At 45.1% G+C, this 144,179-nt stretch overlaps 4 protein-coding genes and 2 long non-coding RNA genes across 17 annotated transcripts; 2 read left to right on the top strand and 4 right to left on the bottom strand.

Annotated features, from left to right (window-relative positions):
- Positions 1 to 9,735: 9,735 nt before the first annotated feature.
- LOC135394782 (zinc finger protein 629-like) lies at positions 9,736 to 27,553 on the bottom strand. Of its 4 annotated transcripts, XM_064625758.1 has the most exons (8): positions 27,331 to 27,553; positions 25,467 to 25,512; positions 24,711 to 24,821; positions 22,044 to 22,106; positions 21,780 to 21,959; positions 12,295 to 12,416; positions 12,151 to 12,217; positions 9,736 to 12,068 (listed from the first exon to the last, which is right to left on the bottom strand). In XM_064625758.1, exons 2-8 carry the CDS (start codon positions 25,486 to 25,488, stop codon positions 12,058 to 12,060), a joined length of 576 nt encoding a protein of 191 aa, XP_064481828.1. In that variant the 5' UTR covers positions 25,489 to 25,512; positions 27,331 to 27,553; the 3' UTR covers positions 9,736 to 12,057. The 4 variants fall into 4 exon arrangements, with proteins under 4 accessions (XP_064481828.1, XP_064481827.1, XP_064481830.1 ...); XM_064625757.1 differs by having other exon boundaries at positions 9,736 to 12,217; positions 27,331 to 27,543; XM_064625760.1 differs by lacking the exons at positions 9,736 to 12,068; positions 12,151 to 12,217; positions 12,295 to 12,416 and adding an exon at positions 19,246 to 19,540.
- Positions 27,554 to 35,155: 7,602 nt separating this feature from the next.
- Positions 35,156 to 47,379, bottom strand: LOC135394778 (uncharacterized). Of its 2 annotated transcripts, XM_064625753.1 has the most exons (6): positions 47,129 to 47,379; positions 42,796 to 42,853; positions 40,539 to 40,655; positions 38,209 to 38,265; positions 37,935 to 38,117; positions 35,156 to 35,374 (listed from the first exon to the last, which is right to left on the bottom strand). In XM_064625753.1, exons 1-6 carry the CDS (start codon positions 47,168 to 47,170, stop codon positions 35,193 to 35,195), a joined length of 639 nt encoding a protein of 212 aa, XP_064481823.1. In that variant the 5' UTR covers positions 47,171 to 47,379; the 3' UTR covers positions 35,156 to 35,192. The 2 variants fall into 2 exon arrangements, 1 of the variants encoding a protein (XP_064481823.1); XR_010422964.1 differs by lacking the exon at positions 42,796 to 42,853 and having other exon boundaries at positions 47,129 to 47,375.
- A 10,568-nt stretch (positions 47,380 to 57,947) lies between these two features.
- LOC135394774 (uncharacterized) lies at positions 57,948 to 108,165 on the bottom strand. 8 transcript variants are annotated; one of them, XM_064625745.1, is made up of 7 exons: positions 72,919 to 73,321; positions 72,511 to 72,677; positions 71,995 to 72,037; positions 66,197 to 66,304; positions 63,954 to 64,010; positions 63,680 to 63,862; positions 57,948 to 59,770 (listed from the first exon to the last, which is right to left on the bottom strand). In XM_064625745.1, the coding sequence occupies exons 2-7, from the start codon at positions 72,637 to 72,639 to the stop codon at positions 59,580 to 59,582; spliced, it is 711 nt and encodes a 236-aa protein (XP_064481815.1). In that variant the 5' UTR covers positions 72,640 to 72,677; positions 72,919 to 73,321; the 3' UTR covers positions 57,948 to 59,579. The 8 variants fall into 8 exon arrangements, with proteins under 8 accessions (XP_064481815.1, XP_064481814.1, XP_064481816.1 ...); XM_064625744.1 differs by having other exon boundaries at positions 72,511 to 72,681; positions 72,919 to 73,320; XM_064625746.1 differs by lacking the exon at positions 57,948 to 59,770 and adding an exon at positions 59,779 to 61,268 and having other exon boundaries at positions 72,511 to 72,681; positions 72,919 to 73,335.
- LOC135394777 (uncharacterized) lies at positions 80,248 to 90,805 on the bottom strand. Its single transcript, XM_064625752.1, has 6 exons — positions 87,941 to 90,805; positions 87,459 to 87,516; positions 86,138 to 86,242; positions 85,089 to 85,145; positions 84,816 to 84,998; positions 80,248 to 83,084 (listed from the first exon to the last, which is right to left on the bottom strand). Exons 1-6 carry the CDS (start codon positions 87,986 to 87,988, stop codon positions 82,888 to 82,890), a joined length of 648 nt encoding a protein of 215 aa, XP_064481822.1. The 5' UTR covers positions 87,989 to 90,805; the 3' UTR covers positions 80,248 to 82,887.
- A 6,446-nt stretch (positions 108,166 to 114,611) lies between the features above and the next one.
- LOC135394780 (uncharacterized) lies at positions 114,612 to 138,146 on the top strand. The gene is made up of 3 exons (XR_010422965.1): positions 114,612 to 114,634; positions 137,663 to 137,723; positions 138,131 to 138,146. It is a non-coding gene; the product is annotated as an uncharacterized LOC135394780 (long non-coding RNA).
- LOC135396193 (uncharacterized) lies at positions 133,523 to 134,819 on the top strand. The gene is made up of 3 exons (XR_010423351.1): positions 133,523 to 133,667; positions 134,235 to 134,295; positions 134,704 to 134,819. It is a non-coding gene; the product is annotated as an uncharacterized LOC135396193 (long non-coding RNA).
- Positions 138,147 to 144,179: the final 6,033 nt, after the last annotated feature.

Here is a 144,179-nt window from a genome sequence, read left to right as displayed (position 1 = left end):
ACACCTAACGGTTGAAATGGAAAGTACATAAAAAATCTTATCACGTGGTATATCCTACCATAGAACCTCTACACATTTATTTTATTCTACCAGTCAAGGATGTCGAATGAACAGAAGTTCAATATTGTCGTGCAAGGTCTGATGTATCATCACTTATTGAAACTCAACAAACATATCAATTGTGGTGGGCCACCGGACGATTTTCATCTAATACTCTCTTGTACGCCATTCAAGAATCTTCATACAAAGAAAGGAAGCATCAATAAGAGACTGTGCAAGTTCGTCGCAACAAAGTGCAAGTTGTTGAAGCAATACAAACACGGCGACAACATATCACCTGCGTTAATCAACGCTGGATTCAAGCGCCCAATAATCAGAATAAATTACTTGATGTCTTCGGAATTCATCAATCAAGACAACAAACGAAAACTTCGGAGTTTGGAATAGAACTGTAATTTATCGAAATAAACAAGTGTATAATTGAAATAATAATTGTATTCTTTGTCATCATTCTAATGTATTCTACACAGCGCAACGAAAACAGCTTATGGCTAGATTGCTAAGGAGACACTACATACAAGGATCTTCGCATGGAATCAGCGCCGGCAATCAAAGAGATTTTTTTACACGACCACACTCTATACAACATCGACACCCGAAGGAAAGAATTGTAGAAGAATCGATAATAGAAATTTAGAGGCATGTTACATCAATCTTTGTTTACAAAGAGGATCACTAATATTTTGCGAAAGCTTATTTTACGAATTAAATTGCACAGTGTATATATTTTCTCAGACTATTGGGCAGTTGACAATACTATATTGAAAGGAATCTATTATCAAATGACGCGATGCAAGTGATGGACATGCATGACGCGCTAGCGGAGTCTACAATTCTAATCATCATAACATGCGGCACACAATTCCAATAAGATTTTGGGAGAATCGAATCACGCAACTGTCATCAGAAATACTTAACCAATGAAGATGTGCACTATCCATAAGATATGTAATTATAATAAGTAAATATTCCTTTTGCAAACTTAACCAAAGCAGCACCCATAAACAGAGCTCCAATTCACAGAATGTACCCAAGGTTTTTAATTAGCCATACTGAAAAACTATGAGTCTGTTCATTATGTCACGACATATGAGGCACTACAAATGGGAATGGCATACTTTAATTTTAGGAGATTTTAGCTCATAATGAAACAAAACGCAAACTGCAACACCAAAGGTTCTTGTTTAAATTTTCAAAGTCAAAACTGTATACTCTTTCTTACAATTTTTTAATATATAGATTAAAAAGCTGTCTATATAGTCACACATTGTATACAATATATTTGTTTGTACATTAATTGCTAAAATTTATCAGATCACATTCCGGAGCAGTGGTGACTATCGGTAAGTGTTTAATTTGAACTGCTGCCGCAATTTACGAACTGAGTTGTAGAAAGTGTAATTTCACGGCTTTGGCTGGTTCACTTTGATACGCGAAGGTTTTAAGAACTCTTTCACGACGACAAAGAATTTAATCGAGCGTATTGATATTTTCTATACACTCTATAATGTAAGGTGAATTCTCCATGATGCGGATAGTAAAAGTTACGAATATTGTTTTCGAACAAAATTTACTTAAAACTCGGAGAAAGGGTCATCCGCGTCGTCGAACCCGTTTCTGGAAGAAAGCAACACGCTAGCGTGCGGTACCGCGTTAACGCGTCGGGCGCAGAATCGCGTTCGGTTTCGGGTACGGCATTCGGGAAAAGGCGGCCCGGCGTGTTGCCGAAACGCATTCGACGACGCGGATGACCCTTTCTCCGAGTTTTAAGTAAATTTTGTTCGAAAACAATATTCGTAACTTTTACTATCCGCATCATGGAGAATTCACCTTACATTATAGAGTGTATAGAAAATATCAATACGCTCGATTAAATTCTTTGTCGTCGTGAAAGAGTTCTTAAAACCTTCGCGTATCAAAGTGAACCAGCCAAAGCCGTGAAATTACACTTTCTACAACTCAGTTCGTAAATTGCGGCAGCAGTTCAAATTAAACACTTACCGATAGTCACCACTGCTCCGGAATGTGATCTGATAAATTTTAGCAATTAATGTACAAACAAATATATTGTATACAATGTGTGACTATATAGACAGCTTTTTAATCTATATATTAAAAAATTGTAAGAAAGAGTATACAGTTTTGACTTTGAAAATTTAAACAAGAACCTTTGGTGTTGCAGTTTGCGTTTTGTTTCATTATGAGCTAAAATCTCCTAAAATTAAAGTATGCCATTCCCATTTGTAGTGCCTCATATGTCGTGACATAATGAACAGACTCATAGTTTTTCAGTATGGCTAATTAAAAACCTTGGGTACATTCTGTGAATTGGAGCTCTGTTTATGGGTGCTGCTTTGGTTAAGTTTGCAAAAGGAATATTTACTTATTATAATTACATATCTTATGGATAGTGCACATCTTCATTGGTTAAGTATTTCTGATGACAGTTGCGTGATTCGATTCTCCCAAAATCTTATTGGAATTGTGTGCCGCATGTTATGATGATTAGAATTGTAGACTCCGCTAGCGCGTCATGCATGTCCATCACTTGCATCGCGTCATTTGATAATAGATTCCTTTCAATATAGTATTGTCAACTGCCCAATAGTCTGAGAAAATATATACACTGTGCAATTTAATTCGTAAAATAAGCTTTCGCAAAATATTAGTGATCCTCTTTGTAAACAAAGATTGATGTAACATGCCTCTAAATTTCTATTATCGATTCTTCTACAATTCTTTCCTTCGGGTGTCGATGTTGTATAGAGTGTGGTCGTGTAAAAAAATCTCTTTGATTGCCGGCGCTGATTCCATGCGAAGATCCTTGTATGTAGTGTCTCCTTAGCAATCTAGCCATAAGCTGTTTTCGTTGCGCTGTGTAGAATACATTAGAATGATGACAAAGAATACAATTATTATTTCAATTATACACTTGTTTATTTCGATAAATTACAGTTCTATTCCAAACTCCGAAGTTTTCGTTTGTTGTCTTGATTGATGAATTCCGAAGACATCAAGTAATTTATTCTGATTATTGGGCGCTTGAATCCAGCGTTGATTAACGCAGGTGATATGTTGTCGCCGTGTTTGTATTGCTTCAACAACTTGCACTTTGTTGCGACGAACTTGCACAGTATCTTATTGATGCTTCCTTTCTTTGTATGAAGATTCTTGAATGGCGTACAAGAGAGTATTAGATGAAAATCGTCCGGTGGCCCACCACAATTGATATGTTTGTTGAGTTTCAATAAGTGATGATACATCAGACCTTGCACGACAATATTGAACTTCTGTTCATTCGACATCCTTGACTGGTAGAATAAAATAAATGTGTAGAGGTTCTATGGTAGGATATACCACGTGATAAGATTTTTTATGTACTTTCCATTTCAACCGTTAGGTGTAATTTCAACAAATCCGTAATGAATCGTGCGATATAGACTGCTTGTATATGATAATTTGATCTGATTGCTTTCTTGATTAATGCAATACCCATTGCAATGATTACAATTACATTTGGTCTAGTGTATTTCAATTCTTCGTTAGCAAACCTCAAAAACTCCACCATCAACCCAAGTGGTCCTTCCGATGATGACGTGCAAATATTTTTATAACTATTGTAGATTCGGCATACAAGTTCTCGCATCTTGAATTCCATAATTTGTGCCATATCTCCGAATACGACCATGTCTAGGACGTATTGAAATGCAGCGATAAATGAATCGTTTCGCGGCTCCTCCTTTTCGAAGCAGCTTTTTATCAGGTCCTCCCATGACGTATGGTAACGAGTACAAAATCCGTCCATCTCTTCAATGTATAGCAATTGTCTGTTCTGTTTTGTAGTGCACCTCGACATTTAATTAAATCATATTGGTGCTAATTTTATTTATTAAAATTTTATTATCATGTTCATAATCTTCCACCTGACGTTAGAATTATGAAAGTCAATTTACAAAAAGATGTGATGTGTAAAGGAAAAACGTTTGCTTTCAGTGATTCTATGTACAAGACAGCGCAAGAGACCCTCCTTCCCTAACTTGACTTGTAGGAGCGATTTTATGGCTTTGTATACCGAGACCATTGTTTGGATTCCCCTACTCCCCGCGGGCGTAACCTTAACGAATGTGTACGGGAACTCTCTCACTTCGTTTCCACTAGTTGGTCCTGAATGAAAAAAGACATGTTTCTGTGATGTATATTTGCGCTGTGTGATTACGAAAAGTGTTTGCCTAAATTAATTACTGCTTTTGACTTTGTTTCAGATGATCACTCGATTGATATTAATAAAAATATTATATTATATTATTTGGGAATGTTGTGTGCGTTGATTTCCGCTATAGCAAACACAATAATTTGCATTTCAGATGACTTGTTTGCGGCTTCTGCATGTATTGCAAAGTTAACATAAAATGATGTAATTAAATTTGATTCTCGTTTTCGAATGAGTATTGTTTCTATCATTGAATAAATTTGACTTTCTCTCTTTGCTTCAGATATTCAATCGAATGATATTTGTGAGTTGAGAATAATGTATGCCTAATAGTTTTGTCTGATCTGAAATACAATAAAATTCATCGCTTCTCATTTGGTATTGTTTGCGCCGATAATATTTCTCATTTGCTTAGAAAGTCTATTCTTAGATTTTTTTTAATATAATTCTTATTGTGTTCTTTAGAATCGAATAATTCCAATGTCTATTTGCGATCAATGAAAAATTTCGCCTCTGTACACCGGTCCTAAGAATATTTCCTTTTTGGAGGAAAGAATTTGAAAAAGAGAGAGGATTTCCCCACCCGCAGATTGACAACAGGCTCCCCGCTTTTTGGACTGTATAGATGGAGAGAGTGACCCCACCGGTCTGCATAGAGGGAGAGAGTGACCCCACCGTGTCTCGAGTCTGGTTGTAATTATTGTAAAGCTGTTGTTTGGATACCTCTGTCAAGGTAAGTGCCTGAGTAGGATATTGTTAGCTCGCAAGGTTGATTTTATGATAGTTCAAAAGATATATTATTTCAAATTGTAATGTTTCGCTATTATTTTCCTGTGTGTTGTTTACATGTTGGCAGATGCATCGTTCAAAGCCTTTCTCTGCTATTCATCCGTGCATGTTTATCGTTTTGATTGATTCTTTTTCAATTATTTTCCTGCATGTGTCTGTTGTTTACCGTTGGTAGATGCATCGTTTAGAGTGTTTCTCTGCTATTCATCCATGCATGTTTCTTGTTTTGTTAGCTTGTTCTTCAAGTATTTATCCTTTGTGTACCTCTTGTTTGCGTTTTGGATTTTGGCTCTCTATTAGCTGTTTCAGTAATATTTTCCTGTCTGTTGTTTACACGTTGGCAGATGCGCCGTTTAGAGTGTTTCTTAGCGTTAGCTCTATGCTGTATTAAATTATTCATCATGTGCTGTTCAAAGTGTTTCTCTGCCATTCATCCGTGCATGTTGATCGTTTTGATAGATTCTTTTTTCATTTATTTTCCTGCATGTGTCTGTTGTTTATGTGATGTGTTCTGGTTCTCTATTAGCTGTTGATCGTTTTTTCTCATTATTTCCGTATGTCTATGCTGTTTACTTAATAAGAAATCGATTAATTGTGTAATGTTTGAATAATCTTCCCTATTGCGCTCGAAAATGTTTAACTGTCAGGTGTACGCCTCCCGTCTTCAACAAATCAGGGCAGATATTATTAGAGTTGATTGTTGGCTAGGAGCGTGCTATGTGGTGAAGTTTATTTTTTAATATATTTTCTGTGTTGAATTCATAAAACAAAGTGTCTCTTAGAATGAAAATTGTATGGGGAAGTCACGAGGATGATTTTATGATAGTTAAAATGATAGTCTCCTCCTCTGTTGTTTTGATTAACCAATGTAGTGTTATAGATTTTATTTCCTCTTGTGTTCGTGTCCCATGGTCTTCCAGGTTCTCTGCTGTTCATCCGTGCATGTTGATCGTTTTGATAGATTCTTTTCCATTTATTTTCCTGCATGTGTCTGTTGTTTATGTGATCTGTTTTGGTTCTCTATTAGCTGTTGATCGTTTTTCTCATTATTTCCGTATGTCTATGCTGTTTACTTAATAAGAAATCGATTAATTGTGTAATGTTGGAATAATCTTCCCTATTGCGCTCGAAAATGTTCATAACTGTCAGGTGTACGCCTCCCGTCTTCAACAAATCGGGGCAGATATTATTAGAGCTGATTGTTGACTAGGAGCGTGCTATGCAGTGAAGTTCATTTTTTAAAATATATTTTCTGTGTTGGATTCATAAAACAAAGTGTCTCTTAGAATGAAAATTGTATGGGGAAGTCACGAGGGTGATTTTATGATAGTTAAAATGATAGTCTCCTCCTCTGTTGTTTTGATTAACCAATGTATTGTTATAGATTTTATTTCCTCTTGTGTTCGTGTCCCGTGGTCTTCCATGTTCTCTGCTGTTCACGTACATATATCGGCACTTGTAATTAAAGCTCCAGTATGGTGGTCACGTATAATAATATTAGACTTTTTATAATAAAACTTTTAATTTTGGTTGTAATCATATTGATTAAAAATATATTCTTTGATTAAATATGTCATAATGGAATACTAGCTGTTGCGCATGAAGTTACATATCAGAACATTGTAATTAAAACTCCGCTATGGTTGTCATGTTAGACTTTTTATAATAAAACTTTTAATTTGATAGTAATCGTATTGATTAAAAATATCTTCTTTTATTAAAAATGTGCTACTCCTTCTGCTTAATTGAAAACTTGCGTGATTATCACTAATAAAATACCCCTTCAATGCTATTGCATCAGATTTTTGATTGAGTTTTTCTCCTTCACACTGAGTCATAATATAATTCCTGACACTAATGACTTTAATAAATATATTTTCACTCGTACTTTTGTGTATAGCTATCCTTTGCATGTAAATCGCCTACTGCACACCTGCTGTAGCGGGAAAAAAATTGCGATTGAAGTCGACACAGATTGAAAAATGATGAAAGAAGTCGGCCCAGGCTGAAAAATGTGAGCAAGTAAGCGCTCACGCAGCCCTCTGGCCACGCTCCGCCCACCGCAGCAGCCCTCTACCCGAGCGTCGCCTGTCGCGCACGGGAAAAAGTCGCGAAAAAATTCGGCGCAGATTGAAAAATGAGGAAAGAAGTTGGCCCACTTTGATAAGAGATACCTCTTTAATGCCATTGAGTCATATCCATATGGAATCTGTGAAATTGGTAATGAGTAAGTATGTTCTTTATTATGTGTGTTGTGTTTCTTCTATTACAGGTTGTGAAGGTTTTTCGGTCGGGTTTTTCTCCTTCACCTGATTGGCATCACAATTCCCAGCACTGGCTTTACAATTGGCAACTTGATTGGCATTAATAAATATATTTTCACTTGTACTTTTTGTGTATGACCCTCCTTTGCATGTCTCTGCATGTAAACCGCTCACCTGTTGTATCTGAAAATATGTGAAGTCGGCCCATGTATGGCCAAAGAAGTCTGCCCAGGCTGAAAAATACGCTACGATGAGCGCACGCGCAGCCCTCCTCCGCCGATAAGCGCGCGGACAACCCTCCGCACTGGCGCCGCACGGGGAAAAATACGCGCAGGGACGCGCCGCGCAGGGAAAATACGCTCAGGGCTCAGGGGCAGGAACCTTGTAAAGTGGACAGCTTGTAGCCTGGACAACCCTCTTTACTACTAACAGTTACGCGTACTACCCAAAAGGACGTTACTTGATAATGGTAAACTAAACTATTTATGAATGTATGGTCATGTGTCGATGTGAATGTGCGCGTGTATGCATATATATCTATGTACGTGTGTGTATTAACGTATATAAACAGTGCCTTCTGGTAGTTGCTGTTAAGTTTGTTTACGTGTGCTTTTTCTTTGTATTTTTTTTTAGTGTATCAATTTCAGTTTACTTATCTCTCTATGCGTGATTATGACATGTATATGCCGCTGATGCTGCCAACAGTTATGGTGAGCACGGGGCTTGCCAGGCTGTTCCGCACAGCTTTTTCCCCGCCCTCCTCATATCTTACGCAATGTAGATAGAGTACATGTACTTATAACTGCATGGAACTTGAAGTGGAATTGGAATCCCGTGCAGATATACCCGCGCGAACATGCGACGTAAGCGATAAGGACTGTTCACATACATGTGCTCACCGCAAGTGTTAGCCAGTGCGGGTCCTTCGTGAAGTCCTAGACCACGAAGCGCTCGAAGTTCACGAAGTTCCTGACAGATGATAAGATCTGACGCAGCCTGTAAGTGGGCTTGACACCTTTTACGGGATGTCGCGCGCACCGTCGGAGTTAAACGAAAAACACCCTCGAGATATTTTAAGTTTTTATTATTCGGACGTTGGGTCCGCAAGGTTCACACGTGTCACATTCAAGCGTGTCCACCAATTCCGTTTTTGCCGGGCAAACGAAGGCAATTCCGGCCGAAACCCTCTTTCGCTTTTTTTTTTTTTTCCGCCTACATGCCGTTTCTACCTGAAACGTTTTTAACGCAGTTCATGGGTCCTCCCAACCAGGATAGGTTTCTAGATTTCTGCATTTACATGCTACGAGAAAAAAATAATACAGGCCGAACTTCGCAGCTGAATCTCGATAAACAAACACACGGGGAACACGATTTCTTAGGTTCTACCGAATATTTCGTTGTATCGAGCCTGACAAAATACGGCAGCCACTTGCGGCAGGGAATACAAACTATTTCGATGTACCGCGAATTTCGTTGTATACGTATACCGTTGTATGCCGTTTTATCGGGGTTTGACTGCATCTGTTTTTCATCAGGAAATAAATGAAATTGATTTTCCTTGTGAACCGCCTTGTCCTAGTCATATTTGGGCATCCTGCGAGCTCTTGTTTCTCTCTCTATTTTTTCCACTTAGAACACCGCGCTCATTGTCCGTTGTGGGAAATACGAGCAACAAACGAAGATATGACAAGGAGATGATAACGAAGATAATAATTCGTTACCTTACATCGGAGACAACCCAAACAAGCAATGGCTAACAGTTTGCAAAAAGTCGGATGTCAGCTGGCCAACGACTCTCCGGCCACCCAACGTTGGCGCAATGTTGCATAGTGCTCTGCAGAACGAGGATTGGCAGTCCATTGGCCAGGGGGCAGATCTGAAGCCCGTTGGCCAAGCACGGCCAGGTCGGCCAGCCAAGCGCTTGCCAAGCTCGGCCCAATCTCGGTATGTCGCTTGGGGAACATGAGCCACATTGGAAACTTCGCGCTGCACTGAAAGACCGTTCAGACGACACACAGTCCGGACAGAGTACACCAGGCGCGTTGGCCAGAACCGCTAGGTAACACGTCCATTAATGACTACACGTCATAGCGTATACTATCAGGCCTTGTCTCTGTTGCTCGGTCTGTGCGCACAACACTATATTCGCAATATTCCCTCATCGTGCGAATTATCAACGTAACATGCAGCGGGACTTCCGGCTTCCGGCTTCCCCGAGCAGTTTCTACCTAGCTGTTTCTTCCACTAGGATATTCTGTGGTGACGTTGCTCGTGCGAATGCGTCAACTGGTTCGTTATTGCCCTGCGAGCTGCCTGCCAGTCACTCGGGGGCATTACTGCCTAGACTTCACAGGAATAAACTCTGTCAGCATTTGCCTGGGAAGACTAAGGAAAAACACCCAGACAGTATACTGCCGGTGCAAAGATTCCGGTATTTATTTTTAGAGGCCATAAACAGTAGAGCATTTATAATGGTGTCTCGAAAAAGCACAGATAATGACAAAACAAAAATGATGAAAAATGATAACAAAAATAAGAAAACAATTACAAACAATCAAGTGGAACGATTATACATAACAACGTTATGAAACCTACAAATATATGTCATAATTTAAAATATCAACAGCTGACAAGTGTCTCAGTGTGACCATAATTGCTGCTGCACCATTAAACTCTGAATCATCAAGCCAGTGATGGGCAGTAGTTTGACTACATATAGTTGAACTGCTAGTTGACCAGTAATTGCAACTACTTGACAAAAAGTAATTCAAAACTAACTTAACTTACTGTACTTAACTACGGTATGCCTCCATGCTGTACTCCTTCAGCAAAGGCACTATTGATGGGAAAGAATGTTCAGTAGAGTGAACTTTCACAGAAGTCTCTACTGTTTGGTGATTTGAGATTACCGTTGTCCTGTTTGAAAATGATCATTATCCTTACTCTGGAAAGACTTGATATCTGTGTGTTTGTATATACAACAGAATCTGTATTTTTATTGTAACTGTACAATGGTTTCACATCTGCATTTAGCTATAGAGTACTCCAAACAGTTATAATAAGGCAATGTTTTCTTAAGTGCATAAACACAGGACCCATATAGTACAATTAATGGGGGTACTTTATCGGTATTCATGATAATAGCTTCGAAGCGTGGCATCATACTGTTTTTCATTCATTTGTTATTCTTTTAAATACCTCGCATCACATTCTCGAGCTTGGTTTTGACAACTTCCTGCATCATGCATTTTTTTAGAGTACTTTTTCTACTAAACCCCATTAATAGCTAGTTTCTATTAATCACTTTAATATGTCTCAATAGGTACTCTTTAGAAACCATACGAAAAAAGACGTCAAGTCAAAGTTAATCCGCTTGATGCGAGAAGCACTATGTGGGTTTGTCACAGTTTTGGAACCTCTATCATGAATACCGTACAATCTAGTAAAATATTTGACGAAAGGTACATGAATAACCTCCATTATAAATGTTCGTAGATTGGGTCAAGTAATGAATTAACGTTAATGACTTCTGAAAAAATTGAGGAGAGGGCTGAGGCAAGCTCTACAGTGGGATGAAAGATATCATCAGCAAGACATTCAGCCAGACATAAATTCAGTGCAAGTCTATTAGGCTATGTTGTGCAAATACAGTTGGAAAAGTACTTTAAACTACTTTGTTGTAGTTTTTAACTACTTCATCTAAACATTGGTGGGTTAGTAGTTGCAATTACTTTTTAAACAAGAAGTTGGTAGTTGTAGTTTAACTATGAGAGTAGTTATTGCACATCACTGCAAACTTTGTGACCATAATTCGCCAGATAGGAGAGAGGTGTGAACGAACTTTCGACATGAAATAGGGAAGAATTATGAAATGATTTGAAAGGGACACAGGATACAATAGATACTGACAACTCTATACAGTTTAACATACCATGAAATAACACACGTGCCATGAAACCATGAACCACATATCGTACCATGAACATACCATGAATGGAACATCGTGAGACGCCCTTGCTCGAGTACAGCATACTCATATTTAAAATTCCATAGTCATAGAACACACTACTGTAAATGTACGACTCGTGTCAAAGTTAAGTTGAACATCGCTCCAGCCTGCTAAGCGGCAAGAGAGCTCCCCTGGCGGCACCGTCGTAATAAGGGTCACCCCCCCACCACCACCATTACTTCTACTAAGCACCACCAGAGTCTGCAGCCCGCGATGGCGTTCAAGCTAACCCTGAGGCGAGCTGTACCTATAATGTATTCGAACAAATCGTCTTTGCACTTTCTCATTCGTTTCTGCACTTCCTCACACATTGCTTCCACATTCCTTTTTTTCAGCACATGGGCCACGTCTGCGTCTGAATTTTACTCTCTTTCACAGCTTCCTCACCATACGTACAAAGCACCCGGGTGTTCCCAGGTCACAATGCACCCTCTTCACATGTGTGACTGCATTGGTCCTGCCAGGATATGCTTTCTGGCACACTGTACATTGGTACTCTCGTTCTCTGGTGTGCGTGTAGTAATGGTTGCGTATAAAGGCAGCCGAGATACTCTTGAAACAGACCTCACAACGTTCACGACTTCTTCCAGAATGTGCCAGCCTTTTGTGAGCTTTAGCCCTCTTTTCTGAAACAAACTGCTTACCGCAAACAGTGCAGCTATGTCCCCCACGGTTTTGTCGGTGCTGCTCCAAGTGTTCAAAGAAAGTAACTGAAGACTTTAGCATTACAGGGCACCTGGGGCATTGAAATTTTCTTGCTTTGGTGTGGGAGTTGAAATGGACAGCAAAATCGTGTTTCGTTTTGCTTATGTGCTTACAGATCTTGCACTGGTACCTCCCATCAGAAAGCTCGGCTTCCAATAACACACGAGGATCCTCGGGCTTCTGTGAGGGGAAGTAAGGGTTCAAATGTTAGTACACCATCTCTTCTCTTTGCGCGATCTCTTTGGAATCGGACATACCTCATCATGTCCACGCAAGTGCTTGATGATCTCTGTTGTGGAAACGAAGCTATCAGGACAGACAACACATTTGTAAGGGTTCACAATGCTGCTACCAGATGCGCCATCAGAGCTGTGTGGACCTGAAAATAATAGCAAAAAACAAAAAAGAAAGCTGCATTTGTGAGTGATGAGGAAGCTTGATGATGACAATGTACAAGGGTTGTTCAAGGTTGATTGAGACATCCGATTTGGTCAGTGGCATGTGCAGTAGTGGCAAGCCGTGTGCATGTAGCTGTGGAACAACGATGCAGAATCAAGTTCCTTGTGAAGAAGAACGTCAAATGAGCTGCAAAGATTACAGGCACAGTTTGGGGAAGGATGGAATGTGGTGACGAATGAACTGAACAGACACATTTGTCCGACTGCGGTCATGCCAGTAAACATTGCAGACATTGAGCAAGCCATCCTCGAGAACCGGCGAGTAACAGTTTGGGACACTGCAACCCACTGTAATATTAGTGTCGCCCGTGTGGAGACAATCATTCACGAGCATTTACTGTTCCGCAAAGTCTGTGCAAGATGGGATCCCAGACTCACTTGTGACCACAAGGGAGCGCGCATGGCAGTCTCGGAGCAGCTGCCGAACTGGTTTCACTCCGAGGGGGAAGAGCTTTTGCAATCACTCATCGCATAAGATGGAACCATAATGCATCATTTCACCCCCCCCCCCAAAAAAAAGAAGCGCAGCATGAAATGGCGGCATAAGGCTCAAGGCTGCGCGTGTGGACGCAATCTGAACCAGTGCACAGGGGCAGGTCCAGTCCCTGGGTTTGGGAGGCTGGGGGTGGTTTCTTTGTTGAAGAGCACAGAAGGGGAGGAGAGAGGGAAGTTCAACGTATAAACTGGGGGGGATCGCAACACCGCTGGATCTGCCACTGCGTCATCAACACTGATGAGCAGCCGAAGCACTTCAGCAATAGCGCCTGGCGCAAGTGACAACAGCGCTAAGTCATGCAGTAGAGTGAAAGTCAGCGAAAGACATGGGAGGAAGGCACCGGAACATGCTCTCTAGCCCGAAAAGACAAACTAACCAAAAGAGAAATACTCCGAGAAGGGGAGGGGTCAACTTTGTGGCCATGTCGTCACATGGTTTCAAGCTGCGACCAACCATTCGTCTGCTATGTGATAGAGGCGGAGCAAGGAGCACACTTGCACAAGCTGCTCAATACAACCAGCATGCAGCACCAACAAATGATCTAGCATGAACTTACCTCGTCGTCCGTTGACAACGCCATTTAAACGAAAATTTAAACAAGAACCTTTGGTGTTGCAGTTTGCGTTTTGTTTCATTATGAGCTAAAATCTCCTAAAATTAAAGTATGCCATTCCCATTTGTAGTGCCTCATATGTCGTGACATAATGAACAGACTCATAGTTTTTCAGTATGGCTAATTAAAAACCTTGGGTACATTCTGTGAATTGGAGCTCTGTTTATGGGTGCTGCTTTGGTTAAGTTTGCAAAAGGAATATTTACTTATTATAATTACATATCTTATGGATAGTGCACATCTTCATTGGTTAAGTATTTCTGATGACAGTTGCGTGATTCGATTCTCCCAAAATCTTATTGGAATTGTGTGCCGCATGTTATGATGATTAGAATTGTAGACTCCGCTAGCGCGTCATGCATGTCCATCACTTGCATCGCGTCATTTGATAATAGATTCCTTTCAATATAGTATTGTCAACTGCCCAATAGTCTGAGAAAATATATACACTGTGCAATTTAATTCGTAAAATAAGCTTTCGCAAAATATTAGTGATCCTCTTTGTAAACAAAGATTGATGTAACATGCCTCTAAATTTCTATTATCGATTCTTCTACAATTCTTTCCTTCGGGTGTCGATGTTGTATAGAGTGTGGTCGTGTAAAAAAATCTCTTTGATTGCCGGCGCTGATTCCATGCGAAGATCCTTGTATGTAGTGTCTCCTTAGCAATCTAGCCATAAGCTGTTTTCGTTGCGCTGTGTAGAATACATTAGAATGATGACAAAGAATACAATTATTATTTCAATTATACACTTGTTTATTTCGATAAATTACAGTTCTATTCCAAACTCCGAAGTTTTCGTTTGTTGTCTTGATTGATGAATTCCGAAGACATCAAGTAATTTATTCTGATTATTGGGCGCTTGAATCCAGCGTTGATTAACGCAGGTGATATGTTGTCGCCGTGTTTGTATTGCTTCAACAACTTGCACTTTGTTGCGACGAACTTGCACAGTCTCTTATTGATGCTTCCTTTCTTTGTATGAAGATTCTTGAATGGCGTACAAGAGAGTATTAGATGAAAATCGTCCGGTGGCCCACCACAATTGATATGTTTGTTGAGTTTCAATAAGTGATGATACATCAGACCTTGCACGACAATATTGAACTTCTGTTCATTCGACATCCTTGACTGGTAGAATAAAATAAATGTGTAGAGGTTCTATGGTAGGATATACCACGTGATAAGATTTTTTATGTACTTTCCATTTCAACCGTTAGGTGTAATTTCAACAAATCCGTAATGAATCGTGCGATATAGACTGCTTGTATATGATAATTTGATCTGATTGCTTTCTTGATTAATGCAATACCCATTGCAATGATTACAATTACATTTGGTCTAGTGTATTTCAATTCTTCGTTAGCAAACCTCAAAAACTCCACCATCAACCCAAGTGGTCCTTCCGATGATGACGTGCAAATATTTTTATAACTATTGTAGATTCGGCATACAAGTTCTCGCATCTTGAATTCCATAATTTGTGCCATATCTCCGAATACGACCATGTCTAGGACGTATTGAAATGCAGCGATAAATGAATCGTTTCGCGGCTCCTCCTTTTCGAAGCAGCTTTTTATCAGGTCCTCCCATGACGTATGGTAACGAGTACAAAATCCGTCCATCTCTTCAATGTATAGCAATTGTCTGTTCTGTTTTGTAGTGCACCTCGACATTTAATTAAATCATATTGGTGCTAATTTTATTTATTAAAATTTTATTATCATGTTCATAATCTTCCACCTGACGTTAGAATTATGAAAGTCAATTTACAAAAAGATGTGATGTGTAAAGGAAAAACGTTTGCTTTCAGTGATTCTATGTACAAGACAGCGCAAGAGACCCTCCTTCCCTAACTTGACTTGTAGGAGCGATTTTATGGCTTTGTATACCGAGACCATTGTTTGGATTCCCCTACTCCCCGCGGGCGTAACCTTAACGAATGTGTACGGGAACTCTCTCACTTCGTTTCCACTAGTTGGTCCTGAATGAAAAAAGACATGTTTCTGTGATGTATATTTGCGCTGTGTGATTACGAAAAGTGTTTGCCTAAATTAATTACTGCTTTTGACTTTGTTTCAGATGATCACTCGATTGATATTAATAAAAATATTATATTATATTATTTGGGAATGTTGTGTGCGTTGATTTCCGCTATAGCAAACACAATAATTTGCATTTCAGATGACTTGTTTGCGGCTTCTGCATGTATTGCAAAGTTAACATAAAATGATGTAATTAAATTTGATTCTCGTTTTCGAATGAGTATTGTTTCTATCATTGAATAAATTTGACTTTCTCTCTTTGCTTCAGATATTCAATCGAATGATATTTGTGAGTTGAGAATAATGTATGCCTAATAGTTTTGTCTGATCTGAAATACAATAAAATTCATCGCTTCTCATTTGGTATTGTTTGCGCCGATAATATTTCTCATTTGCTTAGAAAGTCTATTCTTAGATTTTTTTTAATATAATTCTTATTGTGTTCTTTAGAATCGAATAATTCCAATGTCTATTTGCGATCAATGAAAAATTTCGCCTCTGTACACCGGTCCTAAGAATATTTCCTTTTTGGAGGAAAGAATTTGAAAAAGAGAGAGGATTTCCCCACCCGCAGATTGACAACAGGCTCCCCGCTTTTTGGACTGTATAGATGGAGAGAGTGACCCCACCGGTCTGCATAGAGGGAGAGAGTGACCCCACCGTGTCTCGAGTCTGGTTGTAATTATTGTAAAGCTGTTGTTTGGATACCTCTGTCAAGGTAAGTGCCTGAGTAGGATATTGTTAGCTCGCAAGGTTGATTTTATGATAGTTCAAAAGATATATTATTTCAAATTGTAATGTTTCGCTATTATTTTCCTGTGTGTTGTTTACATGTTGGCCGATGCATCGTTCAAAGCCTTTCTCTGCTATTCATCCGTGCATGTTTATCGTTTTGATTGATTCTTTTTCAATTATTTTCCTGCATGTGTCTGTTGTTTACCGTTGGTAGATGCATCGTTTAGAGTGTTTCTCTGCTATTCATCCATGCATGTTTCTTGTTTTGTTAGCTTGTTCTTCAAGTATTTATCCTTTGTGTACCTCTTGTTTGCGTTTTGGATTTTGGCTCTCTATTAGCTGTTTCAGTAATATTTTCCTGTCTGTTGTTTACACGTTGGCAGATGCGCCGTTTAGAGTGTTTCTTAGCGTTAGCTCTATGCTGTATTAAATTATTCATCATGTGCTGTTCAAAGTGTTTCTCTGCCATTCATCCGTGCATGTTGATCGTTTTGATAGATTCTTTTTTCATTTATTTTCCTGCATGTGTCTGTTGTTTATGTGATGTGTTCTGGTTCTCTATTAGCTGTTGATCGTTTTTTCTCATTATTTCCGTATGTCTATGCTGTTTACTTAATAAGAAATCGATTAATTGTGTAATGTTTGAATAATCTTCCCTATTGCGCTCGAAAATGTTTATAACTGTCAGGTGTACGCCTCCCGTCTTCAACAAATCAGGGCAGATATTATTAGAGTTGATTGTTGGCTAGGAGCGTGCTATGTGGTGAAGTTTATTTTTTAATATATTTTCTGTGTTGAATTCATAAAACAAAGTGTCTCTTAGAATGAAAATTGTATGGGGAAGTCACGAGGATGATTTTATGATAGTTAAAATGATAGTCTCCTCCTCTGTTGTTTTGATTAACCAATGTAGTGTTATAGATTTTATTTCCTCTTGTGTTCGTGTCCCATGGTCTTCCAGGTTCTCTGCTGTTCATCCGTGCATGTTGATCGTTTTGATAGATTCTTTTCCATTTATTTTCCTGCATGTGTCTGTTGTTTATGTGATCTGTTTTGGTTCTCTATTAGCTGTTGATCGTTTTTCTCATTATTTCCGTATGTCTATGCTGTTTACTTAATAAGAAATCGATTAATTGTGTAATGTTGGAATAATCTTCCCTATTGCGCTCGAAAATGTTCATAACTGTCAGGTGTACGCCTCCCGTCTTCAACAAATCGGGGCAGATATTATTAGAGCTGATTGTTGACTAGGAGCGTGCTATGCAGTGAAGTTCATTTTTTAAAATATATTTTCTGTGTTGGATTCATAAAACAAAGTGTCTCTTAGAATGAAAATTGTATGGGGAAGTCACGAGGGTGATTTTATGATAGTTAAAATGATAGTCTCCTCCTCTGTTGTTTTGATTAACCAATGTATTGTTATAGATTTTATTTCCTCTTGTGTTCGTGTCCCGTGGTCTTCCATGTTCTCTGCTGTTCACGTACATATATCGGCACTTGTAATTAAAGCTCCAGTATGGTGGTCACGTATAATAATATTAGACTTTTTATAATAAAACTTTTAATTTTGGTTGTAATCATATTGATTAAAAATATATTCTTTGATTAAATATGTCATAATGGAATACTAGCTGTTGCGCATGAAGTTACATATCAGAACATTGTAATTAAAACTCCGCTATGGTTGTCATGTTAGACTTTTTATAATAAAACTTTTAATTTGATAGTAATCGTATTGATTAAAAATATCTTCTTTTATTAAAAATGTGCTACTCCTTCTGCTTAATTGAAAACTTGCGTGATTATCACTAATAAAATACCCCTTCAATGCTATTGCATCAGATTTTTTGACTGAGTTTTTCTCCTTCACACAGAGTCATAACATAATTCCTGACACTAATGACTTTAATAAATATATTTTCACTCGTACTTTTGTGTATGGCTATCCTTTGCATGTAAATCGCCTACTGCACACCTGCTGTAGCGGGAAAAAAATTGCGATTGAAGTCGACACAGATTGAAAAATGATGAAAGAAGTCGGCCCAGGCTGAACGGGTAAGCGCGCACGCAACCCTCCGGCCACGCTCCACCCACCGCAGCAGCCCTCCACCCGAGCGCCGCATGCCGCGCACGGGAAAAAGTCGCGAAAAAAGTCGGCGCAGATTGAAAAATGACGAAAGAAGTTGGCCCCGGCTGAAAAATGTGAGAGGGTAAACGCGCACGCAGCCCTCCCCTCGCCGATAAGCGCGCGGACAACCCTCCGCACTGGCGCCGCGCGGGGAAAAATACGCGCAGGGACGCGCCGCGCAGGGAAAATACGCTCAGGGCTCAGGGGCAGGAACCTTGTAAAGTGGACAGCTTGTAGCCTGGACAACCCTCTTTACTACTACTGTTCTGTGGTGAGTCTAAGTTTCTGGTGAATGAAACGCATAAGCGTGAATCATGCCCAATTCATTGCTTTACGTCGCGAGACAAGTATGATCATGAGCGACGTCAGAGTCAGGGGCGGATCTAGAGGGGGTTGGGTCAGAATGTCCCGATCCCGTCCTCAATTTCTGTCTTCACATTGTGAACACAGGAACATTTATTTGACTATTGGTTACAAAACGGACAAAGTCACATGCCTCATGGCGACCTCGCTCCCACCCGAGCGTCCGGACACTTCGCGCGCCCTCTCCCCAATGTTGTGTGACTGTTCGCGCGGAGGCCACTGAAAGTAGGTTTGATGCTCACAACATAGTGTTTAATTGACCCAGTTCGTGTATCTACCATACTGGATAAGACTGGACCCCACCCCACCCCTCTCTCTAACTCTCTCTCTGAAAAATCCTGGACCCGCCCCTGGTGACAGTGTTTGGTCTGCAGATGAATTTTGCCCATAGACGACGTAGATGATGACGTAGACGTTCGTAGATGACGTGTACATGCAGGGGACGGTGCATGTCTAAGCAACTTGTACCCTGTCACCAAGTTGCTGGAGTTCTCGGTCGTGATCCAACCCGCAACCATGGGGTCAGTAGGGGGAATCCACATCAACAGCTGGTAATGAATTTCAGTTCGTAGACGCTCTCGAAGAGTATGAACTATATGATTCGATGAAAATTGGTGTTCTGAGGCTGGGACACCGAAGACACAAAGCCTCAAGTCCAGTGCCTAAGAGCAGTGAATGAAGAAGAGTAGGAGGTCACTGAAAAGGTTATAGCCCGCTGCAGTACTCCAGAAGATGTGGGTTCGAGGCCTGCATGCAGGCTAACCTTTCAGTGACTTACAACTAAATATGATTGGACGTGAAGCGTTGACTGAAATCACGGCGTGGCGCGAAAGAAGTGACTCGAACAACAACTCGAAAGCCAGCAACCACGTGAAGTCGTCAACAAACGTAGAATAATCACAAAAACTCCACTGTGCACAATAATGTGTATTGGATATTTATTTACTAGTAGACTTTTTCTTTGCTTCCTACTTTTTCACAATCATTTTCATTGTAGCTATTTTTGTAGTCCTTTGAAGAGCACAAACAAAATCACGAGGGCTGTTACGGAACAACCCATGCCGGCGAAGCATTTCGAAGACTTGTACACTATCGGATTGCAGTAAAGTGGACTACAGGGATCCGTAGTGGTCACATTATGTCGTGCGAACATTGTCATGCCACCTGCAAGAGTTTTCGTCATATAGGTAGCCTGCACGTGACATCACACTCAGAGCCGTATATTAAAAGGGAGTCTGGCCATTGTGAGGAGTCACAAAAAGAGGCTCGACTTGTCAGTCACAGTTTCGCTCCTCTGATTGGTGTGCTGCTTTTTACCGAGTAGGTCGCCATGACACCTTACTGCCACCCAAAATGGCGACGAAAACAAACACAGTGAAGCGGGGATTTCGTGACGGAAATTTTTCACAGACCACTCTGATTTTACGCTGCAAATGCACATCTTCACATACGTTTCTCGGAAATCAGTTTCAACTTACGCTCATTCATTGATATATAACCGAAAATAATACGTCTTGTCGCCGGTGTTAGACCTAAGTGAACACTGCGATCGCGGCGATCACAACGAAGTCATAACAAAAACGGCACGGTGCTGTAGGATTTAATTGCTAGATTTCAGGGTTACAAACATTCTTGCATTCAAACTATTAATGTAGATTTGTTTAAAAATCATGCCGACGATAGAATGTGTCCCAGCAGGTGGTTCTGCCGGCAGCGGTACAACGACGGAAGCAGACGATAATTCTCGACGTGCCTTACGCTCCCTAGGTGGCGTTCATCAAATTAGCAGAAAAAATAAAATAAGATCCACTAGTTTTGCAGATTGAGAGAGGTATCCATTTCAATCTCATCCAATCCGCTTGCCACCAAAAACGGCGCTGCCCATGTTGGATACGGGGACAAATAGTGAGGATAGATTGATCGATAGCGCCCTATATTTCAAGACTCCATTGGTCGGAAAGCTGAAAAAGTGGGTGGAGCTTCAGGTATGGGCACGACCCATTAATGGCCAGATCCCATTTTAATATACGGCTCTGGTCACAATAGCTTTACCCACGCTTTTTTCCTCTTTCAGGTGAACCGGAAAAGTACCTCACGAGCGAAATTTATTTGCCCATCAGCTGAAAACTACAACGTACGGGTATCATAAACTAAAAAAGGAGACCTAATAGACCTCTCCCTGTTTGTAAACAAATAAGGTCATAGTGTTCGACAGCGCCACCAATTTGGTAAGGTTGAACTACGCTGGAAGCTAGGGACCAAGCCACGGTCTTGAAAGGATCACGATGGCCCCCGAAAGGCCTTCGGTCCTACTGGGCAACGAAAAAGTGCTCATTCGTGGAACCCAGCCCTCCCCTTCCGATTTGTTTCGGTTTCAGTCTGTCTAACTGTCGTGTTCTGTGTACATGTGATACACTCGGTAGCGGATTTGTCCGGTTGTCGCTGATGTTAACTTGGCTTGGGGCGAAACCCAAATCAAGTCCATCCGCACTGGTGGATCTGCTATGATTAATTTTGGTTAAATATCATGTTGATTTATTATGCAACATGCGCGCTGCACACATACGTCAGGAGCTTATGTGATAATGGAAGCCATGCTGTTTTGTACACACTATTCAGCACTCAGAGCCGTGCATAAAATTGCAAGGATGCAACTTTTGAGGTTACAATTTAATTTTAATTTTTAAGTAAAGTTAATTAAAAATTAATTTTTAATGTTACAGAAAACAAGGGAGAAATGCAGCTGATCAGTATGCGGCTTTTCTATGTCTATAGTAAAGATTTCTTTTCTGTCTATAGGTCACACGAAAGGAATTCTGATTGCATGAATTTCCGATGCAGTATGATTTTGAAAACATCTAATTTGATAGTAAAAAAATGCAAATATAGAAAATACATTACTTGCGATGTTGGTCCCCAAGAACAAGTACAAGATAAAACTGAACAGGGCCATGAAGCAAGGATGGGTCACTCCTGGGAAGCACCAGATGAATAGAAGCAGCAGTAGAGCAGATGATCCTGACGCAACAAGGAAAATAGGAATAATCCAATGTGCAGGACATTCATAGATGTAGAGGGATCCTGAAATGAACGAGCCGTGTAGAATCTAACATTACATTTTTCTTTACTCTGCTGTACTTGCTGTAAATATATACTTCGACTTACCAACAGTGATCATGGGGATGAGGATCACAAAAGCCACTAATGATACCACTAGAAAACGCCGCCCTGAAATATGTATTTGCGGATCATTTCCTGCTGCATATAGGACCGCCCATGTGTGACCGACACGAATTTTATCAGAGTTGTACGTATAGCCGGCACGAGGTGCAATACTCCCCATAACAACCTGTTGCCATCATGCAAAGCAGGTTGCTAAGTGCCACAGAGCTAGAACTAAGTATTGGCAATTTTCGGCAACTGTACCATCGACATATTGAAATTTCCGTTCGTTTTCGTAATCGTCATCTTAACACGTGAAGCAGCAGCTACGCACGAAGCTTATTATGGTTCTGGGCCCGCTTGCACGAAACAAACTTAGTGTAATACTTAACGAGTTCCCCACTTAGTGTAGTGCCGGAGCCGTAAGTGGCTTGCACGAAACTTTTACAACACTAAAGTGGTGGCGCTCGTTCCGCGCAATTTAGGACGCTGGCCAAGGGTCCTAGGAGCACCCTAAACTACCGCACTAAAGCTTAGGACTAACATGTCAGCCGCTATGAACCGTGTAGCGAAGATTCGTCGTCGGCACCAACTGTACCTCGCAATACAGTACGCATTTTCCTCGCAATACCAACAACGTCTCATTTTTTTATGCTGTGGGTGCCGTACATTTTAGCAACATCTCTCAAAATGATCGCCGCGCGAAGTGCCTCTCACCGGCACTGCCAGTGGCGATAATTTCCCAATCATCGAGCTATTCGAGACATACTTTGAGCCACAGGCTTTATTTTATTTAACGAAAGTACACAACAAGTGACCTAACGCGTTCTTGCAGCTACAATGATATTACAATACCTTATTTTGGTTCTACAAACTGTTTACGTGCGACGGCAGAAGCAGACGACTTCCCACAATCCTAACATGCCGTGACGCACGACTTCCTGGGATGAACTCCGGAAGTTCTCTTTCTACCAATGAGAGCCTCCGAAAACTGCTACTGCTCGTAGCCACGATCCACTTTAGAATACTTGACTTAGGGCGGTCATCGAAGTGTTCGTGCAAACCACTTAACCGCAACCCTAAACTTAGTGCACTAACGCGTTAGTGCAACACTTGCCAAGTGTTACACTTAGGATTGTTTCGTGCAAGCGGGCCGTCATGCATGGCCAGAGAACCATAGATTGAGACTTTCCCCTTCAAAAAGAACTCGTCATGAGTTAAGTTACCGTGTGAAAAATGTAACTAAGTTAATAACCAAGTTCTTCAGCCTGAAATGTAACTCGCAGTCACGGAGTTACTTAAACAAAAGAACGAGTTACTTCCAAGTTACTTCGGACGCAAAATAGCCCTACACAGGTGCAGCGCGCGTGAGCAGTTGAGTTGAGTTGCCTAAGGAGGAGTGCAACGTTCTCGTTTATGTCCAACAATTCGAACGCTTTGCATCTTACTCCCTGTGGGCGCACAATGGTTCAGCTTCATTTCAATGGCAGCGGTTCTTACTTAACCTGAATAGAATACTGTCATTGATTGAATATCATGTTATGTGGCATAAAATGCCATGAAAGAACCGGAGAGAAAGCAGAAAAATAAGTGGACGTGAGTGAAAAACGAATTAAAAATAACTTGGAACTTAGCTTAAGTTACCTTAGCAAAGTTACCTGAAAAAGAAAACGAGTTCCTCATAAAGTTATCACGGCGCAAAAGTACCGAGTTAAGTTACAAGTTACCAAAAAAAATAACTTAGTTACAGTAACGAGTTACTTGTAGCGAGTTCCCTCGAACTCTACAGGGAACAGCCCAGATCACAACCCCATTGAGAACTGCTGCTGGAGACAAATGTTCAAAGCCAAAGCTGTCGATGATGGAGAGCCACGAACACGCTCCGAGCTTTAGAAAGCATTTAGCAACGTATGGCACCAGAATTTGTCTCTCTACTGCATTAGGAGCCTGATAATGTCAATGCCTCGACGTTGTTCCAGCGAAATATATATACTAACGTGTCCTGGCACTCACCCACCTTGCCACCTCTGCCTAATTACCAACCAAGTCTACCTAATTATGTCCACTATGGACTCGCATGAGGTACCGGTTCTTAGTTTTCAATATTTTACTTAAAGGGACGGTCTCGTACCCCCTGCCCCTTTCATAAAGTGTATCATTCGATTGCCCTTTGTTGAAAATGGAATACTGCTAATTTACCCGACAAAACACGCCACAGTTATTAAATAACCGAATTAAATTGATAAAGATTGCAGAGCACGCCGCGATCTGTCGCCCTGCGGGTAAGTCTGTGATAGGATACAGAAATCGTCTGCTTTTCCTTCACTTCCTTTTTTTCACCTTCCTTTTCACTTTTTCCTTCCTTCACTTTTTTTTCATCAAAATCAGTTAGGGATAATAATAAGCCATTAATATTAATACTTAATTAATACGGTTAACTCCTCTCTCACTCACATCGTACACCATTATTGCAAATCGCGAAACTTCACTGTATAGGGCGTTACGTCATGGTACTAATAGGGCTTGACTATACGAGTTGCTATAAACACCAGCAAAAATGAAGCTGATGCGTATTTTTTAGCAACACTGTGTGATGAGCTGTACTTATACGTACATGTCGATACGATATAGGTAACGCTACGTACTGATAAAAATAAAAAAAATACCTACAATTCGACTTCCACACTTCACAGCAGTTTCCGGTGTCTTGTTGCACAACAAGGACCTGCCTTACTGTAGTCACCTGCACGGCCACGGTGTATACTCTGGAATCCGCCCACCCTGAAAAAGATTATAATGGGCGTAGGTACCGACGTATAGGCAAGGGGTGGTGGATCTGGCTCCAAGTCACTGTGCGGCCCTCCAGTTTCCCTCTCTCCCCTATTCAGCGTCGTGTATTAAAAGGGAGTCCTGCCATTAAGTGGAGACTAAAAAAAAAAACGCTCGACCAGTGATCAAACCTGGCCGCTTTTCTTTGGCCGCTGTTTTCTATGGGGGCACCCACGACACCAAATTTTCCCGAAAAAAAAAAAAAAGTGTTCCCTATAAGTATACCGGGTGTTTCAGTTAAATCCCCGGGCTAAATAATTCGCGAACCGGTGCACCAATCGACGAACTTTCTTTTTTACAAGTATCTGTCCGATACCATCTACAAGCTGCGCGCCGTAAGAATGAGTGGGAGGGGCTCATTATTTAAATGTAAAAATTCAAATGAGTTTCGTAAAAAGTTACGTTCAGGTTACCGTTTGGTAACCGAAATCATATTTTTTCGGTTCACGTGAATTGCGGTTACGTTCCGGTAACGGTTCTCGAAGAAAACTGGGTTCCCCCCAAGCGATTTTCGGTTCCGCTCCGTTTTCAGTCTCTGGATAAACGACGCTGAAGTGAGTGAGCAACAACGCGGATACAAACTGTCGTAGCATGTACCTCTTCGTAATGCTTCCGCCATCGTCAGTGCACGTCCTTGCTGTTCCTGTAATAGAGAAAGATAAGGATAGAAAAAAAAATGGAGAGATTGAATTCAGCACCCGACCAATTACAAAAAGAAAAAAAGAAGAAAGAAAAAGCCAAGGAAGATAGAAGATGCCTGTCAGATAGAAGACGCCTGTCAGGTCGTCATTCCATTCCCCCGCTCATCTTTTATTCAGTCATTTCATTCATCTCATCCTCTCATCGCTTCACGTAACCGTCATTAACTGGGCCCTCATGTCACGATCCGTGGCCAATTGCCCCGTGCTATGCGCCACTGCGGAGAAAGACGAAGAAGAAGAAGAAGAAGAAGGATATTTCCTAGCAAGAAAGATATCGTTCTCTGTAATGCATTGCGGGATCTGTAACCGACCACGGCCTGCAGAGGGAAAATAGAGACAGTGGCAGATCCAAGGGGGGCGGGGAGCTGTTGGGCGATGATCGCCCCCTTTCAAAACGTCAGTTTATGCGTGAGATTACCCTTTCTCCCCTCCCCCACTACACGCGCTCCGACAAAGAAACCGCCCCTGGATAGAGGAGTATTACCACTTTGTGCATCTGCAAGGAGACCTGCGTAGTTTCCACAGCGTGGGCGAATGTGGCGTTGCCTTTTATAAGACTATTAGTGTACTAGACCGTGCTAAAGCAACGTGATACTCCTCCATATTGTGCTTGTACGGTGCGGTGATATTATGTAACCATCACAAAAGGGCTGGGGAGTAAAGCATTGCAAATCCGGGGGGGGGGGGGATGAATTTTTTTTAAAAATTACATGTTAGCGCAGCGAGGTAACTGTGGATATGAGCGGCGTGCAGATGTTGACAGGTGGAGAGAGAACAACAGGAAGGAGTGGGGAACAGGGGGGCTCGTATGTGTCCTGGGCCGACTTCCGGGGGAACTGTGCCGACATTCGTCTGGGAAGTATTCGGAAACCCAGGGCAAACCTCAGACGGCACAGCCGCGGTGACAGGATTCGAACCCTTGTCACCTCCCAGTCTCGGTGTGGAAAGCGATCATACTAACCACTATGTCACGGAAGCTGTCCACACACACTGTATGTGTGTGTGTGTGTGTGTGTGTGTGTGTGTGTGTGTGTGTGTGTGTGTGTGTGTGTGTGTGTGCGTGTGCGTGTGTGTGTGCGTGTGTGTGTGCGTGTGTGTGTGTGACTGACTGACTGACTGACTGAGAGTCTTTGTCACTCATTGGTTTTATTGTTGATAGCCATTTGTGTTTTCTTATAAGTGATCTGGAGTAGACGGCTCTCGTAATGAGTGCCTATTTCTCCATTGCTTTCTTTTCTAATCAACTCAACTCAACTCACCGAAGCTGGTGTTGGGGGGTGGGGGGGAATGAAAGTTTACTAAATAAAAAAAAGAAAGAAAGAAAGGTTCACCAGGCAAGGGTCGGCTTGCTAATGAATAGATAATAATAACAGAATGAGTGAATAATGAACAGAAAATAATAATAATGCGCATGGTCAAGGGGCGTTCACAGGGCATTCAGGCAATCTTAGGGTGTCCAAAAGGGCCCGAAGTTTGGAGTATAAGCGGAAGGCAGCTGTGATGGCCCACTGGGGAGGCCGGTTCTAGGTTTCTGGCAGAAGTATTTGAACAGCAAACGCTTTTAAGGTGAACATTAGAGTGGAAATGATGCAAAGAAAGGACCACCGCGGACGAGGTATAGCAGGCTGGACGAGCAAAGTGGTTGTCCCGTCTGCCTGTCTCGTCCGTTCTGGAAAAGTTGGCATCCATCGTATGCTGCGCCGTTTCTTCCGTAACAGCTACATGAGGAACAATTTCACTGTTCTGTGGAACTGACTCACCTTTTGTCCGCGAGTGTTTATCCCAGAGACTGTGCTATCGCGCGCCGCTTACAGAGTCCGCACAGCTCTTGGCAGCGCCAAGCCGTCTGCCGAGAAGCAGAGCAACTGTCGAGTACCGGGGATGTGGAGTGAGATATCTCGATGAGCAAATTACAAAGTGAGCGTTGGAAAGGAAGCCATAGATGCTCCTGCGTCCGCAGGGAATGACCTTTACGAAATAAGAGATGTGCTTGACTAAGAGGGTTACCGTGAGATAACCCTACACCAGACATGTACAAAATACCGCGCAAAAGTATTTCAAATAAAATACTAAATACTCCTATAGCTAAGCTATACTAAAACTTACACAAGCACACAATATACTGAAAGTCGAGTACAATGGGGGTGTACGGGTAGGTGGAAGGCCTTGAACAGACTCATGAAATTAAAGAACATTGATAACACACACCGTCCACCCCTATTGCACTCGACTTTCGGTACATTGTGCTGCCTGGGAATTAGTAATAGCGAGTTTTAATGCTTCGGAAGGTGTTCTCGATAACAGTTCCGAAAACATGATTAGCCAATCGCCCTGTTCCTGTCAAACGGGTGACATATACTCTTAAAAATGAACTTCACCGCATAGCACGCTCTTAGCCAACCCTTATCTCGAATGATATCGCTATGTGCCCTGATTTGTTCAAAGTGGTAGGCGTACGCCTTTTCTGTGACACTTATGCGGTTCATAATTGTCACAAAAATGGCGTACGCCTCCTGTTTTCAACAAATCAGGGAAAATAACGATATCATTCGAGATGATAGTTGGCTAGGAGCGTGCTGTGCGGTGAAGTTCATTTTTAAGAGTGTATCACGTCGCATTGCTTGCATTTGATAACTTTCTTCAACGCATCGTTCCCGTAAAGTTCTTACTTCCTTTTCCCATGTACACTCTTAAAAATGAACTTCACCGCATTGCACGCTCCTAGCCAACCACCATCTCGAATGATATCGTTATCTGCCCTGATTAGTTGAAAACGGGGGGCGAACGCCTTTTTTGTGACAATTATGAACAGCATAAGTGTCACAAAAAAGGCGTACGCCCCCCGTTTTCAACAAATCAGGGCAGATAACGATATCATTCGAGATGGTGGTTGGCTAGCAGCGTGCAATGCGGTGAAGTTCATTTTTAAGAGTGTACTGTACACTGTTAAAACGGAACTTCACCACATAGCACGCTCATAGCCAACCATCATTCCGAATGATATCATTGTGTGTATTTATTTGTTGAAAATGGGAGGAGGCGCCTATCTGGGACAGATTATCTTGTCCCAGATATGCGCCTCCCCCCTGTTTTGAACAAATCATGACACAGAAGGATATCATTCGGAATGATGGTTGGCTAGGAGCGTGCAATGCGGTGAAGTTCATTTTTAAGAGTGTGTAGGGGGACACGGTTGTCTAAAATCAGCACTCCCGGTGCACCTCAAATGTCCAGATGTTTCAAGACTATTTCTTTCGAGTAATAAATACGGGCTAATAAATTGGTAAAGTATTAATTAATAAATTGGTAAAGTAATAAATTGGGTTAAGGCGTCCCGCTCGTTGGTGGTAGCCAAGGTCGCGTGCTGAAGACTGGGAGGTGCTGGGTTCGAATCCTACCACCGGCTGTGCTGTCTCAGGTTTCCCGAAGACTTTTCGAGACGAATGTCGGCACAGTTCCCCCTGAAGTCGGCCCAGGACGCATACCAACTTCCCTGTCCCCTCACTCTGTCCTGCCGTCCTCTCTCCATCTGTCCACGTCTGCACGCCGCTGATAGCCACAGTTGATTCGGTTTTCCGCTTCGCGACGCTAACACCGAAATAAAAAATAAACGAAATAAAAAATGAACAGATGCGGCACATGCTCCACCTTCAAGTACGATATTGGCACACCACTTTCAAGCGCAACTGACAGGCGATTTTAGCTAACCGTGTCCCCAACAGTACTTTCTAGTGCTCATCAAGGAGTTATCACAGTGTTTGGTGCGCGCCGTTTTCAGATTCTTGAGTATGCACTTCTTTACAGCGCTAAATCGTCCATTGGGAAAATATCTATCTGGGTATGACGCTTTCGCAAGAAGCACATAGCTATTGTACACGTGAAAAATCGGGTCAGATAGCACGATGAGCGGCAACACAAAGTGACCGTTGGAAGCGAGCGATACAGGCTTCTGTTTCCGTGGGGAATGCGACCTTTACGAAATACGACATGCACTCGAATGAAGGGGAATATCTTTAGATAACCGGCACACAGGTTGTGCGGGCATTATCCGAAGTCTATGTTATCTAAGAGCAGGGCCGTTTCCTTGCTTTTTTTTTTTTTTTTTTGGAGGCCTTGAGAATATCGCGGTAAAGTGCACGACAGTACGTGTGCGTGTGCTCTTACACGCCGCATTCAGCCCGGGAGAGGCGCGAATCAACGCGGACAAACGGGCGCGAGGTCACGGGCCATATGGGCTTCAGTGCTGTTCCATATTACGCCGAAATAAATCTCTTAAAATAAAACATTAACAATTACACGTTTAAAATTCCACCCTTCAAAATCAATTTTCTGAAATAAAGCGCTTAAAAATACACGCCCTCAAAATAAACGCTTTTAAAATAAATCATGGTTAAGCTTACGGGAAGGTAATGTTCCGTATGACAGTTTATGCGCGACACGATGTTCTTTTCGGCGGAACATGCTATTATGATGTTTCTTACTCATGTTTGTACTGCTATCAAGTAAATTTCTTCAAATAACAACTTTGGACAATTTTGGACGATGCGGTATGAATACAAGACACGTGCTCTTGACCCTTGAGCCAGCTGAGCGCTGAGCTGTGTACGTGGCTAGGGGCACTTAAGTGGACCTCTAGACTTTTCTGCTGGACCGCACTGGGTGTTTGTGGTGAAGTACTTGATGCCTCTGTTGAATCATTAAGCATTTTTGGTGGACCAGTAGGCACATCTGCTGGACTACTAGATACCTCTGATGGACCAGTAAGCAGGTTCTGCTGGACCACTAGAGACCTCTGATGGACCACTAAAAGCCTCTGCTAGACCAGTAGGCAGCTTCTGCTGGACCACTAGACGTTTCTACTGGACCAACAGAGTATTCTTGTGGAATTTTCAATAGGGAGGGTTCTGGGGAAGGGGAGAAGATGGTTATGGCGGTGTTGCGGACGTATGGCCAAGAAAGCGCGCGCGCACACATAAAAGGAAAAAGAGAAAGAGGGATAGAGAGAGAGAGATACAGCCGGCCAGGATACGCGCGCACACACACACAAACAAAACAAAAGAACTCCTGCCGCCAAATCAAAAAACATCTCCCAATAAGTCGGCAACACAGGCCACGGGTCACAGACAGACAGACAACCTACTTCCGGTGTAGCGAAATCCTCGTTCACAGTTCTAGCCGGCTAGCCGCAAGCGCGATAGTGCACTATTTCCAGCAGCGGACGTAGAACCGTCGGCTGTCCACCAATCAGAGACGGTGGGGTTTAAAATACTTATTTCGAAGCGTTTATTCTTCAAAAGTTTACCTTTCGGAGTTTATTTCGACAGCGTTACTTTTCTCATGATTTATATTGAAGTGTTTATTTTGGAAGTTTGATTCTTAATAGATTTATCTTTGAACGTTTCATTTTTACATGATTTATTTGGGCGTCATCCCTTCCACACATTGATCAAGCGGCAGTATACAAGGCAAATGTAAATTGGCACCGCTACCTAAGCTCAACAGAAAACAATGTATCCCAAACGTATTTCGACGCTGGAGGTTTCATCCAGGAATCCCGAAGAGAGGCCAAGCGACTGAAGGTACAGCCCATACAGGACTGCAAAGTGAAGTGCAAGGACTATGCATATGTGAGCTAATCAACAACAAGAGCTAGTGCGCAGGAGGACGTAAATCACCTAAAGGTAACATGTTCGCCTTTCCTTCGAAAGCTCATGGCACCTCTGTTCCACAGGTGCCCGAACGAGGACGAAACTACACGAGAGGATCTGTAAATACTCGTATACGAGCGAATATCTATAAGTTGAGTTTAATTATCGAAAAAAAAAAAAAAAACGGAGAATATCTCTAAGCTATCTGCGCTTGTGATCTCTTTCAGTTCCGCTAACTGTCAGGTTCTTGCTGAGGTGTGTGGGGAACATCCTGATGAGTTATCGGGCCCCCGTGGCCTGATGTGGTGGCGCCACACTATTAGAAATGCACTTCACCGCATAGCACGCTCTTAACCAACCATCATCTCGAATGATATCGTTATCTGTCCTCATTTGTTGAAAACAGAAGCCGTGCGCCTTTTTTTTTTGTGACACTTGTGGTGTTCATAATTGTCGCGAAAAAGGCGTACGCCTCCCATTTTCAGCAAATCAGGCCAGATAACGACATCATTCGTGATTACACTCTTAAAAATGAACTTCACCACATAGCACGTTCATAGCCAACCATCATCTGGAATGATAACTTTATCTGCCCCGATTTGTTGAAAACGGGAGGCGTACGCCTTTTCTGTGACAATTATGAACGGCATAAGTGTCACAGAAAATGCGTACGCCTCCCGTTTTCAACAAATCAGAGCAGATAACGATATCATTCGAGATTATGGTTGGCTAGGAGCGTGCTATGCGGCGAAGTTCATTTTTAAGAGTGCAGGATCGCCATCCAGGGCAGTTTGCGGCGTGCACTCTTAAAAACCGTAGAGGAATGGAGCAACCCCGAAGCATATTACCCGGCATCGCTTTTTGAGCATCTCCGGCCACACTCTTCAAAAAGATCTTCGCCGCGTAGCACGCTCCTAGCCAACCATCATCTCGAATGATATCGTTATCTGCCCTCATTTCTTGAAAACGGGAGGCGTCCGCCTTTTTTTGTGACGCTTATGCTGTTCATAATTGTAAAAAAAAAAGAAAGAAAGAAAAAGAAAGAATGCGTACACCCCGCTTTTCCAACAAATCGGGGAAGGTAACCATATCATTCGAGATGATGGTTGGCTAGGAGCGTGCTACGCGGCGAAGATCTTTTTGAAGAGTGTGGCCGGAGATGCTCAAAAAGCGAAGCCTTCGAATGCTTCGGGGTTGTTCCGTTCCTCTACGGTTGTTTTACCTGGAGGACGGAGAGGATCTTTGTTTTTTTTGTGTGTATGTGTGTGTGTGTGTGTGGGGGGGTATGTTTAATGCAAAGTAAAAAAGAGAAAGGAAAGGATTGAGGAAGGGATTGTGGGGGATCGATTTGGAAATGTTGGTGTTGCATGCCTTGTTCTTTGGTAGAATACGTTTCTTGAGGTGGCGCCGCGCGCTCTCAGACCACCACACTCTTAAAAATGAACTTCACCACATTGCACTCTCCAAGCCAACCATCATCCCGAATGACAACGTTCTCGCCCCTGATTTGCTGAAAACGGGAGGAGGAGCCTATTTTGTGCATTATGCACGGCACAAAATAGGCTCCTCCTCCCGTTTTCAGCAAATCAGGGGCGAGAACGTTGTCATTCGGGATGATGGTTGGCTAGGAGCGTGCTATGTGGTGAAGTTCATTTCTAAGAGTGCAGGCAGCGGTGGCGCGGCGTCCCCGGAGGCTTTTCGGGAACTGCTTCGTGCGCCATCTTCGCAGCACTGTTCCACAAGCGCTTTTTCATCCAGCCAATAGGAGTGCTCGGAGGTGTGGAAGTGGCTTCATTTCGGCGCCGACAGCTGAGCTATCAACGATGAGCGGGGAATAGACGAGTTCAGAAAGTCCCAGAATGCTTAGCGTCGCTTTGAACTGTGGGAGTTTACTAATATAGGGACCGTGCTAATACGAAAGAAATGGGTGGCCTCCAACCTGTTCGGATTTCTCCCCTACCGGTCCATTGTCCACGACGTGTCAAGGTCAGCGAAAGCGAAATGTGAAGGATTATGCTTCGTTCCCCCGCTCAGCAAGCGCCCACACTCTTAAAAATGAACTTCACCGCATAGAACGCTCCTAGCCAACCACCATCTCGAATGATATCGTTATCTGCCCTGATTGGTTGAAAACGGGAGGCGTACGCCTTTTCTGTGACAATTATGAATAGCATAAGTGTCACAACAAAGGTGTACGCCTCCCGTTTTCAACAAATCAAGGCAGATAACGATATCATTCGAGATTATGGTTGGCTAGGAGCGTGCTATGCGGTGAAGTTCATTTTTAAAAGTGCAGGATGCAATGCATGCGAAAAGAGCAGTGAGATTTTCTGAACTCGTCTATTTGCGCAAACCACGGAATCGACGAAAATTAATACGTCTTGCGTGTGACCGAGCGTTGGTCGTAGACAGGTAAACATGTGTCTCGTTTCTTCTGCCGTTCCTTTCCAGCATTTGTGCTATATCGTGTTACGTCTCTCTTTCCATCGATTGATGATTCCAGCAGAAATGCTTCACAATTCAGTAAAATAAATAACATGCTTCACAATGTAAACTTGGAGGAAGAGAGCTGGAAATGTCGGTATGATCTTGACGCAGCAACAGCAACAACGAAACGCATTTGCAGGCTGTCGGCTCGGCTATGTGTGATAGACCCCTCTCGGCTGCTCCGCGATGTGATGTGATGTGATGTGAGTAAAGAAAAAAATGGGGATGTAAGTTTCGACGAAGTCAAACTGGCTACCCCAGTACACTTAATACAGAAAGTTCAATCTGATGATGAGATGATGAAAACGCGCGAACGCTGAGGCGGCGCCGCTTTTTGAAGAGCATGTGTGAATGAGCTTTTATACTCTGCTGTGTTTTCTCTGGCGACGTAAAGGTCGGGCTTCGCCTCAGGAGTGCTAACCTCGGATTACATTATTGTCATATAATTGCTATGTTTAAGTGGTTCGGAGTAGCCGGCTTCTGTGTTTTGCGTATAGGAGGACACCATATCCATCTTTTTGTGTCCTAACTGTAATCTAATCTACTGGCATATACAATATTATATGATATGATCATATTATCGTATTATAGCGATATGATCATATCGATCGGTGCGTGATATGATCGGATCCCTTCACGAGCTGGACTCTCGCCCTCTCCCTACCAGCTCCCGTGCCATAGTGGTTAGGATGATCACTTTCCACGCCGAGATTGGGTGGTGTCACGGGTTCGAATCCTGTCACCGGCTGCGCTGTCTGAGGTTTTCCTTAGGTTTTCCGAAGACTTTCCAGACGAATGTCGCGGCACAGTTCCTCCTGAAGTCGGCCCAGGACGAATACCAACCCCCTGTCCCCTACACCGTCCTGCTGTCCTCTCTCCATCTGTCTACTTCTGTACGCTGATCATAGCCACAGTTGCTTCGCGGCGCTAACACGGAATAAAAAAATATAAAAAATTAACCCTCGCCCTCTCTGTCTGTCTCTCTCTCTCAAAATTGCTTGGTCCATGACCACATCCAGCCCACCAATGCTCTGCCCTCAAAGCTCTCTTCACCTTTCTGGATACCATAGGACTTCGACCCTTATTGTTCATTTCATTCATTATTTCATTCATTATTTCATTCATTATTCAGGCTCATTATTTCATTCCCCGCATCACCACCAGCAATGCGGGGTAGAGTATCGCCCCCTGGCGATGAAACTCCCCATTCATCATCTCGCAATAAAGTTGTTGTTGTTGTTGTTGATATGATGAGAAAGAACATGAGAGAGAAAAAACGTGAAAGTGATTGTGTGACTGTCCAAAGATTTTGTGATCCCCAGGCATTCTGAGATACGTAGGACAATTTTCAAAATTTGTCGATTACAAATGTATATAGCCTTGGTACTTTAAATGCTGAGTATATATTGATACATCTAGAGGTTCGTTTCTTTCTACCATTGCCTTTGGATTTGAATTTGGATTTCTTTTTTTTATTACAGTGCAGTTTACGTGTTCTCTTCCTGCTTGCCACAGCAGGCACAATAACAAAAGAAGATAGTCATGATGACCGAAATGACAGCGAAGACAGGCGCTGAATAGTACGGTACTGGGTTGCAGTAGTGCGGGCTTTGGCTGTCCTTTGTGTCCACTCGCATAGGATTGTTGTTTAGAAATACCATAAGGGCACCTGCAAAAGTTTTCATCACAACGTTAATCTGGGGTGGCGTAACTTGAGCGAACACAACCAAAAGACGTCGTAAGCATGTGACATTTGAATGCGTATAAAAGCAGGAAAATTAGGCAAATGTCAACCCAAGTATGACACTTTGGTAACACCAGACGGCGGAGTTGGCCATGAGCAGTCATTGGTCGGAGTTGGGTCGTGTGTCCGAAGCCTTTCCTTCACACCAGGCTCGCAGTACAGAGCCCTCCCCCCAGAAAGATTTAAGCTAAGTTAATCAGTACCAGGCAAAATAGTAACTGACTAAACTACTAAATACTCACAAAAGTAACAGGTTACTTTCACTGGTTAATGTCTGGTCAGAATACGCAAATTTTCCCCTCCAACAGGCGACTTGCGTTTGTCCACCTCCGGCCTGTACTTGACTTCCGTTTTGACACTTTCAATTCCTATGCGTAAGTCTATTCAATTAATCTTTAATTAGCCTCAATTACCTTCAATTACCCTTTAATTACCGAAGGTACCCGCGTATTACCTGAGGTAATCTTGAATTTCATTTAATTCCCTTTAATTACATTTACTTGCTTTATTACACTCAATTTCCTTTTAAGTGACGTTAATTTTCTTTAATTACATTGAATTACCTCCCGTAACCTGTGGTTACGTTCGGTGATCTTTAATTTCATTTAATCTTTCTCCATCTTACGTTCACTACCTTTAAGCTCAACTTTCTTGCTTTAAAAGCCTTTAATTACTTCCAATGACCTTCAATTACTCTAGTCTGACTCTTAATTACCTTCGACTACAATTTCAAATCATTTACCTCCATTTATATTTACTCTCTTATATCCTCTTTACATGTCCTGTTATAATTCGGCCTCGGTGAGGCTTCACCATCGCACTCACGCACAGACACACGCGCACTCTCACGCAACTTTTTCCACTTTGACGCTCCTAATGCTAACGCATTAAAACGACACATTCCTTCATGGTTCAACGTTCAACCACCTTAGCACGTGAACATAGATGGGGGTAAGGAAGTTAATTGAATCATTGCACATTCCTACAGAAGGTAACGCATGTAACAGCCACAAGGGGCCTTTCCCTCAGTGCTACAAAGGAATTTTGAACCTTTAATGTCGAGCCCCTTGCAGTTTGCTGATTGATTGTTTTGTCTGATGATGATGCCTGTATGGACGTCGAAACATCATAGTAAAGCTGTTAGTTTGTTACGTTAAGCCAGTGTCCCTTAATTATTCATCACGTCTCCGGGTTTCACGTCTCCGGGTTTGTGGTCTATCCCCACCAAAGCAGTTTTGACGTCCCCGAAGGACACATGTCTCATGAACAGCCTGTGAACCCAAGTCGTGGCATCTCATTCTTCAGTGCCCCACCCCCACATTTCACCCTCATACCCATTACCCTAATCTAGCTTTTAAATCACTTTGTCTTTAATCTATCTCGTCCTTCTTACACCTTTTGTTATTTTGTCATTCATTTCCTAATCGTTTTCGTTTTATTTATTATATTTTTATTTCTTTTTACTTGATCTATTTTTGCTTTTTTTCCAGAATAGCAAGCCGACATTCCGTTTGGCTGACATTTCCTCCCTTTTTTATTTGTTTAAATACACTCTAAAAGCAGAACTTCACCGCATAGCACGTTGTGAGCCAACCATTACTATGAATGATAGGGTTATCGCTTCTGATTCGAAGGGAGAGGTGGGCGTACGCCTTTTTGTGGCAATTTGAATATATGAAAATTGCCACAAAAAGGCGTACGCCCCCGTCTCTCTTCGAATCAGAAGCAATAACCCTATCATTCTTGACAATGATTAGCGCACAGCGTGCTATGCGGTGAAGTTTTGTTTATAGAGTGTATATACCCCTCCCCCCCTATGGTCCTCTGCATAGTGGCTTCTACACTGTTAATACAGAACTTCACCACATAGCACGCTCCTAATCAACCATCATTCCGAATAATATCATTCTGTGTCCTGATTTGTTCAAAACAGGGGGGAGGCGCCTATCTGGGACAAGATGTCCCAGACAGGCGCCTCCTCCCATTTTCAACAAATCAATACACAGAATGATATCATTCGGAATGATGGTTGGCTATGAGCGTGCTATGTGGTGAAGTTTTTGTTTTAACAGTGCACGTACAGACACCAAGTATTCGTTAGCATGCTCTTCAGATTGTCCCTTTCTTTCGCTTTTTCTTTCTTAATAAACATATTCCCCCTTAGTTCAGATTGTCCCGCTTATGCACTAAACCTGAGGCGCTGCCCGCTTGTGCAGACTGCCTTGCTGCCACGGAAGGATAGAAATATGGGTAGAACAAGTGCGGATGGCCAAAAAACTTCCCTTCTAGGAACCCGTCCCCGGCGAAAACCTAAGCCGACCCAGAGGCAATGTCTTCTCTCCCCGCACGCTTTTCCACCTTTTCCCACTTTCTGTGTAAATAAAGTTAGTCGCGTCTTTGTTCCTGAACTGACTGCCTTGTCGCCTTCTTTCTCGTCTTCGTGAAGCTCCTCCCATCTACTGAAACAAACTTGCCAAAAACTCACCTACAATATTTAGCAGCGCAAGTACGAAAGCGACGACGGCGGTGCAATACCTCTTGCAACGGGGCCACGATACTGGGCAGCAACAGCTTGGACTTAGAGATAGCAGCAGGTTGATGATGCCGAAGAGAATCAGATAAAAGGGAGCGGTTTGAAAGCCGTAACACGTGTTGACGTAAATTAATCCTGAAAGTGGAGAAGCCGTCGAGTACATGCGTTGAGTTTTCTTCCACCTTGTAGCAAGCCCGTAAGAAAGACAAGAGTAACTTCGTCTCACCAATAAGGATCATATATATTGGGACGCCCAGTAGCACCAGTGCGACCAGCAGGAGAACTGTAAAGTAGGTTCCGGATAATTTCTTGAGAGATATCTGTACACTCGTCCCAAAGGCAGCAATATAGGGTGCAGAACATATAGCCCATATCCACGCGGGATGAGAGGTGTCGTTACGTTGACATCCACACATAAGGTACACCGTTAAAAACGAACTTCACCACATAGCACGCTCCTAGCCAACCATCACCCCGAATGACAACGTTCTCGCCCCTGATTTGTTGAAAACGGGAGGAGGAGCCTATTTTGTGCCGTGCATAATGGCACAAAATAGGCTCCTCCTCCCGTTTTCAACAAATCAGGGGCGAGAACGTTGTCATTCGGGGTGATGGTTGGCTAGGAGCGTGCTATGTGGTGAAGTTCGTTTTTAACGGTGTACACCGTTAAAAACGAACTTCACCACACAGCACACTCTTAAAAATGAACTTCACCGCATAGCACGCCCCTAGCCAACCATCATCTCGAATGATATCGTTATCTGCCCTGATTTGTTGAAAACGGGAGGCGTACGCCTTTTCTGTGACAATTATGAACGGCATAAGTGTCACAAAAAAGGCGTACGCCTCCCGTTTTCAACAAATCAGGGCAGATACCGATATCATTCGAGATTATGGTTGGCTACTAGCGTGCTATGCGGTGAAGTTCATTTCTAAGAGTGCACGCTCCTAGCCAACATTAATCCCGAATGACAACGTTTCTCGCCCCTGATTTGTTGAATATGGGAAGCAGAGGCAATTTTGTGCCATTATGCCGCACATAATGGAATATATAGCGAGCGGAAATATAAAGATTCTAGGTTTCTTGTCCCACACTCTTAAAAATGAACTTCACCGCATAGCACGCAACTAGCCAACCATCACCTCGAATGATATCGTTATCTGCCCTGATTTGTTGGAAACGGGAGGCGTACGCCTTTTCTGTGACACTTATGCATAATTGTCACAGAAAAGGCGTACACCTCCCGTTTTCAGCAAATCAGGGCAGATAACGATATCATTCGAGGTGATGGTTGGCTAGTTGCGTGCTATGCGGTGAAGTTCATTCCTAAGAGTGCATTGTCACAGCAGCGGCTCGTTTCATATATGCCTCTCGTTTCAACCGAAAATTCCCCGATGACATATCAGACAGAGATCGTGGCGCCCGATTTCTCATTCTCCCCGAATTCTCGTGTGTAAATAGCACCCGATTTTTACTCCCCGGAATTTGAAAAAACCAGAAAACCCGAAAACGAAGATCCCTAAGTATACCCTGTATCTTGGGCTTGAGGTCAATGAACGGAACAGGTCAATGTTGATTGGAAAGCACAGTCAGACAGTATTTTCGCGCACGGTCAGTAAAATAATATAATAACGTGATAAGGGTGGGACCAATGAAAAGAACGCGACAAGGATAAGTTTTAAGCCTTGCGGCCGGCGATTCTTTGTCAGTTGAGCTGAATATTCTTGGTAACAAGCATCCGTTCTGGCATAGCCTGTTACTGCGCTAGGGGCAATGGACATAAACGTGCAAAGGCAAAAGGGGGACTCGCCGCCATAACAGCACAACCTCAGGATTCAGACCTCAGGATTTTCTCGCTTACTTTTTTTTTGTGCGTGTGCGTGTGTGGTAAGAAGAGAGAAAACAGCGAAAAGTCTTCACTATTACCGGGCATATTACTTCCTAACTTAATACTACGTACAGCGCAATCGTTCTGCAATGAACATGGTTAGTGATCGACTTTCTTTTCTGTCGGGAATCCTGACCAGTATGACGCTTTGACTGGTTGGATCTTGACTCGCCTGTCACGTGACCGGTTGGATCTCCCGATTCAATGGATCTCCTGACTCGATGGATCTCTTGACTGGGTTGGAACTCCTGACGCTTTGGATCTTTTGACTCGCCTGTCACGTGACCGGTTGGATCTCCTGATTCGTTGGATCCCTTGACTCGATGGATCTCTTGACCGGAAGCGGGAGGCGCCTATGTGGGACAAGACAATGTGTCCCAGATATGAGCCTCAAAGTCCCATTTTCAACAAATCAATACACAGAATGTTATCATTCGGAATGATGGTTGGCTATGAGCGTGCTGTGTGGTGAATTTCTGTTTTAACAGTGTATAATTGAATTTCTTTGGTAGCTCTTTCGCAGCTGACTGGTCGGAGACGAAATATGCCGATCATTGTAGGTTTCGTCACATCCGGAAACAGTCTCCAATGACCTAACTCGGTAGAACAACCACTTGAGATCCTCAAAGGTGCAGCTCTGTGCTATGAAGTATGTAGATATACTTACCGGTCGTACAGCACGTAGCACAGCGGCTTTGTGGGTCTTCCAGCCGCTCAACATCCACGATCCGCCTAAGTAAAGTCACTCGCACGACCGTGGTGACTGCGTGTGTCACTTGCCGCCCTGAGAAATAATGTCCATCAGAATGAGTACAGTATACGCGTAATTAACCACTGCAGTTCGTTGGTACCAGGACCTACTATAGATTATAACGACCATGTCATATGGACCCCTTCCCAGCGCCGCATTTGGAAGCTAGCGGTGGCGCTACTCATCGGCCCTGTTATTGCTTCCTCAATTTCTGCAATACTTTGTACTTCAGCTTACCTTAGTATTTTTGTACAAGCAGTGAATGTCCCACGGGAGAGGCTTCTTTCTAAAGTTGATTATCATCACCATTCTACGCGTTTTCATAAGAGCTGTCTCTGTCGTCTGCTACGGTATTCGTATACGTCCGCTTCTGCGCGTTCAAAATTCAAATTTCAATTGTCCAATCATGATCTCGGGGGCAGATGAGTAGCGCGGGTACCCGCAGTTACCCGCACATCGTCACGAGTTGCGGGTAGGAATTCGGGATCGCTGCGGGTAGCGGGTAAAATGCGGTGTACCCGCATTATACCGTCACTCCATGGCCAACTAAGTGATCCCTCTCTGTCACAAGCGAGCTCAGCAGTGCTGTATGTCGTTTGCCGTGTAAATCCATGTGCCAGACTGCAGCAGGCAAGTGCTGGCGGGCGAGTTCGATTATTAATGCAGATATATATGGCTCTCTGTTGAATTCCAGTTTTATTGGCATACGATTGAAGCCGTCCGAGACACGTAGCCAGCACTCAGAATTTCCATTGTTTTAAAATAGAAACAGCAGTAAAGTGGACGACGAACACTTCCCCTTGCGGGTCCCGATGCGGGTATACAGACAGCACTGCGGGTGCGGATGCGCGTCACACACGCGCGGGTACTGTGCGGGTGCGAGTCCAAATTTGTTTATCCGCACTCACTTCTGCCCATACTATGGTGAGCTTGAATAATATAGTGAGCTAGCTCATCATACTCATAGGGGTTGCCGATTATGTCATGGCCGTTATAATCTAGTAGGTCGTGGTTGGTATACAGACAGTTAGATACCCCTCGTTGGCGCTTTTGCGTTTTCGACTGGCCTCTATGACCATTGCGTGGATTTCAAAAAAGGTAGCAGCATTTCAGTTTCAATTACTGTTACCTCGTAGATAAAGGGCTTGCTTCGCAAATTGTATGTCGGTGGGACTGTACAGATGAACAGTCCCACCGACTATAATGCTTTTAATACGCTTTAAGTTATGTTAAAAATAATTTTAGTCATTTCACCTGAATAAGCTTTAATACGAGTAATGGGCCACTTAGTTGCTACCTTCCCCTCCAGGGACCGCATGATGGTTGCTAAAATCTTATCTGTAATGACGTCACGCACCGATTAGTCTAATTTCGGTTCATGTCGGTGCAACCGCGACACAAACGAGACTGATTTCTAAATGTACGTTTTTTTCGATGCCTGCATTCTTAAAAATGAACTTCACCTCATAGCACGCTCCTAGCCAACCATCATCTCAAATGATATCGTTATCTGCCCTGATTTGTTGAAAACGGGAGGCGTACGCCTTTTTGTGACACTTATGCTATTCATAATTGTCACAAAAAAGGCGTACGCCTCCCGTTTTCAACAAATCAGGTCAGATAACGATATCATTCGAGATTATGGTTGGCTAAGAGCGTGCTATGAGGTGAAGTTCATTTTTAAGAGTGTGCCTACAGTTGTTCTATTTGTACGACATTTTTAGGGTTCCGCGTTTTTGCTTTTTGTTTTTGGGCAGATTCGGAGTATGTGTTTCGGTGTTTATTGATTTTCACGAAATCGGCGTTTTTCTATGTTTTTCCTGGCGTGTACATGGTTTACCATTTACCCGATAATTATCGGCGAATAGACATCACAATGTAATTTCCCCACCACGCTCATTCGATTCAACATGGCGTTGTTAGCTGCGGTGGCGTTTTACGGCTAACGAAAACGGAAACGGACGTTTTTAACGAGCATCGTAATTATGGATATAGTTTTCTGATTTGCATCAACAACTTGGTAGGCATGTGCAGCAATTTGTTTCTGTCATGATTCCTGGAATGTCCCTCTGTATTCGATTAAAACCGAATGAAGGAAAATTTACCCGGCGTACGTTTTTCGGTGTTTTTCGATTAAAACCGAAAATGCGGAACCCTGGACATTTTGCAGTACCATTTGAAACGGCAGTTACTGATGCCAGTTGTGCTGTCTGCACCTGTATCTGCTGCACCTGCAAAGGAAAAGAGCACCATGTGCTTACATGTTATGCTTACGAGGACAGTGTAACTAGAATAACAGAACCCGTAATATAATAGGAACAAAAGAGAGAGAGAGAGAGAGAAAAGAAAGCCCCTCTGTGTGTTCCCCTGAGGCGCATGAGTCATTCCCTTCATCGTAGCACAACAGTAGAATTTTCATGTGTCAGGGGTTACATGCTTTGCGATCGCAGGACCACGAAGAGCTGTCGGTGTCTGAATTGTAAAGAACAACCTGCTAGCGATATGGCAAAGCAGAGCGTAATCAACGTTCATTGGCTCAGTAAGATATGCTATCGGCCTTAGGCCCGTTATGTACTGACGTGTCGACTATTGACAAAATCCGGGGAGCCAGGCGTACGTGATACATGCTGTTTTCCTTTTCATGCCCCCCAGTGCATTACACATCAGAGACATTCTGGTAACGCGATGTTCTCCCTTGCCAGGTCACGTTGACTGATGGGACGTAGAACGCACAATTAGCACTTTTGGTACGGTCGTCAATAGAGTCATCTAATATTTGAGTATGTCAGTGGTAGTCATCGCGTATCCTGCTCTAAGTCGCCAGTATCGCGACCAGGGGGCTACATGCACTCCATCTTTTTATAAATGCCTGGAACGTAGAGGGTTGTAGCAGGTACAAACTCCCGCCATGGCGCCAAAGGTGGTCCAACAGGATGTTGAGGCGAGCTCTCACTGTGGACCAGGGAGTTAGTAACGTATGCGCTGGTCGAGCGGCCGAGGTATACCTGCGTAACCTTCTTACGAGGGCAGAGAAAAGGGGGGTGCTTGCTTTCTGACATGGCCAAGTTGTCTTAGTGCTGGAGCCCCCTAAGCTCGAAATGGATACTAACGGGCTTTTCCTCGGCTTCCAGGTAAATATGGGTCATTCCAGAGAAGCTAGGTATCCAAAGTGTCGTTCTTATTCCTGCCCGATGGAGTCGCTCAAGAGCCTGCCACTCTAGGTCCTAGGTCTACGTGCGGCGACAGGTACAGGATATACGAGACAGTGAGAACACTGTGTGCAGCGTGAGCAGCGAACGTGAACTGCAACCCAAAGACTTGCCACTGATCCTTTGGAGTAAATAAGAGTTGGAGCTGGACGGAATAAAAATAATACGGAGAGGTAAATAAGAGTCTTCTTGCCATTACAAACCGCTTGGTTCACTATAGCGTTGACCAGCGCAAAGCACTGTCAATGGTGACGCCAAGATAACGGCGAGCCTCATGTCATGGAATGGGGGTGTTGTTGACGGAGAGAATTAGCGAAACCCTTGCCCACATATTTTCGGCGGGGAATTGAGACTTTAAGGCGATACTAACAGCCCTCTTTTAAGAAGTGTCGCACTGAGGCCGTTCAGTGCAATTTCGGCAGTGTCGCAAAGCTTCTCCCTGTTGTTTCCCACAACGCGGAGGCAGATATTTCCTGCGTAAATGGTAAGTTAAAGGGTATATGGAGATGAGCGAACCCTTCGGTGGACTCAGGCCATGATCATATTGAATAGCGTGGGCGGCAGAACACTGCCCTGTGGGCCCCGCATTCTAACTTTTTCTTGGAGCTGATGCAGCAATTGAAAAACACATCAAACATACGGGGAGATAAGGAAGCGCCAGAGGTACCTAAGCAGGCGGCCCGTGGTACAAGCACCTTGTATCGCAGCCGAATATGCCGCGTGAGGTATATAGAGTCATAGACCTGCTTCATGTCTATAGGAACGATGCGATGGAAAATGCATTTGTCTTCTACTCCGTTGACTCTTTGAGCGATATAGCCACTTCAGCAATGATGTCAGAAACGATCCTATCCTTTGGAAAAGCTTGTCGCGCTCCAGGACCCAGCATCGGCCTCTTGTTGATTATCCGTTCCAATAACTTGCCGACACATGAAGCTAAAGCAATAGGGTGGTATGGGAGGACGACTCCGCGGGAGGTCTTCACTTCTTCGGGACAGGTATCATCCTATAGCATTCTTCCAGTTAGGTGGTAATGCGCCAGAGGCCCAGATTGAATTGTATAGATGAAGGAGAGCCTCCAGCTGCTCTTCACCCAGATTCTTGAGTGCCTGATTGGGGATTCCATGTGGGCCAGCCGCGCTCTGTCGTTTGAGGCTACGAATGACGTGTTTCAGTTCTGACATAGTGATGTCGTTGTCCAGTAGATAATTATTGGCGAAACACTGGCGCGGTGTCGGACGACGGTCACTGGAACTATAGCACCTGCACGAATATACCTCTCCCTGTTTGTAAACAAATGACGTCATAGTGATCGACAGCGCCACCAGTTTGGTAGAGTTGCACTACACTCGAACCTATAGGAGCGAACACGATCGCGCCCGAAAGCCGCGGTCTTGAGGGGCTTACGATGGTCCCTGAAGGGACCGAAGGGACGTAAGCCCTTTCGCGCGCTTCGGTCGTACTTTTTTTTTCTCAATATGATGCAACGAACATGTGTCCATTCGTGGAACCCATGCAGCCCTCCCCTTTCGATTTGTTTCGGTTTCAGTCTGTCTACCAACGTCATGATGACGTTTCTCGGGTAGAGGTCTATTCGCTGGCAAAGGCTTCAGCTGTGACCTTGGGGTCACGTTGAGAGGCGACCGATAGCGTGACGAGCGGGTGTACGGGTTCGGGAAGCTCCCTGATAGCTTTTAAGGTGTCCCAGACCCTAGTGGTCGGCGTATGGACGTTGAGGGACTCGCTGTAGTGTCGTCACTGGGTCCGCCGTACTTTAAGGCTATATCGTTCCCAAACAGAAAACGTTATAGATTGTGCAGGGGTTTCGTTAGGGGACATATAGCACTTGCTAGTGGTTGCCAAGTGCGTCAGCCACTTCGGTCTCCTCTCCACAGGCTCTGCTGTGGAGAATGCCTGCGATAAGCTTACAAATGCAATCGTATTTCAATGATAATCTGGACAGTGATTTCTACCGTGGTTTTCTTTTCATTTTTGATACCTCACAATCAGTATTTATGCTGAAAATGTTTTTATTTTAGGGTGAAGATTACGTAGAGCACTGCAAAAGGTCCGGGTGACCCGAAAACCGAGCTCGACTAGGCCCACGGGCCGAAATCAGGCCTCAATCATCGGGCCTCATCGTTTGTCTGAGGGCTCGGTCCGGGCTCGGGTTCAGTCTGGCAGTTCTCTAGTCTCCGTCGGGCCAAACTTTGTGAGCCATTATTTCGCATTATTTAAAAACATTATTCGTTATGAAAACAAAGCGACCTGGATCCTCCCTCTGACTTTCTGCTAAAACGCTACAATATATAGGCGACGAGCTATTCTCAACTTTGCCATGTTGAAGGCCTCGCTCTCGTTGCGGCGTGCACCGTAGACAGGCGCGCTAGACTCGAAGCCCACGTTTGCTACCTATACAAGCACAAGCCGCGTCAAAGGCATGCACTTGCGCGCTCCAAGTATGCGTGGTTTACGTTGTTACCTACGTACAGTATGCATAGAACCTGTTGGAGGGATCGCATTACAGTCCGCCTATGCAGCTGCGAGCCGGGCCTCGGCCGGGCATTCGGCAGCCGACCCGGGTCGGGTAAGTCTCCGTGGGGACGGGAACGGGTCGATAAATTAAGGCCCATGCAGTGCTCTAGACTAGAGTTCTAAAGGTGCGAACGAGCTTCCTGATTTAACAGGAGTTGAAAACAAGCGGTCCGTGCGAAGTTGTTGAGCGCCGAGTTTTCTTTCTTTTTTTCATCGAGATGTTTCTTACGCCTGTTTAGTGTGTTAGCCATATTTTCTACTCAAGTAGCATTGTGATACTGAAAATGTGAGAGCATACTGCATAGAGGTGAACGAGCAGAACAAGGTTGCTTTCTTCCTTGACAGCTCCGCGAGACGAAGCACCTGTCAGCCACCACCATGTACTTCAAGCTTCGGTACGTCTTGATAGTTGGGTACTGAACGGATGATCTCGGAAACAGTGTTAGTGTTTCACACAGTGGCTCCGATCGTCGTATTGCCATCATGAGGCATTGTTTTCTCCTCTGACGCCAACTTACTTTGGTACGGTTTGGTAAAAAAGGTGCAAAAAAAAGGTGCAAAAGAAGGGACGACAACATACAAGGTAGCAGACGGGACGAGCCCAGTCTGCGAACTACGCTCTGCAAGAGTTGGGTTATGCATCCCAGTCATTCGCGTGGACTCTTCAATAACAGCCGCATGACAAAAAACCTGACTGTTTCCCACTGTTTTGGTAAGGAACCGATACAGTGCACGCAAACAGAGCATGCGGAACTCACTCACCACTCGCCCGTTTATCACGGAGACTGTGTTGGCGCGCGCCATTTTCAGAATGTTGAGTCGGCACTTCTTGGCAGCGCTAAACCGTCGGCCAGGAAAATGTCTACCGGAACGTAATGTGCTCACAGGAAGCGGAACAACTTTCGACTACGTGGGGTATGGAGTTAGATATCTCGATGAGCGGCATCAGCGTTGGAAAAAAGCCATGCAGTTGTCCGCAGGGAATATGACCTTTACGAAATGCGAGATGTGCTTGACTGAAGAGGGTTATCATGAGATAACCGCATACGGTGATCTCATGGCAGTCGCGCTTCGCAAATAAAACGAACTTGTAGTAGATCAGAAGGTATTCAAGGTAACGGTACCGCAAATACGATAAGCCAATCGTTGTATTTGAATACTCCCTTTGTTGTGCCGTTTCATCAGCTGCGTTCACACGAATGCGACAAAAGCGAATCTTAGTAGTTCGAGGTTTTCTTAGTATCTTTTCATTTGATAGGGGGGTTCCGCAGTTTTGTGTTTCTTGCGTGCTCTGCTACTGCGCAAGTTTCCCTTCGTTTCTCTGTTGTTGTTGTTGTTGTCTGCTGCCCCCCCAAAAAGAAAGTTTCTCTCTTTGGAACTGTTATTAGTATCTTTTCGTTTGATAGTGTGTAGTGTACATACCTATCGTACACTCTGAAAAATGAACTTCACCGCATAGCACGCTCCAAGCCAACCATAATCTCGAATGATATCGTTATCTTCCCTGATTTGTTGAAAACGGGAGGTGTACGCCTTTTTTGTGACAATAACTGCATAAGTGTCACAAAAAAGGCGTACGCCTCCCGTTTTCAACAAATCAGGGCAGATAACGATATCATTCGAGATGATGGTTCGCTTGGAGCGTGCTATGCGGTGAAGTTCATTTCTAAGAGTGTAGTTTTATGTTCTTCAGCACTTTGTATCAGCCTAATCTTTCCCGACGTTTTTGTTTTTTGCAACTGTCTGTGTTTCCTGTCACTTGTTAGTATATATATATATAACCATTTCCTGTTTTGCGTGTCTAGTGACTGCTCGTCATTGCCATGTAAATTACGGTCCTCGGATGTTTTCAAGCTGCGGATTGGCAGCTTTTTGTCCGGGGTTACCGCCAGTGTTATAGATGGAAATAATAAATGAATAAATGAAAAAATAGGGGCCCGGTTTCACCAAAGCCCATTAGCATTTGAACCCAGATCAAGGGCCCCTAAACTTGAATTTAACGGTTATCCCTGATTCACGAAAAAGAGTTAGTGTCACTGAAAGATTTATTACGTTACCAACTAACGTTCGTAAAAAGAAAATTAAGTGATAACTTAACGTTTTAGCAACCTTTGATCTTGGTTCAAAGTTAACAAACGTTGGTCAAAACCGGGCCATAACATCTTCTGCATGAAGATGCACAGATATTCGCAGGAGGCTAACCAGCAGGAAAAAGCGGTGCTCCGCTTTCTACGTGACACAGGCCTCATGGGCTCCCTGTGAGCCGAGTGTCTTTTTCAATTTTTCTTGTTTTCATTTATTTATTTATCTTTTGTTATTTCCTTTTCTCTTGTTTATAACTTTTCTTTCTTTTTTTTTTTCAGCGTTCTACTTTTTCTTCCTAATTATGGCACGGTTGGCTTCGGGAAGACTTTCAGTCCACTTTCGCGACAATTTCGGTGAGAACTGAATATTTTCGATGTGTCGGTGGGGATGTGGTATCGAGGTCCCTTCAACTCCCCAGGATATTCCGGCAGACTTGCCAGATGAATGTCGGCACAGTTCTCCCTGAAGTCGGCCCAGAACGCACCTGGCGGGCTTCGTCGGCAAGTTTTCTTCGTTTTCTTTTTTGAGGTAGGATTGCGTCTTTGAGGTTGAGGTCGTTTGTGGTACGCAACACGAAAGAAATTTCATATATGCCAAACGCTACATAACTGTACCGTTCTGTCGTTGCTGTCAAACGTAAGGGTAAGTTAACTGCGCTTATTTAGCTGTGTAACTTAGTTATTAATTAACGGAAAAATTAGGTGACCAAGCCAATTCTATACATCCAAAACCTCGCGGACCTCTGCAACGGAGATTCAAGCTGTTTTCCAGCAGCCTCAAACTTGGAAGGTTTCCCTCAGTCACTCAGTGGAACGAACGAGCTTCCTGATTTAACAGGAGTTGAAGACAAGCGGTCCGTGCGAAGTTGTTGATCGCCGAGTTTTCTTTCTTTTTTTCATCGAGATGTTTCTTACGCCTGTTTAGTGTGTTAGCCATGTTTTCTACTCAAGTAGCATAGTGATACTGAAAATGTGAGAGCATACTGGGCATAGAGGTGAACGAGCAGAACAAGGTTGCTTTCTTCCTTGACAGCTCCGCAAGACGAAGCACCTGTCAGCCACCACCATGTACTTCAAGCTTCGGTACGTCTTGATAGTTGGGTACCGAACGGATGATCTCGGAAACAGTGCTAGTGTTTCACACAGTGGCTCCGATCGTCGTATTGCCATCATGAGGCATTGTTTTCTCCTCCGACGCCAACTTACTTTGGTTCTGCCTAACGCTATCGTACTTGAGCTGTCGTCCAACTGTTCTTTCCTCTCTGTGTGGACTAGCTAATGCTACTGGAAGAAGCGACACAGGTATCTCTAAAGTAGGTAAACATCGCCTTTCTTTCTAAGTGTTGCATGTACGGTGATTGCTTGCCCTTAAGTTTCATTAATTGACGGAATGGAAAATGAAGATGCGATCCCACGCCTCCCCTGAGAAGGCCACCTCCGTAATAAGATCCCGCTGCTCCTGTACAAAGACACCGGTGTCGCTGTTGTTACTTTCTTCTGCTTATCGGGTCCTATACGTTCCCCGTTTTTCTATATATTCGCGTTGTTCGCCAAATCGACGCCGCGCAGCGGTGAAACTCGGAACTAGCCGATCCAGGGTCACATGGCCGACCACGCGTTCTCTTGCGGAGAAGTTGCTGCGGTTCGCGTGGGTCGCTGAGCTGCACCAAATTTTGCTATTGAAATCATGGATGAAGGAAACGGTACTTGACGACGACCAGAAAACCAAACCAAACGACTGCTGCTGTTTTCTGCTACAATGCGACTCTGCGCGCCGAAGGCACAGCAGTGTCTTTCCGCGTTTTCTTCTTTCCACACACGTGGAATACCGCCCACTTTGACGCATGTTCGGAATAGATGGATTGAGCAACTCAAATTCGGCAAACGTGTCACATCAGCGATGTTTGTGTGTGTGTATGTGGCACAACTCTTCGAGCGGTACTGCCTACAAATCTGATGATTTTCTTTCTCTCTATCAAGCACACGGAAGATCTGTGCAGCGCACGTCAGGAAGCAAAGGAAAACCTTGTCTAGGCAATACAGAACCAGTTTGTTTCAGACTGCCATTATGTGTAAGAAACTGCAAGAGACAGCGCGAAAACGTATACCAAGTCAGTTTTGTAACAGCGTGCATTTGAATCAGCGCGTCAAATGATGTCAAAGATGGTGTCTGACATTTCTGGACACCATCGGACTTCGATCGTTATTGTAAAGGGGCTCGTTATTTTATTCCCCCCATTCCACCAAGCACTGGGGTAGAGTATCGCCTGTTGCGATGAAACTCCCCACTCTCCAAGACCGAAAATAAAGTTGTTGTTGTTAGCGCGTCAAATGATATGGGAAGCCGTGAAACACGAGTGTCGAAACACGAGCCTGCGCAATGGATAGTGTACTGCGACTCTAAAGCCGGCCTTGAAGCTATCTCATCGTTCTTGGAAAAAGGCCGTACGGCGTCAACAGTACGAGACCTCCTGTTAGGGTATCGCAAGTGCACAGACATCGGTCACGACGTCATTCCTCAGTGGATACCTGGCCATATTGGCATAAGTGGTAACGAGAAGGCGGACGAAATGGCGAACATCGTACACCTGTCATCGACAGAATATCTTGTCACGTTTTCAAAGCAGGACATCAAATCTCTCCTAAAATCTATGACCGATGACATCCGCAGGACAAAATGGCACCAAGCCGACAGTGGTCCGTCACTGCTGCGCACGCTAGACCCGGAGCTGAATTTTACCATACCTTCAAAAACGCCCAGACACATAGAACCTCTCCTGCATCGTCTACGCCTGAATGTGCCCTATGGTCGCCAGTTTCTTCATAAAGTGGGCAAGGTGGACTCGCCCAACTGTCTACTGTGCGGGACAGTGGAAAACACTGAACATATCATCATGCATTGTCCAAAACATGCTGCACAAAGAGGCATCTTGAGGCAGACCCTTGGCCATCTCGACAGCGGGGACTTCAGCACAGAGAAAGTCTTAGGCGTATGGGACGCTAACCACAGGGACGCGGCCTTCAATGCTCTTGTCAATTTCATTGTGAAATCTGGACTAGAAACTCTATACTAGACGGAGCGTGGACATTACTATGATCCTTGATGTGAACGGCGCGCTCGGTCCTGCGTTGTCGCGGTCGAGACGCTCACCCCGGTGAACTTTTGCGGTGCGCTCGCACATTCTGTGGTGCAATCGTACCGTTTCCTTTCTTTTTTCTTTTCTGCTTTGGGGTGTACCGTCTTTCCTTTTTTTGGGGTAGCAGAATTCGCTTGCGCGAATTCAACCTCCCCTTATTATTTTACCAACCACCACCACCACGAGTGTCGAAACATTACCCTGTACTTCTACATTCGTGCACGCGCTACACACATAGATCTTACCTGTAAGACACCAGCAGCACAACCGTCGTTGCTTGTCTCTGACATTCCTGCAGCGCGGGACTCTCGCTGCTTTCCATTTGGACCTCGCAGCTGGTAAACGTGAAATTCACCTTCACGAAGTGTGGTTGACCGCCGGAACAAATAATACGCGACAACTGTAGCCTTCTCTTTGGACAACTCGGTTACGCCTGCCAGAAGTATATGAGCAGCATACTCGTTCGGCTTCAACGCACGGAAAATCAGCATTGCAGTTCAGAAACCTCAAAATTGAAACCAGGCGACAACCTGGATAGGTCCGCCATGTTGGAGTTTAGGTGCGCCACCTACAGGTCACGCAAAAGGCAAATGGGCCTGTTTCATGACGTTTGGGGGCACTTCGAACCATATTCTGCAGCGCCATTTGTGGTCGCGTAGTCTGAGGTTTTTCAGTACACAGGCACGTAATATCACCTACACTGCGGCTCTGACGAATCGTGGCGCAAGGATTTCCACAAAAGAGATGACGTCCCCGGTACAGCGATGGGGCAGGGAACACGCCGAACACGACCGCCTAGTTAGGCCGCTCTACACCAGAAGAGTACAGTTGGCGCTGCGGTCGCCGGACGACACTTTAGTGCAGGCAACGATGGTGCTATGAAGACAAAAGCACGACGATATTTTAGCTTGTTACTGTTGCTTAAAATCCAGATTAGGCGAAAATGAAACAAGATATGAGTATCTATTGTTTTGGGTTGTATTCTTTATTAATATGGGAAGGGTGCTACGATGCAATGTTTTCGGTATAGCGGGCATTGTTTTTTATAGGCGTATGCTTAAAACAATGGAAAAGCGCACCCCTTGCCTTTGTCATTTTAGGCATTTGTGAGTGATACATATTTACATGCATCGTCATTCCATTGACCTGAAACGTAAAGCAGTTAGAAAACGAACAACGTCATAGAGTAGAAATTGTGACCACTAATCAGAATGATTTACACTGCTCTATACTACCAGTTCACTGGCGCCCCCATAATGATATCGACCCTGTCTGGTTCCGTGCGTGTTACTTTTCTATTACGTACGACCCTCATATTCAGGCTTACGCGTAATATTCAGTCAATTTCTTTAAAAAAAGACAGAAAAAGAAAACACCGCTGTCCGTGGTGCCATCCCATATAAAATCTACGTGTGTAACATGTGATCTTTACGGGAAGTGCAAATCAGTACACGTCATACTGCCCTCAATGTAATTTTTGTGTTGCCGAGAAAGGAAGGAAGCGAAAAGAACTGCGACGTCATCAGATCAAATATATGTGACCAGCCGTTCCGTGTGATATATGTTAAATACTTCCCACCATTATTTTATAACCCCCAGAAGGTCAAATTAAGTCAATCCACAGACCAAATTGCTGCCAACTGACGCTCAAGATATCCTTTCATAAAATTATCGTAAGTAACGCCTGGGATCAACCTTTCGAGTCACCCTGTATGTGTATATCCTCATGAAGGGGGGTTCGAACCGGCCAGTTTCTATTTTGCGTAGAATTTTCAGAAATTAAATTAAGATTCGTCCCTTGAGACTCCTCTCCAAGCAAGACACGTTCTCCTATTGGTTAAGATATCTCGCGAAAGCAGCGGGAGAGACACATGCTTATGTGTAGTGGACACCACACAATACTTTATTGGCCTCAGGAAGTTGTACAGGTCCACCTGTTCGGGTGCAAAGAACAACGGTAACAGGCAAGTTTTCACCGTAACAGCAGGAAACTCACCGTCCGAATGGTATGCTGATTATATAGTGGGATGTTTTGGTCGCAGAGACGGCACCCTATCCCATTGCTTGAGGGAGAGCATGGCTGGTCTTCCGCGCTCTGGTCTCCCTTCAAATCCGCGTATTGATCTTTCGCCTTTGGGCCAGGATCTTTCGCGGTGGAGGGAGGCGAAAGGGAGCCGGTCCTTCATTTTTGGAGAAGGGCCCCTTGATAACGCGGTCCGCCCCTGGGTGGGCCGTGCCTTTGAACGCGCGGCCGATAACAAGGTCGTCGGGGCAGTACCGCGCTTGCGGTGCTGTTCCGGGAAGATCTTTTCCTGATCTTCCGCGATGATCCCAATACATAGATGATGTACAACAGTGGCTCATCTCATAGAGTCAACAATACAACAACAGTACAACAGATGTTTCGGGTTCTGTTTACAGCAATTGCAGAACAAGCTCTTTGGAAGGCCCGATGCAGGGACATCATGCAGTCCAGGCAGTGGTGCTCCGTGATGATGTTGATCGACAATGTTGGAAGCGAGGTGAGGCAGTATCTCGAAAGACAGTTGCTTTCTAGCAAGAATAGCAGAACCCCAGTGCTTGCGAACGTGCATCGCAAAAAGAAATAAATACAAAGAGAAAGGTCATTTTGAAGGCATAGGGCATGCCACCCTCGTGTAAATAAGGGACGGTTGATTTTCATCTGTGACACCTAAGTAATCGTTGTGAATAAAACATTTTCAGAAAAAAAGTTCAGAGTTCAGTGCTGTTGGTGCTAAAAAGGGGACGAGGGCTTGAAGTGCTCGTAGCTAATGCGCTGAGTTAGCCAAAGGCCCAAGCAGTTGAGGAAGGGCAAGTGAGGGTGCTCCAGTGGCTTGAAGTTGGCGCTGGAGGACACGTCACTCAGTGGAATACTGGCGATAGTCGACGAGAATGTGCTAGACGGTACCTGGAGTATTACAGCAAGGACAGAGCATTGTCTTACTGTAACCCAGCTTGCGGCGGAAGTATGGTGTGAATGCGACGTTTAATCGAAGTCGATGAACGATAGGCGTAAGGCTCCGACGAAGGGTAAACGCCGCTATGAAGGACAGTGTCGGATCTACTCAGTGGAGGAGGGATCCTTCCGCGATGTCTTGACGCCATTAATGGGCGGCCTCTGCTGATTCAAGCGCCAACAGTTAAGACCTATCCCCTTTTGACATCATGATGGAGATCGTATATGTCGACGGCGGTGGGCTTCTGCAGACATTAAGTCTGCGCCTTCATTACCACATATACCAATGTGGCCCGGGGTCCACTGTAAAACCAGTTGGTGTCCTTGTTCATGTGGTTGCTTGTAAAGTTGCAGTATACAAGTTGATGCCGAGGAGCCTCGAATGCCCCTGCTGGCGACACACTGCAGGGCTTCTTTTGAATCTGTATAGATCACCCAGGAGCGGGGTGGAGAGTTACACTCCAATAGCTATTTCAGGAAAAAGGTATAGCGTATAGAGCTCCGCATACTGGTGGACGACGCTCGGTGCAAAAGCTTATACCCGCATGACAGGGACTCTGGTACAACGAAAGTGGAAGACGAACCTACTTGAGTGGAGGACCCATCGGTGAAGACCTCAGTGTGGGTTGTGTATCCCGCGTTCATCAATTTTGGTGTCGCATGCCTCAAAACAGAAACGGGGACTTCCTTTTTTTTCTTCTTTTTCTTGAACCGGCACAGAGGTGGAGATTGCCAGTGGTGAGAGCGTCAACGGAGATAAGGAGGATACTACCATACTATCACGGTCCTTTGATACTACATAGTGCACTGTGAAACGAGGGAGGTGTTGATCCACTTCACGGTGAGATGGGGTGTTTCACCGCGGTGGTGCGGTACCCTACCTCATTACACGTGGAACATTATGTGAAGATGATGAATGAAGGATGAAAACACAAGAAAGAACTAAAGCGTCTGGAGCAATCCAGTGAACGACAGGAAGTACATGAAAAAGTGAAAAACCCGACGATGGAGCACAGGATCTTCATATAGGGGCCAATGACTGCAGCTAAGGTGAGCGGCCTCTTGCTGATACGGGCAAACTCATCACGCAACATCCACCTTTGCGGGCAGTAGAGTGAACATTCCATAAAAATGTGCTGGGCGGTCGTCACGACACCGCAGGTAGAACAGAGGCCCGTGTCACAGCATCTGATCATGCACTTGAATTGCGGGGTGAAAGCCACATTGAGCCAGAGTCTACGCAGGTGGGAGGTAAAATGGCTTAGTAGACGGGCAGGGAAAGAAAACGACAAATTTGGGTCTACCAAATACATGAGAGATTGAGCCGTGATGTCCCAGCGCCATTGCTGCAGAGCCAAGGGTAGAAACCATGCAGTTACTAGGGTCCTTGTGTCACCTCTCGACAGCACAATGGGCACGGCTGTCGGGGACCCGTGGGCAGCCGTTGCTACTCTGTCAGCCTCCTCATTACCTCTTTGACCGCAGTGACCTGGAATCCACTGCAGGGATATATGATGACCTTCATCATGTAGGAATAGCAATTCCTCGTGCTGCATGGCTGACCTTTCCCTTTTATCTTTCCTTCTTCTTTTTCTGCTAATAAATCTCCCCACCCCCAGTAGGTTCAAATAAGCTGTTGGTGTCTACCTACATATCCGATCTTCTTTAATGTTCGTCAGGGAGGGAGATGAAGCAGCGAGTACATGCCCTTCGTTTTTAGGGCGAGGGCGGTACTATTTTTGAAGCGTGATGTGGGCAAGCATTGCGCTTGTCCGGACAACAACAACACCTTTCTTAGGGGATGATGAATGGGGAATTTCATCGCCAGGGGCGTTATTCTACCCTATTGCTGATGGTGATGCGAGGAATGAAATAATGAGGCCCTTCACAATAAGGATCGAAGTCCTGTGGTATCCAGAAAGGAGAAGAGAGCTTTGATGGCAGACCGTTGGTGGGCTGGATGTGGCCAGGGATCAAGCAATTTTGTGAGAGAGAGGGGGCGAGAGCGCAGCTCGTTAAGGGATCCGGAGAGTACGGTTCGAGAAAGTTGGTAGTGTGGGCAATGGAGAAGAATATGCTCTAGATCTTCTACAGCACCGCAGTGACTGCATTAGAGAGAGTCAACTTGCTTCAAGCGGCAACGCCCTCAGCCGTAAAAGCCACATCGAGGCGCACTCGATGAATTAATGCGGCACCTTGACGAGAGGTATGTCGAGGCTTGCGGAAAGTGAGCGCTGAATTGCCCCTGCTCAACATGGCAGGGGGACGAATGTCAGCGGTCTATTGGCGAGAGCCAGATGAGTCACGAGGCGTTCGAAGTACGGAACGACGATCTCCTGTCAGCTGCACAGTACGCGTCCGGCTCCGAGACGACAGAGCTGCTTCTGCGCTTGTCCCATTGCGCTCGTTGCAATACAAATACCCATTACAAGGTAAAATTACTGTCATAAATTTAATTTTAGGTGTTTCGGAGTAGCTGGCTCAGTGGTTTTCTCCATCTTCATATTTTTCTTTCCTAACTCTGATCAAATCTATTAACATATTTGGACATCAGTTCTACATTCATACAGTACAGTATTACTATACAGTTGGACAAATTTAAATATTTACACTGTCACGGTTAGTTTTCTTGCACCTATTCTTGCTGTTATGCATTTACAAATAACGTACTTAGACGTATGAGAGACATTTTACAAAAATGTACTGCAGTGACAACGTTAACATTTGATGCGACGACAAAGAACATGTAGGAAAACGTGGAAGGAAGGAAGGAAGGAAATTGTTTATTTTTACATTATTTTACGTGACATATTGCCAACTTCGCAGGTTGAGTAATAAAATATGAAAATGGTAACAAACATGAAAGGAAGCAAACGCCAGCGGCGTGTCACTGATCTAGTCATAACGATATGACAAAAAGAAAAATACATATGAGGCAGGTACACACACATTATGCTATCGTTCAACATATTTACACATATTGCACATACCTCAATTTTTTACAACAGGAGCCAGATATGCTGTAATAATAATAACAACAACAATAATTTCGTATGAATTTTACATCTGATCAACTTGGCGATTTGAAATAATTTCTTACTATAGGTTTATAAATATAAATAGTGATTTCGAGTCCTGAATAGACTCATGCAATGAATTTCATAGTTTAACTGCAAAGTATCGAAATGAAAAATACCCATAGTTTGTACGTATTTTTGGTAGACAAAGTGTGTATGGCCCATAATTTCGTATTGAAGCTGTAACGTCACGTTTAGTCAAGGTTGATGGGTGATGGTTGAGGTTGATGGCAAGATGTTGATAATAAAAATACTAGGGAGAGGTTGAATTCGTCAGATGACAAATTTGGCTACTCTCATAAACAGACCCCCCCCCCCCCCCCCCCACACACACACACCCAAAGGCGAAATGCAAAAGAGAACCCCCGCTTTCGCGATAGCTATCGAACAAGGGCCAAATCACCGTCGGTTAACATAGCGCACAATGAATTACATGGTCCTTTACATGAATTTACATGGCACCTCTGATCAAGGTTATGAATGGCACGATACATAGTTTATGTGTCAACTTATATGCAACTGTACATAGCCTGCACTGAAATAGGACTGTATAGAATACTCATAAGCGTAATTGCAAATGTAACGCTCTCGCGGTTCCGCAGTGATAACATGGTACGTACGTAGTGCTCTCCTCTACGCAACAGGCAACGGTTTTATTGTGGATTGGTATGTTAAGGCGAAACTTTCTGTGCCGTAAGAAATATGGCTTTGGATGAAAGACATGCAGATTGTTCTAGGAGTATGCAAGGGGAAAAGAAATTTCGACTTGGCTATTGCATAGTGCCAGAATAGATTTTTTCTTTACAGATATAAGAAATATGTTCATGCCACTGCAAGTGCTCATCGAGTAGAATTCCTAATATTTTAACCGATGAACGTCTGTTAATGACGTCAGAACCAAGAAGCACATCCTTAGTATATGTACTTGTGGGAACCTGTGGTGGTCTAAAATATAACATACGATGACTTAGATGAGCTCACTACCAATTTATTAAGCCAAGCACTCAGCTTTTTTAATTCATTGTTCGCCCTTTCATTCAAATCCACAATATTACAGCTTTGAAGAAATAATGAAGTGTCATCAGCATATAAAATTGTCGGCACATCAAGAAACGCTACCAAGTCGTTTATATAAACTAAAAATAAGAAAGCCCCAAGAATTGATCCTTGCAGAACGCCTGTGGAAACATTACCTAGATAAGAGGAGGTCCCAGCAACTTGCACAAACTGTTTTAGATTTTGTAAATAATTAGTGAGCAGGTTGAGGGTTTTTACCTCTAATACCGTATCGTTCAAGTTTCGTACATGATATTGAGTGTGTTTAAAACATTAAAGACCTTCCGCAAATCCGCAAATAACCCCATAGTTAACAGTTTTGTTTCAATATTACGTTTAAGAAGCAGGTAGCTCACAAATTGAGAGTACTGGTAGCTCTGTTGACCTATTTTCCCGGAATCCGAACTGATAACCAAATAAAAGACTGTGTTTCTAAAAAAAAAAAATCCTCTAATCTGATTAATAATATTCGTTCAAGCTCCTTACTAACTGTAGGAAGAATTGCAATAGCTCTGTAGTTTTCCGGGAGTATAGTCGATAATTTTTTTAAATTTTGATTTTTATAAACGGGAACAATTTTGGAAACCTTCAAGTCGTCTGGGAACATCCCTTCACTAAACAACGCGTTGATAATTGATGACAGAGGAGAAGATACGACTGTCGCAGTCCTTTTTAGGAATTCCATATACTTATATTACGTGGAGGTGATACTGCGAATGTACACATATTTTGTGACCGTCAGGCTTTCTAAAATACACCATCTGACAATTTTCAAATTTTGTCGATTACAAATGTATAACCTTGGTATTTTAAATACCGAGTATTTTTAAACACCTATAGGTTAGTTTGTTTCTGCCACTGCCTTCGAATCGCCCGTCTTTATTACTGTGCAGTTGGCATGCTTTCTTCGTGTTTGCCACAGCACGCCCCATAACAAAAGAAGACTGCCAAGATGACCGAAATGACAGTACAGACAGGCGCTGAATAGTACGGTATAGGGCTGCAGAAGTTATGGCTGTCGGTGTTCGTTGTGTTCACTCGCATAGGATCGTTGTTAAACGCCATAAAGGCACCTGAAAGAGTTTTCATCGTAACGTTAATCTGGGTTGACATTACTAAACCCGAACACAACCAAAAGAGGTCGCAAGCATGTGACATTTGAATGCACCTAACAGAAAAATTAGGCAAATGTCAACCCAAGTGTGGCATTTTAGTAACACCAGACAGAGAATTTGACCATGAGCAGTCATTGGTCGTATATAGTTGCGTCATATGAACGAAGCCTTTCACCACCACCTCCTTACCTTCAGCACACCAGGCTTACAGAACAGACACACACCGCCTCCCTCAAGCGCAACATTTAAGCTAAGTTACTCAGTGCAGCACGCGGGACAAACGTTTACGGAACACTGGGATGTCGCATTTCTCCATTGGAGCAACACCCAAACAGCAATTGTGCAGCGGACACACATGCTGAGAGTTGAACAAAAATAGCCGCTCGCATATTTCTTAGTCAATCTCTTCGTGATCTGTTGTAGGAAAATTTAATACGACGTGGAACGGTCAGTACATGGACAGCGCCTCAAAACAATATTTACAATGTATGAGCCATGAGGCTATGAGGGGCGATATACACATTGCTACGCTTCATGATACAAAAGGGATATGCACTATTTACATTCGATGGAACATGAGACGAGTGATGAGAGAGATGAGTGATGGGAGGGGTACTGTTCACGGAGGGACACCTCGGACAGATACGGAGCCCCGTTGCTCCAAAAGCGAAGGGTGGAACCGCCACCGCTGCAGAAACTCGTCGCCGCCGAGTGCAAAGAGTTCTTGTTGCAAGCTATTGGTCACGAGAATACGCAGTTGACGGACCAGCAGGAAAACGGGGATGTTCCGCCGCCGTTGAGCGACAGCCTTGCAACGGGCCTTCCACAACACCGCAGCGCCACACGCAGTGAATAGCACACTTAGCCTGTTTGGGCGCCTTTGATCACACTGCACGGGACAAAGGACATGCGTGCAATGTCTAATCAAGTACCAGAAGATGCGGGAAATGCGGCACTCGTATAGCACGTGGTAGTTTGTTTCTGCCCTGCCGCAGTACGGGCAGGCCTCAGTTGATGTGATGTCCCACGCATGCAGCCGGTCGCGTGTGGGAAGTATCCGCCAGGCAAAGGACCAAATGATGTCGCGCAGTTGACCAGGAAGCCACGGGCCGACGAACGATGTCCAAGAGATGCCTGAAGCATAGTCCACCCGTCTTCTAAGGCTCTCAGTGGTTGCGGCAGAGTCCAGCAAAACTAGTTTGGTCATCGTTGAAGGCGAAGTGGATTGCAAACTGGAAGCAGCGGGGAGCAGAGACGAGACCTTCTGATAGTAAGCCCGAACCGCCGCGTGAAATCGGTGAGGAGCTGCACGATGGCCATGTTGGAGTGTGTCCCACCAGAGGCCGAGCAAGACTTTACTTGGAGAGTCCGCCGCATTGAGAATTCGCAGTGTGGTGCTGAGCGCAATGCCCCGGTTCATCAACCCAACATCGGGAAGGTTGACTCCGCCGGCAGACTGCGGGAAAGAAAGCATGGTTCGCGAGACTGGTCCCCTTCGCTTCTTCCAGAAGAACGACGAGAGGCATGAATGGATGCGCGTCACAGCAGCGTGTGGGGCGATGGAAACATGACTGAGATGCCACACGCGCCCGAGCAGAACACTACGCACCAGGTAGGACCGCACGTGATACGATAGTTCATAGTAGCTTGCAGACTCTTCGTGATAGCTACTGAGGGGGCCGTTGCAATCAGGAAATGTGCCAGTGCCTCCGTAAACTTTTGCCCCAAGCTGTACGAGGCAAAATCGCAACTGTCTAAACTACTATACTCTCAAAACTAACATGTCAGGCTACAATACGCAAAATTTACTCTGATAGAGGTGTACTCAACCCCCCGTTTATGAAACCACGTCCTACGAATTCCGTCGCTTACCGAATGGTTCGTCCTGTAACGACAACCTTCCCTTGCATTTCCCCCTTGATTTATGAACCTCGGTTTCCGAACAGTGCGAACCAGTGTTGAAAGATTGCTGCACAAGTTCGCCGTCAATTGCCTTCACAAATTTGGAAACTGATTATCTTGCCGCCTCCCTGTCTGCACCGCCCTCAGAAGATTGATTTTTTGTTGTGTGTGCTTATTTACATTTATCACTTGTTATCTTTCGAGGCACACTTGTTTTCCATTCGGCGATACTGCTATTGCTCGTGTTTTTCATGTGGGCGTAATCTGCCCAGGGCTACAATCTGCACAGGGCTGCAGGGCTACAAGGTCACTATCTGCCCAGTGCATATGTGATGATTAAAATTTCACCAATTGTGAGTCTGCGCGCGGTTTGTCTACTTCACGTTTTAACCCTCTGTCCTCGTCTCTTGCTGCAGTACCATTATGAATCTATGCCAATTCCTCATAGTCAGTCCTTTGAAAGGAAGTAACCAAAGAAGTGAGTACAAGGTAGTTCCAAAAAGCATTGATGCTATATGTACAGACTATTAAAAGTGTTCCTAGTATACCAAGCTCGTTCGAGTTACGAATTTAGGGTTCCACTACGGACTAAATTTCGTGTCTTCAGAATCCCATCAAAGTTATGTTACTGAAGTCTCCTTGGGTATCACCTTATATTCCTGCAAAATAATTTGGCTCTACGTGACGCTAAAGCTGGACAAAATTAATTTTTATTTTTGAGAACTGTGACGTCATGTTGGGCACCGAAGGAGCGTCTGGCTCTCATGTGGCAACGTTCGTACCCTTCCGGAGGGCTCACTTTTGGCACTCCGTTAGCGAAGCCTCACGTCACATATCACCCGACCGCTGCAATCTTTTTTTTTTCTCAAGAAAACAAAAAAGAGGGAGAAGACATCTTTCCCCTTTTCCCATCTTTCGATCAGTGTCAAGTGACGTGTCACATGAAGCGTTTAGCCTGGTTAAGATACACGAAATGTCGTGGAACTTTAAGTTTCGGAAACTGGATAGGTGCTCAGTGAGCGGAAGTCATCCCCATATCATCGTCATCATGTATCTCTCTCTCTCATGGCGAATTCGGGTGGTCATTCCGGAACAACTTTTTTTGCCAGATCTCGAGCAGTCATGTTCGCTTGGTCAAAATGAAGCAAATCTCGCATGAAAGAACTGATGCTGAATGAACTGAATGAACTGAGCGTGTTAGCTTAGCTCAATTGGTAGAGCCCTGGACCGGCAATCCAGAAGATGTGGGTACGAGTCCTACAGCTGGCTAACCTTTTCAGTGACTTTCTTCTTTCTCGTTAAAATATCGCATGTTCGCGTGGCGCTTTCCGGGCGCTCGGAATTTGCTAGCTAGCACTTTTTTTGCCCTGTCTCAAAACGATCGAGCAGCAGATTGCTCAACTGTATCCGGTGTCGTCACATCCGCATTGCAACGGTGGCGAGTGCCCTCATTGGCCCGCATGTTGAAATCACGTGGTCTTTAGCAGACGACAGAACTCGAAGACTTGCGACCGCGACGACCCTAGCGTTAACCAAGTACCTAAAACCGCTAGATTCCTAGCAATCATGTTCGGGTGGCAACGGTCACGTTATCCAGCTCGGTCGCAACTTAGCAATTTCCGAGCGCTCGGCCATTTTGCTACGAAATGACCACCCCAATTCGCTATCAGCGTGCCCGGGAGCGCGCACGGGTCCTGTGGCTACCGCGGGGAAACATCCAATGTCATCATCACTTCTTCATTTATTGTTGTTGTTGTTAGCGTGCCCGCTACTAAACTAGCTAATACTCAGTAGATATTGGAAGGTGTTTACGATAGCGGGTTCGAAAATATGATACGCCAAGCGCTTCCTCGTTTCTTTGACGCGGATGACGCGGATGACGCCATTGCTAAGCTTCGATTTGATAACTTCCTGTATCGTTTTCGTAAAGCTCCTCCCATCTACTAAAACTCGCTAGCAACTCACCTGCAATATTTAACAGCAGAAGTACGAAAGCGACGACGGTATTGCAAAACGCCCTGCAAGTGCAACACGGTCCTCGGCAGCAAACGAGTGGAACTATGGGCAGAAACAGGTTGAAGAAGCCGCAGAAAACAAGAGAAACGGGAGCGGGTGGATAGCCGGGACACACAGAGAGCAAAAGAAAACCTGAAAGTGAAGGAACAGTCCGATACATGCGTTGAGTCTTCTTCCACCTTGTGGATGTCCAGTAAGAAAGACAAAAATAACGCAATCTTACCAATAAAGAGCATATACAATTGGACGCACTCTAGTAGCCACCGGACCAGAGAGAGAACTGAAAAGTAGTTCCGGTAATCGCTTGAGCATACTCGTCTTAAAGAAGCAGTAGGATGCAAACATTTCTCCACGCGGAATGAGAGATGGTCGTTACGTTGACATCAACAGAAAAGGCACGGAACTCATCGGTTGTGTCGTTCGTGATTTATGATCGATGAAAAAAAAAAAAAAAAAAAGAGAGAGAAGAAGAAAAGAACAACAAAACACGATTTACTCTTCCTCTCCTTTTCAAGATGGCCGACAATACGGAGCGTGCTCCCATTGGTCTCCACAAACAATTCGTCTAGTTGTTGATGGAGACCCTCTGAGGAGACGCGTCCAACGCCTCCTGGGAGGGCTCGGTTAATTAACACCACCAAGAGACAAAGCCTGATCGCCTGAGCGACAGAACCTAGCAATTACGAGTTCGCCAATTACGACCGTAGCTATGGAGACGAGCCGCCATGAGCCGCGTTGACAGCCACTGGTAGCCAGAGAAAGCCTGTGCTTCAAAACGGTTGGCTGTCATCTTGGCCGTCTGCTGCCATTGGTGGACTTTATGTCTGAAAGCGTCTGAGCAAAACCCAGGAACCCCAGGAAACCCTTAGAAGTCGGCCCAGGACGCACATTCCCCCAGGACGTCAGTCGTGACGTTGCCCACATCTATGAGGCCGACAACGGCGAGCCGTTTCCCCATCACCACCACCTTGGTGCACTTTATACAGTTATACGTGCGAAGGAGAGGGCGGAGGCATTAGGAAGTATCTGCCTATTTAGGTCGCCTGTGTTGGGTTCGCCATGCTGAAAGGCGATAAAAAATCAACAAGAATGAAATATTTAAACAATGTAACGTCTTGCGAGTGCTAAAAACTTGGTCACGTCGCGCCTGCCCGCGCTAATGCTGTCCTGTATGGACCGAAGACTATAGTCTGTGCATGATTCGCGTCACTGAAAAAAAAAAAAAAAAAAGCATAGTATCGCCTTATCGTTATACTATATCACCTATACGCAATTCTTTCGCGCCGACACTATTCGCCACTCCAGCTGGCCTGTTCACCAGCTAAGGGACCGCAGTAGCAGCACTCAATAAAGGGTATAGTAACACGTACCTGTCGCTCGATATGTTTCACGGTGACCCGAAACGAGGCCGCAACTTCCCTCCGTGTCCAACGGAGTTTCAAGCTTACACAAAAACAACAACAAGCACTGCTCAGTTCCGCAGTGCAAAAATACGGCGGAGAAGAACATTCGGTGCCGAGAAGGAGAAGAGAAAAAAGATACTATCCCATGAGCGGCGTGACCGAAAACAACGAAGACAGTGGGAGACGACTTCCTATAGTTATGTTATTTTTATAATTCTTGAAGCGTGTCTCGTGGAAGAAGTCATGAAGCAGGTTGATTCATTCATCTGTAATGCTTCTTTTCTCCGCCATCTTGAAGACGACGCGAGCGCCTCTAGAGATAGTTGGAGAGGCGAATAGTCTACCAGTCCACGGAACAACATTAGCGCGGGTAGGCGCTATAGGTGCACGTGATCAAGCCTTTCTTCTTCTTTTTTTGCATTTGAAAGACGTTACACTCTTTATTTAATTCTCGTTGATACTTCATTGTCATTCAGCATGGCGTACCCAACTCTCGCAGGACGCACAAGCAAATGCCTCTGTATAGGCGCGCGTGTAGGTGCACTCGTCTTGTGTCAGGTGATACACTTTCAGATTTCGCGCACGTTCTTCCGTACGAGGAAAGAACTCAAATCAAGGCGAGCGCTGTACACAGACACGCTCTACAAATTACCAATTCACACCTCTGCCCTATAAGACAAATAATTAAAAAGTTGGCTGATGAATTAATTGCGACTAATTAATTAATAAACCACAATGAAAAAAATACATAGGCCATTAGAACACGCGACTCCTCACAATAGTCTACAGTTTCCATTCGGTTTTGACGCACCGTGTCTTTATTTTCTTTTCTTTTTTTTTGGACTTCGATGCGCGTTCGGTTAGACACCCTGTATAATTCAACTATAGGTAGCGCTTTCGCAGCTGACTGATCCGAGGCAAAATACGCTGATCATTGTAGGTGTTGTCATATCCGGGAACAGCCTTCAATGACCTTTCTCGGTGGCTCGATCACTTAATCTCCGCAAAGGTGCTATGATAATATGCGCTCTGTGCTATGAAGTACGTATACACGTATACTTACCGGCCCTACAGCATTTAGCAGAGCAGCTTTGCGACTCTCTCAGTCGCTGAACACCCAGGACCTCCCAAAGTCCAGTCACTCGCAGGACCGTGATGACTCCCTGGGTAGCTTGCCACCCAGAATAATAATAATAATAATAATAACTATCAAAACGACAACAACAACAACAACAACTGAACTTTCGCGAAAGACGACCCAACGCTGTCCCAAAACCACACAGTAAACCTTCTTACACTTTTTTGGTGTAAATGGGTTGTCCCATGGCGCACACCTTTTTGGTGTTGCCTTTACACTCAAATGATGGGTGTTTTCCAATACACCCTTTAGTTCAGTGTATTCCTAATAAGACACTGTTATAATGGGCGTTTAAAAACAAAAACACCCTTAAAAGGGGAGTATTCTATTGAAAACACCTTTTATGATGGAATTATTTGCTAGCAAATATTCCCTCACAAATAGTGTAATAGAAGCTTTCGCGGCAGCATGCCGAGACCAGTGGCCGAGACATACAGTTCGATGTTCTGCTGCTTGCTTCGAGTGCTGCTTGCTTCTATGGCAAGCAGCACTGTGAACACGGCACACTTCAAGCCGTGGTTCCATCGTAGAACCTAAACCGGAGCGCAATGCGTCGCAGGCACGTCTTGTTAGCTTGGTAACACTGTGGGACCAACGTGAGTGCCGAGGCTTGAAGAGACCTCGGGCACCTTCGGTATGTAATGGCATCATGGTGGAACACCAACCACTCAGTATACGAGGCATCAATCACGGCACCCATCGTATGCGAAGTAAGCGCTGTATCCACTAGGCCAGGAGCCCAACCACTCAGTAGCCCATATTGGCGTGTCGGATGGATCATATACTGAAATACGATTTGTTGGGGCACGATCGTTGCATGTGGTGTGGCGGGAAACGTTTGTGATGGTGACAGGAATGCGTTTTTGCAAGTAACACCCACGCTTGCAACGAGTCAAAGATGTAAGCTAAATTTCGAACATCGCTTCCTGTCAAATAATGTGTTTTTAACTCAGGTTATAGTCTATAACATAATTACTTGGTGAGCGGAGCTGTGAAACCGGCATAATTTTTCTCTCACGAAATAAAACATCATTTTTAACACCATAGTCCAAATTCAAGTAGGGTGTAAAAAAGGTGCATTTGACGGCAAACACCAGTTTCAACACCCCACTTTACGCCCTTAATGATCGACATTGGATAAAACGTGGTGTATGTCAATATTACACCTTTAGTAATGCTCTTCTTGCAGCCATTGCGGAATAGAAAAGGGTGTTTTTATAAGAATACACCTTTTTTGAGCAAATAAAGGTGTAAAATGATTTACTGTGCATGCATGAAAAAAGCTCTCACACCTGAGAATATGGCAAAATATGCACTTTCACTCGAAATATGCCACAACGTGCAAAACATGCATTTATATGCACCATAGAACCCTTCTGATCTGTCTAAAAAAACAGAAAATCAAAAAAAAAAAAAATCAAATCATTGCTGATCCATAGGTGGACCCGACGGAAATGCGTTAGCATTAAACTTGAAAACCCTTTGGGAACCCGCCGCCACAGCCCTTCAACGACACTTCACAAACGCTACACATGTCACACGACCCTCCACAACGCTAACGCAAGACAGCATCCGCAGGCAACCGAGCCTTTCAGGCTTCCTCTGATTCAGCTTGGCGGCGCCGCCTCGTACACTCTAAGAAAAAAAAAAAAAAGGAGTGAAACGGGGAGTAATTGCAGCTTCTACTCCCCTAGTCTGCAATTACTCTCCATTTTAGTCCCCCAACCCGACATTTAGTCCCGACATTTACTCCCCAGGACTGCGAATTGTCACTGAACTTCGCGAATGGTCTCCTGAATGCAACAGTCTACGTAAATATGTGCCCTTGGTCAATCTGAACGACATCAGGCTGTGTAACTCAGACAACGTAGCAATTTTCCAGCCACACAGAGTAAGAAACAGTTAGCGCATTTTTCTTCGCAAATTGTACCCTATGCATGGCGCAAGATTTTATATCACTCGGTATATCACGGTTGACGGTTCTCTTCAAAGTATTTTCATGCATGCACACGAATTATGTACCTGGGACACTTACAACAGCGCGTGAAATGCAGTATCCACACTGTGACATTCATTTAGTCCCGTGCATTTACTCCCGAAAGAGTCTATTTTTTGTGGCAATGCATTTAGTCCCCAAAAGGAGTAAAAGTACTCCTTTTTTTCTTAGAGTGTAGCGCCGCCGCTCCTTCGCGCAGCTTCCATAACCCATTCGTGCGCACGCGCGACCGACGATGGACATTTGGTGGCTTACTGTCACATGACTACGAGTACTTTATGAGATATTGATCTAAAATGTTAGTCCGACAACATTTTTGTGTGTGAGACTACAAACCTCACTATGTAGGCTGAAAACCAATAAGGCCGAGCTATCGAAAGTCGGAAGCCACCAAGAAATGAAAAGTATATTCAAAAGTCACAAGGGTACTACATAAGATAGTTCCAAAAAGTTGAGATTAGGCCAAGTATCGGGATTTCATGTGCTAAATGCTTTTTTTTGTCTCTAAAATAACTTTTTATGCCATTGTGAGATGTGTTTCATGAACCGTGCAGAACCATGGCGCTTGTATATTCTTGGACGCGCAGGAGCCTGCGACATCATTGTTTCTTTCTTTCGCCTGCACAACCACGATACTTTTGTCCTGTACACCCGGTGCACACGCCCGTATGCGTAGAAATCAAAGCGCACTAAGAAGTTCATGCGCCTAAATGTCCCTGTGCACCCAAAAAGTTCGATACTGTCGAAACACTCGATATTATCGATAGTTTTCAGTGACTATCGATTGTCGAACTATCGAATGAACCAGAATTTCCATAGCATCGCATAGTTTTTCGGACTGTGCGTATCGATAGTATCAGGTTCGGATTCAGTCTCGCTTAAAACCTTTTAGAAAAAAAGGCAGGTGAGGAAACACCACGGAAGATGACTTAAGAGAAAATGTCATATAAAAAAAGTAAAGGTATAATGGAATAAAGGAAATATATAAAACTATCGTGGTCGTGACGTATATAGGCCACACCTCCGAATTTTGCTCCTCCCAGAAAACTATCACTACTTTATTCACTCCGAATTTTAAAACTTAGCTTCTTTCTTTTGAAAACGAAACTTCCGGCGAAATTTGCATTTCGTTCCTGCATGCATGCCATCAGTAGTTTGCTCAATGGACCATTCCCATATTCGCGTCGCCCCTGGCGACGGAATGTGGAACGCCGTGTCTTTCCCCCCAATAACGGTGACGCGCTTTTCGGACTGGCACGTTATGTGGGAAAGTAGCAAGAGAAGATTGGAAGAAGAATGCGGAAAGAGTGAAAGCGCGTATACTATATCTCAGCTCCTTCCGATTTTCACATTGTTTTCGAAGCGATTACATGCAAGTGGGCGTATGCAATATCACTTGTGGTTCCTGCGTTAACAGCATCGCACTAACTTTCGTTGCAGTTCATCTGTTCTTGTGTTTCAACAGTGTTGGGATAGCATCATTGAATCACACACACTGATGTGGAGTGCGAGTGGCCACCCACGATATTTGCACACTGAACGAATTGTGTAAGTAAAAATTACCTGGCAAGATGTAATCTTTATCACGAAAGTGTTTAGAGCAGACAAGCATCGTTCTGGTGACGGTTTTCCCGATGCGAAGGCGATGCTGTATTCATGCTTTGCGGTGATTTGTTCCATGCTGTGGCTGGTCGGGGGGATTGTCGATCGTTACCGTGTGGGAAGTGACGGAAAGATACTGATTTGTCTTTTCGTCTGGCAGATAGACACTGCGGTACACTCTTAAAAATGAACTTCACCGCATAGCACACTTCTAGCCAACCACTATATCGAATGATATCGTTATCTGCCCTGATTTGTTGAAAACGGGAGGCGTACGCCTTTTTTGCGACACTTATGCGGTTCATAATTGTCACAAAAAAGGCGTACGCCTCCCGTTTTCAACGAACCAGGGGGCTTAATCGCTTCATCGTCGTTACGGTCGTTACAAGCTAACGAGTGGCGGGAAATTCAAAAAGGTGGGCACGTGACACATTGCGCGTGACGTGTACCACGGCCTTCACGTATCGCGCGAAGAGCGCCGTGCACGTATTTTATGACGTGGCCACCTTTTTAAATTTCCCGCCCCCCTTTTTGAATTTCCCGCCACTCGTTAGCTTGTAACGACCGTAACGACGATGAAGCGATTAAGAGGGCAGATAACGATATCATTTGAGATTATGGTTGGCTAGGAGCGTGCTATGCGGTGAAGTTCAAGATCTGCCTTTGATCCTGATCTCTGTTTAAGAGTGTACGCTACAGAATTCCTTCGACGCAAGTTTTCTGTTATGTGGACACATGCCGCACGCAAAACGCGCGCAATGTCTTCTGTACCATCGAAGGGTACCTGTCTACTACGTCGGGACCTGTTTTCAGCAGTTATAAACTTGCGCGCTAGGTGGCGTCCGTCTTGCTGGAGTTGCCAATAGCCCTCTACCGAATAAACGTCACCGTGACGTATTCATGACGTCGGTTGACAAAGCGAAGTCCAAACAGTGCAGACGGAGAACACTGCTGTTTCACAAAGCCGTATTCCTTCACGAAGGTCAAGGGTTGCGTCTTTCTATTAATGCTACACACAAACGAGGTCACGTTTTTAGACGCTTTAGTGTCTCAATTCGTATTCCCAGTCCACCGTGGAAAGAAAGGGCGGCTTCACGCAAGGGCTGGTTGTATCGTCTCTAAAGTCAATGTCGTAATCCTGTGCAGAATATGGTTAGTTATTACGACTTAATTCGCCATTGTTTTGTATAGAGACATCACGTGCACTCCGAGAGAAACTTGTGCCGTTCAGATTCCTGAAGATGGAAGTGCCCGGTAGCCATGTTTAGAAAGGGCTGCCGAAAAGACAGGGTTGCCAGTGGAATGGAACAGAACAAGGCCATACAACTAGTAATATGTAAAGAATTGCATACAAACCTTACAATATGAAAATATATATTGAGACGTGGCATATTCTTGTGACTTATTTAATTTTTGCCGTATAGTAATTCCAGTCTACCAAGTTGGCGGCGCTGTTGTGCCGTCTGACGTCACTTGTTTGTAAACAGGGATAGGTCTATTAAATTTTAGTTTTGTCCCTGCAAATCAAGTGTTCCTTCACTCCGAATTTAAAATTTGGGCAGGTTTCTTTTGAAAACGAAACCTTCAGAACTCGCGTTTCGCTCCTGCAAATTATATTTCCATATTTTATTTCCTAATTTTTCATTTCGACATGCTTCTATTAGAAGTGAAACCTTCGGAAGTCCCGTTTCGCTCCAGCAACCGATCAATACTTCGTTCACTGCGCGTTTAAAAATTTAGCACGTTTCTTTTGAGAAACATCCGGTAATCGAGGGCTGCGTGTCGCAAATCCCGCCGCTGTCTGATTGATTGATTCGTAAAAGAAAAGACAAAAATTGGCATGTTAGTGCCGAGCCACTCGGGACTGGCTACTCCAGGACGCGTTATTCAGAACAGAAGAAAGGGAAACTACACAAATCTATACACACTTTGAAACGTGGTAGATGAAAACATCACCACAAAACTTAATCAAAACTTAAGCACCACAATCAACAGTGTAAGAGAGTTCACATGTGAAATCTCAATGCACAAAAAACACAGAGCGTCACAGAGTCGCCGCTGTCTGACTACCATACACAGCGGCTGCCATACTTCAATTGTTCTAAATGTATGTCATATACAGTACCATTTGTGACGAGAGAGAATTCCGAGTCCTCCATCTGTATCTTCTGCACAAGAAAAGAGCACCATGTATATACAGCTAGCATATACAGGGTGTCCACGCTAAGTGTGAACAGATTTTTTAAAAATATATATAACACTTTTTCCAAGATGAAATCAATTGCAATATAGCATATGCTGAAGGGCACTCCCTAGCAGGGCATTAGCAAAGTCCAAAGGCAATGTCTTAATTAACTTCCATTAATTAACTTTTTAATTATAAAAGCTACAAAGTTGTCCCAATGAGAACATCTGTTCCTTTCGGTCACCTGATATCGTAGCCGTTTTCAGAACAAAAATCCGTTCGATAGATCGCCCGCAAAAAATTCGTGAAGGCACGCCATTTTTTGCTTTATTTTGTTCATTGCGCTTCTTAGAAGACGCGTATTTCCTTCATCCCCAACGGGAGAGGGGGAAGGAACCCCTACGACGCGCTTGGTGGCTCAGGGGTCCAACGAGAAGGAGGATCCAAAAGGGTTACGTGACAGCGTGAAAAAGCATCCAACGCGAAGAAGGGTCCAATGCGAGACGGAGGATGCAACGTGAAGAACACTCCAACAGGAAGAAGGACCCAATGCAAGACGGAGGATCCAACGTATGTGAGGGTCATGGAGGGCGATGTCCTCCTTCTCCAGCCGGGGGCGACGTCTTCCTTTGAAAGAACGGAACGGAACCTCCTCCATGACAAAGAACGGAAGGGGATACAGAGGAAGAAAACCACATTTCTTTCCAAACACGATTCATTAACTATACGCTCGTCGCTTCGACTGTCCTTTTGTACAGTTGGGCTGTGGTGGCCGCGCACAGCGGACGTGGACAGCGCACGTTTGACGCGTCTGACATATAATCCCTACAATGCCTGCAAACAAAGCACGTGGAACTGACTCACCTCTTGTCCGCAAGTGTTTATCACAGAGACTGTACTAGCACGGGCCACTTTCAGAATGCTGAATCCGCACTTCCTCGAGTGATAAACCGTCTAAAATGCCTACCGGAATAAAATGCGTTGACAGGAAGCGGAATAACTGCAGACCGGGTGGGATATGAAGTGAGATATCTCGATGAGCAAGTTACAAAGTGTGCGTTGGAAAGAAGCCATAAAGGCGTCCGAAGAGAATATGACCAGGCCTCCACCGCTCCCCGCATTTGCGGCAGTAGAAAAATAAAATCACGTCACAGTCACGTGGTATTTCATCGTCAGGCATCATGACGGATGCCCATTGGCCGAAGGAGGATGCGCGCTCCGGGATTGGTTGATAAAGTTTCGAAATATCTGACAGCTCACTTTTCGCGGGCGGTCTGGGCGGCCTGGTCTGGGCCGTCTGGGCAGTCGGCCAAGCGGGCAGCTCCAAGTAAGGTCGCTGCGTCTTCGCGGCTCGCCGATGTCGGTTGACCACAACGACCAAAGAGGAAGTGTATGCGCGGGTTTGTTCGTGAGTTATAGTGACTCTGGCCATGTACTGATCTCCGATAAACTGTCAACCTACGGACATTCTTGCCGGGTCGGAACTGGAATGCTTGGTGAGCTGACGCCTGAGGAACACTTTCGAGCGCTGTCGCATTTTCAAACACAGTGACTAAGAAGAGAGTGTTCGTAACGACAAAAGTATTTCCCGTGACTGTTTGACCTACGGTGCAACGCCGAAACGAATGAGAAGAAGATGCTCATCTGTGAAACGCACGCACTCGTGGACTTCGCTCGCCCCCAGAAGTAGACCGTGTGTGTGTTTTGCAAGTTCGAACTTGGTTTGGCTGCTGTCTATTCAAGGAACGAAACGTCCTGTACGCACGGTGAATACATGAGTCAAACATTTGAGTTTACACGTTGCATCAATAAATATGTATTTAACCTATCAAAAATATCTTAGTTATTTTGGAATAACGGGCGCTAGGTATGAAAACCAGTAGAAGTCAATGGCAGCCAGGGCCGGCCGAAAGCCGAGCCAAACGGAGAGGTTGCTGATTGGTTGGCTGCTGGGCATCACGACGCATTTTCATTGGTCGTATGTCCAGTGTTGCCTGAATTATCTCAAACTATGGGCTCTATGGGGAGATGTGGGCGCCTGATATGACCTTTACGGGATACGAGATGTACTTGACTGAAGAGGGTTACCGTGAGATAACCGTAAACATAGTCAGTAGGGCTTCGTTCGACGTAAGAGAAAATAATAGAGACCCAAGCAGCAAAATGTACTGAAAGTCGAGTGCAATAGGGGTGGACGGGTAGGCGGAAGGCCTTGAACAAACTCGTGAAACTAAAGAACACTGATAAGACACATACCGTCCACCCCTGTTGCACCCGACTTTCAGTACATTGTGCTGCTTGGGGAGTGTAGTAGATCGAAAGTTGTTCAAGGTAACAGTACCGCAAATATGATAAGCTAATCGCTCTATTTGGTGTTCTCGATAACAGTTCCAAAAGCGAGATAAGCCACTCGCTCTGTTTCTTTCAAATAGGGGGGGGGGGATATATTTATTAGACGAAAAGGAAAAAAAAAAAAAAACGGGGGAAAGGTCAGCCAAACGAGACGTCGGCTTGCTATTCCAGAAATAAATAAATAAATAAAGAAAGAAAATTAAGAAATAAGAAAAAGAATTAGGAAGGAATAAAAAGAAAAAGAATTAGGAATTAAGGATAAACTAACAAACGGTGAAAGAAGGATGAGGTAGATTAAAGACAAAGGTGACAAAAAAAAAGATGACTAACAAACGTTGAAAGAACGATGAGATGGATCACAGGAGATGACTTTAAAGGGAAAGCATGAGGTTAATGCGTCGAGGGTGAGAGTGGGGCACAGAAGAATGAGATTGCACGACTGAGTTTACAGGCTGTCCATAAGACCTGAACCTCTCAAGAAAGTCAGAACTGCTTTGGTCACAGACCGCTGTGTGTGATCTCGTACTGGGCCGAGCAGAGTGGCCAGAGAAAAGTCCGTGCACCGCAGCTCGAGTACGCGTCGTCTTAGCGTTGCTCGAGGGGTGTCGAATCTGTGACAGTCGAGGAGAAAGCTTCAACAGCGCAAGTGGGGCATTTGGGCGAATGGAGAAGACCCATTTTACAGAGAAGTAGAGGTGTCCTGGCGGCATTAAGGCGTAGTCGGTGTAGAATGGACGTTTCTTGACGCGAGCAGTGGCGTGTGGCAACGAAATCCATCGACGGGTCGATGGACCGGAGATGGTCGTTCAGTCGGACAGCATCCTCTTGAAACTGCCGAGTGCCGTTATGACGGAGTCGCTGTGTCTGTAACCGACACGATGAGGCTGAAAGTGGTATGAGACAGTTATTGGAGGTGCCGTCCCCATGTGCCCGACGTGCTAAGGCGTCTGCGCGGGTGTTTCTGTGCAGACTGGTGTGACTGGGTACCCATTGGAAGCACAGGCTATGACCAAAGGATAGAAGTCTGTTGTATATTGCGACTATCATGGTGTCTAGGCCGCCGATTGTTCTAGAACAATAATTTGCTAGAACTTCTAGCGCTACCTTACTGTCCGTGAACACAACCCAAGCGCCAGGCGGTGATACCACTATGTGGTTCAACGCGGTCAGTATGACGAAGAGCTCGGACTCAGTAGATGACGTTTCGTAGGGGAGCTTGTGCGCCACTTCAAGGTTTTCATGTGGCATATAAAAGGCTGCAATTCCGCCTTGAGACACTGATCCATCAGTGTACACAGGGAGTCGTTGAGAGTACGCTGAGTTAAGGTGCTCCAGTGTAAGTTGGTGAGCAACAACGGGAGGTACAGAGTTCTTCTTCAGAAGACCAGGAATGTGGTCACATACAGGAGGCCTGCGAAGAGTCCACATTGGCGGGGCATAGGAAAGCACTGATGGTGTGGTGGGGAGGTGCATTTTCAGGCGGTCAACAGCTATACCAATGCTGGAGTCCGGACAGTCAATACCAATGAGCCGAAGATGATGGTAAGGATGCTGTGTGAGGTACCGCGCATACATCCGGAGTGTTTCCACGTCTCGTAGAACGCCTGCTGGTGTTTCGCGTGCCTCTGCCGGGACAGAATAGGTCTCTGTCGTTCTAGGAACTCCCAAACAGACGCGGAGGCTTCGGGCCTGAATATTGAGAAGCTCACGCTCTCCGGATATACTGAGGCCGTGTAGAATAGGCAGGCCGTACCGCAATGTGCCCAGAATCAACGCTGTGTGCACGTGACGGAGGTCAGCGCATGAAGGGCCCCACGACGATCCAGCAACGCAACGGGTGACATATAAATCCCATAGATTGACACACAATCTGGCCACTGCCAGCCACTCTGCTCGGCCCAGTGCGACTTCCCACACAGCGGTCTTGATGTTCCTGAGCGACACAGGTCTCATGCACAGCCTGTGAAGTCGTCTTGTCACCTCATTCGTCAGTGCCACACCCTCACCATCATGCACATTACACTCATATTTTTAAAAAAATCTCATTTGTCTTTAGTCTAGCTATCTCATCCTTTTTTCACGTTTTGTCAGTTTATCCTTTATTTCCTAATTATTTTCTCTTTTATTTATATTTTTATGCGGAACAGCAAGCCGACATACCGTTAGGGTTCGGCTGACCTGCCCTCCTTCTTTCCTATGTTTTAATAAATATTCCCCCCCCCCCCCCCCCCCACCGTGCAGTGGACAATCTCGGCGCCTCAAACAGAGTTGGCAGACCTCATGTCTGATTATAATGACGTTAACTGCATCGGTGACGCTCGAGTGGCATCCGACTGACTTACAAGAGATCCTGTACCACTTTAAGTTACGTTACTTTCCGTTACTTCTGCGTCTTAGCTACAAATGAAATTAAAGTCTACGTCATATGGAACACCAGGTAATGTGAGGAAAGTATACAACATCACGTGGTCGGCGTCGCCTCTCACGTCTCAACTAAAATTGTAGATATAATTTATATGGTAAGGGGGTAAAGGGGGTAAAAGTATTTTGCCGCGTTAGATCCAGTCCTCGATTGGCCTTGTCTCACGTTATCAAAGTCGATGAACTAGTTAAGACCTTCCCCGTGTCCTATGATGTGCATTACTGTCGCCGTGCGATGATGTGCTATTATTATTGCCAGAAACAAAACGTTGCTTATCCTCAACGACGTTGAGGAAGAGCTGAAACATTGTACAAGAAATTGCGTACAAAGAAACATTGTGAATGCTGCGGTTAAACCTGCAAAAAAATTGTGGCGTTCAAACGCTGCAACTGTAACTACCTGGTGGCTGTGTACCGAGTAATAGTGCAAGTCCAAACTGAAAGGCAGGACGTGGAAACAGAATTTCAAATTAGATTTTGGGATAAGAATAAGTAAACCACAACCTTTATGCATACACTGAACGCAAATACTGAGAGGCAAAAAAAAAAAACAAAAAACAAAAAAAAAACGAAAAAATGGCACGGGAGGTTTCTGTGGTTCAAACCCCCCGAAAGCGTACCTTTGGTACCTTTGGGAGAGGGAAAACGAGGGTAAATACTCTCCCCCATTTACGGTTCCCGAAGAAACCCCTTCCGAAATATTTTTCTGCCTATGTTACAGGCCGGTATAGGTCTTGTTCACAACAACAACAACAACAACAACAACAACAACAACTTTATTTGAATGATGATAATGAGCGGGTCCTGTTCGCTACGACGACAATAGAGCCAGTGCAAATCGGACTGCAGAGAACATGGTAGGCATCTGCTAGGTATCATAATTATAGGCTACTCCAGAGAAGAGTAAGCTCACGGATTTTCAGCGGTAGTCGTCAATGCAAACTAAACAGGAGAGACAGCAACCGAACACAACGACCGTCACCAATTTGGTCGTCAACGGCGTGAAAGCGAAGTGACAGAGCGTCATATTGCAGTTGTTGGAGATGTCTTCGAACTCCGGCACGTAGACGCGGTTCGTCTGCACACACACACAACCTTCCTACAACAAACAAAAAAAAAAAAGAAAAGAAAAAGGAAAGGAAGAAAAGAAAAGAAAAACCGCCGGGAAGAGTGGGCGAAAGAAGAGCGGTAGAGAAATGGACACGCCAAGCCCCCACTTTCGCTTCGCAAGGACGCGTCGGTCCTGCGAAGAACGCACTGTGGGGTTGGTGGAGCGCGATCCTCTCTCTTCCTCCCGAACCTGGGAACGTTTTCATATGGACACCGCTCGAGAGCAATGCACTAGAAAGGCTGAACGCGGAAAGCCGTTGGGGGGGGGGGGGGGGGGATATATTTATTAGACGAAAAGGAAAAAAAAAACGGGGAAAGGTCAGCCAAACGGGACGTCGGCTTGGTATTCCAGAAATAAGAAATAATAATAAATAAATAAAAAGAAAAGATAAGAAGTAAAGAAAGAAAGAAATAGGAAGGCATAAGAAAGAATTAAAGGAAGAAAATTAAGAAATAAGAAATAAAGAAAAAGAATTTGGAAATAACGAAAAACTAACAGATGATCAAAGAAGGATGAGGTAGATTAATGACAAAGATGACAAAAAAAAAGATGACTAACAAACGGTGAAGGAATGATGAGATGAATCACAGAAGAAGAATGAGATTTCACGACTGAGTTCACAGGCTGTTCATCAGATCTGAATCTCTCAAGAAAGTCAGAACTGCTTTGGTCACAGACCGCTGTGTGTGATCTCGTACTGGGCCGAGCAGAGTGGCCAGAGAAAAGTCCGTGCACCGCAGCTCGAGTAGGCGTCGTCTCAACGTGGCTCGAGGGGTGTCGAATCTGTGACAGTCGAGAAGAAGGTGTGGGACATCAGCTACAACAGTGCAAGTGGGGCATTTGGGCGACTGGAGAAGACCCATTTTACAGAGGAGTAGAGGTGTCCTGGCGGCATTAAGGCGTAGTCGGTGTAGAATGGACGTTTCTTGACGCGAGCAGTGGTGTGTGGCAACGAAATCCATCGACGGGTCGATAAACTGGAGATGGTCGTTCAGTCGGACAGCGTCCTCTTGAAACGGCCGAGTGCCGTTATAACGGAGTCGGAAAGCCGTTGGCTCATGAAGCATAGAGACTGGAAACGGTAATACTGCTGGATGTTCAATAGATTGGTTTCCGCAATGGTCTCCGATTGGTCTCCTGCCTGCGAAGCTGGAAGAGAGCCACCCTGGCAGCGCCTATATAAGAAAACAAGGTCTTCACAGAGAGGTCATAGTGGAGGAGCTGATGAGAGATATCGTCTTCTACGGCGCAGCACCTTGCCTATGGTAAAGGGGCGGTGGTCGATTACATACATTCCGTGCTGCAAGATCTCGCGTTCCGCTGGTAGAGAGGGCAGTCCATAAGTAGGTGGTGCAGGTCAACGCGTACATTGCATGGTGCGCACAAAGGTCGGATGGCGCACGGCCAAGACACTGCCTCAAATCTGGGGTAAATGCAACGTCAGCCACATACGCGGAAGGGGATGAAGAGTCACGTCGGGTAGACACGTTAGGAAAGATGTGTGGTAGCACACACACCGCGATAGTCATCGATAAGGGCGAACGGTATGGCTGATAAGGTGTTGTGTTATCTTAGGTTTGCTGGAGGGCGCTGTGATCATGCGTGACTTTCCTTCCCTCTGCCATTTCTCGTTGATAGAGGTTGAAAGCATGATGTTCAACGTGCCTGTCTGTGTTCTTCCTCCGTCGTCACCTCTTCAGTAAAGGTACGTGGTTGTGTCCTGTCTCGCTACCACAACACAGCTGGATTCCTGTTGATTGCTTCGCGACACACAGAAAGAATGACGACAATAAGACTAGAGGCAGATCTGTAAATAGCACGGGGTTGCAGTAAGATCGGCTGTTAGGGCAAATGGCACCTCCTCGTTAACTCTGAACACTCATGCGGCACCTGCATAACGAGTATTATTCATTGGCGGAGCCTCGCTAGAAAGAGTTTTCGGGAACAGGAGTGCAACACCTCTGTGAAACATACGAAGTCATCTTTTGTCGAAAATAGAAGATAAGGATACCGTAAAGATTATGCAACAGAACATCAGCAGTCGAACTGTGAAAGATATTCGGCCGGTACCCAAGCAGCACAATGTACTGAAAGTCGAGTGCAATAGGGGTGGACGGGTAGGTGGACGGCCTTGAACAGACTCGTGAAACTAATGAACATGGATAAGACACATACCGTCCACTCCTATAGGCTTGAGGGAACACGAAGAATATGCATGTTCTTCGTATTCCCTCAAGCTCGGGGTTCTGCTATACTATAGATAACTATATCATTCGAGATGATGGTTGGCTAGGAGCGTGCTATTCGGTGATGTTCATCTTTAATTGTGAAGATTACATATCATCGGGCGGCAAAAAAAGCAGCAAAAAGCCGCTTGATTTCATTTCCGCTTCAATTTCATCTCAAACATTCCACAATGTAGGAAACCACTGCACCAGCGCAATAAAAAAAGAAGCTGCTATCGTCGATGACAACGCATATTTCGCGGTCGACGCCTTTGCGTAGGAGCATGCAGGCGCGTTGTCGTGCTGCGGAATCATAAAATGTTCCCTTCGGTGAAAAGAAAAAGGTCAAACTGCACTGAGTTTTCAGCGAATGAAACAGCTCTACAGGACAAAGTTACATATGTAAAACCTGTCATAATCATAATCAACATTATAATTTATCTGCTGTTGTTGCATCATGCTAAGGTCATATTTCCACACAGTGCTCTAGCGGGTATCGACTATCGTATCTGTCGTATCTACTCTTTTGAAAAACTGAGGATCTTCTACCGCGTTCTAGTTTCCCATCTTTCTTACGAACTACCTGTCTGCACAGGTTTACACTTTTTGTTGTTGTTATAAACGTAGTACACCCGAACAAGGTTGTAACTCTACATGTGGACACTCGATCGTCTCATCTAATTAAAGATAGCACAATACAAAAAGCAACACTGAAGCTTCCTTAATTTAATATATACAAGCTAAATATTAAACTAAGGAGGCTTCAGTGTTCGTTTTTGTATTGTGCTACATTTCATATCGGACTTGACTTCCCCTGTTTCACCGAGATTCTGCTAATTAAAGATATAAATATACGTATTTCCCCTCCGTTTTTGTTTAATGAAGGATGGTCTACATGCACCATTTTAATGAGCAGTAATTCCACAGTAGTGGAAGAGTACCGTTTCCTTGATACGGATTTCGTTGATTCGTACAAGCGGTACGGTTTGCGGTACGATTAGTGGAATCAGTAATTCATACGGTTAGTGGTATGATAATATGGATACATTTCCGGACAGTGCACACTGTTGCGCAATCACTGTTCTTTCGAACCAGGAAGGGGATCCCGCCAGCAGCTATTGCGCTGTTTCGCAGTTCAATAGTTAATCCACATTAATTTTTTGCTTCAAGTGAATGAATTGGCCACGACCTACTCTATACTAGAGACCTGGACAACTGGCAATCGCCTATGGGAGAGCTGGGTCATGGGATAGTTACGGTAGTGGACACTGCAAGCGCCACATAGCATTATTGGGGAGAGGGAATGTTGCTGTCGCCCTTGCCACCGTCTTTCGTGCTACTATAGTGCTACCATAGTGCTACCAAGCTGTTGCTAAGCGCGAGCTATTCTCTCTCTCACTGCTTCGCCGTCATTGTCAACTCAGCCCACCATGCATTGCCGCGGTTTCGGCAAGTCACGTGGTAACGAATAGTGCGCACTAGCGCCAAATCCCATAGCCAAGCGGCAATTGCCAGCGTCCAGCGGACCTAGCGTCCAGGTCTACTACCTCAGCGCTGGGAGCTTTGCGGATGTCCAGGTCTCTAGTATAGTAGTAGGTCGTGGAAATGGCATCATTTCCTTCATTTTTGCTACCGTAGCTCTCTCGGGGCAAATCTTATTCTTCATTCATGCTCTTAATAATCTCCTTAGGATTCCTTCCGCATCACAGACAAGGTTTCAAAGATCCGTACGCATATCATAGCAAAGGAGAGCAGTCGTGCCATTAATGGGATTAATGGGTCATGCCTATACGTGAAGCTCCACCCACTTTTTCAGCTTTCTGGCCAATAGAGTCTTGAAATATGGGGCGCTATCAATCAAACTACCCTCACTATTTGTCCCCCTGTCCAACATGGGCAGCGCCATTTTGGGTGGCAAGTGGATTAGATGGGATTGAAATGGATGCCTCTCGCTATCTGCAAAACTAGTGGATTTCTGGTGCAAATTTGATGAACGCCACCTAAAGTGCGTGGGGCACGTCGCGAACTGTCGTCTGCTTCCGTCGTTGTACCGCTGCCGGCAGAACCACCTGCTGGGGGCATATTCTCTCGTCGGTACGATTTTGAAACAAATTTACATGAATAGTTGGAATATCAAAGGCAAGAATGATTATATCCATGAAATACAGCAATTAAATATAAGATTGTACAGCACAGTGCCGTTTTTTTTGTTATGATTTCGTTGTGATCGCCGCGATCGCCGTGTTCACTAGGCCTAACACCGGCGTCAAAACGTATTATTTTCGGTTAGATATCGATGGGTGAGCATCAGTTGAAACTGATTTCCAAGAAACGTATATGAGGATGTACATTTGCAGCGTAAAATCATATTATTCTATGGAAATTTTTTGTCACGAAATCCACGCTTTACTGTGTTTGTTTTCGTCGCCATTTTGGGTGGCAGTGAGGTGTCATGGCGACCCCCTTGATAAAAAGCAAACCAATCAGTGGAGCAAAACTGTGATTGACGGGTCGAGCCTGTTTTTGTGACTCCTCCCAATGGCCAGACTCCCCTTTAATATACAGCACTGCAGTGCAGGAGATGTCAAGTGGGAAAATCTCAATGCACACACACACGCACAAAACAAAAACAACAACAACAACAAAAAATAAAAAAAGAGGTTCACAGGGTGCCACATACAGGTTCGTTTCTTTCTGCATTGCCTTTGAATCACGCTGCTTCTTTCAAAACCGTGCAGTCCGAGTGTTCTCACTGCGTTTGCCACAGCACGCACAATAACAAAAGAAGATTGTCAAAACAATCGAAATGGCAGCGAAAGTTGGCGCTGAGTAATACGGAACTGGGCTGCAGTAGTGCTGGCTAAGGTGGTCCCTTGTGTCCACTTTTAGAGTCGCTGTGCCTGCAAACATCATTGCGGAACCTGCAAATGTTTTCATCAAAACCTTAATCTGGGTCAGGGTATATAATATAACGCAACCCGGACATAACCAGAAGAGGTCATGAGTATGTGACATTTGAATACACAACCCACGTGCACTGAGGTGTAGTATCGCAACTGCTGCGGTGAAACACCTCATCCCATCGTGATAAATGCTGCTGTTGTTGTTGTTGAATACACATAACAGAGAAAATAGGCACATGTCAAGTATGGTACGTTGGTACTTCGTGACACTAAACAGAGGTGTTGGCCTTGAGCCGCCAATGGTTGAACTTGGACAGTGTAAACAAAATGTTACCTTCCCTAGACCACAACAACAGCAGCAATAAATGCTGACGATGAACCACGCTTACAGTATAGATACTCCAAAAATATATTTAAGCTAAGTATCTCTACCAGGCAAAACAGTAACTGAGTAGAGTACTAAATACTCGACCTTGAAAAGTATTTGAGTGGAATTCTAAACACTCACACATGTAACAGGCTACTTTCACTGGTTAATGTCAAGTTACAATACGCAACAATTGCACTGAGACAAACACAAACAAACGAAAGTAGCAATGAATACACGTCTTTCCCCGCGATATCGCCACTTTAAGCAACACCAATTGTTTCAATCAACCGTTCATTTGTTTATTATCATTTGTATAGCCGTCCTCACTGGGACACCGGTCCTCTTCAATGACTTCTACACACCCTGAGCATCTATCAGCATGCCCTTCAGATTGTCATTTCTTTCTCTTTTTTGACAAACCTATCCCACCCGTTCATGTTGTCCCGTGTATGCACTAAACCTGAGGCGTGGCCCCCTTATGCAGGCTGCTTTGCCAGAGAAAGATAGGAGTACCCCGGAATATCGGCATGTACACACATGCATAGCACCCAACCAAAGCGCGCAACACCTTTTTCTCGACCTTTCTCGTCGTCTGAAAAAAATAAAGAAAAAGAAACGAAAAGAGAAACACATATACAGGGTGCATCACGTAAGACTGCCCAGAATTTCATTAAATTCGTTATTTGTTTTTCAGGAAAAGTCGTTGAATATATCTATTCCCGATGGGGCTACTTGAAGGTGGTGGTGATCAGTAATGAGTGCAGCCGTTGATTAACTTTCATAATTAATCTTCATAATTAGTGAAAATAGGTTGACCGCGTAATTGCAAAGTTGTAGAGCACAACCCTGAGGAGTCTAGTCCGCTAGAATCGAAACTGCAGCGTTTTTCTGTGCTCTAGTAAAATATATGCGAAAACGTACTATTTTCGAGCGTTGCGCGAGTTCTGCGGCCGCTTCTTCCTATCGCCCTCTCGCTGTCACCTTTTCTCAACTGACATCAGACGTGTTCAGACATGTTCCTCAAAGCATGGGGCGCGCCCGCTTCCTAGCGTCGTGGTCGATATCTTATTATTTTTTTAAACGTGGTAGGGCACGTACACACTTATCGAGCAGAGGAATCAGTGATTTTATTTTTGTTATGTGCGTGGTTTTTGAAAGTTATGAATTGGTAGTTTTATTGCGTGACATTTATCAGATGATATTCACGTGCGTCTTGCACGTGAATTGTTTGCCATGTATCTTGCGAGTTTACAGAAGCCAGCTGGTTCACACGTCTCTTGAGGCATTTTACCCGATTAAGCGATACAAAATATAGTGGCACTTCAAATTTTGGAAGTTGGATAGATTTTTTTGGCGTGCCCATAAATAAGGTAACTCACCCGCAACATTTAGTAGCGCAAATACCGAAGCGACGACGACAGTGCAACACGCCTTGCAACGGGGCCATGAGTCTTTGCAGCAACAGCGTGGACTTAGAGACAGCAGCAGGTTGAGGACGCCGAAGAAAACAAGATAAGAGGGAGCGGTGACAAGGCCGGGACATGTATTGATGGAAATTAATCCTGGAAATGAAGAAGCCGTCCAATACATGCGTTGAGTTTTCTTTCACCTTGTAGGATCCCGTAAGAAAGACAAGAATAACTTCGTCTTACCAATAATGATCATTAATAATGGGACGCCCAATAGCAGCAGTGTGACCAGCAGCAGAACTGTAAAGTACGTTCCGGATAATTTCTCGAGAGATATCTGCATACTTGCACGATTTACGCTTTTTCTCCTCGTTCCTCTCCTCCTCAAGAAGATGTCTCGGATTGGTCCCTTCAAACGATGCCCCGCGACGACTGGGCAAATCGTTTGAGGAGACCAATGGGAGCGCGCTCTGCATTGTCGGCCTTCTTGAGAAAGACAGGAAGGAGTAAAAACGTAAATGGTGATTTCTTTCGCTCATATAGACCATGAACCGGTCAAAGGGTGAACCCAGTTCCTTTTACGCTGTTGTCAAGGTTCACAGCCAGTGATTTATATAATTGAATTTTATAGCTAGCGCTTTCGCTGCTGATTGCTCAGATGTCGTCATAATATAGTATTGGTCTTATTCACCGGATCCCCTGCATATCAGACAGAGGTTTCGATTGTCGCCATTCTGTTGTCTGGCGCATACACTCTCAGAACAGAACTTCACCCCATAGCACGCTCCTAGCCAGCCGTCATTCCGAATGATATCATTCTGCGTCCTTATTTGCCTAGAATGGGAGGAGGCGCCTATCTGGGACACATTATGCTTGTCCCAGACAGGCTCCTCCCCCTGTTTTGAACGAATCATGACACAGAATGATATCATTCGGTATGGCGATTGGCTAGGAGCGTGCTATGTGGTGAAGTTCTGTTTTAACAGTGTAGGGTTACCGATTCTTCAGATTCGAAGAGCGAGGGCGGCGTACGCCTTTTTGTAGCAATCTGGATATATAACAATTGCTACAAAAAGGTGTCCGCCCCCTCCCCCTCTCTCTCTCTCTCTTCAAATCAGAAGTGATAACCCTATCATTCGTGGCAGTGGTTGGCGCACAACGTGCTATACAGTGAAGTTCTGTTCTGAGAGTGTATTCGGTTGCAGTCTTTGCCCTCCCCTTGAAAAAAAAAAAAAAAAAAAAAAACATCTCCGGAATGCCCATATGGTTTGTGCTATGAGGAGTATACTTACAGGTTTTATAATAGTTTTTCGACTCTTCCACTGTCTGAACGTTCACGATCCGCCTAAGTTCAGTCACTCGCACGACCATGGTGATTGCGTGGGTAATTTGCCACCCTGAATAATAGTAATAAACAAAATGAGAACAATATACGCGTTACACTCCTAAAAAAATGAGGGGGGGGGGGGGTGTCGAAGTAGCTTGCCGTTGTTGGCCGCACACGAGTGGGCATCGTCACGACTATAGCAAAGGAAAAAAAAAGAAAAAGGCATAATTGGTACAAAATAGGCTCAGTCTCCCGTTTTCAACAAATCAGGGGCGAGAACGTTGTCATTCGGGATGACGGTTGTCCAGGAGCGTGTTATGTGGTGAAGTTCATTTTTCTCCTTCTTCTCTTTCTGCATTAAGCAGGTCTTGCTCAACGACCCATCTAAAACTTTGCTCTCTCCGACGAACTCATGCACCCTCTACACTCTTAAAAATGAACTCTATCGCATAGCACGCTCCTATAGCCAACCACCATCTCGAGTGATATCGTTATCTGCCCTGATTTGTCGAAAACTGGAGGCGTACGCCTTTTTTGTGACACTAATGCTGTTCATAATTGTCACAAAAAAGGCGTACGCCTCCCGTTTGCAACAAATCAAGGCAGATAACGATATCACTCGAGATGATGGTTGGCTAAGAGCATGCTATGCGGTGAAGTTCATTTTTAAGAGTGTACGCATCTCCACCCTTCATCCTCTATCCCCCACCCGTCTTTTTTTTTTTATGCTATAGTCGTGACGACGCCCAGTTCTGTGTGGCCAACAACGGCGAGCCGATCCTGCCGTTACTCCCCCACCCTCTCATTTTTGAGAGCTTACGTAAAAATTGCGGTACGCCGGTACATAGAGAGGCAGATAGTCCTCGTTGGTACATATGCGTTTACCACTGGTTTCTACGACCGTTAAGTGCACTAAAAAAAAAAAAAGTTATGCCGAAGTGCCTAAGGGGCACTTCGGTTTCAATTACTGTTGCTTCGTAAATAAGCGTTAGCTTCGCAAATTGGAAGCCTGTGGGACTGTACAGATGAACAGTCCCACCGACTTCCAATTTGCAAAGCTCCTAATCCGTTGAAGTAATATTTAAAAATCTTTGTAACGGGCCACTTGCTATCTTCCCCTCCAGACCTGTCCTTTTTATTTTTTTTCTTTCATCAACCGCCTGGTTGTTTGATGGTTGTAGAAATCTAATCTGTAATGACGTCATGCACCGATCATGCTGAGTTCAGTCCATGTCGGCGCAGGAACGACACGAGCAAGACCGATTTCTAAATTTGATTTACGGTACCATTTGAGACGACAGTTACTGATGTCCGTTGCGTTCCCTGCATTAGTATCTGTTGCTCCTGTAAAAGAAAATAGCATCATAGGATTCAAACAGCAGTACACTAACAATGACACTATACTTGCAACCAGAACAACAGATTCCTTTAAAAAAATAGAAAGACAGAGAGGGAGAGAAAGCGAAGCCGAACGGGATCCGACCCACTTTCCAGACAGATCATATGAGCGTTTGGGTCGAGTAGGGTATCGGTTATGGTGTGCCCTGCTAAGACAGACTTGCCAAAGATGCAGGGAGGGACAACCGCGGACGAGATAGCAGATGGCATTGTCCCGCCTGCTGTCTCGTCTGCTACGTCCCTTCTGGTAAAGTGGGGTATCCATCATAATGACACTTGGTCTTCTTCGGTAACACTCACATGACCAACCAAGTGACTGTTTCGGTAGGAAATCTACGCAGTGTAAACAAAGTTCGTGGAACTGACTCACCGCTTGCACACGGGTGCTTATGACAGAGACTGTGTTGGCGTGCGCCATTTTCACAACGTTGGGTACGCACCTCTTGGCAGCGCCCTACACGGTCTGACAGGAAAATTTCTATCTGAATATAAGGCCTCGACGAGAAGCAGAGCCAGTGTCGAATTCGTAGGACACAGGATGAGATAACTTGGTGGCAAGTGAGCGGTTGGAAACAAGCCAGGTTCCTGTGTCGTTAGCGGATGTGACTTTTACGGAATACGAGACGTGTTTAGTTGATTTGGGTTATATTGACATACCTGTACACATATTCAGGTGGGCTTGATTTGATGTGACAGAAGGCGGCGGTGACATGCTACTTCCAAGCGATCCGCCTGCCTGTGTGCCGGCATGTCGCTCCTAAATGGGAGCTCTGTCACTGCTTCCTTGTATACATGATCTTAGATTTCGTGGTATCAATGAAGACGTTTACAGGAGGCTCCAACTTGAGCTCATCAGGAATTCAGCCATCACTTTTCAACGAGTCACGTCATCAAATCAAACATTGGGTCGCGTCCGCGTTCATTTACAAATCGGCGACATTCAGATGGCGGTAGAAGTCCAGGGTCTGCGAGATGTCATGAAGGAATTGCTTCTTTGCCTCGACAACGCCTCAAAATTCGCACTTCCCCTCGACCTCTCAACGATACCCCTTCAACCTCCCACAACTTGTTGCTACTCCTAACTTCCATTTAGTTGCGTTGTTTTGTTGGTAGGTCTGGAAGAGACGTCTCTTCCAGACCTACCAACAACAACGCAACTAAACGGAAGTTCCAGGCAAGGCTCCTCCTTGACACCATCACAGCAACGTGCACTAGATGCCCTCATCGGAGAGTACTCCTCTATTTGCTCCACCTCTCACACTGACATAGGTTCCATCTCTATATACGGAGCAACATTCCATCACAGCTACCCAAAATGTTCCTGTCCACTGATCACCGCACAGGGCTTCTCAGGCAGACAGAATGCAGTTCGAGACACAGGATGAGTCCCTTCTTAGCCAAGGCTTTATATATAGGACCACATCTGTCTTTATGTGCGGCTCCTGCGATACTGGCTGAGATGAAAGGTGATGGTAGAACCCGTATGTGAGCTCAATACCATAACCGTGCCTGATTATACATCCATACCATTTATAGACGACGTGCTGGACTCACTGGGGGTCATCACGCTACTTTAGTGCTTTGGATATCACGTCTGGACACTGGCATGTGACCACGAGACCGCACGACATTTACAAATGGACATTACGAATGGTTTGTCATGCCCTTCGGTCATCCAATGTATACGTGTGTGTGTGTGTCGGTTTCCGGAATGCCCCAGCAACCTTTCAGCGCACTATCAAGAACATCGTTGCCATCACGCACCTCCTTCGCAACGCTGTCAATTACTTTGACGATATTGTTGTCCATGCATCTATACGTTTGAAGAACACCTCACACACCTTCACAGTCTATTGAAAGAGCTACAAACAGAAAACGTAAACCTGAAGCTCAAGAAATGCCAGTTTGCGCGTCCTAGAATTCATTATCTGGATCACACCATCTCCAATGGGATAACAACACCTAAGTAAGCCAACACCGACGCAGTTCGGGAGTTTCCAGCTTCTCGGTGCGTCAGAGATCTCCAGCGTTTCCTGGGGACTGTAAACGTCTATAAGAAGTACGTCGACCACTTCAGTGACGTATGATTCCCACTAACCGGACTCCTCAAGAAAGACGTACCATGGGCATGCTCATCACCAGTGCCGGATTTACAATGCTGGGGGCCCAGGGCAGCGTACATTGTGGGGGCCCTTCTGCTTGGTCAGTACTTTTCATGGTGCTTCGTAAGGATAACTTTTGGCAAAGTCCACAGAGACGCCTTACCTCGGTGCGACTATTCCGTGCGATATATACATGAAAAAGTTTAATGAACAGTGTTTGGTTCGTTTATTACCCCCAGTTTCCAAAAAGAGTACTTCACCTTAGCTTTGTCAGTTTACATATTCTGATATCTTGTATCTACTACCTTGCAAGCTATTCAAGACTACATAACGCTGCTAGCGTAGATTGGAACCTTCCTTGACTTCCTTACTGAAAAATCAGTAACGAGTTCGGTAATATCAAGCTGTTTAAGAATGTCCCTTTCTATGCATAACAGTGACAAGGTAGTATTAAGTCTGCCGTGCGTCATGGTATCTCGATGACTAGCTGTTATTTGCTTAAGTTTCGAAAAAACTCGTATAACTGCTCGAGGAAATCAATAAAGGCAACAGCAGCGGGCAGCACTTGGCAGCTGATTTTATGTTCCTTTATTGTTGTCGGAGGTGCCTGTTAACGGCATCTTCAGATCATCAGGGCTGATGCATCAGATTCAGAGAGTGCGCTCAACAAGGAACCCGCGTGGCCAGAGAATGTTTCTGCCGTACTAGTGCTTGAAGACCTTTGTACTTTCAACTGACGCAGCACTGTCGTAGGACTACCCACGACAGCCCTTGCCATGTACGTCGAGGAAAGTCGTTAAAGGGGGGGGGAATATATATTTATTGAAAGGAAAGGTCTGCCAGACCAAGGTCGGCATGCTATTCCATAAAAAAAAGAAAAGAAAAGAAAAGAAAAGAAAGTCGTTAAAGCTTTGAACATGTCCTCAGCGTTATTCTCCTGGTCGAGCGTACGAATCTTTCTAGTGGCATAGTATTTCCCAAGTGCATGAGAGTTCGTTACATAACTGAGAGGATGGCGATCGCCATCCTCTCAGTTCACCAGTTCTTCCACCAGTTCACCAGTTCTTCACCAGCTAGTACTAGCTGGTGAAGATTCATAGCACAAGAAAACCTTGAGCTTGAGGGCACGTAAAAGACGCACACACACACACACACACACGGAGCCTTCGTGTGTGTGTTCGTCTTTTACGTGTCCTCAAGCTCAAGGTTTTATTGCACCACGAAAGTTCTTGATGTATACGTGTTTTTGGCGAGAACCTAAACCCATATATTGCATACAGAAGAAACAGTGACAATTGCAGTAGTGGGGGCCCCGGGGGATACGCCCCGTCTGCCCCCCCTCCCTTAAATCCGGCACTGGTCATCACAGTGTGAAGTTGCCTTAAAGTCTCCGCCTCACCAAAGCCCCTGTGGTTCGTATATTTAAACCTTCCACGCCGTATACCCTATACTGCGATGCGTCCATCACGGGTATCGGCGCAGTGCTCAAGCATGTCATTCTCGCAAGCTCCTCAGACACGACCAGAATTACACAGCAACAGAGCTGGAATGCTTCGCCATTATCGATGCTGTCGAGAAAAAACGCTGCTTCAACCCACTGCGGCAACACCACGGACCACGGACCACGCAGCACGCAGCACGCAAATGGCTGAAAACTATTAAGCGTCTTACTGGGCGTCTTTTTCGCTGGTCCCTCAAGTTGTCCACGTATGACCTCACGTTCAATGACCAAACCGGTTTGCAGAATGCGACGTGTGCAGATCGCCTGCCGTCAACTTGATATCTCTTCTGGAATTGCAGAACACCCCTTGTAGCCTTCGAAACCCTTGAAAGCCTGAAAGCCTTGGAATCTGCCGTTTCCATAGTACGCAGACGCGGGATACTGGGGATAAGCAAAATCTACGTAGCTCCAGTAGTAGGGATTCACCGCACACAACGACATCATTTTTCTAATCCTTTTTCTAATCCAGTTCAATTCCAACTATGCCATAGAAAGCCACTCATTGGTCAATTCCACACATTTCTAAGCCCGCTGATAGGCTGGATCGCCCCAACAATAATTGTAGCTATGCCATAGATAGCCACTCATTGGTCTATTCTACCCATTGGTTATTAACTTAAGCTCACCAGCTCCGGTGGCGCAGCGGTAACGCGTGCGCTTGGAGACTAGGAGGTCCGCGGTTCGAATCCGCGGGCCGGCTGTGCCGTCTGGGGTTTTTCCTGGGTTTCCCTCAGATGTGTAACAGGCGTATGCCGGCTCAGTTCCCCTGAAGTCGGCCCATGGACGCAGCTATCCTCCCCCCGAGCGGATTCCGCTCGGTCTTCCACTTCACCCTTTTCTCCTCTCCACCACCTTTCCCTTCCCGAGAAACATGCCGCCTAATCAGGCAGGCAGACCTCTCGGGTTCCTCCCAACGACACTCCTCCTCCTTAAGCTCGCTCATAGGTTGCTAGACCCTAAATTGCGTATTTGCCCATAATTCCAGTATGCTTTCTTCTTGGTCCAGAGTTTTCTGTACATCACGGACAGCCACAGCCACTCATTTGTCAATTCCCCAATTGGTCAATTCTAGATTTCTAAGCCCGCTCATATAGGCTGGTAGAGCTGAACAGCTTATTGGTTCATAATTCCAGCTACGTCATAGAGGGCCAATGATTAGTCAATTCCACTTATTTCTATGTTTTTAAGCTCCTTGATAGGCTAATTATCATTTAGGATGCCAGGTGGCTTCACTCACAGCTTTACGTCACTTCTGCGTCGTCTACGACTCAACATCGCCTTCACCCCTGTATTCCGGGTTAAGCTGGGTTACAGTAACCTGGCGCTGTGCCCAGCTTGCCACACCCCAGCTACGATCCCCCATATCATCGAGGACTGTGACCGGTACACATGAGAACGCCGGGTGTTTCGACGCCAACTTGAGCTCCTTGACCATAGACCATTCAGCTTGCCCAAAGTACTTGGCCCATGGAGCTCCCCTGCACATCTGTGCCGGGCTCTTCGCTCCCTTTTTGCTTTCATGCAAGCCACTAGACTCCTCGAAGAGCTCTAAACCTGTCACTTTGCGTTCACCATAGTTCATCCTCTCATATTAACCTCTGTGAAATGGGGTAGGGTCCGGTGGCTACCATGGGGAAACATCCCATGTCATCATCACTTCCAACCTCGCGAAGATCCTCAGACCGTGGTCGAACGCTGCCCACCAGATGCAAGGCCTTCGTCTTCTTGCGGAGTACTTGTGCTCCACCGGTCTGGTGACGGCTCTCTGAAAGCCCCTATCATCATCCCCTCATCCTTTTCCAACGCGCAATAGGGCAGTGTACCGCTTCAGCGGCGGTGAATCGCCCACCTCATCATCATCCAATGTATGTGTGTGTGTTGTACACGAATGCTGAGGTGGTCTAGAAACGTGATATTGAGTACTACTTTTAGTTCTCCACCGTCGAAGATCTTGAAAGACCAAGAAAGGCCAAATCTTTTTTTCAGATATACATGAACCCCTTCTAGCACACCAAGGTACTAAAGGAAACCAAACGCAAAAAAAAATAACAAAAGGTGCAAACACGCAGAAACGAAAAGGAAAATGCAGCACTCAGCATGATACTGAAAGGCGTACTCGCACCTCTAAGAAAAGCTGTTATATTATCTAAAAATGTTCAAAAAGGCTACAATTCAATAGAGTCGATAAAAAGGCACGCAACCCCCAAAATGTCAAATTAAGGCGTTTATAGGCAAATGCCTATAATTAGATATGATGTAGAGACCAACATTAACAGCATAAATCTGCGTTACTTTTGCTGTTCTGTGACATAACGCTTTATCGACAGCAATTAACTGAATGAATTTGCTATTCATGTATAAGCAGCGCATACACTTACACAGTCATTTGGCACAGTCTGGGTAGATTGATCGATTGATTTGTAAAAGAAAAAAAATGGAGACGTTAGTCTCGAGCCACTCGGGACTGGCTACTCCAGGACGCATTATTCAAAAAAGAAAGGGAAAGGCTGAAGATAATAGGCTCTTTTCTGCTCGTTTAGTTTGTTTTCCATATGCACTTCCAATGGGTGTTCCATTCGGTACACCTCCACAATAGAGATGACGAGAAAATGCAGCTGAGGCAACCTGCCTCACTACTGGGGTGTATTGTCATACTTCACAATCTCGGCGCAACTGTTTTTTTATATACTGTTTTTGAAGCCAGCTTTAGTTTAATATGTGAGTTATGTAGCCAAAAGATCACACTAAAATCCAGCGTTGGTTTCATCGGCAAGACGAACGTACTTTCGTCACAGCAAAGTCAGAAGTAAAGACTGTGACAACACTCCTCGGTCTCCCCTACACGTTCATATCACGCTGTAAAAAAATACATGTCCCAAGTGCCTTCCATACTCCTTTAAGAGGACGCTCTGCTAAGGTTGGGAGCGCTGGTGGAGGGTAGAACTGGTCTTGACGTCTTTATAGGGAAGGCAACACGCTGACAGCAGAACAAATTGATCTGGAAAAGCGCACGCTGGTTATGGTGAGAGCCATTCGCTTTACTAAAGAACTCTTTTTAAAAAATGTAAGGTGAACGTTAGAAGCGTGTACACAAACTATATAGAATATGGATGGATTAATAATAATACTAATAATGATAATAATACTAATAATAATGATAATATCTTTATTAACGTGCCAAGAACAGCCAAGCCTTGGTATTGGCGCACGTAGACTATGCAGTCCTTACACATGCATATACACATATACGGATTATTCAGGGACAGGAACATTACAGGAAGATATTCATATTGATACATACAGTACAGACATACATACACAGTACATGGCGCTGGAAGGGAAGGAAAAAAACTGTACAACTTCATATGTTACTGAGTGAACGCATTTTTTTTCTGTCGTGTAATGCTCATCCGGTTTGCGTAGGCGCGGCGCGGAGACAGGAGGGATGCTGAGATGGGATGCCGATATTTCGTGCTCTTCGCCATTGAATGAGAGTATTACCCACAAGTCCATTACACCAGCTCGCTTGCCTCTTTTTACGTTTCATGCAGCTTTACCCGGCAATATCTGGTAAATACACGTTTTGCCTCGAATTTACGTATACCAATTATTCTCGTGTCCCTATCTCATCGACGGCATGGTTCTATAAAGCAAATGTAAATAATGGCAAGTGCTATTATGGAAACGCCAGTACCAGCAAAGCATTGTGCCGACGTGTACACTATCTGGTTGCAGTAACGTGGACTGAGGTGGTCCTTTGTGTCTGCATCCTTCAAGAGAAACACCCATATGGCACCTGCGAGAGTTTTCGTCACAACGTTACTCATATACAAGGCTCCACAGTTCCCCAAATCCAATCCAGACCCAAGGTGGGGGCAAATGTAGTTGCTGCACACGCGGTACTCCATCAAGCGTTCTAGCCTAAGTATTTAACTATAGCTCACCCACATACCCTTCAACCTGTTTGTTCTCTCCAGAGCGAGCATTCGTTAAGGCACCATGGTGCAATCATGAAAGGAGTGGCTCAGACACAACGTTTCAATGTAGCCATTCAAATTGCAGATCAAAAACCACAAAAATTTATATACAAGTGGGCTATCTCAACCAACGAACAGTACGAATGACAATTAGAAAATCTTAAACGACACCTAACCTGCGCACGTGCACCCGCGCCTATACCAAACTGCTCGTTCATTAAAACTGTTCCTGTTCCACCGTACGGTTGCCTTTATTACAGCTTCATCATCACAACAGGTTATGAGCCCAAAAGCTTCTCGAAACTGCGCACTTGTACTGGCGGGTTCGTTCGACATGGCCTGGAGTAGGACAGAGGATAAGAGACGCAGGGAAGTCCAAGGTGGCTAAGTTGACGGACGGGCATTATCAAGCCTGGAAGTGTAAGATGAAGATGCTCCTGATTCGCGAAGAAACACGGTCGTTCGTTGCGGATCCTGTTCCGGATCCCGTTCCGGATCCTCCCAGTCTAGCCATGTCACGTCGAGACTGGGAGGTACCCGGGTTCGAATCCCGGTGCCGGCTGTGCTGTCTGGGGTTTTTCCTGGGTTTTCCTTAGACGCTTTCAGACATATGTCGGCACAGTTCCCCTAGAAGTCGGCCCAGGACGCACATTTCCCCAGGGCGTCAGTCGTGACGTTGCCCACATACGTGAGGCCGACAACGGCAAGCCCTATCACCATAACCACCATCACCACCACCACCACTGTTCCGGAAAACTTTTCCGCGTCCTGGACTGCGGGAGATCGCAAAGTACAGGACCTGTTTGAAATCTGTTTAAAACCTGTAGAAATTTTGTCTATGTATTGACGCCAGTCAAATAATCCACGTCTGCAACTGTGCAGCGGTAAGACAGATGTGGGAAGAGTTGCGGAAGGTGCACGAACGAGCCAATCTCAGCAACGAGCTCTACCCGCTGAGTAAGTTGTACCAGTGCTGAAGACTGGGAGGTGGTGGGTTCGAATCCTACCACCGGCTGTGCTGTCTGAGGTTTTCCCTGGGTTTTCCGAAGACTTTCCAGAACGAATGTCGGCACAGTTCTCCCCTGAAGTCGGCATAGGACGCATACTAACCCCTTGTCCCCCACTCCTTCCTCCTGTCCTCTCTCCATGTGTCCACATCTGTACGCCGCTCATAGCCACTGTTGCTTCGCGGCGCTAACACGGAATAAAAAAAGGAAAAGAAGTCGTACCAGTCAAAGTTGGATGTGGCCGAGGATATATGCAGATCAGCTGCAGGATCAGCGCTGCTTCCGCAGAAACTCCGGCGGCGTGATGCCACTCCCTAAGCGGGGGAATGGAGGGAATGGGGAATGGAGGGAATGGGGAATGGCGCTCCGTTCCCCAAGGAGGAAAGGCGCCGTCCAGACGCCCCGAAACTCTCTGAGGTCGCGACCTCATTGGTTCTTAGGGAGTGACGTTTTCCCGTTTTTCCAAAGAGGAAATTCCGGAATATTCTCAACATCCGGCGTCTGCTCTTGTCACGTATCCCGCCGAATAACAGTCGAACTACGCCACTATTTCGCGCGGAATTTTCGATACCGTGGTCATGGGTGCAGGAGGAATAGAATGACGGCATGGTTTCGAAATCGACTGGAACGGACGCGACCGTCCCTAACACGCTCACTTCCCCAACGTTCTCCAAGAGCAATATTCTCCCCTCGACGAATAGAGCATACAGACAGTGCAACGGCCTTCCAATGGGTTGCCAGTGGTGGTTCCTTCATTGTATCACTCAACTTCACGCCAACGTTTGTAATGAAAAACAAGCCTGTCTCCTGCTCATAAATCGTGAGTCATTTGAATGTCGCAGATATGGTAACTCTATAGTGCAATATTAACCGTCTTGTCAAAGTCTTGCTCATAAATTGTAGTCTTATAGTGCGCCGTCTGCCGAATTAAGCGACGGCAAACAAAACGTTACTTCCTAAAACTGGGATCCCGAGTACCTTTGTGAAGAAAGTACAATACCGGAAATGTGCGATGCCATGAAGCCTATCGTGTTAATGACGGAGAAACACTTGTAACAGGCATTCGAAGATTCTGGACACGAGCACTGGATGAGAAGCATCAGCGTGAACGAACCGGACACAATGAGGTAAGGAGGAATCAAGACTTGAGCGGGACATTCACGGAAGAAGAGTGACCCTGGAAACGGAGGAACCGTGTCAATGCACACCAGGGGGGACACGGACAACTGCTTCTTACCAATAATGATCATAGGTACAGGTATCGCAAACATCAGTAGGCCGAGTAATGAACATAACTGGAGAAGTCATGCATGAGATTGTGGATAATTTGTAGAGCTGCGCGAATATTCGAAACTTCGAACTCGAATCGAACAGTTAACGCTATTCGAACAGTATTCGCAGTTTTGGAATATTTCTGAAACGAAGTTTAGCAGCTTCGTTGGCGCACTTTCACGTTAGCATTGTGGGCGAGACCGAGGCAGCCGCGAAAATTCGCGTAGAGTGAAACGTTACTAGTTTAGGCTGCCAAGGGGGACGTCGGACAAAGTAGGAGACACGACAACAGAAACAGCTTACTCTCAACTGACGAAATTTAATGCAAGGAACAAAAAACATCAGAACTACAAGATATGATGACGTCAACAGCAATGACAGCAGGGTTAGCACACTCAAACGGCGATATCACGATCTGTGCGACTGTCATTTAGATAACCACATTCCGCAGAAGACAAGGCTATTGAAGGGGAGCTAACACAATCGGGACCATGCTGAAAAATGTTGAAGGCCTCGTGTATCTCCCTCACTGTCTGATTGGGATGCTTGGCAAGCGTGCACGTGCGGTCAAATAACGGTGTACAACCGCAATCCCTTACATTGTTGGGGTTGTGAAGTCCAGCATAAGAGGCCTTTCGTAAAATGTGACACATCTTTGGTTTATAAAATCCCTTTGACCTGCGGCAAGTACTATATAGGGCAGACTGGAAGGTGTCTTAATGTTAGGTTACTTGAACATGCGGCTGCACTAAAAAACACGCCCAGTGGTCACCTTGCACTACATGTAAGGGATTGCGGTTGTACACCGTTATTTGACCGCACGGACTGGAAAAGGTGCTACGCATTGCTCTCGCATTTACCGTTAAATCGCCACTTATTTATTTTTTTCCAAAGTGAAACATTCTAAATATTCGAATTGATCTTTAGGGAATATTCGAGTTCGATTCTCGAAATGGTTCTGAACAATTCGAATTCGATTCGCGGTCATGGGCACCGTTGAGCAAGGGGGGAGCACTTGCCCCCCCCCCCCCCCTCCTGGCTCAGACCGTTTTTTGTTTCATGACTTTACCAGAGCCGGGGTCAAAGCTGCACATCTCTGAAAGTTCCCCGTCTCCGTACTTCTTACACTTTTCTTTTTCGTTCCGTCGCCCGCAAACAGCACGCGACCTGTCCTCAATAATGTGGGACTGTGCAGTGGCGCCCGGGTCCGAGGTCTTGCCTCTCCCTGAAAAATTGCCTAGCGGCTCCCCTGTTCGCCGTGTCTGTCAGATATTCGTGTCCGATTCGACTTCGAAATTTTGCTATCCGCACAGCTCTAATATTGACCAAAAAGAAAGTTCTTCGGTAGCTTCGGCAATTTCCGAATTATTCCGCTGGGGGGGCATATGGAGTCAGATACATCATACGTGCCTTTGCTGTTACGTGAAGCACCTGAATCTTCACATCTTGCTATCGTTTGAGGCCGCTGATTGGCAATGAAGCCCCTGACTCGAGTTACCTGGGCTACTGTGGTAATTACTCTTGTAACTCGCGACCCTGAAAAAAAAATAATAATAATACACATAAGTAACGCTGTTCGTTGGTACACAAGCAAGAATGCCGATATTTTTTTTATCCGCAATATATTTTTTAAAGCTATGAGGGTAGCTTGACTGAATGACATTTCTGCAGTTGAGTTTTCAGCAGGGCGGACATCCTCTCGTAGAGAGATGACAAAAAAAAAAAAACAAAAAAAAAAAACGAAATTCATTAATTAACTGTTTAATAATGGGCTCTCGGCCAAGAGTGAGATAGCAGAATGGAATACAATCCTTTTTTTTTCTATTCTAAACAATTCGATTTTTACAAAATCATGAAACGAGCGCGTACGTTGAAATATCCATAGGCAATTTTTGCTCTGCAAATGAACCGAAACCGAAACCACGTGCCTCAGGAGCGCGTGAACTTCGCCATCTGCGACTTATATAGGAAGAAAAGCGGTAGAAAGCTAATTGGTAAGCGGTGGTGATGGCGAAAGGGCTTGCCGTTGTAGGCCTCACGTATGTGGGCAACGTCACGACTGACGCCCTGGGGGAATGTGCGTCCTGGGCCGACTTCTAAGGGAACTGTGCCGACATATGTCTGAGAGCGTCTGAGGAAAACCCAGGAAAAACCCCAGACAGCACAGCCGGCACCGGGATTCGAACCCGGGTACCTCCCAGTCTCGACGTGACATGGCCAGCACGGTAAGCGGTGGTGGTGGTAAGCGGTTGTTCTGCGAGCAGGTCAGCACCACCTGCTCCAATCATCTCCATCGCTCCATACACGTGGTCCTCTGACGTGCAATGAGCGCTGTCCCGCTTGCGCTCCTGATCCACGCGGCCTCAGTTTCTGCTCTCTTTTTTTTTTATTCCGTGTCAGCGCCGTGAAGCAGATGTGGCTATGAGCGGCGTATAGATGTGGACAGATGGAGAGAGGACAGCAGGAAGGAGTGGGGGATAGGGGGGTTAGTATGCGTCTTGGGCCGACTTGAGGGGGGAACTGTGCCGACATTCGTCTGGAAAGTCTTCGAAAAGCCCAGGGAAAACCTCAGACAGCACAGCCGGTGGAATAGGATTCGAACCCACCACCTTCCAGTCTTCAGCACGACCTTGGCTACCGTCTCTGCTCATTTGTATAGCAAAATTTGGCGATGGATATTTCAACGTACGTGTTTTTTTCAGTAGATGGGTAGAAATCCAGCGAACCGGTAGAATGTAGGAAGGGAGTTGCCTCAGGACAGAAGCCAGGTTTCAGGTTTTTTAAAAAAGCACAATGACTTTCAACGAGGATTATCTCCCATTCCGCTATCTCGCTTTTGCCCGAAAGCCCCTAATTGAAGAGATAATTAATGGATTTGAGGTAACTAGTCATCTTGTAGTTGCATATACTTTCTTTGAAAGGATATCCGCCTTGCCGTACACTCTAAGAAAAAAAAAAGGAGTATAGTTTTACTCCTTTTGGGGACTAAATGGATTGCCACAAAAAATAGTCCCTTTCGGGAGTATAAATGCACGGGAGTAAATTAATGTCACACACTGGGGGGTCTGCATTTCACGCTCTGTTCTAAGAGTCCGAGGCACAAAATTTGTATGCATGAATGAAATTACTTTGAATTAAACCGTCAACCGTGATATATCGAGTTATATAAAATCTTGCGACATACATAGGGCACAATTTGCGAAGGAAGAAGCGCTAACTGTTTCTTACTCTGTGTGCACTCTAAGAAAAAAATGAGTACTTTTACTCCTTTTGGAGAGTAATTGTATTCCCACAAAAAATAGTCCCTTTCGGGAGTAAATGCACGGGAGTAAATGAATGTCACAGAGTGAAGACTGCATTTCACGCGCTGTTGTAAGAGTCCCAGCAGGTACATAATTGGTTCGCATGCATGATAATACTTTGAAGCAAACCGTCAACCGTGATATATCGAGTGATATAAAATCTTGCGCCATACTAGGGCACATTTTGCGAAGAAAGATGCGATAGCTGTTTCTTACTCTGTGTGGCTGGAAAATTGCTATGTTGTGTGAGTTATACAGCCTTATGTCGTTCAAATTGACCAAGGGCACATATTTGCGTAGACTTTTGCATTCAGGAGACCATTCGCGAAGTTTAGTGACAATTGGCAGTCCTGGGGAGTAAACGTCGGGACTAAATGTTGGGTTAGGGGACTAGAATGGGGAGTAATTGCAGACTAGGGGAGTAGAAGCTGCAATTACTCCCCGTTTTACTCCTTTTTTTCTTAGAGTGTGGGTGGAAAATTGCTAAGTCGGCTGGGTTTTTAGAGCCTTATGCCATCAAGTTGACCAAGAGCACATATTTATACGCAGACTGTTCCATTCAGGAGACCATTTGCGAAGTTCAGTGACTACTTGCAGTCCTGGGGAGTAAATGTCGGGCTTAGGGGACTAAAATGGGGAGTAATTCCAATCTAGGGGAGTAGAAGATGCAACTACTCCCCATTTTACTCCTTTTTTCTATATTGTAACGGCCGGTAGATGAAGCTGAAGTGCATGTCACGCGCAACCATTCTCATGCATTAAATCATTACCATCCTGACGCTGTGCCTCTCGCAACATTTGGTGGAGGTGCTGGCTCGCCCCGACCGACCTGCTGCTGCCATGGCCATCGACACCCCAGCCCCGACCTGCCGACAGAACTATGAGACCCAAGATGACCTGACCAGACCAGAAGCCCCCAGCCCCGTTGAGAACCGACGCCCGTGACAGCAGCACCCAGTGATGGCTCAGCTCCCGCCCTCGGACCACCGACCTTCCAGCGAGCGGCACAGCGTCGTCATCAGCGTCACCTCAACCGCATTTTTCACCGTTCAACTGCCGTTCGTCCACGTCGATTCGCGAGCTGTGGTGCCCGGGGGTCACCACTTCAAGGAGGGGGAGTATTGTAACGGCCGGTAGATGAAGCTGAAGTGCATGTCACGCGCAACCATTCTCATGCATTAAATCATTACCATCCTGACGCTGTGCCTCTCGCAACATTTGGTGGAGGTGCGGGGCAACGATCCCCGTACCGATAGGTAGGATAAAGGAACAACAAGCTTTAATGAGCAGCCGGAAGCCGGGCAACCGAGAGAATGAATCTTCGCGCGCTAAACCGCGCGGCACCCACACTTCGTCACGTATCAATATATACGTGTAGCTCAACTGCAAAAACGGCACCCATGCTGCTCTCATAGCGTTAACAAAAATATGTTGCAGATAAAAAAAGACACCCCGTATATCAACGACAGGCCCATGCGAAAGCTAATCCAATGTGCGCTATCCGGGCTTCAATTCGTGCACACGTTGTTATCATTCGCACTCTAAGAAAAAAAAAAAGAAAAGAAAATATGTTGGCAGATAAAAAAAGGCACCCCGTATATCAACGACAGGCCCATGCGAAAGCTAATCCAATGTGCGCTATCCGGGCTTCAATTCGTGCACACGTTGTTGTCATTCGCACTCTACGAAAAAAAAAAAGAAAAAAGAGTGAAATGGGGAGTAATTGCGGCTTCTACTCCCCTAGATTGCAATTACTCCCAATTTTAGTTTAAATATGTGCTCTTGCTGTATTACTCAGCCAACTTAGCAATTTTCCACCCCCACAGAGTAAGTAACAGCTAGCGGTTTTTTCTTCGCAAATTGTGCCCTATGTATGTCGCATGATTTTATATCACTCGACAAATCACTGTTGACGGTTTGATTCAAAGTATTTTCACGCATGCACACGAATTATGTACCTGGGACTCTTAGGACAGAGCGTGAAATGCAGTCTCCACGCTGTGACATTCATTTACTCCCGTGCATTTACTCCCTAAAGGGACTATTTTTTGTGGCAATGCATTTAGCCACCAAAAGGAGTAAAACTACTCCCTTTTTTCTTAGAGTGCGTTTACAACACAAAACTTGAGATTTCTTTCGACATGCTCACTGTGAACGATAGAATGCGTTAGTTCTTACATCGTATACCCTCCTGGAGGCTAGTTCCTGATGTTTCCTGTGTTGTCATCTGCACAAATGTCTGGAGGCCCTGTAAAAAGTTACGTAGTATGAAGTAAGTAAGTAAGTAAAGTAAGGCGTATGCACGCTTTAATTTTCAGGCAAACTCGAACGTCTTCCGTGGGCGCGTTTTCTTATTCAACTCTGAACAACTCAGGCTGGATTGTTACCAGAAATCAGCCTGTGAATAGTTCCCTCTTTCCGCAATGTCAGCGGAGCAATAGAAATGTTACTTGTAATGACTTTATGTTGTATCGACCGAAGGGTGTGTATGGTACGCGTTTAATTGTCTGCTTTGGTCCAAAAATTTGGAATACATTGCTGACTGAATTAAGAGATGCCGATTATGCGCGTAAGAAGTGACGTGAACATATAATTAGGACATCTACATATTTCTAATATACTTGTACAGGTTGGGACAAAAGTTTACGGAACACGCGAGCGACGTACTTTTTCTTCGGTGCGACGCCCTAGCGGCTGCCGGAAGCGGGTGAGTTCTCTGTTTCGGAGGGGTGGATGGATGCGCTGTTAGCGACACGCAGCGGTCGCTCCAGTGTCGCTTGGGTGTGCCTGGGAAGTACGAGTTACCGCTGTGTGTCGCTCACAGCGCACTCTTCCACCACTCCGAAACAGTGAACTCACCCGCTTCCGACTGCAGATAGGGTGTCGCACCGAAGAAAACGTAAGTCGCTCGCGTGTTCCGTAAACTTTTGTCTCAACCTGTACTAATGTGTAAATGCAGGTCACGGTTTGCATCCTTGTAATTCTGTGTTCCTTTATCTTATTTTGCCCGTGCCGCGGGTGTCTCTACTAGCACTTGCAAATGACCCTTCGGCAAGGGCTTCTGTACTGTAAACGTATGTTTATTCGCGACGTATTAATTTTCGCGAATCGCGCATTCAGTCGTTTGGGAAGTTATTCGCGAGCATTTAATTTCGCGATTCCAGGGCTGTTTCCTTTCGCGGAATAAACGTCAAGCTGTGTACTCGAGTACGAGTAAAAATACGTTTACAGTGCGTACGTATAATCACGTGCGTACTTGAAACGAACGCGCGTCCGTCGGAGTTTGCATTGACCAAACACAGAGTTTGCGGAGAAGTTTCTGAATATGGTTTATCGGCCTCGGTGGCTCAGTCGGTAGTGTGTTCGCCTTCTGATCCCGAGATCGCAGGTTAGAACCCGGCCGAGGACGCCAGCAACTTGGTGGCAATAAAGAGAACGTTAAAGAACCCTCAGGTGGGCAAAAGCAATCCATAGACCGACCCCTGTGCCGTCGCTCATGATCTCAGTTGTCTCGCGAAGTAAATACCCAATTATTAATAACAAGTTTGGGCATGTTTGCAAAGTGATAAGCTGTGGTTTCGGGCCGACGTGGCCTGAGCACTTTTTCAATTGACGTCACGCACGTGGCCCTACTGTGTCTGTTGGGGATAGATAGATGTGACTCACAGAAATAGGCAAAAAGAGAAAAGCACCCTCATTGGCAGTCCAGGCAGTGTTGCCAAATCTCATCCACAAGAAGCCGCTGGCCTAAACCCCTGAAAGCCGCGAAAAGAGTCGCTGCCGCTACTGTGTTCTTTCTGTTCGTTGCAACAATTGAACAATATTTATTTATTTATTATATTTCAAAATACCTCCAAAGGTCCCTTGGGGACATTACATGGGGGAGTGGGTTACAATAATAAAAAGCATCACGAGTATACAGGGTGTCCCAGAAAACGTGTCATTGAATTATAATAAAAAAACTACGCCACCTAGAATCATGGGGTCAACAGCATTTGTTCTTATTAGGTTTTTGCCACCTCCTAATGTGAATGTCATGTACTCCAAGTTTAATTATGTAAATATTTGCGAACTGAACTCGGAAATTTGCCAAGTAAATGTCACTTTTTTACCCCACCAATATGAAGAGCGTGCCGAATTCACTCAAATTCATGATAATTCACAGTGATACTCACGAGCTATCCCATCGGAAAAAATAGCCGAATATCATGCTTTTCGAAGCACCGGACCATAGCGCGCGATGACTTTTTGAGCGCAATCGCTCGCAGTGCGACGAAAGGAGGTTCCGAAGCCAGCCCACAGAGTGATAGTAGAAAAAGTAGCGGTTCCTAAAATTGGGAGAGGGAAAGCATTATCCCAGCGAAAGTCGGACGTGATAAGCCGTGTCTGTTTTATCTCTTTCTGCGATGTCGGGGAGGGCTGGGTTTCCAACCTCCTTTCGTCGGACTGACAAAGATTGCGCTGAAAAATTCATCGTGCGCTATTCTGTGCGACCTCCGTAGAGCAAGATGTTCGGTTATTTTTTCCGATGGGATAGCTTCTGAATATCTCTGTCAATTATCATTAATTTGACTAAATTAGACATGCTCTTCACATTGGCGGGGTAAAAAAGTGACCTTTACTAGGCAAATTTCCGACTTAAGCTCGCAAAAATTTACATAATTAAATTTACGTTACACGACATTCACACGAGGAGGTGGCAAAAACCCAGTAAGAACAAATGCCATTGACCGCATGACTCTAGGTGGTGCAGTTTTTTTATTATAATTCAATGACACGTTTTCTGGGACACCCTGTATGTACATCACACTTAGTACAGAAAAATAGTAAAAGAAAACACAACGCCGTGATAATGTGAGATAATAATGTGACAAATTTATGCATGAAGAAACAGCAACATCATAAGCTACAACGAAAATGGATCATGTGATATACGTTAATAGTATGTTATGAGGTACTGTACACAAGGAAAACACATAGAAAGGTAACCAAATAATAATTATGAGAACAGAACAGAGATGGCATTACGAAATTCTTGAGTTTGTGTTATTGTAGCGATGTTGCCCGCAAGGTCATTCCACTCTAGGACGGTGCGGCAAAAGAATGATTAAAAAAAACAAAAAAAAACATTAGAATGACATAAAAAGTGTGCCCAGTGCACCACACGCGAAATACAAGCAGGCGTGAGCAGCCGTGGACCTGTGAGGCGACCAAGAAGTATCTCGTGGAGGGCGACTGTGTGTCAGTGGCTTCCCGGTCCCCTGTACGATGCCATGTGGAGCTTTGCATGGGAGGTCGAGCCAGATCATCTCTTCCCGTGGAACATTGTGTCAGCGAACAGTTGCTCTTACTGCGGTCAAGACCAACAGTCATGTACGAGTACTTCATATGAGTGTCACACATCAAGAATCGTTTTGAAGGCTTGTTCGTCGACACGCAACGTCGTCTCCTGGCCTTCGGCGGTCATATCACGGAACGAGCGTCTCGGCTTGCGGTGATCATATATCCCGTGGGCGGCTAGCTGCAAAACAGTGGCCACGATGCCCTTGTTCTTGCTGCGAGGTGGGCGAGTAAACCTAATCAACAGAGTGATTTGTTCGCGCTGGGGAAGATGGCTTCCAGTGTCTATACGGTTCACGCGCCCTTCTCTCCGTGGCCAGGGACAGACAAGTTACACTCGCGACGGTGGAGTACCTCGTACATATTATACAGGGTGTGTGCAGAAAAACATGACCCGCATTTTTACATGTAACTCGTTGTCTACTTAGCAGAGGAACTTCCGGTGGCGCACGACGGCGTATTTATGCGTGCGAAAGCTACAAAAAAATCCTGGAAGCCATACTCAATGTAAAAAAATAAACAGAGCGCGAAAACATGGGCTTCCATGCATTAGAATAGGGTGGTCATGACACTGCATGGTAGTGTATTTCAGTCTCATGAGAGTTATGTGCAGGCACCGCTAGGGGCACTGCCGATGAGCATCCATGTGGGACATCGTTTCGATTTATGCACCGATAGCTCCCCTAGCGGTACTTGAACACAACTCTCCTACGTGTACCATGTTGCCCTTTCACATACACCCTGTTGTCCACCATGTTGCCCTATTCTGATGCACGGAAGCCGACGTTTTCGTTGTTCCGTTTATTTTTTAAGCTGGGTATGGCTTCCACAATTTTTCTACAGATTTCGCCGCATAAATGCGCCATCGTGCGCCACCGGAAGTTCGTTAGTTAGGTAGGCAACAAGCTATGTGCCTAAATGCGGGTCATGTTTTTCTGCACACACCCTGTACACGACTCTCTGGCGTTTCTCACGTAATTTCCATGTTTATGGTAGTTATGGCGCTTTCTGAACTCTCTCCACCCTGCTTTGATTACCGGACCCCTTATCATATCCATCATCATCTCTCATCACGTACAAGTGGCACTGGGGCAGCGCCCAGCCTGCTGGCCGGCATCAGCCCCATCTCATCATCGTATCTCTATTTGTGTGTGTGTGTGTGTGTGTGTGAACTCTCATTTACACCATGAACTGCATGCACGGAGGCCCCCCATAGATCTCCATGTTTGTGCCCTTTCTCTGACCTCATCTATACAGACATCCGGATGGTTCGCGTGACTAAACGGCTGTATGTGTTTCCCAACAAATTGCACACGACAGGCGAAAACTGAGAATAAGATCAGAATAAGAAGGGTAGGGTGAATATGAAAAAGAAGGGACCCAACAAATTATCTTTTTTTTTTTTTTTTTCACGCTGCAGCGCCATTTTGTTTTAAATTGATGAGAACGTTTTCACGTAACGTTGGTGACGTGAGCGAACAGAAGCCGTTTTCGGAAAATGCCGGGTCGACGGGTGCCGATGGTAGGCTTCGACAGTGCCAATACATTAACATCGATACCTCCAGTAGGAGTATTCTGAATGCCCTGAATATCATACCTGCTATAACTATATCATGTATGCCTGCCGAAACGAGGGCGCTTTCGTCGGTTCTACCGAGGCACACGCCTAGTTCGGGGCCGCCTTCGCAATCACCATTTCAATAGAAAATGTAAATACAAAAGTATTAGCGAAATACTGAATACAACCCATGCGTTTTAAATACTGCTGCCGATACGGCGTTCGGCTGGATCGGTGACCGAGCAGACTTATTGTGATCGCGTGGTCTCTCCGGTGTTGGCCACATGAAGACCAAACGGACTGTCTCGGTAAGAAGCCTGCCCAGTAAACAAAAGATTTGGAACTGACTTACCACTTCCCCATAAGTGGCAGAGACTGTGCTGGCACGTGCCATTTCCAGAACGCCGAGTGCGCACTTCTTGGCAGCGCTAATCTGTCTGCTAGAAATATCCCTATGTAGATACGTATAATGCCTCGACAAGAAGCGGGCAAGAAGTACAAGAAGCAAGTGTTCTACGTGGAACACGGGACGAGATAACTTGAGGGGCAGCAACATAATTGTAAGCGTTGGAAGCAAGCCAGGTTCCTGCGTCGTTATAGGGGATGCGGCTTTTATGAAATACGAGATATGTTTCATTGGAAGGGGTTCTATTGTGATAACCGTATACATATTTAGGCGGCCTTTATTCGATGTGGCACATTGCGGATGAAAGGTATATAACGGGCATAGAAAAGTGTATAGATCAGGGCTAAAGTACCATATACCTCATCACCATCGTCTATACCCCGTTTAAACCATTTGTAAGGTATATATCACCGAAGCTATACCTTCCACGGTAGCTGAGGGTATAATAAGGGACCTCTATATTATACGCTTATACCTTCAGCGTTTTGTATATCTTTACTTGCGCACCGTGTGGCACCACATTAATTTGTGGTGGAGACAGTACCATCTCAGATAAACAGACGCCAACTTGAACTCCTCGACCATAGACCATTCAGCTTGTCCAAAGTACTTGGCCCATGGAGCTCCCCTGAACATCAGTGCCGGGCTCTTCGCTCCCTTTTTGTTTTCATGCAGGCCACTGGACTCCTTGAAGAGCTCTAAACAGAACTCCGACCTGTCGTTGCTTCATTCTCACCATAATTCATCCTCTCATATTAACCACTGTGAAATGGGGTAGTGTCCTGTGGCTACCACGGGGAAACATGCCATGTCATCATCACTTCATTTATTGTTGTTGTTGTTGTCAGATAAACAGTAATGTAATTTAAAAAACATAGTCGTTAATACAGTGCGGTACGTACCTTAATCAAATCAATAGGGGGAACGATTTATGGCAGCGTAATATTTGTGTCTAAAACAAGCAAATCCACCCGTCCTCACCTGTGAAGTCGCTTCCCGAAGGCGGCTCCACAATGGACCTTTTTCACGACGCTTCTGCGCATGCTCTGTGACCCTGACGGCGCCGAAGAAGGTTCCCTACATATTCTATAGATGGCGCCAATATCGCGCCGGCTGCAAAGATTTCGTGCGTGAGTTTGTGTGCGTGCGGCTCCAAGTATTTTCTTCAACTTTTTCCTTCTCGTGAGGGTTGTTGTTATTAAAATACATATTGCTGCCGTTTCTGGTTTTCTAATTTGTTGCAAACTGGAATGGGAAGGCACCACTCTGATATAGCGCTGAAATAAATCGAGTAATCCTGTTTTCCAAAATTATACCACAAGTTTTTTTTTTAAATATACTCTCTAAGGGATTATATGTTTATACCTTGAGATACAAAAAATATACTTTCAGGGAGGTATAAAGTTACTATACCTTTATGAAAGTATAGCGTTTATACATCAAAAGGTATGCCAAAAGGTTGGGCGCCCTGTGACAAGCCATTTGTATCCAAAAAGGTATAAATTTTTGCAGAAAATAATGGCACGTCCGCTGCTCTCTTCAATCCCCTTCGCCCGAATGTAGGCCTGTGCATAAGCGTCTATGTTATCGCAAAAGCAGCTGCATGCCTAATCAAATCAAATGTAATATTCATACATGTGACGTATGGAAGATAAGGAACACCTAACATGGCTCGGGATCTCGTGCAGATAGGATTGATTATCATTCAGAAAAAAATTTAGCGGGACATTTTCTGTTGGAGAGGCTCGCGAGGTTTCGGACGTATAGACTACATCTGTTCGATAGACTGAGTCCTCAGTACGCTTAAGTAACAATTTTCGTCCCAATTACAAGCATAGTTTTTTTAGAAAATCAAAATTGAAAATTATGGGCAACACTGTGTCGAAGTAGTCAATAACTGCACATTGCTCGTCAAGTACAGCGGTAAACCTACATTGCATGCGCCCAACATTGGGTCGAAAACCAGAAAAGGTCGGCTACGTAGCCATCAGGACTGAGAAGCAGCATATCAGTTGGGAATAGGGCATACGCTAGTTGGGAACATAGAGATCACTGCTGCTTGACAAATTGGGGATGATTTCCCACCAGACGTCGCCCATAACCGTCTTACCGTAGGGTGCCTCTATACTAGCTGTTAGACACCCTATCTTACCGCAATTTTGCTAGCAAGTTAAAAATATTGAGCGTTCTCTGTCTCATGTATGACTTGTTGCGCTGGGGTTTCAAGCAACAAGCCGTTAAACTATACGCCATCAGCATAAACTGCTTCTCTACTGCTTTGTGGTACCTTTAAGTGTACCGGGTGTCCTACCGAAATCCCTCGGCTGGATAATTCGTGAACTGGTGGCGCCATCGAAGAAATTTCTTTTTGGTAAAGATCCTCGGGACATCGGCCATGAACTGAGTAGTGAGCAGCTCATTTGCATACGCTCACTAATTAAATAAACATCCTAACTTTTAAATTTTACTTCGCACGCTTACGGAACCTCTGTTTTACGCATAGGGACCTTCAGCGAAAAATATTGCAAGAAAAAAAAAACGCGTCTACACTTAGTGATTTTTTTTCGAGTAATTAATCGGTTTCGGTTTACATATTTCTTGCGCGAAGCAGTGCACCAATGCGCTCTTTGGATCAGCTATCCAGCTGTCAATTTCGTGTTCATCGGCCTGGTTGACACGCGGGGGTGACTGAAGATAAGATAAGGATAAGGATAAGGAAACCGATTAATTACTCGGAAAAATCACTAAGTGTCGATGCGGTTTTTTTTCTTGCAATATTTTTCGCTGAAGGTCCCGATGCGTAAAACAGAGCTTCCGTAAGCGTGCGAAATAAAATATAAAAGTTAGGATGTTTATTTAATTAGTGAGCGTATGCAAATGAGCCGCACACTACTCAGTTCATGGCCGGTGTCCCGAGGATCTCTACCAAAAAGAAATTTCTTGGATGGCGCCACCTGTTTACGAACTATCCAGCCGGGGGAGTTCGGTGGGACACCCGGTATAAGCCACATAAGCGATAGAAAAGACGTTATAAACGACGTTGTTTACGTCGTTTGTGATTGGTTGCCTGCCCCCTTGTACTTGTGGGGAGGCACTGTATCTCAAGGAAAGTCAGTAGCGGTAGCATATACCTGACAGGAAATCAGAAGACCCAGGTTCGAGTTTCGGTGTCAACACCCCGTTCATCGACTTGCTTAAAAAGTCGTTAATTCTACGTCAGAACATATGATCCAAGAAGGTCAGCTGTCTTGCGTTGTCCCGTCAGATTAATATTGTTTCCACGTAACGTTGGTCAGTGAGGGAACAGAAGCCGTTTTGCTGAAGGTCCCGACCGATGGGTGTGGATGGCCTATAGCTGCTTTGGCTGTGCTAATATGTTGTGATGATACAAGAGCGTCCCGTAGGAGTTGCTGAGAGCGCAAACAAAAAACGCACCTCTTGCACATAAGTGGCTGTCGCCAAGTCTTCGCGTCAGTTGAGGACGGCTGCCATTTTCAAACTACGGGGTGCGTGCAGAGAAACCTAAGTCACATTTTGCATACGTAACTCGATCACGTTTGGTATCTTACGAAATGATAAAGAGGAAGCACAAAAGGTGAGTGAGTGAGTGAAAAAGAAAAACATGGAGAAACTGGCACAACCAACGTGGAAGCTGGCTACTCCATACCACGTAAACAACGCTGAGCACAAGAACGTATACATAGACACTTGGAGTGCAAACACTAAGATACGAAGAGGTGGTATCGCGCCAACAATACACATAATCAGTTTTGTTTCGTTCGGTGCAGATGTGACTGACGGTCAGCCTCGTTTGCATGTACCTGCCAAGTGTCCACTGTAACAGATAATGCGTGGGTTTTCGTCACGTGATAAGCGTGACCGACGCCGCGGTGCATGGTGGCAGTGGTTTATCCAGAATCGCAAGCGCGGAGATTGCAAAAAATGGAGGAGCGGGGGTGTTCATTATGCCAGATATGTTAGCAGTTCTATGTATCGTTGCCGACATGTGTTTAAAGTTGAAATAACAAAGCCCCCTTCCACGGGGAAAAGTATGACAGATTCGGACGCTGAAATTGTAAATGACTGGTGACTGTACAACGAGAAGTAGTGGAAGTCCAAACTGAAAGGCAGGACGTGGAAACGGAACTTCAAATAAGATTTGGGATAAGAATAACTAAACCATAAATTTCCTGCATACGCTGAACGAAAATGGGAGGTAAAAAAAATAATAAACGGGACGGAAAGTGTCGGGGGTTCAAACCCCGCGAAACAGTACCTTAGGTAGCGCATTTGTGAGCAACCAGCCCCATATGGCTGGAAGCCTAGCTGTGTGCTATGCTGTGCTTTTTCCTCCTGAACCTGGAACGTTTTCATATGACGCGTATGCACACCGCCCGGAGAGCAATGCACGAGAATACCAGAATGAATACCAGAACGCGGAAACCCGTTGGCTCGTATGGCCAAGAAGTATAAGGACTGGGGACGGGAGTACTATTGTTCGGGGTTTCGATTGAATGGTTTACGCTATAGAGGTGCCACGGTAGTTTACAGATTAGGTTCCTGCTAGCATTTAAAAACCTTTGTAGGCTGTGCCAGTTCTTAAGGACAGTTCTGCCAGAGGAACACTATTGTCAGAGGAACAATATATCCTGGAAGCAGACGTGCTTTCCTTTACTGGAAAGGCTGTCTTCAGACCCACAAGGTACGGCTCGCGTTAAAGTTAACTTGAACAACGCTCCAGCCTGCGAAGCGGGAAGAGAACCCTCCCTGGCAGAGCCTAGCAGAGAACATAACGAGGGTCACCCCTTTAACTGTAAATAGATAACCAGAACACCCTCCGCCGTTATTTCCATAAGCACCACCGGGGTCCGGAATGGCGTTCAAGTTAACTCTGATGTGAGCTGTACGTGGTGGTTCTTACATAGGGGAGAGACATGCCGGTGTATAAATGAGCGTCTCCGGGAACATAAAAACAAAGTAGCGAACGCTGGGCAAGATTCGCGCCTGGCCGTGCTTGTTGGGGTTCGCGGTCGTTTCTCATTGTTTGGATCGACAGAAATTTTGTGCATGTCGGCACACCATCCAGCCTGCCATCTCAGGCAGGTGATTGCGTCTCTCTCTCTCTCTCTCTCTCTCACACACACATACATACATACATACGTACGCACGCACGCACGTACATACATGCATGCATGCATACATACGTACGTACATGTACAGCTCGAAGCAGAGTGAACTTGAACGCGCCTCCGACCTGCGGAGCGGGAAGAGAGCCACCCTAGCGGCGCCTGCAAGAAGTAAAGGGAAAGAGTGTTTCGACTGTCCCAGTTGTGCTGCAGGGGTGTCCGCCTTGCCATGAGCTGTTGACTCGGCATCGCATTACCGTCAGCTGTTGTTATCATCGCGACGTTTGTTTGGTTTTGCGGCGATTATGTGAAGGTGTATGCTGGCATATATCGCAAGGATGGGATGCTGTTATCGCATTGATACACGCGAAGGTGGTCGCGTTCGCTGAGTGGGGAATTTTCAGCATTGTGATAAAGCAAATAAGGATGCACGGGCTCTAGTAGCAAATTTGTTGGATTCACAATAAATTAGGAAAGAACTGAGTTGCCTTTAATGATTACAATCAGTGCTAGTGAACTCGATCTGTCGGGCATCATCGAGATATCATATCATTGTGATAGCGGCATCGTATCCTTGCGATATCGGCCAACACACACCTCTACATAATCGCCGCAAAACCAAACAACCGTCGCGATGATAACAGCTGATGGTACTTCAATGCCGAGTCAACAGCTCATGGCAAGGCAGACACCACCGCAGCACAAGTGGGACCGTCGAAACACTCTTTCCCTTTATTTCTCGTAACCGCCGGTGTGGCTCTCTTCGCGCTCCGCAGGTCGGAGGCGCGTTCAAGTTAACTGTGCTTCGAGCTGTACATACAGAGACGATGATGAGATGGGGCTGACGCCGGCCAGCACGCTGGGCGGTGCTCCAGTGCCATTTGTAGATAGTGAAAGATGATGATGGCGATGAGGATTCAGGCGATCAGAGCAGGGTAGAGAGGCCTGTTGATAACAGGAAATCCCAAAGGTGACGGAGACCTTGGTTCATATGAGCGCTGCTGGACCAGGGTCCCAGCACCTTGCCTATGGTAAAGGGGCGGTGGTCGATTACATACATTCCGTGCTGCAAGATCTCGCGTTCCGCTGGTAGAGAGGGCAGTCCATAAGTAGGTGGTGCAGGTCAACGCGTACATTGCATGGTGCGCACAAAGGTCGGATGGCGCACGGCCAAGACACTGCCTCATTACTGGGGTAAATGCAACGTCACGGCCACATACGCCGAAGGCGATGAAGAGTCACGTCGGGTAGACAGGTTAGGAAAGATGTGTGTTAGCACACCCAGCGCGATAGTCATCGATAAGGGCGAACGGTATGGCTGATAAGGTGTTGTGTTATCCTAGGTTTTCTGGAGGGTGCTGTGATCATGTGTGGTTTTCCTTCCCTTTGCCATTTCTCGTTGATAGAGGTTGAAAGTATGATGTTCAGCGTGTCTGTCTGTGTTCTTTCTCCGTCGTCACCTCTTCAGTCAAGGTACGTGGTTATGTCCTGTCTCGCTACCACAACACTTTTGGATTCCTCTTGATTGCTTCCGCGACACACAGAAAGAACGGCGACAATAAGAGCCTTTGAACGGTTGACAAAAATTACAACTGCGTGCCAAAATGAGTAAGGCTCCGTAGACAACGTACACACCTGATGAACTGTGGAAAGTTGTTTGTCGATTATTCCTATAGATATTACATACGCATTTCACAATCATATGTTGCTTATACTTGCAGTTTGATTATGTATAGGGCTTCCGGTTTTCGGTGCTCATTTTTTTAGAGAAACGGTGAAAAAAAACAGTGGTTATTCCGCTCACCACGAAGCGGTGGCTTTCGATGGAAATATTTTAAACATCAAGACACTCGATGAAAATCGGCGTGAAACGACACTGGCGCTAGCTATACGTACAATAACAAATCACTTTATTTTCAGATTTTACAAGAGTTACAACGGCTATGACCTGAATTTATTGTAATAGATGGCCAGGTGCATGTTAAGGGGGTGCAACACCCTCCGCGTTTCGTCAATTCCGCTCAATAGACGGTGCACAGGACGATCTAATTCGGACGACCTAGCGTTCACTGCGGAGGCTCCTGGTACTACTACAGCGCCAGACGGTTACATGTTACATTACGCGACGGATCCACCATATCAGCGGAAAGGATTATAAGGCACTCTTTTCCTCTTGCTTTGTTCTTTTATCTTCGACCTCTAGCTTGCTTTTATCACCGTGAGAACAGCGTCCATGTTGTTATCTGTTATTTGTGCGTGTGATAGCAGACGGATGGACAGTTTCATTCAACAGAACCTCGCGAACACACCAAATGTTTCCAACACTCGTTGTGGAACCGCGGAGAAACAAGAGAAAGAGAAGAAGAAGAAAGAACAGTAGCTGAATGCGCAGACCTTCTATATTAATTTGAAAAACAGTTGCTGGCCTATTGAGAAAGCAATGGAGTGGTATGGCTTGCGGGTGCAAGACTTCAATGAATGACTCCAATGACTTCATGAAATTCATGGCAAGCTCACATGTGCTTCTGTGTATTCTGAATCGTCGGGATCATTTCGTGAACAGCAAAATTACTGCATCATCGTCAGCCCCAGATTATCAGCGCACTGTCCTCTAAAATTATTGTGGACTGTTCTGCGATATCACGGTGCTTTGACACCGGCACATATAATGCTGTATTTTTGGTTCAGTGTAATCGGTAAAGACGAACCAAGTTGTGTAGTCAGCAGTGCGGTCTTACAGGGCGTTCATTCTCAGTTTTGACGGCATCTGATCACCTGAACAGTGATGGGTGTCTCAGTATAGTTGACAGTGCTGTTGTCGACTCATTTACGCCGACGCCACAAGTTCGACACTCATATTTGTACACAAAGTCTAAAAAGAAGGGAATGAAGCTGCATATGACAGCGGCGGTAGTTATCTTCACGAGCACAGTGCCAGCGGTACAGTGCTTGTGGTGGATTGTACAGCGTGCGGGGGCGTCGGGCAGGTTGCTGATCGCCATTGGTGGGCATCAAGGGGGTAGGCTGTAACAACCAGATGTCTTGATAGCCAGATGCTTTTGTAACGAGGTGGCATGCATTAACAGTTGTGCACTGGAATTTCTGAGGTGAGCTCAGTGCACAAATTGTGACCAATGAGACGCGGACGCTGACCATCGGCCATCGTGCTTGCAACAAGTCTCTCCGTTCCCTCACCTGAAGAAGGGCGATCTGGCGTACGCGAAGTTCTACACCAAGTTCTAGGCTACGTTCTACACCAATATTTTAACTGAGAATCGTGAGAGTCTGGTACTACTTAAAGATTATCCAGATGCTTTCTCTTGTAGAATTTCAGGGCTTGTTCTTTGCGTCTCTTCCGTTTTCCGCAGACAGGTTTCCTGCTATGCGAAAAACCGTGACCGGCAGGCACGGCACAACCACGGACGAAGGATTCCGAAATAACGAGCGGCAGCTGCGCGCCGACACTCCATTTATTATCACATGCGAAAAGACAGATTGTGACAATTCATCCGGTTTTTCCCACTTGTGCAGCTTTCTGTGGCATGCAGATAGATGTCACCACCGCGCACAGCCAAAATCCCAGCGGGTCACCATTCGCTAACCACTGCTCACATGAATCCGTGTAGCAACTTTATGCTTCGACATAAACAAATTCTTTCGGACATATTGATTTTAGACATATTTTTCTAGTACTTAATGGGATTAAAATTCTCACCTTAGGTCTATTTATTTTGTGACCAGCAAACAAATTTGGAGGAAGCGCGAAGCGCAATTTCTGACGTCTGCGAAAAAATTTCCAACACAAAAGATGAATTTCTGGCACCATTAAGTACTAGAACCCACTGAGATCTTCAATTCAAGACTTATTTTATGCAAATTGAGCAATTCCTTGCGGAGTTATGTGGTTTGAAAAATGCATGAGGAATGCCATTGGGTCAGGAGAGTGTTGCACCCCCTTAAGAGACTCGGCAGACATCGCACACCGCTCTTTTCGTTGCAAAAACGTTAGGTGTGAGAACGCGCGTTCTACATTAGCACTTGATACCGGATGTGCATGTAAGTCCAACGCTGCGGCCGATAGCACCGGCCACTGTTCCTTGTGCGCCGCCCAGAAGCCGGCAATAGAAAAGTCACTTGTTGGGGTCACAGTCACCAAAAGATATTCAGCCAGCTCGTCCTGGAGTTCTGGTAGGTCACTGGATGACACGACACACTTAAAAGCGTGAAGAATGTGCTCAGCGCTACCGCCTACTTCGGATTGTTGGTGGGATCAATAACCCTGACTTTGTACCAGAAGGACTCATCTGAAATGTCTATTGTGAGAGACAGGTTCCTTTCCTTTGTAGAGATCCACTTTGTGCGTATGGGCACCGTGCACTAGCGAGAGGACGTTGCGGTCGCTTGATCGACAGCGCCACCCGTGGCGATTTCGCGCGTAACGGTCTGGTACTGACGCCGTATCGGCGCCTTCGCGTATGTAGCTTTGGTGCGTACGGGTGTTTTACCGAATTTTATATGTCGGCTTTGGGGCTTTGGACTCATTAACCCGTGAGACTACTTGTGTGGAAGTGGTTTGTCACGTAAAATGTATGCGATGGGGAAGCCTTTTGCACGTGGAACATTATGTGTCTATGCATAATGTGTGACACAGTGTGTAGCGCAGACAAGCGTGTAGTATTCGTGGTATTTACGTGAAGTTAAGTGCATATTTATCCGCAAGGGACTACCAATTATAGACTACACATCAGAGACTAGCTACGTCCAGTACCTGCGCTATGAGGACGGAAATCTCTCACTGAAGAATTCACATGAATAATACAGTCAACAACAAATTGGAATATACATTACGAAGATAGCGGGAAAAAAATGTTCTCGTTTCTTTCTTATGCATAATCCGTTAACGTGATGATGCACTGTGAGGATAAGTTTCTTAGTCAAATAATTCCCAATCTTGCATCCTCAAGGCGGGGGATTCCCTTTTAGCCCTATGTGCCTGCATTTGATGCACAGTCATAGTAATAAAAATCAATCAGAATCAGTCAATCAAGATTGTTTCAGGATATAAATAAGGCGTGTTTTTGTTTGAAATTGGATATGTAATGATCATAATGTTTTATTAGTGCTAAACAACGACCACAGCGGCCTTAGTACAGGTGAACATAGCGCATCAGACACATTGTCGCAAATTGCAACATAGAAGCAGCCAGAAATATCACGCAAAAGAAACACAAAACATACTATGCTAAAAAATAAAAAAAATGACAATAATTAAGAAGAAACAGTGAGGTTGCTGTTCGACAAACGCATGATTACTTTTGTGTGTGTTTGCGTGTGTGTGTGCGGACGAATAGGAAGGAGCAAAGAACCACTTGTAAACCGAGATCACAAGATTTGGCAACGATAATAAGATCATAGGGACAGAATGCACCTACATAAAATGATGACGGCTTGCGAAACGCAGCTCTGGGGGGACAAATAATTCCCTGTGTTCGCATGCAAGCTTTATATTGAAGGAAGACGAGGTCCAAATCCAGTCTTCGCCGACACGCCGCAGAATTAGGGTCCGAGTAAAAGAGATAAATACTGTACGACATATGGCAGACACTAATTTTAGCCAAGCTCCACGATGTTCATTGGTCATTCATTGGTGTATTTCGAAACTTTTTCACGTCAGTTGCTGTGCTATAAGTCCGCATCGTGACGCTCAACTGGTCATTGACAAATATACTAAATGCAAGGAATGAGTTCTAAGTTTGAAACAACGGATTTGAGCGGCGCGTTGGGTGGATTGAAAGCGCTCTCTCAAATACGTGATCGGCGGGACGATACAGCGAGAAGGACGGAAACTTTACGGCAAGTTGCCTCTCTTTCACAGTAACTTGGTTGTCGTGGCAGATTACCACATCGAATTAGTTTCCATTTTGTCTTCTCCTTTGACTTTCTATGCAGGCAGCTTCAAATCGCTCTTTTCGAACGGCGAAACTAGCACAGCACAGCTAGACGCTGCTGGCTGGTACCTGGTACCAGGGCATTACGCCACGTTTCCCCTCGAGGGGCCGCTGCCATCGATAGAAAACTGTAGCGCACGGTGCCCATACAGTCTCGTAAAATCTACGGAATGCTGTCACGCACTGCCCCCGATGGAACTCCGTTATCGTCTCCAGAAGAGTTGTTGTTCTTGTTCCAAGATCCGAACACGGTGTTGCTTCACACCACGTCTGCAGTTTCGCTTCCAATCGCAGTCCAAGCACGTAGAAAACATCAGTTACTGTAGTACGCTCTGACTCAATCAGTTTCATGATTTCAACAAGAATGCTTGAGGTTTCTGACAGAAAGGTCAACTTGGCATACAGTACTGCAGAATCTCCCAACATCAGGTTCCGCATTTTCTCTGCTTTCTTGCCTTTGAGGGAAGTGGAATTCATCAGTTGCTTGAGTGATCCCCTTCTTTGGTGCAAAACCGAGCAGCCTGAGAAGGTCATTTACGGTGGCTATCGGTGCAACATCCGCTTCCACCAAACACGAGAAAATTTTACCGGCGTATGTTTATCAGTGCTTTTCGGTAACTACCGAAAACCGGAAACCCTAGTTATGTATAACAGAACACGTTTTGTGTTTTCTGCTTGTCTGCAAAAGTTTTGCGAGAGTGCAGTAGGCACTGCTGTACTCAGAGGCCTTTGTCGCAATCACGCATATGAATTCGGTGTGTTTTCGTAGCCAAGCGCGCCGTATTGCCTGTTGGCGCAGGCGATACGCCTCCCGCGCGTTCGGCTTCACGACGCCGCCATCTGCAGTGCGGGCGATGTTCACCCTTCAGCGATATTACCAGTACACTCTCAAAAAATAGTCCACAGATGGCGCCACAGTTCCCCGGAGGAGCGTGAAGCAGCCAGACATCACTCCCAAAGCAGTACCGCAGAACCATAAAATGAGTGCGCGAAAACCGACGCCTTCGGACGCACTGGTGCGCCCGTACCCTTCAAAGGGTTAAACGCCTTTCATAGAACTACGAGTTCCGGAGGTAACTCGAACAGAAGAGAAAACTTGTCGCAGGAGCACACTTTCGGCTCTTGCGTCCTGGAAAAAGATTAAAAGAAAATAGAAAATGCAACCCAAGATAGGGGCAGTTCCGATAGAGTCATCCGATACATTTGTTTTTGTTTTGTTTGCGCAAGCTAAAGCTAATCTTCGACGCATGAGGCGCCATTGTGCTCCTTCGCCCTCTCACATTGGGGGTGAAGGAAAGACGCGTCTCCGAAGATGCGCAATGAACAAAATAAAGAAAAAAATAGTGTTCCTTCACGATTTTTTTTTGCGAACGATCTATTGAACGGATTTTTGTTCTGAAAACGGCTCCGGTATCAGGTGACCGAAGGGACCAGATGTTCTCATTGGGACAACTTCGTAGCTTTTATAACTAAAAAGTTAATTGGATTGGATTGGATTGGAAAATAAAGAAAAATATGGAGAGGTTAGTCCCGACCCAGTCAGAACTGGCTACTCCAAAACGCGTTTGTGGGTAAACAAAAAAAGTTAATTATTGAAAGTTAATTAAGACATTGCCTTAGAAGTTTGCTAATGCCCTCCTAAGGAGTTCCCTTCAGCATATGCTATATTGCAATTGGTTTCATCACGAAAAAAGTGATGTATATATCTTTAAAAAATATGTTCGCATTTAGCTGGGACACCCTCTACGTACCTGCAATAATTAAATCTAGCCATCCTCACCCATACAGTCGCTGGTCAGGCGAAGGCTGCTCCATAATTTGCCAAGTCGCAGGCAGCATCAGTATTTGTTGACTTGTAAATGTCGATCTGTCGATACACACATGCCAACACAGCCCCACTGCCAAACCCGCGTAGCGGTCTGACTCCTTGAAATCTGTGTCTCTATTTCCATATTTTTTTGTAGTTGGGAATATAATCAATATAATATAATATGCACGAGCTTTGCTTTCTAGTTCACACCTATGTTGTGGACATGCGTTTGCGTGTGTTTGTAGTACGTGCTTTTTCTTCTCTGTAAAGGAGACTTTTTAATTCCCTATAAATTTGTTGCAAACTGAACTATAACTGTACCTGTACAGGCACATTTCTAACTGTATAGTTTGTGTACCCAAGATGAATGTGTTTGTGTACGAATTCGAGACCTCCAATAGGGTATAGACTGCTTATACGCATTTCCGGAAGGTATAACTTTATACCCAAAGAGGTCCCTGTTATTGACTTGGTCATTTATACCTCTAGAGGTGTAAATTTTTCTCTCAGTCTAGCTTCCCACACCGTTTTTAACCGAATAAGCTACAGCAGTATTCTGCATTGTGTGTTACGAACTAGTGCTCGGAAGGATGTGCTCGTGGCAGATTGGCAAATCCTGTCAAGACATACATTACGCTGTCTTTGCGATTATACTATATATATGCGCTGTTTTGTGGAACACTGTGGTATTCTGTTTGCGCTGGCAAAGTTGGATGACGTACACAAAACATGAAAATACAAACGTACGAAGACTACTCTTTCACATCAGAGAAACACATAGAATTTTATAATCCAAGATGATGTCCGTTTCGTGGTCGACTCACGGAACTTTGTACGCCACTTATTTTCATTTTGAAAAGCAGGAGGTGCAGCAGGTTAAAAAACAATACGCGCTTGACAGGGGAGCACTGATGAAAGCAAAGTATTTCGCAAACATGTACAGACTCTCGTTGCAATAATACGGGCTGAGGTGGTCTCTAGTATCCACGATTCCCACCACACCAAACACCAACACGAGACCTGAAAGAGAATAAGATTACACACGGGTACATTGGTTTGAGATAAAATACAACTGAGCTCAACAAATCAAAGTATGCCCTGAATTTCCATCCGTGACATATTTTTTCGTGTCGCGTAAACACGAGGAAAATCAAAGGCATGCCGTTCACAGGGCAAGGTTATAGGGATCAAAACCCACGTCTCCTCACACTTCTTGTTTTCTTTTTAATCAGCTGTGTCTCTGTAATCGTCGTATAGACAAGAGCCAAGCACACTGGGAGTTCGCCATCGCCTTTGTACATATTTGTAGTTCTGGGTAGCATTCTGCTCAATGAGCGGAAGTCATCCCCATATCATCGTCATCATGTATTTCTCTCTCTCTCTCGTCAGCTTTTCCACTGTATTCATGCTACACGGCATCGTACTTCGGTGATGGTGGTGGTGGTGATGAAAGGGCTTGCCGACGTCGGCCTCACGTAGGTGGGCAACGTCACGACTGACGCACTGGGGGGTGTGCGTCCTGGGCCGATTTCTAAGGGAACTGTTCCGACATATGTCTGAAAGCTACGCTGCTAGGCCCCACACAATATAGTCAGGTGACAAAGGCCCTTGATCAGTTTCTGCGGATCTGTGGCCTTCTGGGTGAACTGTGACCAGTTTCGTGTTTGTTTTTCTTTTTGTTTGTCTTTATTTTTCCATTTCTTTCCTGGGAATAGCAAGCCGCCGTAGCGGTGGCTAACCTTTCCCTCCTATTTTTTTAATATAATAAACTTATCCCCCCCCTCACCCCCATGCAAAAACGAACCACCCCCAAAAAGCATTCCTGCTAATGCTACTGCGAAATGCTGGGGATAACGGTCATTGCGATATTAAACGGCATAGAGCTATGGACTCCTCTTTGGGGGACGTCAGCTGGCGTGTCTGTGACTGTGCGTAGTACCAACAGATGTGCGTATGAGAACTGTCTTGCTCCAAAAGCGCAGCCAGTGCGCATTCAGACCATGTGTCGAGTGTCTGTGGCAAATCGCTTCGTAGACTAAAATGCTGCTACTGGGAAGCGTCCACTCAGCCCATCGACAAGCGATACCGTATATCAATAATACTATCCATAATGTTGCGTCCAGTTCTGAGTCCCATGTCACGTGATGTGATAGAAAAAGAAAAAAAATGGGGATTTAAGTCGCGACGAAGTCAGACTGGCTACCCCAGACCACCTAGCCTCAGTTAGTCGAAATAAATAAAAATGAGAAAACCCAGTAGTTGGGGCGCGGGGAGACAAACATCCCGAACTAGTGGGAACACTTGACAAAAACGAGACCAGAAAGTCTCACAAAATGGGAACTTGTGGGAAAACCGTACGTGTCCATTGGAACCACTGGAGACGGCTTAGGACAAGTATTTCTACTCACAGGCGGTTCATTGGGCTTGACCGGAAGGAAAGATTCCAATATCCATGCTGATTCGACGGGTTTGAACAATAACTGCGATGGTTTTCCAAGATGGCGGCACATATTCGTTGTTTCCCTTTAGGGGGGAGGAGGGGGGCTGCTGTTATCTTTCCCGCATAAGTTACCTCGGGACTGGTAGAAGACACCAACAGCCCCATGCGATGATTTGGTTCTACACACACTGTATCGCTCATCCTATCGCAGATATTCTGTTTGCGCCTAGCCAAGGGCGCGGTCATCGCCGGACGTGAAAGTTCCCTCAGCACCGCCGTCTGATTCATATTCCCCGCGCTTGGGCACCGATGCGCCAGGACGCTTCCTGATCAATATGGAGTGGACTTGTCAACATTGACTGAGCTTTAATGATGTCGTGGCTCAGGCACAATATTTGTGGATGGCGGACTTCGAACAGGCACACATGTGTCCTATGATTGTTGCTTGCTACAACGCCCCAAATACGGTGTCCGCATATCTACAACACACCTCTCCGCATATTCCTCCTTGCAGACACGCCTTCTCACCTCCGCTTTGCAGTTCCGGAACTTTGAAGCTGCGATACGATATGAATCATGAATATAACATCACCTGCAATGTTCGATGCCGTGAAGAACAAGCAGAGGGCAGCAAATACAGATGAGACAGGTGTGCAAGGCTCCGATTGGCAAAACGGACACAGGGTTATTAGCAACAGGACAACACCGGCCAGGATGACATAAATAGGCACGCTCTTCCCAGCAGGACATTCATTGAAGTGGACCGATCCTGAAACACACAAGCACTGTTAGCATTTTCGTTTAGTAGGGGAAGTACACAGCCGAGCGAACAAAAATATCAAATATCATCAAACATCAAAAACATCATATCAGCGATGAAAAAGCATAGTCCGATCCACACTGGCCATTCATTTTGGAACTCAGCTACGTCACTAAGTTCCCACGTGTAGCGACGCTACACTCCAGGCATTGGAAGGGGGGGGGGGCTAATGGCAGGAGCGTGTCGCCGTTGTTGGCCATAGAGAAGTGTGCGCCGTCACGCCTATAGCAAGAAAAAAAATTCAAAGAAAGCAAAGGAAAGGAAAAGGGCTAGAGGATGGAGGATGAAGGATGAACGGTGAAGATGCGTGGAGGGTGTGTGAGTTCGTCGGGGAGTGCACACTGCTGGCGCTGCACCAGGTTGGTGACAGTTCGAACTCTCAGTCACTGAAGTGCTCCGTTGAGGCAAGCTGCGGCGCCAAGGATGCGCCGGTTGTGGGATTACGGTGACCTCGCTGGGCAAATTAGCGCTAAGAAGTTAGTGCGACATGAAATGTAACTATAGGAAAAGGATGATTCCACGACCTGTACGAAGCGAACGTCTAATGGTAATCCAGAACTGAACTGCGCGGTCCAGAAAGCGAAACAGAACACGCGCGCAGATGTTGCGCTTTCCAATTTCTCGCACTTCCGGCGGCGAGAGGAGGATGATGAAATCAATGTACATAAGTCCCAAATGGGGTTTTGATGTCGACGATATTATAGCTCCAGTTTATGCAGGAGTTGGAGTGCTGGAATAACGCCGTCGCGTCGTGGCTGCACGCCGTTGATCCGCGAGCGAGAGACGGTCTCCCGGCAGGTGTGTGGAAACCGGACGTGGTGTGACGAGCGTTGCATCACACCACGTACTTCTAGAACGTTTGTGCAGGGCTGCATGCTGCGAACGATGAAATGAAGTACTTATTTAAAGTTTTACACAGCAAGGAGACAAGGACAGAAAGAACAAGATGGGAAGGCGGCGTGCTCACAACTAAAGGGATTTTTTTATTGTGGACACACTTAAAAAGTGAAATGCGTAACATGGCGTAGGCATATCACGCGCACGTGGTACACTAGAAATCATTATCGAGAAACATTATCTCAGCTTGTTTGAGAACGATGGATGGTGCGCTTACACATTTATCACCTGCTTCGAGTATCAAGTATGCTTCAAAGATCTTCCTACGGACATAGTTTTGAAAAGTGCCTGCTGAAAAGTGCTCCTTCCCGGCTGGTTCTTTCTGTCCTTGTCTCTCTGCTGCGTAAAACTTACCAACCAGTATAGTAGATGGGTAGAAATCCAGCGAACCGGTAGAGATGTAGGAAGGGAGTTGCCTCAGGACAGAAGCCGCCGATATTTCGAACAGAGACTGTTCTTCTTCTGAAAAAAGAGCGTTGAACTTGTATATGAGATAAGACTCCCTATCACGTCCATCACGTGTGGATCTAAACCCGGTTTCTAGAATATATAGTTTAATGTTGTCAAAATTGTGACCAGGAACGTCAAAGTGTTCGGCGACTGCTTTGGGGAGTTTGTTGGACGTGTCGGTTCTGTGTCCGGTAAGGCGGTTGTTCATTTGTTGGCCGGTTTCACAGAAGAAGAACAGTCTCTGTTCGAAATATCGGCGGATTCTGTCCTGAGGCAACTCCCTTCTTACCAACCAGTATGACTTACAAGTTACCAGTATGACTTACCAACTACCCCGTTTGTCTACGTTAGGTGAAATGAAGGATAAATCACAATGTGGTCACTCTGCCACTTCGTTTCTTGCATGTAGCCTCTTTAACCCCGACGCTGCTTTGCTCCGGTGATTCGGCCCTGCTGAGGCGTCGACGCGGACTAAATGACGACATTGCCGTCCCGAGTCGTAGACGTGGTTCGATCGTTATTCCCGTAGCTCTCTCGCTCGTCGATCGCCGACGTACAGCCAGGACGCGACGGCGTTATTCGAGCATGCAAGGTTGTGCTCCCCAGCGGAACGCTCCTTCGTCGGCCCGTCCAGCATTTACGGGTACGCCATACTCCAACTCGTGCATAGATCAGAGCTATAATATCGTTGACCCCATTTGGGCATTTCGTGCATTGATTCTACCATCCTCATCTCGCCGCCGGTAATAATGGTAATGGTAATGGCACCGTGATGTTACACGTAAGGTTAGTCTGCGCAGTGTGGCGACATGTTGCACATGCCGGGGGTATAGGACCACCGGGAGTGTAAGAAATTGAGAAAGAAGAGAAATAGGAGATCACGGGCACAATTTGCGCGTGCGTTTTGTTTCGTTTTCTGGACCGCGCAGTTCAGTTAAACTTTCGCATCGTACAGGTTGTGGATCCTTTGCCTATACGCTCAATTTTTGTGGAAAGGAGCAGGAACCGAGATTTAGGTAACCTTTAATGGCGGATGACTGCGACAACTGCGCGGATGACGATTTCAGGAAAAACTCTCGGTGAAGTGCGCATGTCACGAGCGTCAAGGGAGGAATCCTCTTTTACCGCAGCAACATTGAAGACTTCTGGTGAGCTCTGTTGGAAGGTCTAAGCGGAACAGTTTTTCGAGTCTGCATCACTTCCCGATACCGCAACGCATTATTCCATACAAGGTTCCTTACGTTTTTTTTAAAGATTTTTTTAAAAGATACAAGAGAGAAAAAAAAGAGAGAATAAGCCGTAGTTGGTACGACTAGTAGGGTATTGTAAAGTGCACATTGTATGCCTATGTTGACTCATTAGACAGTTTTAGTGCATCGTCCGCTATAGCCCTTGCGTACGTAAAGAATGGCGTTGGAGGTACTGCGCACGTGCAAAACAAGAGAACTCCGCGCACTGCGCACAACCATCACGCTATTCTTTACGTACGCAAATGCGATAGCGTAGGTCATACTAACAATCACTACTGACCGGGCGTGGCGTCAAATGGCGTATGAATGCCGTCGGCGGGGCATCGTGTTCTGCAAGAGCAGGATGGAGTGCAATAAATATTGCGTCGCTGTGGGAGCATTATGTACTTTTTTTTTTCCAATAATTTCTGGACCAGCTCCCGTGGCATAGTGGTTAGGATGATCGCTTTCCACGCAGAGACTGGGAGGTGACACGGGTTCGAACTGTCACCGGCTGTGCTGTCTGAGCTTTTCCCGGGGTTCTCCGAAGATTTTCCAGACGAATGTCGGCACAGTTCCCCCTGAAGTCGGCCCAGGACGCATACTATCCCCCTCCTTGTCCCCCACTCCTTCCTGCTGTCCTCTCTCCATCTGTCCACGTCTGTACGACGCTCATAGCCAGAGTTGCTTCGCGGCGCTAACACTGAATTAAAAAAATAATTTCTGGAAAACGTTCACCGTCAGCAACGTAAGACAGTGCATCGAGGAAGTGCACTCTTTATACCTGTTTAGTACCCCCTTTGCGGTTGCACGTGTCATTGATACGTAAGAAGATGTCTCACCAATGATGACCATGGTTAGTGCAGGAACAGATGTGATAAATGCCGCCAACAGGATGGCCTCTGTAAAGTTGTAAAGGGCAAGTTTTACTGACAGAGGTCCTTGTATGATTGTCTTGCACTGGGGAGTGCGCGGAAGTCGTCGCATTAACGCCACCGCAGCGAAAGCAGGATTTCACCGAAAACTGGAAGCCAAAATGAACACAGGCTACGGTTTTATCGAATGTGATTTCTTCTCGCACCACCGTAATGATTACGCATCTGTAGAATGAAACTGGACTTTAAATCCCGGTGAGTAACAATCGAAATTTCTTCTTTAGCGCTGGTGTCATGTCATGGTGTCAGCCCCGTGTCCACAGCATTTCCACCTCCCGATGCAAGCTTTCTAGCTTTCGTGCAGCCGCGGAGGTAAAGTTCGTACGGGGTATCGAGCTGAATTCCCAGATATTGAAAACTTATTTTCTTGTTTCCCTTAGGCAGTGCCACAGACGCTTTTCGTCCGGCCAGCTGGACTACTCGCGAAAGACTCTCTCTCTCTCTCTCTTCCCTCTCTCCCCCTTTTCCAGATAATGTAGATTCGACGTATTAGGGAATGTGTTCGACAAATAGACTTTGAAGTTGGAGAAAGAGTCCGTCCGTCCGTCCGTCCCGGTCCCTTGTAAAGCGTGCTTTCACTGTGCTGGCGTAGTGCACGCAGGAGAAGCCACCTTACAGTTTCTCCCTCTGCGGTTAACTTAGCGAGCCCACGGTATATGCCGACGTGCCATGCAAGGCATCAGAGTTCTGGGAGGGGGCCATAGGGGTGCCGTGCCCCTCTTCTCTAACTAGAGTTTCAAGGGTTCCTATGAAAATTGCGCGATCCTTACCGTCAGGTGGTTTATACGCTATACTTGTGAGCCGGACGTGTCAAAATTCAAAATTGGGAGTACATTTACACGTGAGGTGTAAATCTACACGTAAACTTGTAAAAAACTTGTGTAGCACGTAAATTTGTGTGGTGACATGCTGCACGTGCCGCAGGGTAGGACTGTGGACAATTTCGATCACCTGGGGTTCTTTTGATGTTCGCGGGAAATCTCGGACACGCGGTGCTGGAAGCAATGTTTACCCACCCACCCCCTTTCAGCTCTTTGAAGTCCCACTATGTAACGCGGTGAACAAATAAACTCAATTGAATTGACTATGGTTGAAACTAAGGGAAAAAAAAACATTGCAGTCAAAGATGCACGACGAAGAAGAAAAATAAGCGCATGAATATACTAGTGGTGACACTGGTCGCTGTTCACTTGTTGTTCACTGCTCTCGTAAATACACGCAGTTTGCTGACGACACCCGTACCAGTTAATGGCACACACACATTGTGAAGGTAGTAATATTCAAATTACGTACTTACTTGCTTTACGATCTAACTCACATGGCGGACATGATGGACAGTCGCAGCCACTATCTCTCCGTTCATGCCGCTGAATGGGAGTGGTACGTGTGACTCGAATTGACGTCAAGTGAACCATTGCCACTACCCGTCCTGGGAAAGCAAGCAGATAGACGAATCCCTATTTGTTGGTGCAAGTTTTGAGAGGGACTGGGTGATTCAAGCTTCTCTCACTATCTCTCAGTAAATAAAGTCAAATAAACAAAATACAGAAACCGACACTGAAGGTGGTCCGTGGAGGTCCACGCTTCCTCAGGTACAACGTGAAGTGGTGACACACATAAGTATATATAGTATAGACATATACACGACTAAACATACTGCTGTACAAAGAAAGGGAAGGGGAAGGAGATATGGTGCCATATGGCTGTGTACAATGAATAGCTGGGCAGACGGATAAGTGACCTCTAACCGTTTAAGAACAGTAAAACGTGTTATTGTGAACAAAAAGGCTCGCCAACCCAGTTTCGCGGAAAGGGGGTGTCAGGAGTATGGGAAACGAGTGGCCCAGAATGGACAAAGGGGAAGGTTACGGATTATCTAACGGAGTGCCAGACGATGACTGAAGCGAAGATTCAAGAATTGTGCACAAATAAATATAGATATACAGTCGAGCCCGTTTATAACGATATTGACGGGAACGCGAAATCTGATCGTTATATCAGAGTATCGTTAGAAACGAGCTTTCGAGAAATTGCCGCTCGGGTTCGCGCAAACGAAGTAGATCGCCACAAGTAGAACGCCGCTGCACATGCGCGTTTGTTGGGAGCACAGAAGCATTTTATCTAACTGACTCAGCTGTGCGTCGAAAGCCTTTGATAGCATAACCGCCGATATCGTGTGAGGCGCAGCACCTTTTGAGATCAACGCCCTCATGCATTGCTCGTCATGTGACAGTGTCATGTAAATCTGGTAGGCTGACCACTGAACTATACAAGAAACCAACGGACAAGCGCCAATATCTCCACTATGAAAGCTATCATCCTAATCACCAGAAAAGGAGTATTCCATATGGTCAGTTCTTGCGCCTGAAACGAATCTGCTCAGATCAGACTGATTTTGTAAAACATGCTCAGCAAATGGTATCTGATTTCCAAAAAAGAAATTACCCATTTGAGCTCATTCATGACTCTGTTGCCAAATCATCTAGCCTATCCAGGGAGTCCTTATTCACCCCGAAACGCAAAGAAGACTTAAATAATGTAGTTTTATCCACTACATATCATAAATCACTTGTCAATACCAATTCCATTCCTAGACGCCACCTCAATATATTACATGCTGACGAGCAATTAAAGGAAGTTTTTCCGACTCCCCCATTAGTAGCATTCCGTAGATCCAAAAATTTGCGCGACATCCTCACGTCATCATGCATCATGAAGCGCTCGCCGGGTTGTTATCCCTGTGGTAGTGCACGGTGCCAGACCTGTAAATTTATCGCGCCGTCCACCATTGCCCGTAGCACTTTGGGTGACTTCTGTTTGAAAATTCGTCATTCACTCCACTGTAATTCACCCAATATTTGTTACTTGATATTCTGCTGCAAGTGCAATTCACAATACATCGGTGAAACCTCCAACACAATGAGAAAAAGATTTTACAGCCACAAATTTGATATCCTAAATGCCCGCCAAACTCCTGTCGCCATTCATTTCAATCAACCTAATCACGATTTTGAAACTGATTTGAAAATTATATTGTTAGAATCTGGGTTCCGCACCGACATTAAACGTAAGAATAGGGAGTCCTACTTAATTTCGCAATTCAAGTGTCTCACACCAAATGGTCTGAACCTTAGTCCTGGCTCGTTATATCCGCTTATGTAAATTTAATAGTTATATATCTATATTTATTTGTGCACAATTCTTGAATCTTCGCTTCAGTCATCGTCTGGCACTCCGTTAGATAATCCGTAACCTTCCCCTTTGTCCATTCTGGGCCACTCGTTTCCCATACTCCTGACCCCCCCTTCCGCGAAACTGGGTTGGCGAGCCTTTTTGTTCACAATAACACCTTTTACTGTTCTTAAACGGTTAGAGGTCACTTATCCGTCTGCCCAGCTATTCATTGTACACAGACATGTGGCACCATATCTCCTTCCCCTTCCCTTTCTTTGTACAGCAGTATGTTTAGTCGTGTATATGTCTATACTATATATACTTATGTGTGTCACAACTTCACGTTGTACCTGAGGAGGCGTGGACCTCCACGCGAAAGCTTGTACAAATTAAACTTAAACAATAATCTTCAGTGTCGGTTTCTGTATTTTGTTTATGTGATCTACAGGACTTGACTCCCCTCTTCGTATACGCTTCTAAATAAAGTCAAGTACAAAAACAGACAAAGCTGATAGGCTAGTGTCTCCAGATTGCAATATGCCAAGAACAGAAGTTAAAACCGCTGGGCTCTATTGAAGCGTTAATGCGAGTATAGTGCTAATGCGTATACTTTGTAACCCACCTCACTCGAATTGACCTCTTCATAGAAAAGAAATGTCACACTAACATAGCTGTATAGTAATCACAAAGTTTATCTGCTTTTAAAATGTCTTCACCGTACCATCCGAACAGACGTCTGTTGATGTCTCTTGTGGAATGAGAGTCACTTGTGTTTGCTGAGTCTGCAACGAGAAAGGTACCCAGTTTTTTAGATATAAACCAACCACAAAATAAAAATACAAACAAATTAAAATAAAACCGTAATACTGCTCCACCTTTTGACGACAACTTCGGTCACTGAGGCAGAGTGATCCACAGTCATGGGCAACTTTATTTAAAAGATGACGAGCGTAAAGCGAGCTCCCATCATAGAACTCTCATAATAACTGCACTCTAAGAAACAAAAGGTATGATTTTCTACCCATTTCGGTAGAGCTGCATTGCAACCACATTTCTACTCCAACCAGTTTTACCTTTTGGGTATAACTGCAGAGTAGAAACAAACTACAGAGCAGAATCTGTCGTTCTACCAGCTTGGGTAGGAAATTCTACCATTTTCTCTTAGAGCAAACGTGATAGAGAGGAGCACGGGAAAGGGACGCTGCCGCTTATACCCGCGGGGGAGAAGTCACGTGTGAATTGGCACGAAATGGTAGAAGTACCGTCCCGCAGCAACTCTGGGTAGGGAATTCTACCTTTTTTTCTTAGAGTGTAGAAACCAAGCCAGCGAAGGGGGCGCATCTCAACATGTGAGCCGCCACGATCGATACAATAGGCCTAGCGTGTTACGAACGCTGTCTCCTACGGGTTCCGTGCGCCGTTCTTTCGTGTCGCAGCATATGGTTTAAACCCTCATTCCCTAATAAGTCCAAGCGCACAGGCGATGGCAGACAAAAAAACATACTTCGCGCGCGGCATGACGTACGTTGCCCAGCGGAAGCGACTTGCATTGGATTGGATGTCATTGCACCAAACGCACCTGGTCTCGACACGTGGGCACGACCTACTACTACTACCAGGCTCCAACAGCTCCCCATAGAGCCCATAGTTTGAGATAATTCACACAACACTGGGCACACGACCAATGAAATTGCGACGTGGTGGATATCATGCACAACCAGTCGGCCAATCAGGAGCCTCCATGTCTGGCTGGCTTTTCGGTCGGTCCTGGCTACCATCGACTTCTACTGGATTTCAGGCCTGCCGCCGTTACTCGGTATTCAAAATAACTAAAGCGATTTTGGGGTAAAATAAAGATTTATTTGATACAAAGCACTAATTCAAAGATCTGATACATGGGCGCACTGTGCGTACAAAGCCCACTGCGTTGCTGACACACTGGGACAAAGTTCGAACATGAAGCAGAACGAACACATCGTTCAACTCCTAATACCGAGCCAGTCTCATGAGTGCGTACCATTTCATGATGAGCATCTTCTTTCGCTGCCTGCGGTGCATCCCCTATAGCGAAGCGAAAAGCGCGTGTGGCACGTAATCCTGTCTTTGTTGACAGTCCTCGAAGTCCAACGGTGCTCGAACTTGTTCTTCACGCTCCGACTCATGAAGCATTCCGCTACCGCAGTTGACAAATTGTTCGTGGTATAACAGTTGTGTCCAGAAACAGCACAACACGCGTAGACTCACAAGGACGAACTAATAAACCCGCGAACATATTTCTGCAAACTGTTCTGTCGATTGACACCACCGAACACAGGAGGACGACATGCCGGCCATGCTATTTCGAAACTATGCTGAAACGGCCGAGACGCTGTACGCACATGCGCGCTACAAAATGCGATTTCAAAACGTTCTCGACCAATCGGAGCGCGCGCACAGTCTAGGTCAATGGGCTTGCAACATGGTGTATGGGCGCAGTGGTACATACTCTACAGCCGCGTCCGCGGGTACCTGAGGAGGACTGCTACTACTATACTAGAGACCTGGACATCTGCAAAGCTCCCAGCACCGGGGTAGTAGTTTTGGCAATCGCCGCTAGGCTATGGGATTTGGCGCTAGCTAGCGCTATTCGTTACCACTGATCTCGATTGTAAAAGGCTGGATCGCGGATAGGGAGCGCGAGCGTGAAGAAACCGGCCGCCATCTTACTGTACCCACAACAGTCGCCGCAGCGATCATGGCAACTTCTTGCAATTACGGTCGTACCAACCGTACTGGCAAGGTTACAGGGCCTAAATTTATACAGGTGAGTCACTCTTTATCGAGGAATAAATAGACGTCCATTCTGTATATTTAGTTGACCATTATGAAGTGTTTTTTGCCCAAAACGAGCACTGGATGCAGGTTGCTTGATCGCTCTTCCGACGTTCAATCGAGCACACTTGCATTTTACCCGGCGGCAAATACAGTTTGAGTGCATAATATGCTTGAGAGAACATGTTACACTACACAGGTAGTGTTGTCATCAATATATGTGCGAGCACTCGAGCGCTTTTTTGCATGCATTGCTAACATGGTACACGGTGTTCCCTGCGGAAGCAAGTGCCACATTCATTTCTTTGAATTACCCTCACGCACAAGTTCGGCATTACGTCATAATGAGACCACGATTGTCACATTTTTTCATGTATTGGTATAGTTTCGTGCCTTGGTTTGATTTGTGACAAAGAATCCTACGTAACGGTGGTGTGGCGCGATTTGAATAACGCCTTTGTGTCTGAGCTGTATCGTCAGCTTGTTACGATAGTAATAATTTGTAGCGCGTCGTGCTATTTGTAGCAGTTTTTAAGGCAAAAGTGGTCTCTCAATACAGGTTTCGTCATGAGGGCTACCCAGTGAATAATCTGTGCAGAGTGATACGGCTGGGTGTACAGGTAAGTATCACATTCCTCGTTCACTGGTTTCTACTTTACAGGAAGGAACAACCTCAGTGCACACACTGTGTTTAGCCTCTCTCAGTTTTGCATATTTTCTTACATGTTCACATCAGAAACACACCTTACACTTTAGGCTCCTTCACCCAGCAATATAATAATTAGAGATTATAATTCTTTTTAGAAGAGTTCTCCATATTCTTTCTAGAATAGTTTTTAATCTTTTTAATTTTTAGAAGATACAGGGATTGTAAACCATGTTTTAAACTGATGTTTTAACATTTGTCCAATGCATTTATTAAACAACATATTCATTTTTAACTGGTTGCACCCAAACCAATCTTCTGATGTATTATTTCCTTTGTTGTCGATGCACCATAAAAATTGAAATAATCACCATCAATGCAGGTTACTTCACAGCTGCCTCGACATACTCAAGAAATGGGTGCAGAACCTGCGTAATGCCCACAAACTTTGACTACCACAGCACCTCCAGAAGGTAAAGGCATATGTGTCACATGGGATTTTTAAAGGCATTCACAGTATATAATACCTTCGTAACATGAAAAAACGGTTAGGAGCAACTAATATTTATTCGAACAAGAACTTTCGTGCAAGAGACTGCACTTCTTCAGGTTACACAACTACTTTTGAACTCTTTTGAACCCCAATTCTCCGAATGTCTCATTTACCCGTACACCTTCTCTTTCCTGATTCTTATGTGACGGTTGCTCACGTGATGCATTGTATTACTGTCTGGTTGTTTTGTGTTTACTTAGTTCTGGAAACCTGTTTTATTGTATCTGTTTACTTGGTATATATACTCGTGTCGCACTTAGTTGTGTAACCTGAAGAAGTGCAGTCTCTTGCACGAAAGTTCTTGTTCGAATAAATATTAGTTGCTCCTAACCGTTTTTCATGTTACGTGTGTGATTCCCTCTTCGCGGGCTCCTTGACATTGTTTCATTTTTCCCCTTTTCGACGTATATATAATACCTTGTATGAACTGTTGTAGATCTAAGCAGCCTCTACAGTACACTCTCAGAAATTAAAACTTGTTTGTTTGTTTGTTTGTAAGAAAAAAAAAAACAAGGAGAAAAAAAACTTGTCAGGGAACTCTGCTAATTGTTTCAGTTAATAGGCATGCACATATACGCTATAAGAAGAAAATTATTTATTGAGAATGCACTTGTCTGGCTACTCATGTTGTTTACATCTACTGTTGATCACATTCATTTTTCACATATTATATTCTTATATTTATTATATTATCACATATTCGATCGCACTAAATTTAAAATTTAGCATATACAGTCAAACTCCTTTATAGTGAACACCTTTTTAACGAAAATACAACTAGTGCAAATTTTTTTTGTGGTCCCGCTGGAGCCTATAGGTCCAATAATGGACATTCTTTTTAAAGAAAATACCTTTACTGCGAATTTTTTTTTGCTGTCCCTGAGTTTCGTTGTAAAGGAGCTTGACTGTATGAGAAAATATCAGGAGGGAAGTTGCTATTCATTGCTCATTCCAACCTAAAATTGAGTGCTACAAATTTAGAGAGCGTACCTGACCATTGTCATTCCTAAAATATATATTGCCATTGTAGCAAGGTCACAAAACAATAAAGGTAGTCTTTTGCGACCTCCCTGCACGTTCACTGTATCCTGAAACGCATAAGTGCAAGGAATAAATCTTGAACTTGAATAAACTTGATGTTGTATAAACATGACATAAAATGTTGAATAATATAATGAATGATATAAAATATTGAATAAACTTGAACTCGTATAATCTCTTTACTCATCATCAGTGATCTTCATTACAAAAGCATATCGTGTTAGACTTTTTTTGTTTGCGTTTCACAGACTGTGTACACGAGGGCCAAAATGACAAAATCACAAATGTTTCAAGCTCCAAATAGTCCTGTTGCAATTTGAAGACCATACGTGGAGCTGCATTTTTTGGAACATGCTCCACATAACAAGCATGACAAAGTCAGCACTGGATAGCAGGACCCCGTCCCCACGCAGCTTTTCTCACGCTGCAGTTGTATTCAACAAAAGCATGTGAGTGCTGGAGAAGGACATTCAGTTTGGCACAACCGCGCCTGCAAATAATCAGAACAAATAAAGGAAGAAGCAAACAAACATAGAAGGGTAGTACTTCAAAAAGAGATAAGTCCTGTGTCTCAAGGAGGTGTTACCACTTTCTAAGTAACTTAAATGATTAAGCTTACATCACAACCTGATTAACTGTCCTAACGAGTGTGATCTGTGATTTGAAGTAATTATTTGGGCTGCTTCAGTGTGTCCATATTTGCGAGGCAAAGCACCGCTGTCGTTTACTAAAAGACTCTTTCTAAGGCGATGCTTGATATAAATCATACTAAACGCATACACGGCTAAAACAACGGCTGTGATTCTACAGAACGATCTCTTTCTGCCATGCGAGTATAACTTTTCCCGGACCGTTCTTTATGGAACAATTTTTGTCCAAAATGCAGTACGGGATATTATATACATGGTTGTTGTTAACCTCTAGTCGTTTCTTATTGAAATATTGGCTGGGAAACGTACTGTAGTACAATCCCCAGCGCTGTGACGGTCTAGTTTCGGAATGCAAAACATAACGTAATTAAGAATCGAACGGCGGGACACCTGTGAAACACTGTTAGGATACATCAGTATACTGGCACCTTACAAAATTGTGTGATGACAAACAACGATCAATGCTAGCAGCGCAATAAATACTCACAATCTCTGTTGCCTTCCATTGTTTTCTATGGGCACACACAGCACTTTAGGGCCCACCAACATGGCGGCCCGAAGGCACGCCTCTCCCCCACGAGCCCCTCTCCCATGCGCGATCCAGCCTTTATACATAGAGATCAGTGGCTTGATCGCTCTTCCGACGTTCAATCGAGCACACTTGCATTTTACCCGGCGGCAAATACGGTTTGAGTGCATAATGTGCTTGAAAGAACACGTTGCACTACACAGGTAGTGTTGTCATCAATATATGTGCGAGCAGTCGAGCGCTTTTTTGCATGCATTGCTAGCATTAGCATGGTACACGGTGTTCTCTGCGGAAGCAAGTGCCACATTCATTTCTTTGAATTACCTTCACGCACAAGTTCGGTATTACGTCATAATGAGACCACGATTGTCACCTTTTTTCATATATTGGTATTGTTTTGTCCCTTGGTTTGATTTGTGACAAAGAATCCTACGTAACGGTGGTGTGGCGCGACTTGAATAACGCCTTTGTGTCTGAGCTGTATCGTCAGCTTGTTACGATAGTAATAATTTGTAGCGTGTCGTGCTATTTGAAGCAGTTTTAAGGCAAAAGTGGTCTCTCAATACAGATTTCGTCATGAGGGCTACCCAGTGAATAATCTGTGCAGTGTGATACGGCTGGGTGTACAGGTAAGTATCACGTTCCTCATCCACTGGTTTCTACTTTACAGGAAGGAACAACCTCAGTGCACGCACTGTGGTTAGCCTCTCTCAGTTTTGCATATTTTCTTACATGTTCACATCAGAAACACACCTTACACTTTAGGCTCCTTCACCCAGCAATATAACAATTAGAGATTATAATTCTTTTTAGAAGAGTTCCCCATATTCTTTCTAGAATAGTTTTTAATCTTTTTAATTTTTAGAAGATACAGGGATTGTAAACCATGTTTTAAACTGGTGTTTTAACATTTGTCCAATGCATTTATTAAACAACATATTCATTTTAGCTGGCTGCACCCAAACCAATGTTCTGATGTATTATTTCCTTTGTTGTCGATGCACCCTAAAAATTGGAATAATCATCATCAATGCAGGTTACTTCACAGCTGCCTCGACATACTCAAGAAATGGGTGCAGAACCAGCGTAATGCCTACAAACTTTGACTACCCCAGCATCTCCAGAAAGTAAAGCCATATGTGTCACATGGGATTTTTAAATGGCATTCACAGTATATAATACCTTGTATGAACTGTTGTAGATCTAAGCAGCCTCTACAGTACATTCTCAGAAATTAAAACTTGTCAGGGAACTGTGATAATTGTTTCAGTTAATAGGCATGCACATATACGCTATAAGAAGAAAATTATTTATTGAGAATGCACTTTTCTGGCTACTCATGTTGTTTACATCTACTGTTGATCACATTCATTTATCAGATATTATATTCTTATATGTTATTATTATATTATCACATATTCGATCACATTAAATTTAAAATTTGGCATATATGACAAAATATCAGGAGGGAAGTTGCTATTCATTGCTCATTCCAACCTAAAATTGAGTGCTACAAACTTAGAGAGCGTACCTGACCATTGTCATTCCTAAAATATATATTGTCATTGTAGGAAGGTCACAAAACAATAAATGTAGTCTTTTGCGGCCTCCCTGCACGTTCATTGTATCCTGAAACGCATAAGTGCAAGAAATAAATCTTGAACTTGAATAAACTTGATGTTGTATAAACTTGACATAAAATGTTGAATAATATAATGAATGATATAAAATATTGAATAAACTTAAACTCGTATATTCTCTTTACTCATCATCAGTGATCTTCATTACAAAAGCATATCGTGTTAGACTTGTTTTTGTTTGCGTTTCACAGACTGGGTACACGAGGGCCAAAATGACAAAATCACAACTGTTTCAAGCTCCAAATAGTCCTGTTGCAATTTGATGACCATATGTGGAGCTGCATTTTTTGGAACATGCTCCACATAACAAGCATGACAAAGTCAGCACTGGGTAGCAGGACCCCGTCCCCAAGCAGGTTTTCTCACGCTGCAGTTGTATTCAACAAAAGCAGTGAGTGCTGGAGAAGGACATTCAGTTTGGCACAACCGCGCCTGCAAATAATCATAACAAATAAAGGAAGAAGCAAACAAACATAGAAGGGCTGTACTTCAAAAAGAGATAAGTCATGTGTCTCAAGGAGGTGTTACCACTTTCTAAGTAACTTAATTGATTAAGCTTACATCACTACCTGATTAACTGTCCTAACGAGTGTGATCTAATTGCGTGAAGTAATTATTTGGGCTGCTTCGGTGTGTCCATATTTGCGAGGCAAAGCACCGCTTTCGTTTACTAAAAGACTCTTTCTAAGGCGATGCTTGATATAAATCATACTAAACGCATACACGGCTAAAACAACGGCTGTGATTCTACAGAACGATCTCTTTCTGCCATGCGAGTATATCTTTTCCCGGACCGTTCTTTATGGAACAATTTTTGTCCAGAACACAGTACGGGATATTAAATACATGGTTGTTGTTAACCTCAAGTCGTTTCTTATTGAAATATTGGCTGGGAAACGTACTGTAGTACAATTCCCAGCGCTGCACTGCAGTGACGGTCTAGTTTCGGAATGCAAAACATAACGCAATTAAGAATCGAACGGCACGACACCTGTGAAACACTGTTAGGATGCATCAGTATACTGGCACGTTACAAAATTGTGTGATGACAAACAACGATCAATGCTAGCAGCGCAATAAATACTCACAATCTCCGTTGCCTCCCATTGTTTTCTATGGGCACACACAGCACTTTAGGGCCCACCAACATGGCGGCCCGAAGGCACGCCTCTCCCCCACGAGCCCCTCCCCCGTGCGCGATCCAGCCTTGGTGGTGGTGGTGGTGGTGATAGGGCTTGCCGTTGTCGGCCTCACGTATGTGGGCAACGTCACGACTCACGCCCTGGGGGAATGTGCGTCCTGGGCCGACTTCTAAGGGAACTGTGCCGACATATGTCTGAAAGCGTCTGAGGAAAACCCAGGAAAAACCCCAGACAATATATTCGAGCATATATTCAGGCATATATTCGAGCTTTCTCAGGGGAGGCAGGAATTAGTATACTCTGTCGCGATCCAGCCTTTATACATAGAGATCAGTGATATCAACGGACGTATGAGAGAAAGTGTAGCTGAGTGACGTCAGAACTGGGGAAGAGTCCAATGACAATACATCCCATATATGGCGAATTCGACTGATCGACCTGGAGAAAGCACCTAAATCGGCTACAGAGCACCAAAGTCAGACACGGAGGGACCAAATCCAAATCCAAATCCGAATCCAAACCAATCGCGCTCGAGACAAGAACTAGACGGAAGTCCCACTCACATCCGGAAAACTAGTCTGCCCTACACTTCCTGTTGCTCGGTATCGGAGATGTGGAAGTCACAACAATCATTCGTTGGAGTTCCGGCATATATTCGAGCTTTCTCAGGGGAGGCAGGAATTAGTATACTCTGTCGCAGAGCGGGTTGATCTGAAACGACCAGTGAATAAACGCGCTTTTGAAATACCAACCGCATTCGCCAATAGTTTGATACAGAACCTCGGGCAGCAGGTGGTCTTGGTGTCTTACACTGACGTAGATCTTGCTTAAATATATAATTACATTAACTGTATCGGTGAGGGCGTATAGTTCGAGTGACATTTAGCTTCTTATATGTTACTTTTTGCATCTTAGCTACGTAGGAAATAGTGCAGTGCTGGACAATAGTTTACGGAGCAAGCTCGGGTGCATTCCTTCCTCAGGGTGACACGCTGGCAGCGAATGTTACCGAACAGCCTTGCAAACAGTTGACTGGGTTACCTAGGCACATATGTCTGTAAGTCCCATTCGCTGCTAGCATGATAGCTAGAATATCACGTGGTGAGCGTCACCTCTCATGTGTCTTCTAAGATTGCGGATGGAATTTATAAAGTAAGAGGTGTAAGCTCGTGTAAGGAGGATAGGACTTTGCCGCGGTAAATCCAACCGTTGATGGCTTTTTCTCTAATAAGTAATCGAATCAATAAACTAATTGAGACTTCTCCTATGGCCTCGTGTGTTATTATGAGAGAAACGCTGCTTATCCTCAACGGCGTAGAGGAACAGCCGAAATATTGTACAAGATATTGCGATATTGCGTAGAAATGAACATTGTAAAAGCTGCGGTTCAACGTAACAAAATTGACGTATCCCACTGGCAAAAGCATGAGAGGTTCGGACGCTCAAATGGAACTCATTAGCTGTCCTGCAACGAGAAGATGTGGAAGTCCAAATTGAAAGGCAACATATGGAATTGGACAACAACAGCAACTTTATTTGAGTTGTGATCAGTGGGGAGTTGCATCGTCCCATTCACACCTCACTTTTAACATTGAGATAACAACAGCTAAATCGTCAGTTTCCTGCACACGCTGAACGCGAATGGAAGTTCAAGAAAACAGGAGGAACAGGGGCATAGCTCTACTATACGCGTACCTTTCGTTAAGACTACGTCTGTGTCATGCGAGGAATAGCCCGATGTTGATCACGTCTTGTGCTGCTCCCCGTAACATAGCTCTCTGTTTCTCTCGCAATAAAGAACCAACTATTTCAACTTCCTACCTCGGCGAATACAACTAGGTTTCGTATTCAGTTGTGGCGACCAGTGGAAGACGATGAAGAGGTGCCTCTGCTGCCACGCGCTACGGCGCTGGGAAGACAGTTCTACCGGCACCGTCCTAGCGTGAGGCACCGTCCTAGCGTGAGGCCACGTCCGCCTGCCCGCTGGGACATTCCATCAACGCCGGTCAGGACTCATGTAGAGGGACACCACCTCCTCTACATTTGGTGACCCGAACGGTGAACATCAAGTTCGGCGTCATTCGGCCCAATACCATCTCAAATTTCTGCAAGCCCACCTCCGAAGCCGTCTCCGAAGCCGTCTCCGAAGGTACGGTGCATCGTTCTGCCGACGAACCGCTAGGCGACGACGTCAATACACCGCGGTTCCACTCATCGCAACGCCCTACCGCGCAACACCATGGTACCCACCTTACTCATCTACCCAGCTCCCGTGGCCATGGTCGCACACGTCATGTCGCCGCACGCTTCGTGATGGCACCCCTCGGGATTCCACCAGCGGCACCTTCCCGAGCATCAAGCTCCTGTACCGGTCGCGGTACGCCGCTGTCGACCGCACCACCGCATTTGCTACGCTAGCGGTCTAAGACCCCTGCCCGCACGGCCTTCCCACCAGGCTTCCATAGACGATGCTGGCAGCCCATCCAATTGCGATCAAGAGGCACCGTGCCAACATTCCACCGGAGACCCGCACGGAGGCCAGCGAGTTCTACTCCCGGTCTCCCCGTGCTTCGTGATGGTCCTCCCCGACACTCTCCTTGGCGACAACATGAGCAGCTCACTCTCACTGCTCACGAATCGGTCGCGGTTCTGTCGCCGCCCTCTCTGCATCACATTGGCCTAACTGCCTACTCTCCGCTTCGGCCCGCCCCTGGAACCCTCCCGAAGAGCCCTTGTCCGCACCATTCATCCCGCCACTTCTGCCAACTCAGCACAAGACGCAAGTCCAGCCGTCCCTGTTCCACGTGTCGCCCCTCTTTCTCCTCTTCACGTATCGACGCGAACCTCAACCACTCAACCGCAAGCGCAGTCCGCGTCTGGGGGGGGGGGAGTGATGTGAGGACCCGTGGAAGACGATGAAGAGGTGCCTTTGCTGCCACGCGCTACGGCGCTGGGAAGACAGTTAAGGGCAACCTCCATGGAGCGAATTTTTGCAACGAAGTTCGCGCGGCAGACTGCCACGCGCGTTCCGCCGCCAGTTGTTCGCCGGCACCAGCTCTATGGAGCGAAAAACCAGCGGACGGCGTCGGGAAGTCATGCTGTGATGTCACTGTTGCCAGGGTATAAGGTGAAAGCTTAGTGAAACCAGTTCCTCGAAAAAGTGCATTTAATGTCACAAATTTTGCAACTAAATCCAACATCTGTCTGAAAAGATGCGCCCAGTAACGTGCCGAAAAGCATATTCACTACTGCGAAAAGAAAACATGTTTCTTGGCAGAGAATGCCTCACGTTCTAACGATGCAGTTGGCGAAACAGCGAGCAGACGACAGCATCCAGTTGCAAGAAGAGGACGATGACGATGATTCACGAGAGCAGACGACCACGTGCAGGCGATCTGGCGTAGATTCGTAGCGGAAGAGCACTTTGATTGGTTCATCTGCAGTTGACGCTTCCGGAATCGCGGACGCTGGGCGAAAATATCTGGCATGGGCAGATCGGCGGCGGACGCTCACATTTTTGACGCCTCGCGCAGGGCGTCCGACGCTGAGCGAAGTTCGCAGCTTTTTCGCTGTACATTCGCTCCATGGAGGTTGCCCTTTATACCGGCACCGTCCTAGCGTGAGGCCAAGTCCATCTGCCCGCTGGGTCATTCCATCATCGCCGGTCAGGACTCATGTAGAGGGACACCACCTCCTCTAGACAGACATTATTCATTGAACGGAAAATCATGACGATGATAGTATAAAAAGTACATCATGGGGAGGATGCATCCCTAGTCAGCAGAATTTCTTACGAGACCGTCGCCATGGGGGTGGTACGTGCGTCCTGGGACGACTTCACAGGGACCTGTGCCGACATTTGTCTTTGAGTGTTTGAGAAAAGCCCGGAGAAAACACTCAGACAGCACATCCGGCGGTCAGACTCGAAACCCGCGTCACCTATCTCAGTCTCGTCGTCGAATGCCAAGATCGCAGCCACTAGGCCCCGGTAGCTGGTGCAATCCCTCTTGGACGCTACATTTTGCGGCTGCAAGGAAGCGCGCCAATCGGGAGGGCGCCTCTCTTCCAGGAGTTGGAATCATGGTCTAGTAGGCCATGATTTAGACGTGCACTCCCTGGATGCTGCATTGCCATAAAACGCACGATAGAGCCAGTTTGCCCTGTTCGCAAGACATCAGTACAGCGAGTGCAAATCTGACTCCGGAGAGCATGATACGCATCTTCTGATCGTATCTGTAAGGTGTTCCAGAGAACAGCAAGCTCAAAGAAGAATAAGGTTTAATTTTTACATTCTAGAACACAT

Source organism: Ornithodoros turicata, chromosome 5 (genome assembly GCF_037126465.1).
Source record: "Ornithodoros turicata isolate Travis chromosome 5, ASM3712646v1, whole genome shotgun sequence".
NCBI lineage: Eukaryota > Metazoa > Arthropoda > Arachnida > Ixodida > Argasidae > Ornithodoros > Ornithodoros turicata.
Note: the sequence above shows the minus strand (reverse complement) of the source record. Positions and strands in the feature narration are given on the sequence as shown.

Excerpts from the sequence above, each read along its gene's own strand:
- LOC135394782 (XM_064625757.1), bottom strand. The coding sequence starts at position 25,488 with ATGGCGGAAGCATTACGAAGAG. Across the intron at positions 24,822-25,466 it reads GGCGGAAGCATTACGAAGAG|GGTGGGCGGATTCCAGAGTA; the intron begins GTACATGCTACG and ends AATCTTTTTCAG. Across the intron at positions 21,960-22,043 it reads CATCCCCATGATCACTGTTG|GATCCCTCTACATCTATGAA; the intron begins GTAAGTCGAAGT and ends CGTTCATTTCAG.
- LOC135394778 (XM_064625753.1), bottom strand. The coding sequence starts at position 47,170 with ATGGCGCGCGCCAACACAGTCTCCGTGATAAACGGGCGAGTG. Across the intron at positions 40,656-42,795 it reads AGTAACTGCCGTTTCAAATG|GGCGGCAAGTGACACACGCA; the intron begins GTACTGCAAAAT and ends ATTATTTCTCAG. Across the intron at positions 38,118-38,208 it reads AATATATATGATCCTTATTG|GATTAATTTACGTCAACACG; the intron begins GTGAGACGAAGT and ends CTCCACTTTCAG.
- LOC135394777 (XM_064625752.1), bottom strand. The coding sequence starts at position 87,988 with ATGGCGCACGCCAACACAGTCTCTGTCATAAGCACCCGTGTGCAAGCG. Across the intron at positions 86,243-87,458 it reads AGTAACTGTCGTCTCAAATG|GGTGGCAAATTACCCACGCA; the intron begins GTACCGTAAATC and ends ACTATTATTCAG. Across the intron at positions 85,146-86,137 it reads GAAAAACTATTATAAAACCT|TTCTGCTGCTGGTCACACTG; the intron begins GTAAGTATACTC and ends CGTACTTTACAG.
- LOC135394774 (XM_064625743.1), bottom strand. Across the intron at positions 97,335-97,394 it reads TGTACCTATGATCATTATTG|GGTCACTCTTCTTCCGTGAA; the intron begins GTAAGAAGCAGT and ends CTCCGTTTCCAG. Across the intron at positions 94,970-97,157 it reads CATGGCATCGCACATTTCCG|GTGCCATATGGGTGTTTCTC; the intron begins GTATTGTACTTT and ends AAACTCTCGCAG.